This window comes from Leptodactylus fuscus, chromosome 1, assembly GCF_031893055.1.
Source record: "Leptodactylus fuscus isolate aLepFus1 chromosome 1, aLepFus1.hap2, whole genome shotgun sequence".
NCBI classification, from domain to species: Eukaryota; Metazoa; Chordata; class Amphibia; order Anura; family Leptodactylidae; genus Leptodactylus; species Leptodactylus fuscus.
The window spans coordinates 208,488,386-208,628,170 of NC_134265.1; the positions used below are offsets into that span (position 1 = coordinate 208,488,386).

A 139,785-nucleotide genomic window follows, 5' to 3' on the forward strand; every position below is an offset into this window, starting at 1 on the left:
CCGAAGACTGGAACAAAGACCTCATAACCCCCATCTACAAGAATGGAGACCATTATGACCCCAACAACTACAGAGGGATCTGCGTCAGCAGTACGCTGGGGAAACTGTTCAACAGCATCATCAATAACAGAATCCTCACCTTCCTCACACAACACGGGGTCCTCAGGAAAAGCCAAGCAGGGTTCATGCCAAACCACCGCACCACGGACCATATCTACACCCTGCACAGCCTCATCAAGACGCACGTCCACAACACCAGAAGAGGCAAGATATTCACCTGCTTCGTGGACTTTAAGAAGGCGTTTGACTCAGTATGGCACCCAGGTTTGCTCCTGAAACTCCTAGAGAGTGGAATAGGAGGAAGAACATATGATGTCATCAAGAGCTCCTACACCAGTGGAGAAACCAGTGCAGTGTGAAGGCGAATGGGAGAAGGACAGCATACTTCCAACAGGCCCGAGGGGTCAGATAAGCCTGTAGCCTGAGCCCAATGCTCTTCAACATGTACATCAATGAACTGGCTACAGCCCTGGAGGCCTCACCAACCCCAGGCCTCACCCTGAACAATCGGGAGGTGAAGTTCCTGCTATACACCAATGACCTCCTACTCCTGTCCCCCACTGAGAAAGGCCTCCAAGAAAGCCTGTCAGTGCTGGAAAAATTCAGCACCACATGGGCCCTACCCATCAACCAGAAGAAGACCAAAGTCATGGTATTTCAGAAGAAGGGCCACAATAAAGCCTCCACCCCACAATTGACACTGAACGGCTCCACACTGGAGAAAACCAACAGCTACACCTACCTGGGGCTGGAGCTTAGCCAATCAGGAAGCTTCAAAGCAGCAATAGAAACCCTGAAAGCAAAAGCCTGCAGAACCTTCTACGCCATCAGAAGACAACTGTACCACCTCAAACCACCGGTGAGGGTCTGGCTGAAGATATTTGACGCAGTCATTGCTCCGATCCTTCTTTATGGCAGCGAGGTTTGGGGCCCAGCGACTAGAGATGAGCGAACAGTGTTCTATCGAACTCATGTTCGATCGGATATTAGACTGTTCGGCATGTTCGAATCGAATCGAACACCGCGTGGTAAAGTGCGCCATTACTCGATTCCCCTCCCACCTTCCCTGGCGCCTTTTTTGCTCCAATAACAGCGCAGGGTAGGTGGGACAGGAACTACGACACCGGTGACGTTGAAAAAAGTAGGAAAAACCCATTGGCTGCCGAAAACATGTGACCTCTAATTTAAAAGAACAGCGACGCCCAGCTTCGCGTCATTCTGAGCTTGCAATTCACCGGGGACGGAGGTTTCCGTCCAGTTAGCTAGGGCTTAGATTCTGGGTAGGCAGGGACAGGCTAGGATAGGAAGGAGAAGACAACCAACAGCTCTTATAAGAGCTAAATTCCAGGGAGAAGCTTGTCAGTGTAACGTGGCACTGATGGGCTCAATCGCCGCAACCCAGCTTTCCCAGGATCCTGAATGGAATACACTGACAGTGTATTCCCGTATACCCTATATATACCCCCGATACCCGTTCCAACGGTGTGCCCCCCCACCTTCACCCCAGAAATACACTGCAAGTCCCCTAGCAATAGAATTGGGGCTATATACACCCACTATTTTTGCTACTGCCATATAGTGCCATTGTCTGACTGGGAATTCAAAGAATATATTGGGGTTACAAATACCCTCATTTCTTGCTACTGCCATATAGTGCCAGTTTCTGACTGGTAATTCAAAGAATATATTGGGGTTACGTGCACCCACAATTTTTGCTACTGGTATATAGTGCCATTGTCTGACTGGGAATTCAAAGAATATATTGGGGTTACAAATACCCTCATTTCTTGCTACTGCCATATAGTGCCAGTTTCTGACTGGTAATTCAAAGAATATATTGGGGTTACGTGCACCCACAATTTTTGCTACTGGTATATAGTGCCAGTTTCTAACTGGGAATTAAAAATGCGCAAGGCTCCCGGAAAGGGACGTGGACGAGGCCGTGGGCGAGGTCGGGGGAATGGTTCTGGGGAGCAAGGTAGCAGTGAAGCCACAGGGCGTCCCGTGCCTACTCCTGTGGGGCAGCAAGCATTGCGCCACTCCACAGTGCCAGGGTTGCTTGCCACATTAACTAAACTGCAGGGTACAAACCTTAGTAGGCCCGAGAACCAGGAACAGGTCTTGCAATGGCTGTCAGAGAACGCTTACAGCACATTGTCCAGCAGCCAGTCATACTCTGCCTCCTCTCCTCCTATTACCCAACAGTCTTGTCCTCCTTCCTCCCAAAATTCCCAAGCTTCACAGAACAATAACCCCAACTGTCCCTGCTCCCCAGAGCTGTTCTCCGCTCCTTTCATTGTCCCTCAACCTGCCCCTCCACGTCACGATTCCACGAACCTAACAGAGGAGCATCTGTGTCCAGATGCTCAAACACTAGAGTCTCCTCCATCTCCGTTCGACTTGGTGGTGGATGACCAGCAACCCACCCTCATCGACGATGATGTGACGCAGTTGCCGTCAGGGCATCCAGTTGACCGGCGCATTGTGCGGGAGGAGGAGATGAGACAGGAGTTGGAAGAGGAAGTGGTGGATGATGAGGACACTGACCCGACCTGGACAGGGGGGATGTCAAGCGGGGAAAGTAGTGTGGATGTTGAGGCAGGTGCAGCACCAAAAAGGGTAGCTAGAGGCAGAGGCAGAGGTCAGCAGCTTAGGCGAAGCCAGGCCACACCCGGAATCTCCCAAGATGTTCCAGTTCGTACCCAGCCCCGAAAAACTCCCACCTCGAGGGCACGTTTCTCGAAGGTGTGGAGTTTTTTCAAGGAATGCGCCGAGGACAGATATAGTGTTGTCTGCACAATTTGCCTCTCGAAATTGATTAGGGGCTCTGAGAAGAGCAACCTGTCCACCACTTCAATGCGCCGTCATTTGGAATCCAAGCACTGGAATCAGTGGCAGGCAGCAACGGCAGGACAAAGGCCGCCTGCCGTTCACGCCACTGCCACTGCCTCTGCCTCTGCCACTGCCACTGCTGACTGTGCTGGCGATGCACTCCAGAGGACGAGCCAGGACACCACTTCATCTGCCTCCGCCACTTTGTTGACTTCTTCCTCATCCTCCCCTGTTCCTGTCTTATCTCCTTCTCCTGCACCATCAAAGGCACCATCAGGCGCTTCTTTACAACAACCCACCATCTCTCAGACATTGGAGCGGCGGCAGAAATACACTGCTAACCACCCACACGCGCAAGCCTTGAACGCCAACATCGCTAAACTGCTGGCCCAGGAGATGTTGGCGTTCCAGCTTGTTGAAACTCCCGCCTTCCTGGACCTGATGGCAACTGCGGCACCTCGCTATGCCGTCCCTAGCCGTCACTACTTCTCCCGATGTGCCGTCCCCGCCTTGCACCAGCACGTGTCACTCAACATCAGGCGGGCCCTTAGTTCCGCGCTTTGCACAAAGGTCCACTTGACCACCGACGCGTGGACAAGTGCATGCGGACAGGGACGCTACATTTCACTGACGGCACACTGGGTGAATGTAGTTGAGGCTGGGGCTGCTTCCCAAACTGGCCCGGTGTACCTCGTCTCCCCGCCTAACATTCCTGGCAGGGACACGAGAAGAACACCCCCTCCTCCTCCTCCTCCACCGCCTCCTCCTTCGCTATTATATTGACCCCAGCTACAAGTTGGAAACGTTGCAGCACTGACGTTGGTAGACGTCAGCAGGCTGTGCTGAAGCTGATCAGCTTGGGGGACAGACAGCACACTGCCTCCGAGGTGAGGGATGCCCTCCTCGATGAGACGGCAATATGGTTTGAGCCGCTGCACCTGGGCCCAGGCATGGTCGTTTGTGATAACGGCCGGAACCTGGTAGCAGCTCTGGAGCTTGCCGGACTCCAACATGTTCCATGCCTGGCCCACGTCTTCAACCTAGTGGTGCAACGTTTCCTAAAGAGCTACCCCAATGTTCCAGAGCTACTGGTGAAAGTGCGGCGCATGTGCGCCCACTTTCGCAAGTCGACAGTAGCCGCTGCTAGCTTAAAATCTCTCCAGCAACGCCTGCATGTGCCACAACACCGGCTTTTGTGCGACGTCCCCACACGCTGGAACTCAACGTTTCAGATGTTGAATAGAGTGGTTGAGCAGCAGAGACCTTTGATGGAATACCAGCTACAAAACCCTAGGGTGCCACAAAGTCAGCTGCCTCAGTTTCTCATCCATGAGTGGCCATGGATAAGAGACCTTTGTGACATCCTACGGGTGTTTGAGGAGTCCACAAAGAGGGTGAGCTCTGAGGATGCGATGGTGAGCCTTACAATCCCGCTCTTGTGTGTTCTGAGAGAATCCCTGATTGACATCAGGGATAACTTAGATCACACAGAGGAGTCAGGGATAGCATCCGATCCGTCACAGCTGGAGAGTAGGTCCACACATCTGTCCGCTTCATCGCGCTTAATGGAGGAGGAGGAGGAGGAGGAGGAAGAAGAGTTGTCCGATGATGTGATGGTGATACAGGAGGCTTCCGGGCAACTTCGAATCGTCCCATTGTTGCAGCGCGGATGGGTAGACATGGACGATGAGGAGGAAATGGAGAATGAACTTTCCGGTGGGGCCAGAGGAGTCATGCCAACTAACACTGTGGCAGACATGGCTGAGTTCATGTTGGGGTGCTTTACAACCGACAGGCGTATTGTCAAAATCATGGAGGACAACCAGTACTGGATCTTTGCTATCCTTGACCCCCGGTATAAAAACAACATCTCGTCTTTTATTCCGGTAGAGGGGAGGGCCAATCGCATCAATGCTTGCCACAGGCAATTGGTGCAGAATATGATGGAGATGTTTCCAGCATGTGACGTTGGCGGCAGGGAGGGCAGTTCCTCCAGTAGGCAACCAAGTTCTCACCGGTCCACACAAACGAGGGGCACACTGTCTAAGGTCTGGGACACCTTGATGGCACCCCCTCGCCAAAGTGCCGCCACGGAGGGTCCTAGTGTCACCAGGCGTGAGAAGTATAGGCGCATGTTGCGGGAATACCTTTCCGACCACAGCCCTGTCCTCTCCGACCCCTCTGCGCCCTACACGTATTGGGTGTCGAAGTTGGACCTGTGGCTTGAACTTGCCCTATATGCCTTGGAGGTGCTGTCCTGTCCTGCCGCCAGCGTCCTATCTGAGAGGGTGTTCAGTGCAGCCGGTGGCATCATCACTGACAAGGGCACCCGTCTGTCAGCTGAGAGTGCCGACCGGCTCACTTTGATAAAAATGAACCACCACTGGATAGAGCCTTCATTTTTGTGCCCACCTGTGTAAAGCACCCCAACATGAAACTCCATGTCTGTACTCAACTTCTCCAATTCCTCCGCATCCTCATACTCATCCACCATAAGCGTTGCACAATTCTGCTAATACTAGGCTCCCTCCACCCTGATTTCCCCCAACTCTGCTGGTTAGAGGCTCCCTCCACCCTGATTTCCACCAACTCTGCTGGTTAGAGGCTCCCTCCACCCTGCTTTCCCACAACTCTGCTGGTTAGAGGCTCCCTCCACCCTGCTTTCCCCCAACTCTGCTGGTTAGAGGCTCCCTCCACCCTGCTTTCCCACAACTCTGCTGGTTAGAGGCTCCCTCCACCCTGCTTTCCCACAACTCTGCTGGTTAGAGGGTCCCTCCACCCTGCTTTCCCACAACTCTGCTGGTTAAAGGCTCCCTCCACCCTGCTTTCCCACAACTCTGCTGGTTAGAGGCTCCCTCCACCCTGCTTTCCCACAACTCTGCTGGTTAGAGGCTCCCTCCACCCTGCTTTCCCACAACTCTGCTGGTTAGAGGCTCCCTCCACCCTGATTTCCACCAACTCTGCTGGTTAGAGGCTCCCTCCACCCTGATTTCCCCCAACTCTGCTGGTTAGAGGCTCCCTCCACCCTGCTTTCCCACAACTCTGCTGGTTAGAGGCTCCCTCCACCATGAATTTGGCCAAACTGGGCTGGTTAGAGGCTCCCTCCACCCTGATTTCCACCAACTCTGCTGGTTAGAAGCTCCCTCCACCCTGATTTCCACCAACTCTGCTTGTTAGAGGCTCCCTCCACCCTGATTTCCCCCAACTCTGCTGGTTAGAGGCTCCCTCCACCCTGCTTTCCCACAACTCTGCTGGTTAGAGGCTCCCTCCACCATGAATTTGCCCAAACTGGGCTGTTTAGAGGCTCCCTCCACCATGAATTGGTCCAAACTGGGTTTTTTAGAGGCTCCCTCCACCATGAATTGGTCCAAACTGGGGTTTTTAGAGGCTCCCTCCACCATGAATTTGCCCAAACTGGGCTGTTTAGAGGCTCCCTCCACCATGAATTGGTCCAAACTGGGTTTTTTAGAGGCTCCCTCCACCATGAATTTCCCAAAACTTGGCTGTTTAGAGGCTCCCTCCACCATGAATTGGTCCAAACTGGGCTGGTTAGAGGCTCCCTCCACCATGAATTGGTCCAAACTGGGTTTTTTAGAGGCTCCCTCCACCATGAATTTGCCCAAACTGGGCTGGTTAGAGGCTCCCTCCACCATGAATTGGTCCAAACTGGGTTTTTTATAGGCTCCCTCCACCATGAATTGGTCCAAACTGGGCTGGTTAGAGGCTCCCTCCACCCTGCTTTCCCACAACTCTGCTGGTTAGAGGCTCCCTCCACCCTGCTTTCCCACAACTCTGCTGGTTAGAGGCTCCCTCCACCCTGATTTCCACCAACTCTGCTGGTTAGAGGCTCCCTCCACCCTGATTTCCCCCAACTCTGCTGGTTAGAGGCTCCCTCCACCCTGCTTTCCCACAACTCTGCTGGTTAGAGGCTCCCTCCACCATGAATTTGGCCAAACTGGGCTGGTTAGAGGCTCCCTCCACCCTGATTTCCACCAACTCTGCTGGTTAGAGGCTCCCTCCACCCTGATTTCCACCAACTCTGCTTGTTAGAGGCTCCCTCCACCCTGATTTCCCCCAACTCTGCTGGTTAGAGGCTCCCTCCACCCTGCTTTCCCACAACTCTGCTGGTTAGAGGCTCCCTCCACCATGAATTGGTCCAAACTGGGGTTTTTAGAGGCTCCCTCCACCATGAATTTGCCCAAACTGGGCTGTTTAGAGGCTCCCTCCACCATGAATTGGTCCAAACTGGGTTTTTTAGAGGCTCCGTCCACCATGAATTGGTCCAAACTGGGGTTTTTAGAGGCTCCCTCCACCATGAATTTGCCCAAACTGGGCTGTTTAGAGGCTCCCTCCACCATGAATTGGTCCAAACTGGGTTTTTTAGAGGCTCCCTCCACCATGAATTTCCGAAAACTTGGCTGTTTAGAGGCTCCATCCACCATGAATTGGTCCAAACTGGGCTGGTTAGAGGCTCCCTCCACCATGAATTGGTCCAAACTGGGTTTTTTAGAGGCTCCCTCCACCATGAATTTGCCCAAACTGGGCTGGTTAGAGGCTCCCTCCACCATGAATTGGTCCAAACTGGGTTTTTTATAGGCTCCCTCCACCATGAATTGGTCCAAACTGGGCTGGTTAGAGGCTCCCTCCACCATGAATTGGTCCAAACTGGGTTTTTTAGAGGCTCCCTCCACCATGAATTGGTCCAAACTGGGGTTTTTAGAGGCTCCCTCCACCATGAATTTGCCCAAACTGGGCTGTTTAGAGGCTCCCTCCACCATGAATTTGCCCAAACTGGGCTGGTTAGAGGCTCCCTCCACCATGAATTGGTCCAAACTGGGCTGGTTAGAGGCTCCCTCCACCATGAATTGGTCCAAACTGGGCTGGTTAGAGGCTCCCTCCACCATGAATTGGTCCAAACTGGGTTTTTTAGAGGCTCCCACCACCATGAATTTGCCCAAACTGGGCTGGTTAGAGGCTCCCTCCACCATGAATTGGTCCAAACTGGGTTTTTTAGAGGCTCCCTCCACCATGAATTGGTCCAAACTGGGTTTTTTAGAGGCTCCCTCCACCATGAATTGGTCCAAACTGGGGTTTTTAGAGGCTCCCTCCACCATGAATTTGCCCAAACTGGGCTGGTTAGAGGCTCCCTCCACCATGAATTGGTCCAAACTGGGCTGGTTAGAGGCTCCCTCCACCATGAATTGGTCCAAACTGGGGTTTTTAGAGGCTCCCTCCACCATGAATTTGCCCAAACTGGGCTGTTTAGAGGCTCCCTCCATCATGAATTGGTCCAAACTGGGTTTTTTAGAGGCTCCCTCCACCATTAATTGGTCCAAACTGGGTTTTTTAGAGGCTCCCTCCACCATGAATTGGTCCGAACTGGGGTTTTTAGAGGCTCCCTCCACCATGAATTTGCCCAAACTGGGCTGTTTAGAGGCTCCCTCCACCATGAATTGGTCCAAACTGGGCTGGTTAGAGGCTCCCTCCACCATGAATTGGTCCAAACTGGGGTTTTTAGAGGCTCCCTCCACCATGAATTTGCCCAAACTGGGCTGTTTAGAGGCTCCCTCCACCATGAATTTGCCCAAACTGGGCTGGTTAGAGGCTCCCTCCACCATGAATTGGTCCAAACTGGGTTTTTAGAGGCTCCCTCCACCATGAATTGGTCCAAACTGGGGTTTTTAGAGGCTCCCTCCACCATGAATTGGTCCAAACTGGGCTGGTTAGAGGCTCCCTCCACCATGAATTGCCCCAACTCTGCTGGTTAGAGGCTCCCTCCACCCTGATTTCCACCAACTCTGCTGGTTAGAGGCTCCCTCCACCCTGCTTTCCCACAACTCTGCTGGTTAGAGGCTCCCTCCACCCTGCTTTCCCCCAACTCTGCTGGTTAGAGGCTCCCTCCACCCTGCTTTCCCACAACTCTGCTGGTTAGAGGCTCCCTCCACCCTGCTTTCCCACAACTCTGCTGGTTAGAGGGTCCCTCCACCCTGCTTTCCCACAACTCTGCTGGTTAGAGGCTCCCTCCACCCTGCTTTCCCACAACTCTGCTGGTTAGAGGCTCCCTCCACCCTGCTTTCCCACAACTCTGCTGGTTAGAGGCTCCCTCCACCCTGATTTCCCACAACTCTGCTGGTTAGAGGCTCCCTCCACCCTGATTTCCACCAACTCTGCTGGTTAGAGGCTCCCTCCACCCTGATTTCCCCCAACTCTGCTGGTTAGAGGCTCCCTCCACCCTGCTTTCCCACAACTCTGCTGGTTAGAGGCTCCCTCCACCATGAATTTGCCCAAACTGGGCTGGTTAGAGGCTCCCTCCACCCTGATTTCCACCAACTCTGCTGGTTAGAGGCTCCCTCCACCCTGATTTCCACCAACTCTGCTTGTTAGAGGCTCCCTCCACCCTGATTTCCCCCAACTCTGCTGGTTAGAGGCTCCCTCCACCCTGCTTTCCCACAACTCTGCTGGTTAGAGGCTCCCTCCACAATGAATTGGTCCAAACTGGGGTTTTTAGAGGCTCCCTCCACCATGAATTTGCCCAAACTGGGCTGTTTAGAGGCTCCCTCCACCATGAATTGGTCCAAACTGGGTTTTTTAGAGGCTCCCTCCACCATGAATTGGTCCAAACTGGGGTTTTTAGAGGCTCCCTCCACCATGAATTTGCCCAAACTGGGCTGTTTAGAGGCTCCCTCCACCATGAATTGGTCCAAACTGGGTTTTTTAGAGGCTCCCTCCACCATGAATTTCCCAAAACTTGGCTGTTTAGAGGCTCCCTCCACCATGAATTGGTCCAAACTGGGCTGGTTAGAGGCTCCCTCCACCATGAATTGGTCCAAACTGGGTTTTTTAGAGGCTCCCTCCACCATGAATTTGCCCAAACTGGGCTGGTTAGAGGCTCCCTCCACCATGAATTGGTCCAAACTGGGTTTTTTATAGGCTCCCTCCACCATGAATTGGTCCAAACTGGGCTGGTTAGAGGCTCCCTCCACCCTGCTTTCCCACAACTCTGCTGGTTAGAGGCTCCCTCCACCCTGCTTTCCCACAACTCTGCTGGTTAGAGGCTCCCTCCACCCTGATTTCCACCAACTCTGCTGGTTAGAGGCTCCCTCCACCCTGATTTCCCCCAACTCTGCTGGTTAGAGGCTCCCTCCACCCTGCTTTCCCACAACTCTGCTGGTTAGAGGCTCCCTCCACCATGAATTTGGCCAAACTGGGCTGGTTAGAGGCTCCCTCCACCCTGATTTCCACCAACTCTGCTGGTTAGAGGCTCCCTCCACCCTGATTTCCACCAACTCTGCTTGTTAGAGGCTCCCTCCACCCTGATTTCCCCCAACTCTGCTGGTTAGAGACTCCCTCCACCCTGCTTTCCCACAACTCTGCTGGTTAGAGGCTCCCTCCACCATGAATTGGTCCAAACTGGGGTTTTTAGAGGCTCCCTCCACCATGAATTTGCCCAAACTGGGCTGTTTAGAGGCTCCCTCCACCATGAATTGGTCCAAACTGGGTTTTTTAGAGGCTCCGTCCACCATGAATTGGTCCAAACTGGGGTTTTTAGAGGCTCCCTCCACCATGAATTTGCCCAAACTGGGCTGTTTAGAGGGTCCCTCCACCATGAATTGGTCCAAACTGGGTTTTTCAGAGGCTCCCTCCACCATGAATTTCCCAAAACTTGGCTGTTTAGAGGCTCCATCCACCATGAATTGGTCCAAACTGGGCTGGTTAGAGGCTCCCTCCACCATGAATTGGTCCAAACTGGGTTTTTTAGAGGCTCCCTCCACCATGAATTTGCCCAAACTGGGCTGGTTAGAGGCTCCCTCCACCATGAATTGGTCCAAACTGGGTTTTTTATAGGCTCCCTCCACCATGAATTGGTCCAAACTGGGCTGGTTAGAGGCTCCCTCCACCATGAATTGGTCCAAACTGGGTTTTTTAGAGGCTCCCTCCACCATGAATTGGTCCAAACTGGGGTTTTTAGAGGCTCCCTCCACCATGAATTTGCCCAAACTGGGCTGTTTAGAGGCTCCCTCCACCATGAATTTGCCCAAACTGGGCTGGTTAGAGGCTCCCTCCACCATGAATTGGTCCAAACTGGGTTTTTTATAGGCTCCCTCCACCATGAATTGGTCCAAACTGGGCTGGTTAGAGGCTCCCTCCACCCTGCTTTCCCACAACTCTGCTGGTTAGAGGCTCCCTCCACCCTGCTTTCCCACAACTCTGCTGGTTAGAGGCTCCCTCCACCCTGATTTCCACCAACTCTGCTGGTTAGAGGCTCCCTCCACCCTGATTTCCCCCAACTCTGCTGGTTAGAGGCTCCCTCCACCCTGCTTTCCCACAACTCTGCTGGTTAGAGGCTCCCTCCACCATGAATTTGGCCAAACTGGGCTGGTTAGAGGCTCCCTCCACCCTGATTTCCACCAACTCTGCTGGTTAGAGGCTCCCTCCACCCTGATTTCCACCAACTCTGCTTGTTAGAGGCTCCCTCCACCCTGATTTCCCCCAACTCTGCTGGTTAGAGGCTCCCTCCACCCTGCTTTCCCACAACTCTGCTGGTTAGAGGCTCCCTCCACCATGAATTGGTCCAAACTGGGCTGTTTAGAGGCTCCCTCCACCATGAATTGGTCCAAACTGGGTTTTTTAGAGGCTCCGTCCACCATGAATTGGTCCAAACTGGGGTTTTTAGAGGCTCCCTCCACCATGAATTTGCCCAAACTGGGCTGTTTAGAGGCTCCCTCTACCATGAATTGGTCCAAACTGGGTTTTTTAGAGGCTCCGTCCACCATGAATTGGTCCAAACTGGGGTTTTTAGAGGCTCCCTCCACCATGAATTTGCCCAAACTGGGCTGTTTAGAGGGTCCCTCCACCATGAATTGGTCCAAACTGGGTTTTTAGAGGCTCCCTCCACCATGAATTTCCCAAAACTTGGCTGTTTAGAGGCTCCATCCACCATGAATTGGTCCAAACTGGGCTGGTTAGAGGCTCCCTCCACCATGAATTGGTCCAAACTGGGTTTTTTAGAGGCTCCCTCCACCATGAATTTGCCCAAACTGGGCTGGTTAGAGGCTCCCTCCACCATGAATTGGTCCAAACTGGGCTGGTTAGAGGCTCCCTCCACCATGAATTGGTCCAAACTGGGTTTTTTAGAGGCTCCCTCCACCATGAATTGGTCCAAACTGGGGTTTTTAGAGGCTCCCTCCACCATGAATTTGCCCAAACTGGGCTGTTTAGAGGCTCCCTCCACCATGAATTTGCCCAAACTGGGCTGGTTAGAGGCTCCCTCCACCATGAATTGGTCCAAACTGGGCTGGTTAGAGGCTCCCTCCACCATGAATTGGTCCAAACTGGGCTGGTTAGAGGCTCCCTCCACCATGAATTGGTCCAAACTGGGTTTTTTAGAGGCTCCCACCACCATGAATTTGCCCAAACTGGGCTGGTTAGAGGCTCCCTCCACCATGAATTGGTCCAAACTGGGTTTTTTAGAGGCTCCCTCCACCATGAATTTGCCCAAACTGGGCTGTTTAGAGGCTCCCTCCACCATGAATTTGCCCAAACTGGGCTGTTTAGAGGCTCCCTCCATCATGAATTGGTCCAAACTGGGTTTTTTAGAGGCTCCCTCCACCATGAATTGGTCCAAACTGGGTTTTTTAGAGGCTCCCTCCACCATGAATTGGTCCAAACTGGGGTTTTTAGAGGCTCCCTCCACCATGAATTTGCCCAAACTGGGCTGTTTAGAGGCTCCCTCCACCATGAATTTGCCCAAACTGGGCTGGTTAGAGGCTCCCTCCACCATGAATTGGTCCAAACTGGGCTGGTTAGAGGCTCCCTCCACCATGAATTGGTCCAAACTGGGGTTTTTAGAGGCTCCCTCCACCATGAATTTGCCCAAACTGGGCTGTTTAGAGGCTCCCTCCATCATGAATTGGTCCAAAATGGGTTTTTTAGAGGCTCCCTACACCATGAATTGGTCCAAACTGGGTTTTTTAGAGGCTCCCTCCACCATGAATTGGTCCGAACTGGGGTTTTTAGAGGCTCCCTCCACCATGAATTTGCCCAAACTGGGCTGTTTAGAGGCTCCCTCCACCATGAATTGGTCCAAACTGGGCTGGTTAGAGGCTCCCTCCACCATGAATTGGTCCAAACTGGGGTTTTTAGAGGCTCCCTCCACCATGAATTTGCCCAAACTGGGCTGTTTAGATTCTCCCTCCACCATGAATTTGCCCAAACTGGGCTGGTTAGAGGCTCCCTCCACCATGAATTGGTCCAAACTGGGCTGGTTAGAGGCTCCCTCCACCATGAATTGGTCCAAACTGGGTTTTTTAGAGGCTCCCTCCACCATGAATTTGCCCAAACTGGGCTGGTTAGAGGCTCCCTCCACCATGAATTGGTCCAAACTGGGTTTTTTAGAGGCTCCCTCCACCATGAATTGGTCCAAACTGGGGTTTTTAGAGGCTCCCTCCACCATGAATTGGTCCAAACTGGGCTGGTTAGAGGCTCCCTCCACCATGAATTGGTCCAAACTGGGTTTTTTAGAGGCTCCCTCCACCATGAATTGGTCCAAACTGGGTTTTTTAGAGGCTCCCTCCACCATGAATTGGTCCAAACTGGGGTTTTTAGAGGCTCCCTCCACCATGAATTTGCCCAAACTGGGCTGTTTAGATTCTCCCTCCACCATGAATTGGTCCAAACTGGGTTTTTTAGAGGCTCCCTCCACCATGAATTTCCCAAAACTTGGCTGTTTAGAGGCTCCCTCCACCATGAATTTGCCCAAACTGGGCTGTTTAGAGGCTCCCTCCACCATGAATTGGTCCAAACTGGGGTTTTAGAGGCTCCCTCCACCATGAATTGGTCCAAACTGGGGTTTTTAGAGGGTTCCTCCACCATGAATTTGCCCAAACTGGGGTGTTTAGAGGCTCCCTCCACCATGAATTTGCCCAAACTCTGCTGGTTAGAGGCTCAATCCACCCTGATTTTCAAAACAAATGTTGGTGCCAACCTCAACTTACTACAAGGGCCAAATTCACTGCTGGTGACAAGCTCTCCTCACTGCAAGTGCCAAATACACATGTTTCAAGGTGTTTTCCTACTGTCAGAGAGGTGGTATTGAGTGTGTAAAGTGTGTAGTTGTTAGGCTGTGATGTTGGGGTAATAGAGGGTCTTTGGTGTGTTAGATGCCCCCAGACATGCTTCCCCTGCTGTCCCAGTGTCATTCCAGAGGTGTTGGCATCATTTCCTGGGGTGTCATAGTGGACTTGGTGACCCTCCAGACACGGATTTGGGTTTCCACCTTAACGAGTATATGTTCCCCATAGACTATAATGGGGTTCGAAACCCGTTCGAACACACGAACATTGAGCGGCTGTTCGAATCGAATTTCGAACCTCTAACATTTTAGTGTTCGCTCATCTCTACCAGCGACCTACCCAGACCAGTCAAAGTGGGATTCCAGCCCAACAGATAACATCCACCTGGAGTTCTGCAAATACCTGCTCCATGTCCATCGCAACACCTCCAACATGGCCTGCAGGGCAGAGCTAGGCAGACTCCCCCTATGGCTCACCATGCAGAAGAAGGCGCTATCATTCTGGACTCACAGGGCAGCAGTCCTGGATCTTACCACCACCAAGCCCGGCTGAGCCACAGAGCCCAGAGAAAAACTGATACCCCCCAACCAAGCATCAGCCATCTGCCAAGCCAAAACCCCCAACATGCCCTGAACAAGGCTCAAATAAAAGGAATCATTGAGAGAGACAAGGAGCGGTACATCGAGGAATGGAGAAACGCAATAAATAACTCCAAGAAACTCACTGTGTACCAGTCACTGCAAAGGGACTACACCATGGCCACCTACCTGGAGAGAATACGCCACCCCAAACACAGACAGACCCTGAGCCGGTATAGACTGAGCGCCCACAACCCAGAGATGGAGACGGGGCGACACAGGCAGACGTACAAGCCACGGGAGAACAGACTGTGCCAGCACTGTGACCAGGGGGCCCTAGAAGACGAGACCCACTTCCTGCTACACTGCACCAAATACTCAGTTGTGAGGGCTGTCTACTACCAAAGACTCTCTGCCCACATCGCAGACTTCATATCTGCAGACGAGAAGAGGAAACTCTACATCCTACTGGGAGAAGAAGAGGCCACTGTGGAGATCGCTGCCCAATACGTGTCCAGCTGTCACCAACCAAGAGGAAGATGAGACTCTACGGACTGTTATACCCCAAACCACCAGCCCCACCCCACCTCCCCATATAGCGGTCACCAACTAGAAGGAAGTTGAGACTCCATGGACTGTTATACCCCAAATCAGTCCGATGAAGTCAGAGAAATTTACATTTCTCTCACTCCCATGATGCCTTGCGGAGACATACTCTTCCTAAATATCAATATTAAAAGCGATTGAAGTAAAAAACCTGGCACATAAAGCGATATTCTGAATTGCATTCACACGTTATATAAGGAAAAGTCACTTAGTTTTTACTCGCCCCAAGCTAAAAAGTCACATCTGTGAGAACTATAAATACTGATGTCGCACGCAGTCTACTTGTGCTCGCTTCAGCAGCACATATACTACAACTGGAACAATTCAGAGATTAGCATGGCCCCTGTCCAAAGATGACATGCTAATTCGTAAAGCATTCCATATTTTCTTTCCCACCTATTATACTCTATTTACTCCATGCATACTTTTTGACAGTGAAAACATTTTTTTTAATTCAGGAAATTTTCAGGCCGCTTTCTACTGAAACTTTGCATACAACACTCAGCTAGGAAACTTGTCTGCTCATACACCCGTTAGTATACATGTTTGGCGCCATAGGCACATCTGCATAAGCAGCTGACAGTCACCATTGCTGCTAATTTGGCTACGATCCATGGGCTTTTTTGTCCCCGCTGAGGCCAACCGTGTCCCAGGTACTTGGAGTAGATACACACATCTACCCTTGCTTGCCTGCTCTGTTTTGGGCCTCCTAATTCAAAATTCAACACCCCCAGCACATATATGAACATCCTCCCACCTGAGGCCACCTGCCCTATTAGTATCACCCGCAATACCCCAAGGAATGCCCAAGAAATGGCTAAGCAAAATAACCCCTTTCCATATTCGGAAAAGCAAATAGCTACTACCACTCATATAGCCTTTCAAGCAGCTGGACAGACTCAGATCTCCATCCACCAGGGCACCTTTTACCCCTGCAGAAACCCTTTTAGGTCTGGCTAACTGTAAAATTTTTACTCACATTTCTGAAACCTCTACGCTTTAAACCAAACACAAGGGCCACAACAAAACGATTCACAAGGGACACAGACCAACCCTCAGCCAAACCACGGCCTAAGACTAACAACACCACGACCTGCCTGGTCTTGACAATAAAAGTTCCCGCAACAACAGTTCCCACTGATACTATACTGCCTAGTATGTTGCCCAAGTCCCGTCAGCTAATGAGGACCAAATCAACTCACTTAATGCACCAAGACCAACTCCCACAGGTGTACTTTACATGGTACTCCATCAGCTTAGTGAACTATTCGTTGGGAGTGGTCCCTAAGAAGAAACCAAATGTATTTTGCCTTATCCATCATCTGCCGCATCCCAGAAGGCTTTCAGTAAGTGATAGAATTAGCCCAGAATTGTCCTTAGTTGTTTATATCTGTTTTGACTCAGCAGTGGAATAGGTTAAGGAGTAGGGCAGGGGGGCTCTCTAAGCCAAGAGAGATAGAGAGACTGCATTTTGACTTCTTCCGGTGCATCCTGATAGTGCCTCTTGGCTTGTCACCGGGACGGGGCATTGTTTGATGATTGTTCCCTCCAGGGGCGTAACTTTAGGGGGTGCACAGGAGCTTTAGAGGGCCCATAAGTATTGCCTCCCTAAGGGTTCTCTATTTTGTACACCTATTTTGAGGCTTTCAGCTCGTTCCTATAGTGGGTAGGCTGCGATATGACTGGAGTCAGCCTCATCCATTACCTGCACGATTTATATTGTCTTGGTCCTGGGGGTTCCCCTCTTTGCTTATCCTAGCTCAGTTCATTGGAGTGTATTGCTAACCAATTTTGGGTTTCATTGGCCCCTTAAAAAATGGAGGGCCCCTCCACCAGCCTCAGTTTTTTAGGCATCATGATTGACTTGGGATTGATGTAGTGTCGCCTGCCGGACGACAAGCTTGGCACACTGAAGTAGTAGTTGGGCAGGGCTTGCACAAAATTATGCTGTCGAAGCTGCAGTCATTGTTGGGCAAGCTTCATTTTGGATTCAGGATTGTACCTATGGGGAGGGTTTTCAGCAAGCACCTCGCTGGGGTAATCGTGGGGCTGTGGTCTTCTCATTATCTCATCAGATTGACAAATGAACACAGGGCAGTTCTGGGAGTATGGGCTAGTTTTCTTGAGCGGTATAACATAGTTACATAGGAGATGAGGTTAGATGAAGACATCAGTCCATCAAGTCCAACCTATAACCCTACAATCCCCTACACTGTTGATCCAGGGGAAAGCAAAAGAAAAACCATGAAGGCAAAGAAAAACCCCATGCCAATTGCCCCATCTCAGGGGAAAAAATTCCTTCCCGACTCCAATCTGGCAGTCAGTATAAAAACCCTGGTTCAATGTGTTCTTATAATCTAGAGTCCATAACCTGTTATATTTTTCTCTTCAAGAAAGGCATCCAGGCCCTCTTTGAACTTGTTTAATGAATCCACCATCACCACTTCCTGGGGCAGAGAGTCCCATAGCCCCGGAAGCTCTTTAGGGCCCGTTCATACGGGCACAGAGGGGGCGGATTATGGCGCGTAATCCACGCCATAATGCGCCCCCTCACAATGGTGGCCTATGGAGACCGCTAGCGGAAAAAAAGAAGCGAGCTGCCCTTTCTTCAGACGGATTCCGCGGCCCGTTGAGCTGCGGTGTCTGCCTGGTGGCAGCAACCTCCAGAGTCGGCCCGTTCATTTGAGCCGACTCCGGAGGGGGAAGCTGCGACCACGACGGTCGTGGTAGGCGGACTTGACCCGAGAGTGACGCGGCTCCCCGCGTCACTCTTGGTGCCAAAATCCACCCCTCGTGTGAACTAGCCCTTAGGTGTAATCAAATTTTATTGAGTTTTTTCAAACGGGACATAACAAAATTAAGATATAACTTGCAGGGAAAAACAAATAAGAAGCATGTCGTGAACCAGTACATAGGCAAATAATCAAATCGAAGGGGAAAACAAGCAGGAAATTGTTACGGTAGTGGTACGGGAGCAGGAGTCCTGCAGTTGGGTAAGGCAGAGGAGGCTGGAGGCAGCACATGGATAGCCCACAAGGGGGATGAGGTAGTAGTCCAAGAGCAGATACGTAAAGACCAGCTAGAAGTCTGTAGTAACTCAGGAGCTGTAGTAAAGCTACAGTGAGCCTGCAGCCAGGTGAAGTTCCAAGGAACTGAAGAAGATCTCCAGCAAGGAGGTCTCCGGGGTGTACAAGCCTGTATTCGGTTAACTGAACACGATACCAACACAAAGCAGAAAGTGTCAGGGTCATATATATATATATATATATATATATATATATATATATATATATATATATGTATATATATATATATATATAGGCAGTCCAATCAGGGTTAATTCAGGGTTGGTTCTAATCATTAGAAACATACGATGAGTCTCAGGAGTAGATTCAACACAATAGTCCAGCAGACAACTATCCAACCAGCTGAATATCTCAGCAAGCAAGGAGACACAGGGCAAGACATCAGGACACAGGGTCAAGTCCCGACAGAAATAGAGTGTAAGACAATGAGGAGACAAAGAACAGATGCTTTTAATGATTGCACCAGTGGTCAATGTTGGACTGGGATGTCTAGTGCCCGCCAGTAGAATTGTTTCTTGGGACCCAGTATCTAGACCCCTGCAGACCAGCGGTACCGAGACAGGGCAGCTAAAGGTAATAACATGTCGGGAGCCATACTGCTCACCCATTATACCATGTGGAACAACGCACTACCTAAACCTACTACAACACCATGGATGGCAAGTGAACAGCGTGGCTCCTAGAATTGTTAACATTAACTGTAGCTGCTCTGTCCTGGAAAAGCTGATCTGCAGAGGAGCAACAGATGTGGTGGGCATGAGGTGTAAAATAAATAAATGAAAAGAATACTCATCTGTCACCGCCACACTGTTGTCTGCTGACAGTGTCCATTCAGTCTTGTGCCAGTCTTGTGCCGGCGCCTTCTTGCTGGGAGTCCTGCACCTCGTGTGACTGCAAAGATCAATTAGGTGCAGGATTTCCAGAAATGAGGTGCCGCCATAAACAGACGCAAGCTGGGGACAGATGAGTATATATATATATATATATATATATATATATATATATATATTATTTTTTTTCCACCTCCCTGGTGGCCGTCACTCCAGTTTATGGATAACCTTTTTTAAGGGGATGTCTGGGCCAAATGTTTTATGGCCACTTCACTGGTACCCCATACAGTGGCCTTTTCACTGGTCTCCCATACTTGTAAGGAGAACAGTGATGGGGCCATTAAATAGTGTGGGAGTAGTGATGGGGGTTGAGATTCTGTGAGGGGGACATTAAACTGTGCGATGCATATTAAAGGGGTTGTCCAAGGTTAATCTTGTTTACGGCCTTTGCTCAGGATAGGCCATAAATGCCTGAGCAGTAGGGGGCTGACACATGGTCCCATCAGCTGTACCGAGCCACGTCTGGCCCCTGTTCTGTACACAACGCAGGCCTAGAAGCCCCATCCGCTGTTTAGTCTCCCGGTGCCTTCACTGCAGCTCAGCTCCCACTGACTTCAATAAGTGCCGAGATGCAGTGAAGGTGCTGATATACAGTACAGTGGACAGAGCTTTCTGCTTCTGGCCCCGTTTTATGTTCAGAACTGGTGCCAAAGGTGGCTCTGTACAGCTGATCGGTCCAAGGGCTGGGTGTCAGCCCCATACAGATCAGGTATCTCTGGCTTATCCTGACGATAAACCATAACAAATTATGCCTGGACGACCCCTTTAATATAACCTCCCCCCCCCCCCCCCCAATGCACGGCACTTTAAAGAGATTGTGCAGTATAATGGAGGGAGACATTAAACTGGGGACAACTAGAGGCGGACAGGTCCCCCTCCATCTACTCCCACAGTTTAATGTCCTCCTCCAGTGACCTCCATTGTTTAACCCCTTAGTGACCAGCCTGTTTTGGACCTTAATGACCAAGCCATATTTTTGAAATTTGCCCTGTGTGACTTTATCAATGAATAATTCTGTAACAGTATATTGCATCCAAGCGATTCTGATATTGTTTTTTCGTGACATGTTGTACTGTACTGAGAAGGTAAAATTAGACTGATATAACTTGTGTAAATTTATTTAAAAAACTCGCAAATGCTGAAAATTTTGAAAATTTTTCAATGTTTTCCATTTTTAGCTGCGATATCTCACATATACACAATAATACAGGGCAAAAAAGTTAGTAGTTATATATTTCCAAATGTTCCTTTTGTGTTTCAAGCATATTTGAGATAATTTTAGCATATTTGAGTAACTTAGACAATTTACAAGTTTATCAAGTTTATAAGCAAATTTTGGAAATTTTGAGTGTGTGATTTTTTCCTGTACCAAGCTATGTTTGCAGACAGGAATAGGTGGCATAATGACAGAAACTCCCATTAAATGACCCAATTTGGAAAACTAGACCCCTTCAGGTATTCTTTGAGGGGTATAGTGAGCATTTTGATCAAACAAATATTGTTTTGCAAGAATTATTACAAATGATGAAAAAAATTTCATTTTAATTTTCTTCAAATATGTGTCATATTAAAGCCAGTTTTTTTGCACACAACACATCAAAAAGAAGAAACACACCCCAAAATATATCACCCCACTTCTCCCGTGTTAAAAAATGTTCACTTTGTGGCCTTAGTCCTATATACGCACGTACAGTAGGGCCTAAGAGGTAGGGAGGGCCAAATGGATTTCAAAACACAAATTTTGCTTGCAGATATTTTATGTCCATTGCACATTCAAACAAGATTTGAGTTACCAAAGCAATTGAAAACACCCATAAATGACACCATTTTATAAACTAGACCCCTTAGGGTATTCATTGAGGGGTATAGAGAGTACTTTGACCCTATAAGTTTTGAGAAAATTTGCGTCAAACAAAAAAAATTTCATATTTTTTACACAAGTGTCATTTTATAGGCCGTTTTTTTTGCACATAACACAAGAAAATGAAGAAAAACACCCCAAAATAGATGACCCCATTTCTCCCGTGGTCAAAAATGTACACTTTGTGGCCTTAATCCCATGTACGGACGCACAGTAGGGCCCAAAAAGAAGGGAGCACCAACTGGATTTCAAGACACAATTTTTGCTTCTAAATGTTTCAGGCCCATTGCGCATTCAAACAAGATTTGAGTTATCAAAACAATTTAAAACCCCAATAAATGACACAATTTTATAAACTAGACCCCTTGAGGTATTCATTGAGGGGTATAGTGAGTATTTTGACCCCATAGGTTTTAAAAGAATTTGCGTCAAACAAAAAATTCTCATATTTTTTACACAAAAGAGTCATTTTAAAGGCAGTTTTTTTGCACATAACACATGAAAATGAAGAAAAACACCCCAAAATAGATGGCCCCATTTCTCCCGTGTTCAAAAATGTACACTTTGTGGCCTTAATTCTATGTACGGACGCACGGTAGGGCCCAAAAAGAAGGGATCACCAACTGGATTTCAAGACTCAAATTTTGCTTGCAGATATTTCAGGCCCATTGCACATTCAAACAAGATTTGAGATACCAAAACAATTGAAACCCCCCATAAATGACCCCATTTTATAAACTAGACCCCTTAAGGTATTCATTGAGGGGTATAGTGAACATTTTGACCCTATAGCCGTTTCACAGATTTTACTAACTTAGGGATGTGTAGGTTAAAAATTAGTAAAATGTCCCTTTATCCCCAAAGTTTTCATTTTCACAAGGGGTTAAAGGAGAGAAAGCCCCCCACAGTTTGTTACACAATTTCTCCTGAACACGGCAATACCCCATATGTGGCCATAAGCTGCTGTATGGGGACATGGTGGGGCTCAGAATGGAATGAGCGCTATTTGGATTTTGGAGGGCAGATGTTGCTGGAATAGTTTTCAGGTGCCATGTCGCATTTGCTGAACCCCTAAAGTACCAATACAATGGAAACCCCTCAAATGTGACTCCATTTTAAAAACTACACCCATCAAGGAATGTATCAAGGGGTATTATCATTTTGAGCCTAAAAATGCTTCCCAAAAATTAATGTACAAAATGAAAATTGAAATTTTTAAAGAAATATGCCATTTCGGTGCCCAATACGTTGCACCCACTTTGTGTTGTCAGAGACCTGCACTCCTAAAACTATTAAGGGGCCATCCCGAGGGTCAAAAAATTATATATGTGGGTGTAAACTGCCGCTTGGGCACACAGCAGGGCTCAGAAGAGAAGGAGCAGTGCGCTTTTTAGCTATTGGGGTACAGTGTTAGAGGGACTTTCGGGGCGCCATGTTGCTTTTGCAGAGCCCTGAAGGTGCCAGTAAACTGGAATTCGCCAAGAAGTGACCCCATTTTGTAGGGGAAATTTTAGGGTCTCGGCAAATATGACATGGTGTCCAAAAACCAACAATCTAAATCTGCACTCCAAAAGCACATAGCGCTCCTTCACATCTGCGCCCTGTGTATCCAAATGGCGGTGTATGCCCACATGTATGACACTGGTGTACCCCGGATAACAGACTTAATGCCATATGTAGGTAGAAAGGCTGTTTGGACACAGCCGGGCACAGAAGGAAAGGAGCGCTATATTGGTTTTTGGAGCACAGTTTGGTTTTAGGACACCATGCCACTTTTGCAAAGCCCCTGAAGTGGAATCTGCAGACATCTCACCCCATTTTGGACACTACCCCACTGATGGCATTTATCAAGCGGTGTAGCGAGCATTTTAACCCTTGAGGGTTGCATTTATTTGGTTTCCAGAAATGAAATTGCGGCTGATAATGAGAAGTTAAAAATGAAGTTTTCCAGAGATTCGCCATTTCAGTATCTGATATGTTGTGCCCAACTTATGTCAGCAGAGATACACACTCCAAAAACTGTTAAGTGGGTATCCCGGGCATAACAGCTTTCAGAGCGTTCATCTCTGATACGAGTCGGACACAACATATTACGCACTGAAATGACCGATTCTTGGAAAAATTGTCATTTTCACTTCTCACAATCAGCTTTGTATTCATTTATGGATAATATGTTATAGCAACACTTGGGGGTTAAAAATGCTCTCTGTACCCCTGGATAAATCCTTCAGGGGTGTAGTTTCCAAAATAAGGTCACATATCAGGGGATTCCACTTTACTGGCGTTTCAGCTCTGCAAAAGTGTCATGGCATCCAAAAACCAAACCGTCTGTGCTCCAAAAACCCAATAACCCTTCTTTTCCCTTCTGTGTCCGGCTGTGCCCTAATATCAGTTTATACCCACATATGACATTACGTCCGTTATCCTGGATACACCAGTGTCATACATGTGGCATAAACTGCAGTTTGGGCGCACAGCAGGGCGCAGAAGGGAAGGAGCGCTATGCGACTTTTAGAGTACAGATTCAGATGTTTGGTATCCGGACGCCATGTCATGTTTGTAGAGTCTATAACGTACCAGAAAACTGGATTCCCCAAAGGAGTCACCCCATTTTGAAAACTGCACCCCTGAAAGAATATATCAGGGGGTGTAGTGAGTATTAGTACCCCGGACGTGATTGCAGAGGGGATGGCGAAGGGGAATATATAAGCGGTGTGGAGGACATTGCAAACACCACATTCCCTACTATGTCCCATGATTGGGGGAGTCACTCTGGGGTCACTTAGGGGGTCACTTCCGGTGTCTTTTCCCTCGTAAGCTGTAAATCTGGGGTGTCCCCTGATATCCGCTTGCACAGCTTATATATTCCCTACCTGACGCAGCCAGTTGTATTCTAATGATTTGGCGATTTTGGGGTTGTTTGTCTTCACATTACTAGATGCTATATTTTCTTTATTTTTCTGGTGACGTGGCCATATAAGGGCTTGTTGTTTGCGGGATGTGATGCATTTTGTAATGACACCATTTTTGGGTGCCTACAACTTACTGAATACATTTTATTAACCCTTTTTTGCAGGATTTTTTAAAGAAAAATCAATCCTGGCATTGCATTCTACCTTTTAAATTTTTCGCCATGCAGCGTACAATATAAGTAACATGTTCCCTTTATTCTGCGGGTCGGTACGGTTACGGCGATACCTCATTTATAGTATTTTTTTTTATGCGATACTAATTCTGTAGAATAAAAACACATTTAGGGACATAAATCAATGTTTTTTGCATCGCCATTTTCTGAGAAGCGTAACATTTTTATTTTTCGGTTGACAGTGTTGGTTGTGGGCTTATTTTTTGCGGGACAATGTGCGCTTTTTATTGGTACTGTTGTGGGGTGTATATGACTTTTTGATCACTTTTTATAGCATATTTTGTAAGGTGAGATGGCGAAAAATCACTACTTCCGGCGGGTTTTTTCCGGGGTTTTTTTTCGACGTTCACCGTATACATTAAATATTGTTGGAGTTTTATTGTTCAGATTGTTACGGACGCGACGATACCAAATATGTATTGTTTTTATTAAGTTTTAGGTTTTTTTTAATATAATTCATTTTTTATAGAAAAAAGGAAATTTTGGGGCTTTATAAGTTTATTCCTTTTTATCAGACACTTTATTTATTTATTTTTCACTTTTTATTTTTTACTTTTACACTTTTTACTTTAGGACACTTGGATTAGTGATGCTTTGATAAAAGCATCACTAATTCTCTATTAGACGCTGCAGGACACAGCTCTCAGTGTCTTGCAGCGTCTGGAGGAAGTCAGATGCAGGGGCTGCCTGCGTCTGACTTCCTCTTCCCCGGGCAGGATCAACCAGGTATTGGGGGTCTTTTGGAGCTTGGGGTCACTGGCCAGACCCCAGGCTCCATGTTAGAGACATCGGCACCCCTCGATCTCGCCGCGGGGGGTGCCGATTCGGCCAGCACCGTCACGGAACCGCTTCAGTTCCGTGATCATGTTTGATCACGGAACTGAAGGGGTTAAAACCCCCCGATCGGAGCCCCCTCCAATGGGGGGTAATGGAGCAGGGTCTTAGCTGTCAGATACAGCTAAGATCCGCTCCAATTACATCGGCACTGACAGGGAATCCTTCCCTGACTGCCCGACGTAATTTTACTATAGGGCAGTCAGGAAGGACCTGTCAGTGCCGACGTAATTTTACTATGGGCCGGTCGTTAAGGGGTTAAAGAGGACCTTTCACCGATTTGGGCACAGGCAGTTCTATATACTGCTGGAAAGCTGACAGTCCGCTGACAGTCGGCTTTCCCGATCTGTGCCCCGGGTAAAGAGCTAGCGGTGCCGATACCGTAGCTCTTTACAGTCAGAAGGGCGTTTCTGACAGTCAGTCAGGGACGCCCTTCTTCACAGCAGCGCCTATCGCGCTGTGCGAGCGGGGAGGAACTCCCCCCTCCCCTCCTGATAATACTCGTCTATGGACAAGCACTGTGCGCAGAGGGAGGGGGCGTTCCTCCCCGCTCACACTGTACAGCGCGGTTGGCGCTACTGTGAAGAAGGAAGTCCCTGACTGAATGTCAGAAACGCCCTCCTGACTGTAAAGCCCTACGGTACCGGGACTGATAGCGCTTTACCCAGATCGGGAAAACCGACAGTGCGCTGAATTCAGCAGTATATAGAACTGCCTGTGCCCAAATCGGTGAAAGGTCCTCTTTAAGGTCCCCCTCCAGTTGTTCCTAGTTTAATGTCCCCCCCCCCCAGTTTAAGTGCCCCCTTTCATCCGCCCCCCCCCCCCCCCCCAACCCCGTTTAATGTCCCCCCTCCATCTCTTCCCCCAGTTTAATGTCTCCCTCCATCTCTGCCTCCAGTTTCATGCCCCCGCCTCACAGTGCTTCACAGTGACCTTCCATGCAGTATTAAATGCTCGATGATTTTGGGCCCCCTCAGAGTATTATATGCTCCACAGTAGAGCCCAGACAGTATCCCTCAGTGTTTAATATGGAGCACAGTAGGGTCCCCAGACAGCCAGCCAGCCAGCCAAAGTATCAGCAATAGTGAGTGTGAGCTGCTTGTGCAGATGTGCCTATGGCGCCAAGCATGTATGTTAATGGGTGTATGAGCAAAGAAGTTTCCTACTTGAGTGTTGTATGTAAAGTATGAGCATAAAGCGGCGTGAAAATATGCTGGTGTGAAAACATGAGAACTGTTTTTTCACAGTAAAAAAGTCTGTATTGCGTAAAGCTAGTGTAATAGGAGGGAAGTAAAGTTTGGAGCGCCTCAGGGTAGGGAGCCTTGTCAATCCTTATTCAGGGGCCATGCTACCCGTCACAGTATCGTTCCAATTTGAGTATGCGTGCTGGCTAACCGTGCACAATAACAAAGTAAGGCGCCATCGGTATTTAAGGTCCACATAGACGTGGCTTTTTAGCTCGGGGCGAGGATAACCAAATTGCCTTCCTCTTATGTAGCGTGTGACGACATTGCCGAATATCGCTTTATGTGCCTTGTTTATGACTTCAATCGTTTTTAATCTTGATATTTAGGAAGAGTATGTCTCCGCAAGGCATGATGGGAGCGAGAGAAATGCAAACTTCTCTGACGTCATCGGACTGCGCCGCCGCTCCACCGCAGACAGTATAGTGGGATTGGTATGCTTTGTTGTATGGTCGGGACCGTAGACTTCAGCGCTTTTTGCTGTCTAGGTCTGACTATGTGCCGAACGTTATAATATTAGTGCAGGGTGATCGTGTAGTTTCAGCCCGATACGCTTGGCCTATAGCGCCCCGGCGGGCGGGCGGGCAGTCAGTGAGCATGGACGTCGCATACATTTGTGAGTGGGACAGAAAACCACGGAGCAGCCACTGTCCTTCTATCCCGCTTGTGTGCGCCTGGTCTTGTCGTAACCTGATAGCCTTCACCACAGACCAACGCAATGAAGAAGAGAAAGGTATGTGTGGCCGCTGCTTTTAGGGATCTCCAGGCGTCCTCAGACTTCTTCCTCAGGAGTCTCCTACAAGTCTTGTGCACCCTTCTAACTCCAGGACAGAGATGTCTTCTTGCAGGCTGCTGATAACAATATGAAGCCGCAAAATGCTATTCTACTCCCCTTCTACTGCCATTGGGATTTGTGACAAACTCTGGAAGACTTTGGGTGACTACATCTGAAATGGTTGTCCCTTCTTCTCAATTAGCACCATGTAATGGCCAGGAGAAATGTTTTTACCACCTGCAGCTTGGGCTAGTGGTATTGCAGCTGCTGACTAGTAGTGATCAGTTGTCTGCTAGCTCTTACATGTGGAGATTACATAGATGTCAATTCCATGAATCCCCCTGACAGTTTGGAATGTCTCCTGCTTGGGGAGCAAAGTACATTACCCTGAGCAATAGCTGTTTGGTGAACCTGCAGGGGGAGCGGTGACTTAAAGGGGTTGTCCCATCACAAGGATCCTATCTATACTGCTTGTTAATGTGGATGTAAGACTTTTCCTAAATACATTGCTTCAGCAAAACTGCTTTGTTTGTCCACAATCTTACTTTATTCAATTCTTTGTGGCCACAGCCCTGACCTAGCTGCTCCTGAGTCAAATGATGTATCTGCTCTCAGGGGGAGGGAGGAGGGGCTAAGTGCAGGGAGCGAGCCTGTGTATCTATCTATTCCTGTGTCTATACCATGTGACCTAGCTTCCTGCACTCAGACAGGGGAGAGAAGCTGCTTTCATTTCTTCTGTTCTCCCAGTTATCAGGCTAGCTAATTCAATTGTGTTCATTATGGCAGAGACAGGCAGTCTCTGTATGTAACACAGAATGGAGTTGCTGCTGCCTGTACTTTATAGTCCAATATGGATGGGCGGAGCTACATGCTAATTTGGGGACGGGGCTAAACGGCAGGTTGCCTGTGAAACCCCGCCCACCAAATGATGCAAGAAACCAGGAAGAAAGAAGATTTTACAAGAGTGAAGACTGCTGAGTATGTGAGGTGGGAATACCCCTTTAAGAGAGGGCGGACCGGACATATGTAGTCTATGGAAGTGGTTAAAGAGGTTTTCCCGGCATAAGAATTCTTTTGAAAGAAAAGTCTTAGTGCTATCAATGGGTTAATAAATGCACCCAAATACCTTTAGCAGTGATTTCTGGATTTCTCAGGGAACTCCTGGCATCCTATGTATTTGCGTACATGGGTATCTTCCTGCTGCCTACAACTACCATGATGCTTTGCAGATCCCTCAGCTCTTCCATCTCACGCTTTCCCTCACAATCCCCCCTGTTTACCTAGCTAGCCTTCAGACTAGTAGCCCTAACTAACTAACTCAGTCCCCCAACACTCTCCCCACCCCATCATGATTAATCTGTCTTCTTGTTCTGGAGATCACTTTCGTTGGTGCTGTTGTCTCCTCTTCTGCCCACGCCTGTGAATTAGAGCCGTGGGAGGCCTGGTGCTTGTGTTATTTTCTGCTGGCGTTCTATTGAACTGTCTCCGGTTCCCTTGTTAAAGAGGACCTTTCACCGATTTGGGCACAGGCAGTTCTATATACTGCTGAATTCAGTGCTTTCCAGCAGTATATGGAACTGCCTGTGCCCAATCTGATGAAAGGTCCTCTTTAAAGAAATGACAATCAGCAAAAGAGGACATGAACACTAGTGGGTATGATAGGGAGGGTGGAAGTGGCGAAAGGGCAGAGAGAGGAGTATTGGTGATGTACGTTTCCAGAAATGACAATCAGAACGTCATCAGGAAATCAGAAAATGTGCCTGTGCCTAAAGCATATCTCTTAAAGGTATCCGATCACTCAGACACAATTTTTTCTAGGTATCACGTCGGAATAGCCTTAAGAAAGGCTGTTCGTCTCCTACTTTTCGTTGTCTTCTCTGCGCCGCCGTTCGCCTACAATCCTGGCTTTTCTCGGTATGCAAATTAGCCCTCTTGCAGCACTGGGGACGTCACCAATGCTGCCAGTGAACTCTCTCCAGCGCCGCCTCCATTTTCGTCAGCAGCGTCCTCTTCAGCCTCTTCTTCCGGCGGTGGCTTGTAACTTCTAGGCCTTGGGCAGAGCAGACTGCGCATGTCCACAGGCCACGAGAACATGGCCACTTACAATACTGTGCAAGCGGCCATTTTCTCGTGGCCTGTGGACATGCGCAGTCTGCTCTGCCTGAGGCCTAGAAGTTACAAGCCTACGCCGGAAGAAAAAACTTAAGAGGACGCTGCTGACGAAGATGGAGGCGGCACTGGAGAGAGTTCTCTGGCAGCCTTGGGGGCACCCTCAGTACTGCGAGTGAGCTAATTTGCATACCAAGAAAATCCGGGATTGTAGGAGAACGGCAGCGCGGAGAAGACAACGAAAGGTAGGAGACGAATAGCCTTTCTTACCTAGAAAAAATTGAGTGTGAGTGATAGGATCCCTTTAAATAGATTGGATCAAATCACCTGAATCAAGCTGTGTTTTCCCTTCATGAATTGGTTCTTTTGTTGCTGAAATATTATTTATTTTGCTTACTTATATAGTGTTGTTGTATTCCGTGGTGCTTTTTCAGCAAAATAGTCAACACTGTCCCAAGTAGGGCTCACATGAGGAAACCTTTGTAAACATGGGAAGAAGATTCAAACTCTTTGCAGATGTTGCCCTTGGCTGGATTGGAGCCCAGGACTCCAGCGCTGCAAAGCATCAGTGTGCTATCCACTGGTCTCTTGTAGCAATGTAGCCTGATCCACTGCTTGTCAGAGACTTGCTTACGTCTGAGGAATTATTGGAGAATCAATAATTTGAGAGATTATTCTAAACCTGGAGGAGAATTGCATGTGTCTGAGAAGTGGTCACATAATTGAAGAATAATTGCATGTGATTGAGGGTTATTGCATACTTGGTGAAGAATCACTTGGGTCTAAAGGGGTATTGACTGCTTGGAGGAGAATTGCTTGTGTTTGGTACGTTATTGCACACTTGGTGAAGAATTGCTTGTGACTGAGGGATTTCATGCAGTGTTGTTATTATACTCATTGTGGATAATTTCTTGTATCCAAGGGATTATTAGTGCATGTACTTGGAAGAAAAGTACCGTATATACTCGAGTATAAGCTAAATTTTTCAGCACAGTTTTTGTGCTGAAAAAACCCCCGTCGGCTTATACTTGAGTAAAAAAAAAAAAAAAAAACCTTTTTTTTTTTATTGGGAGAGGGGGGGGGGGGTAGTCTATGACCAGCCGCAATAGTAACATATAGAATCTCCCATAAAATAGTGAAAAAAAAGATTTAAAATAAATAAAAGTTCTAAATCCCTCCTTTCCCTAGAATACGTACAAAAGTAGAAAATGACTTTGAAACACATACACATTAGGTATCCCTGTGTCTGAAAGTGCCTGGTGTACTGAATATAGGGGATCTGCAGTGCTCCTGTTCCGTCAGGAAGGGGTTAATAGGAGCACTGCAGATACCCTATATTCAGCCAGACAAAATTCCAAGTGGGGGGAAAAAAAACAGTCCTCAAGCTCAGGGAAGGGGCAGACAGACAACCAAAACACCCCCTTCCCCTTTCCCAGCAACTACTGCACCCAGAAACTCCGGCCATTTTAATTTTTGAAATTTTCCAGTAGCTGCTGCATTCCTTCCCCCCTCGGCTTATACTCGAGTCAATAAGTTTTCCCAGTTTTTTGTGGTAAAAAGTAGGGGCCTCGGCTTATATTCTGGTCGTCTTATGCTCGAGTATATATGGTACTTGTGTCGGCGTGAGTATTTCATACTTGGAGGAAAATTGAGTGTCTTAGGGTTTAGTGGATTTGTAATGGAATTGCTTGTTTGTGGTTGTCTTTGGAGGGAAGCCTAATTGAAGATGCAGTCAGGCATAGAAAATTTTCCCATCACTCACGACAGCACCAGAGAGAGGATCCTCCCCAGGGTCAGGAAACCTACAGTACAAAATGGTGGTGTCTCTCCTACCTCTCAGTTGTTTCCTGTCCCTGGAAGGAGACCTTATGGGTCTGTTATGGGGCAGGCTTACCTAACGACATAGGGAGAGTTGGCCATTCGATAGACTGGAGTGTTATACAAGATGTCTATGCTCCACTACTGTTGAGCCTTTGTTTTTTTCCCTATGCTCATATACAGAAGAAGACAGTAGAAAATTTTCATCTCTACTGCATTTACTGTGGTCACCTCAGGGGCCTAGCACATACAGAAGCGGCATTCTGTTCTATAAATTGTTGGGCATATAAATTTGTTTGAACCACCAACATATTTAAAAGAAGAAGCCTTCAGAATAGGACATCTTCCTTTTCTCCCTTGTTGGCTGCATATGTTTCAGAGTCCAGTATCGCATATACCTCTTCTATACATTCTTTGGGACATTTTCTTTTTGTTGTTGTTTGTACTTGTGTATTTTTACATATGTATAGCACCAATCACTGCTGGAAAAAAACTTGGGAAACAATTGGAAGATAAAAATACAAAAAAGTTAAATATTCTGATTTTATTCATTAAAAAAATGCCGATACTTTCCCTTTTTTAAGTTTTTTTTTTTTAATTCTTACATTGCAGATCTTACTCACATGATTCACATCTTGGATACAGAACATCCTTGGGATGTCTACTCCATAAATTCTGGCCACCAGGAAGTCATCACTAGTTTAGAGTGGGACCAGTCTGGTAAGTCTTTGCAAGATTTTCCGTGTGAACTAGCCCTTAGGTCATTGGATGTCATTGGATGCTTGACTAGATACGACAATAGTAAGTTTGTGATCTATGTATTTTTGTTTTCCTATTGTATAGGTTCCCGCCTTCTTTCAGCTGATGCAGATGGCCGGATTAAATGTTGGGGTATGACTGACCACTTGGCAAACAGCTGGCAAAGTCTAGTAGGAAGTGAAGTGGATGGTGACCCCATTGTTGCTCTTTCGTGGCTTCATAATGGAGTTAAATTAGCACTCCACGTAGAGAAGGTCAGTTGGTTATAATAGCAGCCGTTTCCAACACTAGTAATTGTTTTATGTTGTACATGTCTTGTTTTTATCTCTTGCTCACTGTTTTTTCATTTTTTTTCATTTTTATTAGTCTGGTGTTTCCAGTTTTGGAGAAAAATTCTCTCGTGTAAAGTTTTCCCCATCCCTTACCTTATTTGGTGGAAAACCAATGGAAGGTTGGATTGCTGTTACTGTCAGCGGATTGGTGACTGTGTCTTTGCTAAAGCCAAATGGACAAGTGCTGACTGCTACAGAAAGTCTGTGCCGCCTTCGATGCAGGGTGGCACTTGCTGACATTGCCTTTACAGGAGGTGGGAACATTGTGGTAGCCACATGTGATGGAAGCAGCACGTCCCCAGTACAGTTCTATAAAGTCTGTGTGTCTGTTGTCAGTGAAAAGTGTAAAATCGACACAGAGATCCTACCATCGCTCTTCATGCGCTGTACCACAGATCCTGCACGCAAAGACAAGTTTCCTGCGGTGACTCATCTTAAGTTCCTTGCTCGAGATATGTCTGAGCAGGTAAATGCAAAGACAAAGATGCTCTAGAAAGCTAGGATTCCTATGATAAAAATGTTACAATTTTCCCCCTCCTTTTAATTGCAAAAAATGGTTAAAAATGCAAAGGAAATTATCTTACTTTAAGTAATTGGGGCTGACACATTAAACTTCAATAACATGAGGAATTCAGCCTCCTGCCAATCCTCTAGGACCCAGCAGTCTCATCATGATGGCTCGCATATCTGTGAACCGTGCTCATTGAGCGCTTTGTATATAGCGAACAGGTAGGACTGTAATCCAAGTACAGATGTGAACCTAGATGGAAAATGTTTGTTTTTGTACCGTGTTAGCCAGTGGTTATGAAATATAAAAAAACAAAAAATTTGCAAGTCTTCAGTAGGTGATATCTTTTTTAATGGCTAACTCATAATGATGACAGAATATGACGTTTCGAAGCTTACTCTGGGCTTCTTCTTCAGATATTTCTAAAAACACTTTCTGCAGGCTGCATATTTATGTATAACTGAACACAGGGATAGGATTACCGGAGACCGGCCAGAAACTCAGAATGAGAATTAATTCACATCGCCATAGAATTAAACAACAGAGAATGGACCTTCCCGTGCCAAAACATTTCTGCCAGGAAGATCATAATATCACCAATGACATGAAAATTTTTATTTTAAGAGGGAATTTTAAATCAAGAAAACAGCGACTGATTTATGAGTACAAGTGCATGACCCTATTCAAGACTCTGGATAGTGGAATGAACCTTTCACATGGTTTCATGTCATTGTATACAAATCACTGAACTAAGACAGCCATAAAGATAAAGAACCTGGGAACTGGGAATTGATTATTTGTTTTTATATGTATATAGTAATAAGCCTCTCCCCCCCCCCCTCCTGAAATCCTATCTCTGTGTCCAGTTATACATAAATATGCAGCCTGCAGAAAGTATTTTTAGATATATCTGAAGTAGAAGCCAGAGGAAGCTTCAAAATGTAATTTTCTGTCATCATTATGAGTTAGCCATTAAAAAAGGTATCACCTACTGAAGACTTGCAAGTTTTTTTGGGTTTTTTATAGTAAGATGAGCGTACATCTATTTTAATTTATTAATCCACATCTGTGTATCTTACCGTATTACATTATTAGTGTTTGGCACGTTTTTTTTCTTCATTTTGGTGCCTTTTGGAAGGTAGCTCCTTTCAGAGATGGTCATCACATCAATTCTTATCCCCAATGGCGTTCACAGTTCAGATTCCTTTAATTTAGGGCCCCACTTCTTGGAAGCTTATTAACCTACCATTAATTTTAAAATAAAACTTTACTTTTTTGCGTAAGTTTCTATACGTCTGTGCTATATGTTATTATGGTATGTTCTCTAGTAGAGTTTATTAGTCTAAACATTATAGTTGGTGCTTGAATTGTAAATTATTTCAAGGACCATGTCTTTTTGGGTTTGTATTTCTTACTTTAGTTGAGATTCATAGGGACACAAATGTCTCAAATTACCCTTACCTTTTCCCATCATCCCCATTCTGCCCCATGTTTTGGTTGAACTTTATGGATTTCTATAGACTTTAACCATACATCCTTTGTAACTACTGTATGTATGTCTTTTGTATTCCTTAGGTTCTTCTCTGTGCCTCCAATCAGTGTTCCAGTGTAGCAGAGTGCTGGTCCCTGAGGAAAGAAGGGCTTCCTCTTAATAATATCTTTCAGCAGTTGTCCCCTGGAGGTAAGTGGCTCTTACATGAGCTTTCTATGTAAGGGGGCGTTCACACTGGCTTGGGGCCCTTTGCGCCCTGTGTCATTCCGCCGGATTTCCGCCCTAAGCAACAGAGAAACTTCATAGATGACGGCTTCCCAGTAGTCAGTTTTAAAACCCATTTATTTGAATGGGTTTTAAAAGCAAACCGCCTTTGTCCGTATGCAGCCTCTCCGTGGGGAAACAGGTGTTTTTTGGCAGGACACAGTCGGACATGTAAGACTTTGTGTCCGGCCCCCCCCCCAAAAAAAAACTGTTTCCCGACTGAGAGGTTGCACACGGACATCGCTGGTTTGCTTAGGGCGGAAATCCGGCGGAATGACACCGGGCGCACAGGGGCGCAAGTGTGAACGCCCCATAATGCAGTACAGTGCTTGAATGTGGATACCATAACAATTATATATCCCTTTACTGTTATAACAGCCTGCACATTCTCCTCTGTCATTGAGTGTTATAAAATGTAACTAGTTTTCCGAAAAATAATAGAAAACTAGACTGGCAGCGATCACTATGCAACTTTCGATTGCTAATGCTTGTCTATGGATACTGGAAGCCCATTTTGTTTATGGTACTTAAAGGGAGTTTGTCACCAGAACCCAGCATATCAAACCAGCCCCGCAGATAGGTAGCTTGGGATTACTTGAATTAAACTGTGTTCCCCTTGTGAATCGGTGTCCCCATTGATGAGATATCTGTTTTCTCGCTTATTTCACTGGGAGGCCCAGCACCTTGGGTATAGACCCTGCCACTAGGAGCATTGCCATAGCTCCAAAGAGGTAAGCCTCCCACTGCTCTGTGCTGCCCCCTCTGCCCCTCCTTCCTCTGACCAGGTCTGACCTGACTCTGGTCAGGCCTCATCCCACTTAGCCCTGAATTCTGTCACACTCTCCACTGCTCTTATTCTTGGAACATACACAGTATATGTGACTCTGACCAGACAAGCATTAGAGCAGTATAGTACATGCACTGGGAAGCTGAACAGCAGCAAGTGTGACAGAACCTAGGGACGGGCAAAATTGAGTATACGCTGCTTGGTCCTGTCAATCATAGGAAAGAGGGATGGTGGCACAGATCGGTGGAAGGCTTATCTCTTAGGAATAATGACAATGTCCTCATTGCTCCAAAGAGACTATTTTTATATTGACTGTTGGAGAACCCTTCAGTGTTTAACCACATGAGGACCGCCGTACGTAAATTTACGGCCTCATGTGCTGGTGCCTAAAGACCGGACTATTGCCGAAATACGTCCGGCCTTTAGGTACCTTCCTGGCGGGGGGAGGGGTGCGGAGGGGGCAGGGGTTAGGTGTTACTAACACCTAACCCCTTCCTCCATAACGTCCAGTCGGAACTGAGTCCGACTGGACGTGTTAACCCTTTCAATCGCGCCGTCAAACATCACGGTGCAATCGAAAGGGATCCGCCGACAGGTTAACCCGATCGGCACCCCCCCGCGGCGAGATCGGGGGGTGCCGATGTCAGTACAAGGTAGTCTGGGGTCTGGCCAGTGACCCCAGACTACCGGAGCCCCCACATACCTGGTGATCCTGCCAGGCGGTGGAGGAAGTGAGCGATGTGTCTCACTTCCTCTGCAGCTTACAGGACACGAGCAGGCTCATGTCCTGCTCGTGTCCTGTCTGCTACTGTGTAGAATCAGCTGATGCTTTCATCAAAGCATCAACTGATTCAAGTGTCCTAAAGGGACACATGAAAAAGTTAAAAAAAAAAAAAAAAAAGTGTATGAAAAAAGTAATAAAGTTCTAAAGTCCAAAAATCCCTTTTTTCTATACAAAATGAATTACCGTATATAAAAAAAAGCACTAAAAATTAAAAAAAGCAATGCATATTTGGTATCGCCGCATCCGTAACAACCTGTACAATAAAACTGAAATAATATTTAATGTACACGGTGAACGTCGGAAAAAAAAAGCGGAAAAAACTCGCCGGAAATAATGATTTTTTGCCATCTCATCCTACAAAATATGCTATAAAAAGTGATCAAAAAGTCATATTCACCCCACAACAGTGCCAATAAAAAGCGCACATTTTCCCGCAAAAAATAAGCCCTCAACCAACACTGTCAACCGAAAAATAAAAATGTTACGTCTCTCAGAAGATGGCGATGCAAAAAACATTGATTTATGTCCCCATATGTGTTTTTGTTCTGCAGACTTAGTATCGCATAAAAAAATAACATAAATGAGGTATCGCCGTAACCGTACCGACCCGCAGAATAAAGGACACATGTTACTTATGCTGTATGCTGCATGGCGAAAAATTTAAAATGTAAAACTCAATGCAGGATTGATTTTTTTTTTTTTTTTAATCCAGCAAGAAAGAGTTAATAAAATGTAATCAGTAAGTTGTAGGCACCCAAAGATGGTGTCATTACAAAATAAATCACATCCCGCAAACAACAAGCCCTTATATGGTCGCGTCACCAGAAAAATAAAGAAATTATAGCATCTAGCAATGTCAAGGCAAAACCCCCCAAAAATCGCCAAATTATTAGAACACAACTGGCTGCGGCAGGTAGGGAATATATAAGCTGTGCGAGCGAATATCAGGGGACACCCCAGATTTACAGCTTATGAGCGAAAAAACACCAGAAGTGACCCCCAGAGTGACTCCCCCAATCATAGGAGCTACTGGTAGGGAATTTGGTGTCTGCAATGTTCTCCGCACAGCTTATATATTCCCTCTTCGCCATCGGCTGTGCAGTCACGTCCGGATACTAATACTCACTACACCCCCTGATAAATTCTTTGAGGGGTGCAGTTTTCAAAATGGGGTCACTCCTTTGGGGAATCCGCTTTTCTGGTACCTTACAAGCTCTACAAACATGACATTGCGTCCAGATACCAAACATCAAAATCTGTACTCCAAAAGCCGCATCGCGCTCCTTCGCTTCTGCGCCCTGCTGTGTGCCCAAACTGCAGTTTATGACACATGTATGATACTGGTGTACCCAGGATAACGGACGTAATGTCCTATGTGGTATAAACTGATATTAGGGCACAGCTGGACACAGAAGAGAAGAAGGGTTATTGGGTTTTTGGAGCACAGACGGTTTGGTTTTTGGATGCCATGACACTTTTGCAGAGCTGAAACGCTAGTAAAGTGGAATCCCCTGATATGTGACCTTATTTTGGAAACTACACCCCTGAAGGATTTCTCCAGGGGTACAGAGAGCATTTTTAACCCCCAAGTGTTGCTATAACTTATTATCCATAAATGAATACGAAGCTGATTGTGAGAGGTGAAAATGACAATTTTTCCAGGAATACGTCATTTCTGTGCGTAATATGTTGTGCCCGCCTTGTATCAGAGATGAACGCTCTGGAAGCTGTTGTGCCCGGGATACCCGCTTACCAGTTTCTGGAGTGTCTCTGCTGACATAAGTTGGGCACAACATATCGGGCACTAAAATGGTGAATCTCTGGAAAAATTTCATTTTTAACTTCTCATTATCAGCTGTGATTTCATTTCTTGAAACTAAATAAATGCAACACTCAGGGGTTAAAAATGCTCGCTACGACACTTGATAAATCCCATGAGTGGGGTAGTGTCCAAAATGGGGTGACATGTCTGCGGATTCCACTTTATTGACAATTCAGGGGCTTTGCAAAAGTGGCATGGTGTCCTAAAACCAAAATGTGCTCCAAAAACCAAAATAGCGCTCCTGCCCTTCTGTGCCCGGCTGTGCCCAAACAGCCATTTATACCCACATATGGCATTAAGTATGTTATCCGGGGTACACCAGTGTCATACATGTGGGCATACACCGCTATTTGGGTACCCAGCAGGACGCAGATGTGAAGGAGCGATATGTGCTTTTGGAGTGCAGATTTATATTCTTTGTTTTTGGACACCACGTCACATTTGCAGAGGCCCTAAAATTGTCCCTACAAAATGGGGTCACTTCTTGGTGAATTCCAGTTTACTGTCACCTGTGTAGTTTCTAAAATGGGGTCACAATGAGGGGTTTCCATTGTATTGATACTTTAGGGGCTCAGCTAATGCGACATGGCACCTGAGAACTATTCCAGCCACATCTGCTTTCTAAAAGCTAAATAGCGCTCTTTCCATTCTGAGCCCCACCGTATACCCATACAGCAGATTATGGCCACATATGGGGTATTGCCGTGTTAAGAAGAAACTCTGGGGGGCTTTTAATTCTTCAGCTACTTGCAAAATTAAAAATATGGCGCTAAATGGACGATTAATTGGAAAAAAAAGTAATTTTTCATTTTTACGTCCCATTGTTAATAAAATCTGTGAATCAGCTGTGAGGCCAAAATGCTCACCAAACCCCTAGATAAATTCTATGAGGGGTGTAGTTTCCAAAATGGGGTCACTTTTAGGGGGTTTCCACTTTATTGGTAAACTAGGGGCTCTGCAAATGCGACATGGCACCTGAAAAATATTCCAGCAAAATCTGCCCTTCAAAAGCCAAATAGCGCTCTTTCCATTCTGAGCCCCGCCATGTTCCCATACAGTAGATTATGGCCACATATGGGGCATTTCTGTGTTCAGGAGAAATTGTGTAATGAACTTTAGGGAGCTTTTTTTCCTTTATCCTCTTGTGAAAATGAAAAATTTGGGGCTAAATTGACAGTTTGTTGGAAAAAAAGTAAATTTTCATTTTCATGTCCCAATGTTAATAAAATCTGTGAAACAGCTGTAGGGTCAAAATGCTCACTCTACCCTTTGATATGTTCTGTGGGGGGTGTAGTTTCCAAAATGGGGTCACTTTTAGGGGGTTTCCACTGTATTGGTTCTCTAGGGGCTCTGCTAATGCGACATGGCACCTAAAAATTATTCCAGCAAAATCTGCCATCCAAAAGCAAAATAGCGCTCCTTCCATTCTGAGCCCCGCCATGTTCCCATACAGCAGAATATGGCCACATATGGGGTATTGCCGTGTTCAGGATAAATTGTTTAACAAACTTTGGGGGGCTTTTACTCCTTTAACCCCTTGCGAAAATGAAAACTTTGGGGATAAAGTGACATTTTAGTAATTTTTCTTTTACACATTCCAATGTTAGTAAAATCTGTGAAACAACTGTACGGTCTAAATACTGACTATACCCCTTGATGAATTCCGTGAGGGGTGTAGATTCTAAAATGGGGTCACTTTTGGGGGGTTTCCATTGTTTTGGTACGCTAAGGGCTCTGCAAATGCGACATGGTGCCTGAAAATTATTCCAGCAAAATATGCTGTTCAAACACCCAGTGTCACTCCTTCCCTTTCGTGCACTGCCGTGTGCCCAAAAATCAGTTTACACCCACATGTGGGGTATTTCTGTGCACAGGAGAAATTGCATAACAAAATGTGAGATGCATTTTCTCCTTTAACCCTTTGTGAATGTGTTAATTTTAGGTCTAAATGAATGTATTAGTGAAAAAAAATGAAATGTCTAAATTTCACTGCCATATTATTTTTATTCTTATGAAATGCTTAACCCTATAGAGACACAGCTCAAAAGTGACTTGAGGACCAGGCCTCTTTTTTCAAAACTGACATGTGTCACTTTAAATGGCAATAACTTTGAGACGCTTTAACTTACACAAGTGATTCTGAGATTGTTTTTTCGTAACACATTGTACTTCATGTCAGTAGTAAATTTTTGTCAATATGTTTTGTCTTTCATTATGAAAAAATAGGAAATTTGGTGAACATTTTGAAAAAAATGCAGTTTTCAAACTTTGAAATTGCAAGCCTTTCAAATAGAAATCCATACTACCCAAATTTTTTCATAAATATAATTAACCATGTCTCTGATTTATGTAGCAATCAAATTTTAAGCACCCTTTCATTTTTTTCAGATATTATAAGGCTTACAAGTCAAGCAGTAATTTTCCAAATTTTCAAGAAAATTTCCAAAACACATTTTTCAAGGGACCAGTTCAGTTCTGAAGGGTACTTGAAAGGCCTCTCTAATAAAACCCCCCGAAAATCACTCCATTCTAAAAACTGCACTCTTGAAAGAATCCAAAACAGCAGTTAGAAAGTTTCTTAACCCTTTCAGCATTTCACAACAATTACAACAAAATGGAGGTCAAATTTACATTTTTCAATTTCTGTCACTAATATATTCATTTAGCCCTAGAATTTACACATTTACTAAGGGTTAAAGGAGAAACTGCACCCCACATTTTGTTACACAATTTCTCCCGAACACGATAATACCCCATATGTGCTGGTACCCTAATGTACGGGCACACGATCGCTCTCAGAACGGATGGAGCGCTAATTGGATTTTGTAGGCCAGATTTTGCTACAATACTTTTCAGGCGCCATGTCCCGTTTGCAAAGCCCCCAAGGTGCCAAAACAGTGGAAACCCCCAAAATGTCACCCCATTTTGGAAACTAGACCCCTCAAGGAATTTATCAAGGGGTATAGTGAGCCCTTGGACCCTACAGGTGTTTCACAGATTTTTTTACCATTGAGATGTGAAAATGAAAAATTACTTTTTTTTATAATAAAATGTCACTGTAGCCCCAAATTTTTCATCTTCACAAGGGGTTAAAGGAAAAATTGCACCCCACATTTTGTTACAAAATTTCTCCCGAACACGACAATACCCAATATGTGCTGGTACCCTAATGTACGGGCACACGGTCGCTCTCAGAGCGGATGGAGCGCTAATTGGATTTCGTAGGCCAGATTTTGCTAGAATACTTTTCAGGCACCATGTCCCGTTTGCAGAGCTCCCAAGGTGCCAAAACAGTGGAAACCCCCAAATGTGACCCCATTTTGGAAACTATACCCCTCAAAGAATTTACTAAGGGGTATAGTGAGCACTTTGACCCTACAGGAGTGTAACAGAATTGGCCCAACAAAAGGAAAAGTGACATTTTTTGCTATAAAATGTTGCTTTAACCCCAAATTTTGCATTTCCACAAGGGGTTAAAAGAGAAAATGCACCCCAAAAATTGTCAAGCATTTTCTCCCAACTACAGAAATGCCCCTTATGTGGATGTAAAGTGATGTATGGGCACACTGTAAGGTCCAGAGCTGAAGGATCGCTATTGGGATTTTAGAGGGCAAATTTAGCTGAAATCTGTTTCAGGCACCATGTTGCATTTGGAGAGCCCCTGAAGTGCTAGAACGGTGGAAACCCCCCTCCCCAAATGACCCCATTTTGAAAACTAGACCCCTCAAGGAATTTATCAAGGGGTTTAGTGAGCACTTGGACCCTACAGGTGTTTCACAGATTTTTTTTTTACCATTGAGATGTGAAAATGAAAAATTACTTTTTTCCAATAAATCGTCCATTTAGCGCCATATTTTTAATTTTTACAAGTAGTTAGAGAATTAAAAGCCCCCCCCCACACACACACAGTTTGTCACACAATGTCTCCTGAACACGGCAATACCCCATATGTGGCCATAATCTGCTGTATGGGAACATGGCGGGGCTCAGAATGGAAAGAGGGCTATTTGGCTTTTGAGGGCAGTTTTCTGGTGCCATGTCGCATTTGCAGAGCCCCTAAAGTACCAATACAATGGAAACCCCTCAAAAGTGACCCCATTTTAGAAACTACACCTGTCAAGGAATGAATAAAGGGGTATTATCATTTTGAGCCTAAAAATGCTTCCCAAAAATTAATGTACAAAATGAAAATTTTAATTTTTAAAGAAATCTGCCATTTCGGTGCCCAATACGTTGCACCCACTTCGTGTTGTCAGAGACCTGCACTCCTAAAACTATTAAGTGGGCCATCCTGAGGGGCAAAAAATTATATATGTAGGTATAAACTGCTGCTTGGGCACATAGCAGGGCTCAGAAGGGAAGGAGCACTGCGCTTTTTAGCTTTTGGGGTACAGATTTAGAGGGACTTTCTGGGTGCCATGATGTTTTTGCAGAGCCCTGGAGGTGCCAGTGAACTGGAATTCCCCAAGAAGTGACCCCATTCTGTAAGAGCAATTTTAGGGTCTCTGCAAAAGTGTCATGGCATCCAAAAAAAAAAAAACAAACCGTCTAAGTCTGTGCTACAAAAACCCAATAACCCTTCTTCCCTTCTGTGTCTGGCTGTGCCCTAATATCAATTTATACCCACATATGACATTACGTGCATTATCCGGGGTACACCAGTATCATACATGTGTCATATATGTGGCATAAAATGCAGTTTGGGCACACAGCAGGGCGCAGAAGGGAAGGAGCGCGATGCGGCTTTTGGAGCGCAGATTCAGATGTTTGGTATCTGGACGCCATGTCATGTTTGTAGAGCCTGTAAGGTACCAGAAAAGTGGATTCCCCAAAGGTGTGACCCCAGTTTGAAAACTGCACCCCTCAAAGAATTTATCAGGGGGTGTAGTGAGTATTAGTATCCCAGACGTGACTGCACAGCGGATGGCGAAGAGTGAATATATAAGCTGTGCGGAGGACATTGCAAACACCGAATTTCCTACTATGTCCCAGTAGCTCCTATAATTGGGGGAGTCACTCTGGGGGTCACTTCTGGTATATTTTCCCTCGTAAGCTCTAAATCTGGGGTGTCCCCTGATATTCGCTCGCACAGCTTATATATTCCCTTCCTGACGCCGCCAGTTGTATTCTAATGATTTGGCGATGTTTGCGGGTTTTTATTCTTGCATTACTAGATGCTATATTTTCTTTACTTTTCTGGTGACGCAGCCATATAAGGGCTTGTTGTTTGCGGGATGAGATGTATTTTGTAATGACACCATTTTTGGGTGCCTACAACTTACTGAATACATTTTATTAACTCTTTTTTTGCTGGATTTAAATAAAAAAAATCAATTCCGGTATTGCGTTTTACCTTGTAAATTTTTCGCCATGCAGCGTACAGTATAAGTAACATATTATCTTTATTCTGTGGGTCGGTACGGTTACGGCGATACCTCATTTATATTATTTTTTTATGCGTAACTAATTCTGCAGAACAAAAACACATTTGGAGACATAAATCAATGTTTTTTGCATCGCCATCTTCTGAGAGGCGTAACATTTTTATTTTTTGGTTGACAGTGTTGGTTGGGGGCTTATTTTTTGCGGGACAATGTGTGCTTTTTATTGGTACTGTTGTGAGGTGCATTTGACTTTTTGATCACTTTTTATAGCACATTCTGTAAGGTGAGATGGCGAAAAATCACTACTTCCGGCGGGTTTTTTCCGGTTTTTTTTTCCGTCATTCACCGTGTACATTAAATATTGTTTCAGTTTTATTGTACAGATTGTTACGGACATGGCGATACCAAATATGTATTGTTTTTATTAATTTTTAGGTTTTTTTTTATATAATTCATTTTCTATAGAAAAAAAGGGTTTTTGGGGCTTGATAACTTTATTAATTGTTTCAAAACACTTTTTTTTTTTTTTCCACTTTTTTTTTTTTAACTTTTTCATGTGTCCCTATGGGACACTTGCATGAGTGAAGCTTGCATCACTAATCCTGTTTACAGAGTGAGTCACAGGCTTCAGTAAGAGCCTGCACGTTATCACTCTGTAAACAGGAAGTGAGGCTCGGCTCGTGCAGACGGACGGGACAGCTTATCTTCAGGAGATCCCGCACAGGATAAGAAAGGTAAGTGGGACTCAGGACTGCCAGGGGTGACTAATCAGACCCCTGGCTACATGGTAGGGATACCAGCACCCCCCGATCTCGCAGCGGGGGGTGCCGGGGATCCCTACAAGATCGGGCAACCCGTTGTTTGCCGTGATCATGTTTGATCACGGCAATCAACGGGTTAAAACCCAAAATCAGCACTCATGTCTGATGGAGGGGGATGGAGCAGGCTGTTAGGTTTCAGATACAACTAACACCTGCTCCAAGAATGCCCGCACTGCGCTGCGGGGATTGTTTACATCCATGTGGTACTATTACCACATCGGTCGTGAAGCACTAGACATCCATGTGGTAATAGTACCACATGGGTCGGGAAGGGGTTAAAGGGTTAACAAACATCCCAAATGCTGTTTTGAATAATTTGAGGGGTGTAGTTTTGAAAATGGGGTGATTTATGGGGGTTTCTATTATATAGGCCTTTATAATTCCTTTCAGAACTGAAGTGTTCCCTAAAAAATTAGTTTGAGGAATTTTCTTGTAAATCTGGAAAATCGCTGTTACACTTGTAAGCCTTGTAACATCCAAAATGAATTAAAAGACAATCAAAAGATGATGCCGATATAAAGCAGAGATATGGGAGATAATATTTATACATGTATTTGGATGGTATGACTATCTGCCTGAAAAGCAGAGAATTTCACATTTTGAAAATTGCAATTTTTTCCAAATTTCCATCAAATTTGCTAGTTTTTATATAAATAAATACAAAAATATTGATTAGTGTTTACCACTAACATGAAGTATAATGTGTTACGAAAAAACAATCTCAAAATCACTTGTGTAAGTTAAAGAGTCTCAAAGTTATTGCCATTTAAAGTGACACATGTCAGTTTTGAAAAAAGAGGCCTGGTCCTTAATGTACTTCTGGGCCTGGTCCTTAACCGGTTAACTTTGGATTGCTAATGTTTATCTATGAAGAGTTGATGCCCATTTGGAGAAAACTACTTCAGCCCATATAGGGTGATCACTGACTAATCCTTACTCTTAGTGTTTAGAACAAATTAAGTACATGATGAGATCTTACACTAGTATTTACCTAGTGGCAACTTTTGTGACCCTTTCTTTCTCATATTTATGAATTTGCATCTTTAAAGTGTCTGATAGTGAAGTTGGCATTTCCAAATTAATAGCATTTTTGGATGTGTTGGCGTTGCATAATCAAGATGACGGGTCATGCCCTAAGGGTGTCTTCACACGGCGTAGCGCGCAGCTCCTTTATACACGTGTCCGAGCGCGGCGCTTCAAAACAGAGCCCATTCATTTCAATGAGTGCAGCTATACGCGTGCTACCCATTGAAATCAATAGGTAAAAAAGCCTCCGATTGATTTCAATGGGTAGTGCGCGTATATCGGCACCCATTGAAATCAATGGGCTCTGTTTTGAAGCGCCGCGCTCGGATACGTGTATACGTGTCTAAAGGAGCGGCGCACTACGCTGTGTGAAGGCACCCTTATAATGCCGGATGCCGTGCAGACATGTCAGAGTCAGTTTACAGACGTGATGGAGGGTGGTGCCTAGATTATATTTAGGGTGTTTATGCAGCATTACAAACCTGTACATATCTTGTTAGTATGCAGACAGCAGGCACTATTTCTACTTTACCTTGCCTACACAGGGCCGCTCTTGGTCTACAATCTGTTTAGCTAGTTTAGTCCCCTGACGATTCCTGGAGCCCAAGAAATATGTATAGGGGTTTTTTTAGCTCTATATTGGGACTGTCCTTGTCAGGGCAGGAGTAACACAGGGTACAGGTATGACATCATAGAGTTTTGTTTAGGGTAATCTTTCTCCTATTTGATGTCATTTATGTGGAGACTGTAAGATCGCTCCATTTATATTTACATTATATTATTTATATATATTTTTTCTTCCCTGCAATACTACTTTAACAATAAACTGTACCTGCTATTACTATACTATTACTTTTGTAACTATACTTTTATTCATAGATTGTAAGCTCTTGCGGGCAGGGTCCTCTACCCCACTGTGCCAGTCTGTTATTGTTAGTATTATATCTGTTTGTATATTTGTGTACTGTGTGTAAACCCCCATGGAATGAATGGTGCTCTATACATAAACAATAATAATCATCCTCTTTCGTCTTGCAGTAAGTGATAAGCAACCAATGATCTTGAAGTGGAGAATATTATCTGCTACAAATGAACTTGAGCGTGTCTCTGCTGTGGCATTGCCCAAACTGCCAATTTCCCTTACTAACACAGACATCAAAGTTGCAAATGATACAAAGTTCTATCCTGGTTTAGGTAAGATATTCTATTTCTTCTATTCTATTTCTTAACATTTCTTAAGATGACATTTTTCCTGTATTGAGGATTGAATTGGTGGAAGTTATTAAGGTATTTGTGTCCACACTTTTCTTATAATCCCATTTTCAGGTCTTGCTCTTGCATTCCATGATGGAAATGTGCATATTGTGCACAGACTATCGTTACAGACAATGGCAGTCTTATTTGGCTCCTCGATGCGCCCATCTGAAGAACCGAGCCTAAAGCGCCAGCGATCACCAACTCCATGTGTACATTTTAAAGCTTTACAGATGTCTTGGACCTCTCTTGCTTTAGTCGGTTTGGATACTCAGGGAAAGGTTAGTAGAAAGAAAACAGAAAATATATACTTCATGCAATATATACTTCATGCAACAGTCCATTTATTCAAATTCTTTAATATTTGGCCTTAGGTAGAGAATGGCATAAAATAACAAAAGAACCATATGCTTACACTTTAAATATTCTGCAGTTTCCACCAGTCTTAGTTTACATTACTGCAGTAAAGACATCTGTCTACTGTTGTGATTACTAATACCAGTCACTGTTTTTTGTTCAGTTTGGCAAGACCACTGAGACCAGTGTTTGGTTACATGGGTAGATGGGGACATCACTGCAGCAGGTTAAACAAAGACTGGCAGGGACCACCGGCGTAGTGGGGAATTTAATAGGTGAGAAATTTTTTGTTGTTGTTTTATGTAGATCAATCGTAAAATAGAACCAGCGTAGCCCCGTTCGAAAAGTAAAAAATCTTCTTTGTTTAATCCATAGAAAATCTTTGTACACGCATGTTTACAATTGTGGAAACTGCGCCAGACTGACGCGTTTCGGATAAGGTTTCCTTTCTCAAAGTCTGGTATGAAAAAGAGACTCCCATAATCCCTTATGTAGGGTCGCAATCACAACGTCATAATTAACAATTGATTGCAGATGTTAAACATATCAACGACTCCACATAAGGGATACTACATCATTTATACAAAATGCACAAAAAACATATAACAATAAATACATAATATAACACAATTAAAAACACAATACAAAAAACAACATAAGGAAATAGCCGGAAGAATGAGTGACATATATAACCCGAGAAAGTATTCTAATAAAATATACCTGCTTGCTCCGGTCCTCCATTGCTACGATATGCCCGAATTCACACACCAATGCTCTATTCAAGCTTGCCCTTACTAAAGATGGACACTGATAACACTGTTTAAATTACTGCGCATGCCTAAGAAACATATTATGGCGCATGCGCCTAATCCCAGTGGTTCTCTAATGAGATATATCACAATGCTGACAACGTATTAACCCACTATTATCCATAATCCAGCCTCACATGACACAGTAGACAATTGATTCTACATAAATAGAAGGAATCTTGACATGATATTAGTTAATCTAAATAATATCCGTTAGTCCACATATACATATAAACAATACCTACGGACCAACTGCTTCATCAATAGAATACATAGGCAACAGAAGAAACGAACCTGATGTTCAACACAATCAGATGTGGTAAATGTATGAAACATCATTACGTTGGTTCATTCCTTCCGGAAATCGTGTGCCTATTTTCAAAATCCAGAAAACTTCACGTATCCTTACCAATCTCTCCCAGTCCACCCCCCCCCCCCCTGGCAGGACGTTTAACCCTTTCTATTCCTTTGACTTTAAAAGCGTGAACGTGTCCCATATGCTTTTGATCAAAATGTTTGGAGACCCCTGTGCTCCTAAAATTATCATCCTTGCCAATACTAGAAAGATGCTCTGACATGCGTACCTTCAGAGCTCTGATGGTACTACCTATGTAACCTAATGTCCAAAAAATGTATGCTCACATCATCCACATTATATGTGAATTTTAAATTATACGGATTCCCATTGATATAATTGATAAAATCCTTGATGTTTTCCTTGTCCCCCTTCCAAACCAGCAGCCCGTCATCTATACATCGGCCATACCATTGGATATGGCCTCTATATGGATTATTGGCACAATATAGATATTTTTCTTCCCACCACGCCATGACGATGTTAGCTAGCGAGGGGGAGAAACACGCATCCATAGGTGCTCCTCTGGTTTGTAGGAAGAACTGACCATTAAACATAAAGAAATTATGATGTAATAGGTAATCCGCAATCTGTATGACATACTCATTAAAGTCTGGTTCAAAATTGGCATATGTATAAAGATAATACTACAAGGCATCAAGTGCCACATTATGCGGTATTGAAGAGTACAGAGCCGTAACGTCACAGCTCACCCAACTATATTCCCCCCTCCACTGAAACCCATCAAAGATTTTTAATATTTCTTTAGTATCCTTGATGTAACTCGGGGTACGGTGGACCAAGGGCTGAAGCACCTGGTCCACCCATTGACATATATGTTCATTTAATGACCCTATACCTGAAATGATGGGTCTCAGTGGAGGGGGGGACCCTTCTTTATGCACTTTCGGTAACCCATGAAATATGGGCATAATTGGGTGCTGTACCAAAAGATAACTAGCCTCCTTTTCAGAAAAAAGGCCCATGTTGACTCCCTCAGATATCAAAGTTTTTAATTTGTCTGAAAACACCAAAGTGGGATCCATTTTCAAAACCCTATATGTTTCTGAATCATCAAGGATAGTATGAGCCGCCTGTATATAGTCCCTTGTATTCATTACTACTACTCTCCCTCCTTTATCCGACATTTTTACTGTAATTTCTTTGTTCTTTTGTAACCAAGTAAGACATTCTCTCTCTTCCTGACTCAAATTATCATCAGCAATAGTAGATACCCGTTTGTTATATAATTCCGTTAATTCATTTTCAAATTTTTAAATTTTTTTGACACTTTACTTGACGTGAATAAATTTGTGCGGTTACTCACTCTGAAAAGGCACTTCTGGGGTGTGGATTCATCAACCAGATTACAACATAGCAGCGCTGTGCATGATGATAATGATTATATGGGTTTTTCATTTCAGGAGCAATGCTGTTTAATGGAGTTGCAAGGCTTAAACAATGAAGTTGTTAACCGTAAAGTAGATGTGTCAGTGCAAGTAAAAAATCCTCTCTACTATCCACTCAAATCTAGAATACCAGTGCTAGATAGTTTTCAGTTGATAATTGAAAATGAATTAACAGAATTATATAACAAACGGGTATCTACTATTGCTGATGATAATTTGAGTCAGGAAGAGAGAGAATGTCTTACTTGGTTACAAAAGAACAAAGAAATTACAGTAAAAATGTCGGATAAAGGAGGGAGAGTAGTAGTAATGAATACAAGGGACTATATACAGGTGGCTCATACTATCCTTGATGATTCAGAAACATATAGGGTTTTGAAAATGGATCCCACTTTGGTGTTTTCAGACAAATTAAAAACTTTGATATCTGAGGGAGTCAACATGGGCCTTTTTTCTGAAAAGGAGGCTAGTTATCTTTTGGTACAGCACCCAATTATGCCCATATTTCATGGGTTACCGAAAGTGCATAAAGAAGGGTCCCCCCCTCCACTGAGATCCATCATTTCAGGTATAGGGTCATTAAATGAACATATATGTCAATGGGTGGACCAGGTGCTTCAGCCCTTGGTCCACCGTACCCCGAGTTACATCAAGGATACTAAAGAAATATTAAAAATCTTTGATGGGTTTCAGTGGAGGGGGGAATATAGTTGGGTGAGCTGTGATGTTACGGCTCTGTACTCTTCAATACCGCATAATGTGGCACTTGATGCCTTGTCGTATTATCTTTATACATATGCCAATTTTGAACCAGACTTTAATGAGTATGTCATACAGATTGCGGATTACCTATTACATCATAATTTCTTTATGTTTAATGGTCAGTTCTTCCTACAAACCAGAGGAGCACCTATGGATGCGTGTTTCTCCCCCTCGCTAGCTAACATCGTCATGGCGTGGTGGGAAGAAAAATATCTATATTGTGCCAATAATCCATATAGAGGCCATATCCAATGGTATGGCCGATATATAGATGACGGGCTGCTGGTTTGGAAGAGGGACAAGGAAAACATCAAGGATTTTATCAGTTATATCAATGGGAATCCGTATAATTTAAAATTCACATATAATGTGGATGATGTGAGCATACATTTTTTGGACATTAGGTTAACGGGGGATCAGGATACAGGCAAAGTTAATGTTGAAAATTACCGTAAACCAGAGTCTGGAAATACACTACTACATGCCTCCAGTTTACATCCTAACAGTACAAAAAAATCATTGCCGGTGGGGGAATTTTTAAGAGTAAGGCGTAATTGCTCTACACAGGAGGCATTTTATAAAGAAGTGCAGATCACTAACACTAGATTAAAACAACGAGGTTATCCCAAGTGGACAATTGAGAGGGCGCGAAACATTGCTTCTACATTTTCTACCATTGTTATTGCTGCTGGTGGCTGAATATTCCCCTTTTCCCCTCCCTTTATCCCACAAAGGATTGTTGTTGTTTTATGCAGTTCTCACCCATTGGCCAAATATTTTAGTATCTTGGGAAACTCCTTTTGAACTGTGTTCTTACAGGGCATTTGTGTGCCTTTTGTGGTCTTTTTAATCACAGCTGAAGAAATGAATCTGAAAAAAATGAATGAGTTGGAAAATCTTGTGTTTTTTTTGTTTTGTTTTGTTTTTTTAATTAAAAAAATATATCAGTAAAGAATGGAAAGCTGCACACTATGGAAGACTTTGAATGACATTAAAAGACATTTGTCATGTGAGCTTGGACACACAACTCAGGTTCTATTCCTGTCCATTTTGGGGTGTGTTGGGCATTACAAGGGACCTCGAGATATGTTGTCAAGTCTCTGATCAGGTATCAATAGGATATCGGAGAAGTCATACACACAGGCACAAGTGGAGAATGTAAAACAAGTTCTGTTTATTGTGCAAGTTTGCTCAGTTCTTATAGCAGTAATATGGCAGCATGGGCAGAACATGTTACAAGATTAATAGACGTAAGCTACATTCATATATGTTATAAGAAAAAGATAAGAAGATATGGTAGGTACCTGGCACAACTTCTGGAATGCATCCTTCATGATAAGAAGCAGCTTACACACGAGAATTCCGTATTCATCCCTGTCTACAGCTATGCCATGTGTCACTACTCCTCATACAGCATGCACTGAGGCACACTTTACTGCTTTTTCTCTTCCAAGATCCTTACTTTCGGCACATACTGCATGTCTACATATATACTTTATAACTGTATTTATTTATCTCGCTCCCACTGAAGAAGGTGGTAAATCACCGAAACGTCTGGGAAAGACTTAACCAAGCTGTTAGAATTTATATGCCGAATACTGCATGACTATAATTCTATATTGCTGCATGAATGAGGGTACTGATGTTACCAATAGTCCTACAGACTAGTCACACTTTTCTACTGGGCCACAGTCTCTCTCTTCTCAAGTTACATGGTTATTCTGAACTCTCAGAGCAGCAGTTTGAAGATTTCGAACTCAAACTCCTCAATGAATGACAATGTCAAGAAAACCATTTCTAACGTGTGGAGAGATCCAGACAAGTGAATTCAAATTTCAAAGGCATTTTAAAGAAAATTGGTTTGTGGAAGAATAAGCCTCTCTGTGATATAAAACTTCAAAAGGGAATGTGCCAGTGGGAATAGCTTCAAGAAAACCTCGCTTCCCTTTGAAGATATGGAACTGCGGGACCCTATGGGCAAGAAAGCTGAAGGTTTCTAGAAAAATACTGAAATACTGCGGTGGTGATACTGAGGCCCAGTATTGCTGCAAACTGCACAACCAGATCCCTTGAGATCAGGCTAGAACAGCTGGAAAGCCATCATTCTGCTTTCATACCAAGGGTGGACATCCTCTCCTCCATACTTGTCTGTAAACAAGCCTAAAACTTTTTGTCAGATGCCTCGGTGGAGCTGGTCAAGAGATCTGCAAAATCTGCAGCCCTTTCAAATGCAGCTAGACATATGATCTGGCCCTGGTCAGGGGATGCCACTTCAAAGCGGGAGCCGTGTTCCATCCACTGCGAACTCCCAAAGCTTTGTGAACTTTGAACTCCCAAAGGTTCCTCAGAATTGCCTTCAAGAAAGATAAATCATTGTAATCTATAGTGCATGTAAAAGAGCAAATAAGTGGCACTACTGCAGCTGAGGCAGAACTGCTTTATAAGCAGGTTAAGGCAAAAACTGCATATGGGCTCAGAAAAAAGATCCCTGGTGGTGCTCACTATTATGAATACATCAACATTTGGCACATGAAAAAAATCAACGGATCTAAAAACAGCAAAATTTTATTTCATCCTTAACCGCTTCACGACGGCTGACTGTATATAAACGTCGGCGCGGCTTGGGCTCTGTGCCGCGCCGACGTTTATAAACTGACCCTTTTAAAATGGGGATCGGGTCTCCCCGAGGGTCCGGAGCTCCGTGGACCTAGCGCTAATAGCTGCTGGGGTCCACGGAGACATGATCAGGACCTAATAGATTCAGGTCCCGATCATGTAGCAGCCATGTCAGGGAAAGTTTGTTGCAGTAACAAACTTTCCCTGACATGAGATGCCGCCCGCAGGTAAATGGTCCTGCGGGCGGCATCGTGAGCAGGTGTTAGCTATATGTTATAGCTAACACTGTGCCCGATGTACTCCGATTGGAGCTGGTGTCCGATCGGAGTTTAACCCCTTCAGTTCCGTGATCAAACATGATCACGGCACTGAAGTGGTTCTGCGATGTTATCAGCACCCCCTGCGGGGAGATCGGGGGGTGCCGATATGTAAAACATGCACCCTGGGGTCTAACCAGTGACCCCAGAGTGCATGAGCCCCTCGTTACCTGGTTGACCCTGCCAGGTACTAAGAAAGCCAAGCGATGCGTCTACATCGCTTGGCTTCCTGTTACAGACTGGAGACACGTGCAGCCTGTGTCTCCAGCCTGATTGATTCAGCAATGAATTCATTGCAGAATCAAGTGTCCTAAAAGAGACACATAAAAAAAGTGAAAAATAAATAATAAAGTGTTTGAAAAAAATTAATAAAGTTATAAAGCCCCAAAAATTCATTTTTATTCAATAGAAAATGAATTATATAAAAAAACCTAAAAATTAATAAAAACAATGCATATCTGGTACCGCCGCGTCCGTAACAATTTGTATAATAAAACTGAAATAATATTTAATGTACATGGTGAACGTCTGGAAAAAAAAATGGAAAAAACCCGTCGGAAGTAGTGATTTTTCGCCATCTCACCTAAAAAAAAAAAAAAAAAAATGCTATAAAAAGTGATCAAAAAGTCATAATCACCCCACAACAGTGCCAATAAAAAGCACAGGTTGTCCCGCAAAAACTAAGCCCTCAAACAACACTGTCAACCGAAAAATAAAAATGTTACGCCTCTCAGAAGATGGCGATGCAAAAATCACTGATTTTGTCCCCAAATGTGTTTTTGTTCTGCAGAATTAGTATCGCATAAAAAAATATAAATGAGGTATCGCCGTAACCGTACCGACCCGCAGAATAAAGGCTACATGTTACTTATACTGTACACTGCATGCTGTAACCGTACTGAGCAGCAGAATAAAGGTCACATATTACTTATACTGTACGCTGCATGGCGAAAAATTAAAAAGGTAAAACGCAATGCCAGAATTGATTTTATTTTTTTTTAAATCCAGCAAAAAAAGAGTTAATAAAATGTATTCAATAAATTGTAGGCACCCAAAAATACTAATACTCACTACACCCCCTGATAAATTCTTTGAGGGGTGCAGTTTTCAAAATGGGGTCACTCCTTTGGGGAATCCACTTTTCTGGTACCTTACAGCCTCTACAAACATGACATGACGTCCAGATACCAAACATCTGAATCTGTACTCCAAAAGCCTCATCGCGCTCCTTCCCTTCTGCGCCCTGCTGTGTGCCCAAACTGCAGTTTATGACACATGTATGACACTGGTGTACCCGGGATACCGTACGCAATGCCATATGTGGGTATAAACTGATATAGGGGCACAGCCGGACACAGAAGGGTTGTTTGGTTTTTGGAGCACGGGCAGTTTTGGATTCCACGACACTTTTGCAGAGCTGAAATGCCCGTAAAGTGGAATCCCCTGATATGAGGCCTTATTTTGGAAACTACACCCCTGAAGGATTTATCCAGGGGTACAGAGAGCATTTTTAACCCCCAAGTGTTGCTATAACTTATTATCCATAAATGAATACGAAGCTGATTGTGAAAGGTAAAAATTAATTTTTTCCAGGAATACGTCATTTCAGTGCCTAATATTTTGTGCCCGACTTGTATCAGAGATGAACGCTCTAAAAGCTGTTGTGCCCGGGATAAATTCCATCAGTGGGCTAGTGTCCAAAATGCGGTGACATGTCTGCGGATTCCACTTTATTGGCAATTCAGGGGCTTTGCAAAAGTGGCATGGTGTCCTAAAACCAAACTGTGCTCCAAAAACCAAAATAGCGCTCCTTCCCTTCTGTGCCCGGCTGTGCCCAAACAGCCGATTCTACCCACATATGGCATTACGTACGTTATCCGGGGTACACCAGTGTCATACATGTGGGCATAAACCGCCATTTGGGTACACAGCAGGGCACAGATGTGAAGGAGCGATATGTACATTTGGAGTGCAGATTTAGATTGTTGGTGTTTGGACACCATATCATATTTGCAGAGACCCAAAAAATGCCCTTACAAAATGGGGTCACTTCTTGGGGAATTCCAGTTTACTGTTGCCTCCAGGGCTCTACAAAAACAACATGGCGCCCAGAGGGTTCCTCTAAATCTGCACCCCAAAAGCTAAAAAGCGCAGTGCTCCTTCACTTATGAGCTTCCTTCTGCTCTGTGCTCAAGTAGCAGTTTACACCCACATATATAATTTTTTGCCCCTCAGGATGGCTCCTTAATAGTTTTAGGAGTGCAGGTCTCTGACAACACAAAGTGGGTGCAATGTATTGGGCGCCGAAATGGCTGATTTCTTTAAAAATTTCAATTTTCATTTTGTACGTTAATTTTTGGGAAGAATTTTTAGGCTCAAAATGATAATACGCCTTGATACATTCTTTGATGGGTGTAGTTTTTAAAATGGGGTCACTTTTGAGGGGTTTCTATTGTATTGATACATTAGGGGCTCAACAAATGCGACATGGCACCTGAAAACTATTCCAGCAAACCCTTCTCTCCAAAACCCAAATAGCGCTCTTTCCATTCTGAGCCCCACCAAGTACCCATACTGCAGATTACGGCCACATATGGGGTATTGCCGTGTTCAGGAGAAATTGTGTAACAAACTGCGGGGGGCTTTTTCTCTTTTAACCCCTTGTGAAAATAAAAACTTTGGAGATAAAGGGACATTTTAGTAATTTTTAACCTACACATCCCAAGGTTAGTAAAATCTGTGAAACGGCTATAGGGTCAAAATGCTCATTGTACCCCTCAATGAATACCTTAAGGGGTCTACTTTATAAAATGGGGTCATTTATGGGGGTTTTCAATTGTTTTGGTAACTCAAATCTTGTTTGAATGCGCAATGGGCCTGAAACATTTAGAAGCAAAAATTATGTCTTTGAAATCCAGTTGGTGCTCCCTTCTTTTTGGGCCCTAACGTGTGTCCGTACATAGGATTAAGGCCACAAAGTGTACGTTTTTGAACACAGGAGAAATGGGGTAATCTATTTTGGGGTGTTTCTCTTCATTTTCATGCATTATGGGGAAAAAAACTGCCTTTAAAATGACACTTTTGTGTAAAAAATATGAATTTTTTTTGTTTGACGCAAATTTTTTCAAAACCTATGGAGTCAAAATATTCATTATACCCCTCAATGAATAACTCACGGGGTCTAGTTTCTAAAATGGGGTCACAATTTGGAGGTTTCTACTATTTGGGCACCTTGAGGGCACTGCAAATGGGACATGGTGCTTGATCATGATTCCAGCAAAATCTGGCCTCCAAAACCCAATTAGCGCTCTTTCCGTTCTGAGTGCTGCCATGTGTCCGTATATCAGTATACCAGAACATATGGGGTATTGTTGCATTCAGTACAAATTGTGTAGCAAAATGTGGGTTGCAATTTCTCCTTTACCCCCTTTTGAAGATGGAAAATTGGGGGCTAAAGTGACATATCAGAAAAAAAATAATTTTAAATTTTCATGTCTCAATGGTAAAAAAAATCTGTGAAACACCCGTAGGGTCAAAGTGCTCACTATACCCCTGGATACATTCCTTGAGGGGTCTAGTTTTCAAAATGGTGTCATTTTGGGGGGGGTTTCCACTGTTCTGGCACTTCAGGGGCTCTGCAAATGCGACATGGTGCCTGAAACAGATTCCAGCAAAATCTGCCCTCCAAAATCCCAATAGCGCTCCTTCTGTTCTGGACCCTACAGTGTGCCCATACATCATTTAACTTTCTCACATGGGACGGTTTCATGCTTGGGGGAAATTGCTTAATAGAATTTAGAATGCGTTTTCTCCTTTAACACGTTGTGAATGTGTAAATTCTAGGGTTAAATGAATATATTAGTGAAAAAAAATTTAAATTGTAAATTTGACCTCTATTTTGTTTTAATTGCCGTGAAATGCTGAAAGGGTTAAGAAACTTCCTAAATGCAGTTATGAATTCTTCCAGGAGTGTAGTTTTTAGAATGGGGTGATTTATGGGGGTTTCTATTAGAGAGGCCTTTCAAGACCCCTTCAGAACTGAACTGGTCCCTTGAAAAATGTGTGTTGGAAAGATTCTTACAAATTTGGAAAATTACTGCTTGACTTTTAAGCCTTATAACATCTGAAAAAAATGAAAGGGCAATTAAAGTGTGATGCCAATATAAAGCAGAGATATGGTAAATTAAATTTATGAAGTAGTTTGGGTAGTATGACATTCTACATGAAAGGCATGCAATTTCAAAGTTTGAAAACTGCATTTTTTTCAAAATTTTCACCAAATTTCCTATTTTTTCATAATAAAAGACAAAACATATTGACCAAAATGTACCACTGACACGATGTACAATGTGTCACGAGAAAACAATCTCAGAATCACCATGATAAGTTAATGCATCTCAAAGTTATTACCACATAAAGTGACACATGTCAGATTTGAAAAACGAGGCCTGGTCATTTAGGTACTTTTAGGCTCTGTCTTGAAGAGGTTAAAAAACAAGGTCAGCCATTTCGACCATCAGGACAGAGAAGATGGAATGATACAAAAAAGAAAAAAGCGACGATCGTTTCGTGCATCTAGCCTGACTAAGTGCTAGACGCACGAAACGATCGTCGCTTTTTTCTTTTTTGTATCATTCCATCTTCTCTGTCCTGATGGTCGAAATGGCTGACCTTGTTTTTTAAGGATGAAATAAAATTTTGCTGTTTTTAGATCCATTGACTGGTGAGTGCCCTATTTTTTTTTTCATGTGCCAAATAAATCATTGTAAATTTCCGGCTCTTCCCTTTGGTGCCTCAGCCACTCTAACAGTATTCACCAAGGTCATGGTCAATGTCGCAGGTTTCTTGCATCATTTGGGGATCCAAATTATTCCTTACTTGGATGACTTCTTGATAGTGACTGTCTCACACATAGCCCTGGTGGAACATCTTCAGCTCTCTGTGAAGTGGTTTTCAGATTTGGTGCTGGTTGATAAACCAAAAGAAGTTAAGCTAAGTCATCAGAAAGTATTCTTAAGTATTCTCTTGATCTCTCATGACTTTATTTCTTCCTGCAGCGCAACAGGTCATCTCTGAACGGAGAGCTGTCTTCATCTATAAACATCTGTGAGGTCATGATGCTTTTGAAAACCCTCAATTGCGGACCATTTACGGACACATTATATTCAATGCGGCCTCTTACACCACGGGATATTTTATCCGTGGTGTAGCCGGGCCGCAACCGTAATCGCAATTTATACAACATGTCGGTAATGGCCGTGAATTGCAGCACAGAGTGGGAGAGATACTGCTGTTTCTTGCTCCTTATTTTACAGTGCTGAAAGACAGAATTATTCTTCATCATTATCCTTCATTCCTCCCCAAGGGGGTTTCAAAATTTCATAGCTCTCAAGAGTTCATTCTCTCCTCATTCTGCCATAATCCTGCTTCGGAGAAAGATACGTCTTTCCCTATGCTCGATGTCCAGAGATGTGTGATTTGCCTACACAGAAGAGAGGAGTTTCATAACTCTGCTTGTCTCCTTATTCAGTACCAAGGGAAAAATAAAGGAGAGGGCACTAGTAAAGTTACTGTTGCCTATTGGATCAAGAAGTTTGTTCCTAGGACTCATGGCATACTTCACAAGAGGTATGGCCACCTAGTGGGCGAAATCTGCCTCCATTGAATAAATTTGCCGGGCTGCCACATAGGCAAATTGGCAAATTCGTCCACCTTCTATAGACCTTATAACCTTGATTTTCTCTCCAATAGAATCTTGGGCATTGGACATAAAGTCCTCTCTGCCACTATCCTACCCTTAGCCTCCACAACTACATGGGATTCCCTCCATTTATGTCTCCTTTTTCCTTTGGTCTATTCTTTTGGACGTGGTTTGTAATTCTTTTGTGCTAATAAGTTTATTTTAGTTTGAGCATCACATTCTTCTCGGTATTTACTGGAACAGGTATGTAGGAGGGACCATTTTAAAAGCTTCCTGTTTGTTACCTGTCCCTGACGGTGACGAATACTCCTGTTACTTTTGTTGTGGAAGCTACGGGAAAATCCAATTGCCAGTAAGAGTAATATTCCATGTTCTATGTATTTGTTTTTGGGGGGTTTTGTCTGCAAAAATTTTATTTTTTAAATGAATATTCTTTTTATGCGGTAATGACATTTATTGAATTATTTTTAATGACTATACAATGCATCAGATGCTTAAGTTATTGTCATTTTTTTTTTACTTTTTTTTTTTTTTTTTTTTTAAATTGACTTATTTCTTTTACAGCTCAGTATGCTAAGGGTCTCCCCTTCGATGGGACATGCACTTGATATGACAACATCACTTCGCCATCTTCTTTTCCTTCTTGAATACTGCATGGTGACAGGCTACGACTGGTGGGACATTTTACTTCATGTGCAGCCAAACATGGTACACAATTTAGTTGAGAAGCTGCATGAGGAGTACACCAAACAGAATGCTGCACTTCAACAAGTGAGAATGCTTTTTCTGTTTTTATGTATGTTGTTTTTTTTTTTTTTAATGTTTTTAATGTACCTAGTAATGCCAAGACTTTTAGTCTACAGAGTATTAAGTGTTCTCAATGGAGTCTGTAACTTAAAGAAAGGAACACTCGGCAGATTCAGGCTTAATTTCATGAGAAGAGTCTAAGCAGTGTGACATATATTCTAAGCAAACTGCAATTCAGGGCAGTGACACTAAGAATGCTGATGCTAGGTTCACACCTGCGTTCAGCCTTCCGTTCTGTGCTTTCCGTCTTCTGCATGCCAGAAGACGGAAAGCACAGACCGTGTCCGACCATGAGCGGCGGTGAGCGTTTTACGCTCTCCGCCGCGAAACCGGATTTTTTAATCCGGACACAGAGTACTGCATGTCAGACTCTGTGTCCGGATTAAAAAACCCAGTTTCGCGGCGGAGAGCGCAAAACGCTCACCGCCGCTCACGGCCGGACAGCTTTCTCACCCATTCAAATGAATGGATGAGAGAGACTCCTGCAGGTTTCCGTATCCTGCCTCTGTTTTATGCAGGAAACTGAAACCTGCAGTACAGAGAGCACAACGCAGATGTGAACGAGCCCTGAAGTAGATTTTATTTTCTCAGCAGTGCCACATGAGGTTTAAGAAGGTTGTAACTTATCAAATGTCCACACAGTTGGATTGCCACAGATAACAAGAGCGGTGGGAGTTTGTATAGAGGGACAGTCTAGTAGTCTATTATATACACAGTTCCATTCACAGTCTTAGTGACAGCCAAACACTGTACCTGGATATATTTACCAATCTCCAGCAGACCTATAGATTTCAAATGAAGTTGACGTACGCATGTTTGACTTCTCCTATATTCCAGCGTGAGACATGGGATCTATGTCCATATAATCTGTAAGTGTCCCGGCGCTCAAAGCCACACTGATCTGTCACTTATCACCTATTCTGTGTACAGGAGGACAAAATAGAAAAACAATGAAAACTCTTGTAACTGTTTTAGGTCCTTTCCACCAGGATTCTGTCCATGAAAGCATCTCTTTGTAAACTGTCGCCAAGCACAATCACTCGTGTCTGTGACTACCATGCCAAACTGTTCCTCATCTCCATCAGTTGCACCTTGAAATCTTTACTTCGGCCACATGTCCTTAACACACCTGAGAAAAGTCCAGGAGACCGTCTTACTGAGATCTGCAATAAGTTCCCTGATACAGGTAAGAGTCTTAGTCTGCTGACATTTTGCAGGTGAGTCCAGTCAGTGATGTAAATTAATATAAGTGAATCTTACTGTCCCTAGATATAGACAAGGTTATGATTAACTTGAAGACAGAAGAGTTTGTTCTTGACATGCCAACTCTTCAGTCTCTACAGCAGCTTATCCAGTGGATTGGCGATTTTGTGTTGTATCTCCTGGCAAGCCTTCCTAATCAGGTATTTCATGGTTGCATCTCTTCAGTATATAACTTAGTTGCTTGAGTATAATTGAATAGACAAACCATGTATTTCAAGGAGTATTCAGTTCCTTCCAACAGATTTTGGGAAATGCAGTTCCTCTGTCCACACTGTTGTAGTGATGACCATGTGCTCTGTGTAAACTATTATCTCGACTGATGTCCCACCTTCAGTGATGGATCACAGTAATGCCATCAAGTATGAGTATTGCTGCCGTGATCCACCACAGGGACAGCGGATGAGATATCATTCTTACTCCAGACTGTTGTCATTATACATGAGCATGGAGGGAAAGTGGCAAATGGCTGAAAGAGGGAGCACTATGGGGTGGTTGTTCTTTGATGAACATTATACTATATTTGTGTATTATGGAGGCATTATACTGTATGGGGGTGCTAAGGAGGTTTCAATCCTCCTGATTGAGGAGAATACCAGTCTGTCACCAGAACCCTCAAATCAACCCAGCTTTGTAGCTATGTTTTCAAAAGATGATTCCAGCAAACACTTCCTTGTTAAAACTTATCATTTAATATGCAGCCATAAGGAATATGGTACAAACAAAAATAGATCAATTAAAAATGATCATGATGTCAAGGAAAAACGTCTGGCTGACGCGTTTGGGAGCTTTGAAATAGCCCCTTACTCATAGCCTGCTAGAGGCTATGAGTAAGGGGCCATTTCAAAGCTCCCAAACGCGTCAGCCAGACGTTTTTCCTTGACATCATAATCATTTTTAATTGATCTATTTTTGTTTGTACCATATTCCTTATGTCTGCATATTAAATGATAAGTTTTAACAAGGAAGTGTTTGCTGGAATCATCTTTTGAAAACATGGGTTGCTAACCTCAGGCTGAAAGGACTTTTTCCATGCAAACCTCAGTTTCTTATGGAGCAACTATGACTTGACACCATATCATGCCCCTTCAGGACACGTGAGTGAGCTGATACACATTTGTAACTGTTTTTCAGCTTTGTAGCTAGGTTAGAGTTATCTGAATTAAACAGTGTTTTCTTCTTTGTGAAATGGTGCCTCTGTTGCTGAGATATCTGCATATTGCAAAAAAAGGTGTTGAGTTCTTTGGAGAAACAAAGGCTTTACCACTTACATATTTGGAGCAACAGCAATACCCTCCAAAGAGCTCATTTGCAAATTTACAAGGGGAAAACACAGGTTAGGGTCACCTGAATCAAACTACCTGCAGGGCCGGGTTGCTATGCTGGGTTCAGGTGATAGACGGCCTTTAACGTTAATATTGAACACATCCAGCTGCCGTTTAACTTGACCTCCACCGACATTTGCGAAAAGTAGCTATCAGCTGTCTCTGGGCTTTGGAAGCTATTCAGGGAACGTTGCTGGAAGCAGAAGGTCCTGGGGTACTACAGTTCTTCTTCAATTCACTTCAATAGGTACAGAGCTGCAGTATTGAGGCACGGCTTATGTACAGCAGATGGTGCCTTCTGATTCCTTCACTGTCCCTTGTAGTGTCCATGGACACAACAGAGCCTAGCTGATTGAACCTTTAAAGAAGCATAGTGTGTATAAGTGGCTCTATGCTGTCAAGCCGTAAACTTCTGGTGTGCTCCTATGTCATCCTTCATGGAGATGCTAGCACTCTAATATGGTATCCAGTGGGTCATGCAGTCTTCTGTGAACCAAATACACGGTGGCCATAATATAATCTCAGGTGTTTGGAGTCGTGTGCAGGCTGACCCAATGGACGGAATTGCCTGAAAATTTGTATGTGTGCTAATCAAGGCATGGGGAAACGGACGGCATGAAAAAAAAAAAAAAACAACTAAAAATCATCACCAACTGCTTCCTCGTGACAATGACACCCGCATGACATTTGCATTAATGTTTCTGGCCAGAGTGGAAGTGGATACCAATTGGCCATGGAATATCCTGTGGAGCGACGAAGCTCATTTTTACCTGAATGGAACGGTCAACACACAGAACTGTCGCATATGGGCCACCGAAAACCCGCGTGCGCTCGAGGGGGTTCCGATGCATTCGCCCAAGGTGACTGTTTGGTGTGGGTTCACCTCATTGTTCATGATCAGACCGTTCTTTTTTGAAGATTTGGGCCCAACTGGGGTTGCCACCTGTTCTGTCACAGCAGCGACGTACCGGACAATGCTGGAAACAGTGGTCGTTCCCCAACTCCAACAGCGGCAGTGTCTGCAGAAGATCACCTTCATGCAGGATGGAGCCCCTCCTCACATCGCAAATCCTGTGAAGAACGCTCTTCGTGCACATTTTCCCAATGACAGGATTTTGAGCCGCTCATTCCCTACAGCGTGGCCACTGCGCTCTCCAGATCTCACTCCTTGTGATTTCTGGTTGTGGGGACACTTGAAGGAGTGGGTTTATCGGGGGAATGTTGAAACCTTGCCTGACCTCAAAGACCGCATCTCACCAGAGACGTTACACGCCAGCGTCGAGCACGTTTTGCATAGGATGACCATGCTCACCATGCATGATGGCGGTTGCATTGAACAGTCATGCTAGTCGGTGGTCCAAATGGGACATCCCCAAGTATCGACAGACGGGTTTTTGCGCCGCGCGCTCACTGTACAGCGCCACATTATCCCTTGGTGGGGAGTTTTCGTATTAAATTTTTATTTTATCTTTTTTTTTCATACCGTCCATTTCCCCATGCCTTGATTAGCACACATACAATTTTTCAGGCAGTTCCGTCCATTGGGTCAGCCTGCACATGACTCCAAACACCTGAGGTTATATTATGGCCACCCTGTACATAGCATGGCAGACTAAATAGCTGTCGAACTGAAACACACACAGAATATTGAAGGGAGTTTTTGGCAGGAAAATGGATAGCTATTTACAGTTCCTTATAGGAGGACTTGTACACTTTTCAATGATACCTTTATTATTCTGCACTGCAGCTCCGTTTTCATATAAATCACAATTTTATTCATATGCAAACTGCTTCCTAACTGCAGATAAGATGTTACAAAGTGGTAGATATGCAGAGCTTGGCGGTTCGATAAGGTTCTGTCTTTTGTCTGATTTCAAATTTGCCCCTGACAGACTCCCTTTTAAAAGGTTGCACAACTTTTTATTTAACAATAACTAAGCCTTATTTATATATAAAATAAAACGAGTGCCATTTTTTTTTTTTTAAACTCGTTTTATTGAAGATTACATAACAAAGCAAGTAATAAACGAGTGCCATTTTAATTCCGTCTTCACATAGGCTTATTTAGTCCATTAAATTCAGGGCTATATGTCTGTTCTGTTTCCTAAAGTTCATGTATTATGATGCATGGAGTCTGGGATGGAGCTCGGTCCGTTTGGTCCAAGACTGAATACACCTGTGTGAAGCTAGGCTGAGGCTCCCAAAAAGTTTTATTCAAGGGAACCTAAATTAAATTGGTGCTTTGCTAGTTTTTGATATCCCATTCTCTCAATCAGCAATCACTTTTTTTTTTTTTTTTCACCATTATTTTTTCTCACTATTACATTTGTCATAAAATTGTGACTGGCAAGATTTTGATTGATAATCAGCCTTATATCCAACAGGGCTCATCCTTCCGTCCTGGACACAGCTTTTTGCGTGATGGAATTTCACTTGGTACTTTGCGTGAATTGATGGTGATGATTCGAATTTGGGGTCTTCTGAAACCTAGCTGCCTTCCAGTGTATACAGCAACATCAGACACACAGGACAGCATGTCCCTACTTTTCCGTCTGCTCACTCGTCTCTGGATGTGCTGTAAGTAGGCCTGGACAATTACTTTAAAAATAACCAAAAAGTGAACGTCATCTGGATATCAGTGGTTTTGCAGTGTTGTGACACCTGCATCTGTGTAACAAAATCACATGATCCACGGCCCTGGTACTCTTTTGAGGGTGTAGGTTATTTTCTCCTGCTTTGTGTAGACACACCTTGATCTTCAACTTTATGCCATGCCTTGCTATTCAATTTTACATTCACAGATAAAATAGATCAAGGTGGACAAAATTTGTGTTTACCACAATAAACAACAAGAGCTTGTATTCTTAAATGTTGAAATAGAAGCTAAGCTATATTTTGCTGCCATTCACTCTGGTAAAAATTATACACTGCACGCTGCAAACTCTTGCTGCTATGATACCAGAATCTTTTTTTAGATTGCATGCGATTTTATAAAAATCATATATACAGCCACCCTCAAGCAATCTTGCACCAAACAGATTGCAAGCAAAACTTGCACAAAAAATAAAATTTGCAGTTACACTGTGTTCCACATTATTATATGCCAATATGATTTAAGTGACATAAATATTTCATTTTTTATTTTTGTTGTTATGTGTCTCAGGGCTCTTTGGTTAAATGAAACCAATCTCAAACACTTTTGATAATTGGTTTGCCAAGTGAACCCAATTAAAGGAAAATCTTAAAGTTAGGGTCTCATGCAGCAAATCCCTGCGTTTTTCACAGAAAGTCAGAATACTTTGTACTGTGTATTTTGTGCCCCTATTATACCTATACGGAAAACCGTGTTTCCGTAGATATATTTTTCATGCTGCACTTTCTAAAAAACAATCAAAACTTTTTTTTTTTTTTTTTATATACCTTGGGCAAGGTATAAAAACATTAGATATTTTACGAAGGCTAAAGCGTGATCATCATACTTTGAAGGCTGATTCAGAGAACAGACTGGTTCTTTCTGATAAAAGGATAATAAGGAAGGTTTCTGCCAGACAAATTCATCAGATTAAGAGAGTAGTTGCTAAAATACCATTACAAAGAAGCAAACCGATTTTTGAAGATGCTGATTTCTCAGAAGTCCCATGAACCTCAATGTGTAGGATCCAAAAGGCTTGCAGTTGTGTATAAACCTACTATTTGGCCACCCCTAAGCTCATGTGTAGAAATGGTTGTAGTGGGCTAGACATTCATGAAGACTGATTTTGAGTCTTACTTACTGATGAGTGATGTGCAGCTCTGGATGGTCTAGGTAGATGGATGGCCATTATGTCCCAACAATGCTGCAACGTCATCTAGGAGCTTGTGGAGCCCACTTTTGGGCCAGAATTGTGGGGGGAGAGCTGGTAGGCAAATAGCCACACATCTGGGGGGGGGGGGGGGGGAATATACCAGTCTTTGATGGTGACACAAAGGCGTTTCTAACCAGGAGATTCCTTAAGTTTGGTGGTGGTGTACATGCAAGGAGTGGGAATCTGGGAATAATTTAGTTCATTATCCCTGTGAAATATTGTTTCAAGGCCAGTAGCAATTTTCCTCAAGATGTTCATTTGAGGATTGTATGTAACCACTAAGGGCACCATTATTTTTTTCCTCCTCCTTTTTGTACTCTACTGCTCCTTGGAATTCTTGTAGTGCTATGGATCTGCTTAGGTACAACCACTGGATGATATACCTGTTGTAAGAATGTATTCTTTAGTCTTAGCAGGTATTGTTTACGGTCTGAACAGAGCCAAATGTACCGTGGAGCTTGGCTGTGGATGAAGAACTTTTTCACTATATTCTAATTTTCTGAGATCACTCTGTGTGTAATGATTGTATAAAATATGAGTTTTACTTTTTAAATTGAATTATTGGTATAAATTAGTTGCATCTCTGTATGTACATCTCAAAAGTGAAAATTGTCATAACTACCGGTATTGCAAAATGTCCGAAAAACCCTGACAGTGAAAGGGTTAAAGGCTATGTCTATATATAAAACTCAGATTCCGTAGTAGTCTGCTCTATACAAATCCACAGTTCTCACCCGATTTGGCTGAAATTTGGCCCCCTCTCCACGCACAGGAGCAGAATACTGCGCACGTTACATCTCGCTAGCGTCCCCGTAATGAGATTGGGGCCCCTAAATTTAGGCCCTATACATATAATAGGGAAAAGTGAAAGCGCTGAGGGGAAAACAACAATCGTGACTGACAGGAACGGATTATAGCGAGAGCGCCAAAGAGTCACTGCTGAAGGGGCCGCACCACTACACACAAACATTTCACAAACCCCTTATAAACTTCACACAGACAGGGCACATACACTAACCCACAAACACAACACCACTCAAATACCACAACACTCCAAACAAACACCAGAGCACTCTAGACACACACAACACAAACACCACACGCACGCACGCACGCAAAGACACTCAGATGGATGCACACTGCATGAACACTTGCTCTGCACACGCAGAAACACATGGATCACACGCATACATACATGCATACATATACACGGACCACACACGTGCATGCACACACGCATACATACAAATGGATCACACGCGCACACACACATACATATACACTGACCACACACATGCATGCACACACGCATACATACACATGAATCACACGAATGCGCACACACACATACACGGACCACACGTCCTTGCACATGCGGATACCTACACATGGATTGCGCGCACACACATACATATACACGGGCCATACACACGCATACATACACATGGATCACACACATGTACACGCACGCACACATGCAATGACAAAACATGTCTGGTATACTTAGTGGCTGTTTGCAAACTATAGTATTTTTCATGGGCCTTCAGGCCATGGATTTGATGGTTCCATAGACGACTTTGTGCACAAAGCTGTGAATTTTGCAGGCTCCATAGAAGTCTATGCAGATGTAGAATCCACAGCCCGGAGACTGTAGTGTTACTGTAGTGTGCAAGCAGTCTTCCTGAACATGCAATATTGGTCAGGTGAAAACTGCCTGATAGTGTCATTATTGCTGACTATACAGGGAGTTTTCATCACTGAAGCCCTACAATAGATAGATGTGGAACTGGAAACCAATTTTATTCTTTTGTCCATGAACTACTTATAAATTACACTGGAGGGAGGATAAAGGGTTGCACTATGCACTAATTGGGTGTAAATCAGTGACATAACTAGGAATGATGGGGCCCTGTGGCGAACTTTTGACATTCTGCCCCCCCCCCCTTCCCGTTGCTGAAGACCCCGACTGACCTGACCACCCACATTCCTGTGCACGCTATTATACCCCATAGTGGCCTCTGCACACTGTATTATGCCGCAGAGTGGCACCTGTACACAGTATTGTACCCCATAATGGCCCTGCACAAAGCATTATACCCCATAGTGGCCCCTTCACCCAGTATTATGCCCCATTGTGGCCCCTTCACCCAGTATTATGCCCCACTGTGGACACCCATGAACAATTATTATATTCTGGGGACTTTTCAGAACCCAGAGCATAATAATCCGAGACTCAGGAGGGATACAAACATAAAAAAACACTGTTACTTACCTATACCTGGCTTCGCTGTACTTCCCGCTGATGGCGGCCATCTTCAAAGACGTCTGGGACGTCACGTGACCTGGGGGGGGGGGGGGCTGTGTCGCAATGCAAAGGACACAGGCCCCAGTCATGTGAAGTCTTTTCAGACCCTCGAGTATAATAATACTGTTTGTGGGGCCCACGGTGTCACTTACTGATCCTGGCTGCCAGCTAGGATCGGTAAGTAAATAGGGCCTGTTACCATCTGGAGTAACTCCAGCCAGTAACGGCCTATTAAAAAAAATAAAAATAAATGCATCAGTAGTGGCTGTTGCCGGGCCCCCTAATGTCCCAGGTCCCAGCCGCTACCACTGCTACCCCGGTAGTTACACCCCTGGTGTAAATGTTTTATATGTTTGTGTAAGGCAGTGGCGTAACTACCGCTGAGGCAGCAGAGGCAGCTTCCACAGGGCCCGGCACATCAGAGGGCCCGGGCCCCCGACGTGACAATTTAAATTTTTTTAGCCTTTGCGGGGTGTTCGCTAACACCCTGCGCAGGCCTGACAGGATCTTCCGCAGTGTCTCCTCCCTCAGCGTGCGTCCTGACGCTGGGGGGTGGAGACTTAGTTCTGAAGAAGAAGCGGGGCCATGTTTACTGGTGCCGCACAGTCAGCAAGCACCCAGCCGTCAGCCAGGTAAGCGCTGGGTCCTCGAACTCTCTCCTCACAGTGCTGTGCAGTGCTGATAATTGGGGCAGGGATTCTGAAGAGGGACTGCTCTGCTACATGATGTAAGGGAGCATTCACACATGACACATTGGGCACTGCAACATCATGTAGCAGAGCCGAATGTGTCATGTGATTGTTCATTATGGGCACTGAGTGGTGTGTGGACTGGACTCCTTGTTATATTATCTGGTAGGGTTTGTTGTGATGGAACAAAGTGTTGAGTTGAGACCCTCTAATCAGGACCCCTGCCCTTCCCCTATATAACCTGTGGATCCCTGCCCTGCCCCTATGTAACCTGTGGTCCACAGGTTATATAGGGGAAGGGCAGGGGTCCTGATTAGAGGGTCTCAACTCAACACTTTGTTCCATCACAAGCCCTACCAGATAACAAGGAGTCCACACTACTATTACAAGGAGTCCACACACCACTCAGTGCCCATAATGAACAATCACATGACACGTGGGGGGGGTGGCATGTCAAAAGTTCGCCACGGGGCCCCGCCATTCCTAGTTACGCCACTGGTGTAAGGGGCATAAATTTTAATTTTTGATAAAAAAAAAATAGTTCCAAAAATAGTTGTAATAGTTTATACTACATAATATGTATTGAATATATAAAATCAATAAAAATGTTGAAACCAAAAAAAAAAGTTGTTCACATCAATGTTACGACAAATTAATAAAATGCCAAAATAATAAAAATTTAAAGTGGAAAAAAAATTTACTGCAGCGCTCTCAAAATGTCAGTTTCAGTGTGATATTGAAAATTTTAAAGTCCAAGAGAGAAAAAAAGTTTGGAGCTCACCGTGTGTGTTCTAATATTCCAACCGGGGTGCACGATCAGCCTTCCGGGCAAAAAGGCAAATTGAATGGAATATAAACAAGGATGAAGATCAGCATCACTCGGAGGAAGACGTAGAAAAATACTTTATTCCATTTCCAGCGTAAAAAACATATAACAATAAAGAAAAAGTGATGACAAAAAACACATTAAAAAACGCCGACGCGTTTCGGAACACACAGTTCCTTAGTCATGGCTTTTTTAAAAGCCATGACTAAGGAACTGTGTGTTCCGAAACGCGTCGGCGTTTTTTAATGTGTTTTTTGTCATCACTTTTTCTTTATTGTTATATGTTTTTTACGCTGGAAATGGAATAAAGTATTTTTCTACGTCTTCCTCCGAGTGATGCTGATCTTCATCCTTGTTTATATTCCATTGAAAATTTTACTTTAGCATAACCAATAATTTAACATATTTTCCGCGAGCGAAGCCGCGGGTATTCTACTAGTATTCTATAAAGCAAAAATGTCACAAGATGTTGTCTTGTGTTGTGTTCTGAATGAATTGAATTGAGATGAGCGAACACTGTTCGGATCAGCTGATCCAAACAGCACGCTCCCATAGAAATCAATGGAAGCACCTGGCACGCAGACTTTGCCGCCGGCCGCTTAACCCCCCCGCGTGCCGGGCGCTTCCATTCATTTCTATGTGAGCGTGCTGTTCGGAACGGCTGTTCCGAACAGTGTTCGCTCATCTCTACTTATTACATTTTGCAGCTAATAAATGTTTCATGTAGGTCGTGATGAGAGCCATCCATGTGAACCAGATGAAGCTTTGATAGATGAATGCTGCCTGCTACCTAGCCAGTTTCTCATCCCTAACATGGACTGGCTGCCCCTTGGAAATGGTTTAATCAGCCGCCTTCAGAGCAAGCTGCCACTACGTCTGCAATTTGGGAAACCACCTGGTGCGCCGAGTCATGCTTCTGTACAGTATGAGGCTTATACAAGGTAAGACAGGACAGATCAGTTACAAATTTCAGCGTAATATTTCAGGTGATTGGACTTTTAAAATTGTTCGAGCCTTTGCAGTCGGCTTCTGTGATCACCTAACCCCATGATATATCGCACCTATTTAAAAATGTGATTAACATTTGCACAAAACTTCTCAATTTGTGGGTTTTTTTTTTTTTTTTTTTCCCGTTTTAATTTGACTTAGGTCACCAACACAACCTAAAATTGATCATCTAAGAAGACTGCATCTAGGAACCTGTCCCACTGAGCCATGCAAGTCCTGTACGCGGTGAGTTTGGCAGGCTTCATGAAACATGTTGTTACAGACTGGTGTTACAGTCAAAGTTCTAGCAGTCTTTAACTCTGTTACCATTAGGTTAACAGAATACTAGGTATACAACTTATATCTGAAAAGGACATGAGGGAGTATTCAGAGCTGATATAAACAGAAGCTAAGTTCTTGCTCAGTGATAATAGGCATTTTTACTTTGTAAAATCATTCACATGTAACTAAGAACTCATGCCTTTTTTTAGTTATATAATATACAAAAATATTTCACAGGATAATGGCCACACTTATCCAACACCAGACGAAACATGACTTTCCCTTGCAGCTTATGATAGATAGAGCACAGGTGTAAAATGCTAATATAGTATGTATGAATGCAGAATATATTCCATCATACCTTCATGTGGGAAGGGGTTTAGGGGGCATATGGGAGTTGAAGAAAATACACTAGTCATTGTATTTACCACTAAGGAATACACATTTCAGCATGTCAGAGATCATCCTAGGATGTACAAAAGGCTAGTTGGTTAGAAATGAAAGCATGACTTGCCTATAAAACAGTTGGGAAATCTTATTTAATAGCCTTTTGTGCAGATGAATTGGGTGACTTCAGTTACTTGTGAACTATCTCACAAATCGTAAGGTTTGCGTTACGGGGAAAGTGAGAGCTGACCCCTGTGCAGATAAACAGCGCACCCTATCCCTGTACTGTACAGTTTTCCAGAGCATGGAAGCAGATGGGGCCATGCTCTTTATAGTGCGTAGGGGTTGTTACTGCAGCTCTGCTCCTTTTTTTTTTTTTTTTTTTTTTTTTTTTTTTTTTTTTTTCTTTAAGGGGCCTGACTCCTTCACCGTTTACATTGTATGTTATCTCATTTATCGCTGCCATTCAATGTGATTAAAGCCTTTCCCATTTACTACTATGGGTGAAGCTGAAATTATATTGCATTGTGGCCATCATTCAGACGGCATGTGATGTAAGCAGTTAAGGGATCACAGCGCTCGCACGAGCTCTGCATCCCCTTCAAACCCCAGACAGTAAAGAGTCTCAGGTGACAGATCCTCACTGATTTTTTTACTTATGCACTGTCCTTAGAAAAAGTCATCAATAAAGATGAACTGGAATAATCCTTTATCTTCCCTACAATGTACAAATTTGGATCAACATGAACACTGTATGAACACTGTATTGTTTTGCAGTACTGTGTTTTGGGGGTTTTTTTGTTTCTGTTTTTTTGTGTATGTGGTTGCAATTTTTTCCAGTGAAAGATGTTAAATAAATGTTTTTCACCTGTACATACCAAAACTACAGTAAACGCCAGGACCACCAAAGTATGCATTTTTAACAGCTGGCTGTATATACTCTTTACGAATACAGTGGGGATTTTAAATACAATAATAGTTTTCAGTACAGAATCTACAACAACCATGAACATGTTGATTTTTGTCAGGGTTAAACCACAGAATCTGAACCTAAATCATGAAACAATCCATACATGGTGAACATGGCACACAAACTACTGTGTTAGATAGAAACCTATAACAACCAAATGAACATAAGCATATAAATATGGTATGTAATTAAAGGCCATTCCAGGAAAACACTTTTGCCCATAGTGGAAGTTCATGATCCTAAAGTCTCACCTACCTTACAGTACCACTAATTGTATGTACCTGGTGTTTTCAGTGGTAATAGTAGGTGATGCACGGGGGTCTTTTGATTGGCAGGGCCTAATTAAGAGAATTTTTGAGTGCAGATCGGGCACAGGCTTCAGCAAGATACGCCATAAATGTCCAAAAGATGCAGATTCCACTTCTGGGACATGCACATTTATTGAGAATGGAGGTCTCCTTCCTCAAGGATGCAGTGACATGAGGGTATCCGCACATGCATGCATACTCGACTCCATACACTTTTACTGGAATTCAAAAAATAGTTATATACATGTGTGGCCAACTGTTTGTTCACAATGGCTGTGAGGTAGAGGGGGGTAATCTCGACCTGCATCTATTGGACATGTGGCATATGTCATGTCGTGTTTTGGTTTGGGTTTTTTTTTGCTAATATGTCAGGGTGTGTTTGGTGACCATTTTAGCAAAATACTTTATTACTCTCTTACTCTTATTAAGCTAAATTCCTTTTTCTCAGAAAACAGGCTGTAATATTCTCCTTACCAACCCTCTAACTGAGCTGTTACTAGGGAGAGTCCATACACCGTTATAGTGTGAATATGCAGAGCTGAAGCATTTACTAAAGAGGGGGGTGATCATTTCAGCTGGCTGTTTTTCCAGTTTTATACCACCTAGAAAATGGTTCTGGTATCATAAGAAGGGTGAAATTCTCAGCTTTTATATTAGCCAAGATTTAAGAATCTAATCTAATTAGTAACTCAGTCAGGAATGTGATTTTATATGCAGCCTAAAATGCCGCATATTAAGTTGAAATTCCAGACTGTTTTTAACTAGTGGCATCTCAGATTCTGTTATAGCTAGTTCTTAAATCTTGGCATCATATAAAAGCTGAGAATCATTTTTCTTATGATACCGGAACCATTTTTATAGATGGTATAAAACCGGAGTTGTTTGAAGTAACAATCTCCCTTTGGTAAATGCTTTAGCTCCACATACTACACTGAGTACATGTGTACAGTCTAATAACAAAGCTTAGAGCATTGATAATAGGAACTTTACACCCTGTTTTCTGTTAAAAGGAAATATGATAGGGTTGAGCGATCGGGATCGGAAAAAATCGGCGGGATCGAGGTCGGAAGTTATTTCCCCACAATGCTTTGCTTCTGGCCAAGCATTGTGGGAAAAGCTAACAATGTTAGCTAGGTCCCATAGGAATGAATGCAGCCGGCACACAGCCTGTGTGCGTCCATTCATTCTAATGGGAGACTAGCTAACATCTCTAGTAGCGGCTTGGTTCACATATGCTGATGTGTTCCATCCGTAAGAGTCCGCATGAGGACCCCTACGGATAGAACACAATTGCAACTGCAAATGCTGTGCAGTTCAAGCGCACAGGCCCCTAGACTATAATGGGGTCCGTGTGCTTGTACTGCACAGCGCTTGCAGTTGCGCTTGTGTTCCGTCTGTAGGGGTCCTCATGCGGACTCTTACGGACGGAACACATCAGCAAATGTGAACCGGGCATAACACTTACCTGCACAGAAGAGCTGCCGCTGGTCCGGTCCCCCTGTTCTCGCTCCTCTTCTCGCCTCGCTGCCCCTGCCTCCCAGGTTAGTGTAAGGGCTAGTTCACACGGGGGGCAAAGAGGCTGATTTTGACAGTGGATTGCTGTCTTTTTGCTTGATTGTTTGATGTTTTGAATTTACTTGTTTTCTTTATGTTTATAAAATCTTTAATAAAAATTACAGTTTAAAAAAAAATAATAAAAATCCCATTGACTTGCATTGGGATTGGGTTTAAATGGAAAATGATCGGAAATCGGATGTTAAAAACGATCCTGAAATCTCAAGATTGGCTCAACCCTAATGATAGATTAATAAAGTATATTGCAAAAAATATTCAGAAACCTGGACCCCCCAACACAATATCGGAAAAAAAAACAACCCTCAATTAAAGTAACTACGTTCTGATTTATTTTAGTTGGAAATAGAAGTGCTTTATTGATGTATCTGATGTATCTTTTGGTCTTCAGGTGTGGCTGTGTAACAATGCTGAAGTCTCCAAACAAAGCAACAGCAGTGAAGCAATGGGAACAAAGATGGATCAAAACCTGCCTGTGTGGAGGACTGTGGAGAAAAATGCCCCATACCTATTCATGACATATCACCCTCATTTTTTTTATCTTAAAAGACTGCTATTGATTTTGACTCTAGTACATCTCTGTGAATAACCATACACCACCTCAGTCTTGGCCCATTGTTGTATCCTAAATGTTGCCTAGAAAGGTTATCAGTGGTAAATATGAGCAACCATATGAGGAATAAAAACTTTCTTTATATAGTTTTGGCTCACTGATGGGTAAAAGCAGATATTTTAGAGCCAGCAGTGGCTAATATATTGCGGTTATTTCATTCTCAATACTCTGAGCAAAGTGCATTACTGTTCACCCAGAGTAGAGCATGTTCATTGACACTGTAACTTTATACAGCTCAGACCCGTGAGAACTAGAGCTGCAATCTTGGCTTGAAAATAAGACCAAAATTAAAGCGGAGGTGATTATACTTGCACTTTCACAGTGTATAGGATGACGTCAGCAGCTGACCGTGCAGGTAGTGGAGAAAATTATTTTATACTGCTGCCCATGACACTTCAGATGCCATGCCATTTAAGCCCCTTTATATGCTGCAGCCATCACACTGAAATCTGAAGAAAAATTGATTCCAATCCAATTGGTATCAACACATCCATGACAACCTCTAAGATAAAATTATTTCTTGTACATGATTGTCTACATAAACCTTAAAGGGCTTGTTGAGGAAATGCCATATACTCCTCTGGACCCCGGTGAAGGTGAAAAATTAATAAAAAAAAAAATAATAAAAAAAAACATACTCGCCTATCTCTGGTGCTTGTTTCGTCTAACTGTATAAACGCTAACTGCAGAGATTAGTGGCTAGGAATGATTGATTTTTGCCACGACTGTATTGAAAAATGGTCTGTAAATGTATACTCTGAACACAATGCTAATATGCCCCTAATTTCTTTCCCCACTAATAAACCCCTTTAAAAAGGCGTGAGAATAGATAAGTGCATATTAATGGATGATATATTATCATATTAGATACATTGTGCTGCCACCTACTGCCAGGTACTCCATATCAGCGACCTCAGTAGACCTTAGACATCATGAGAGAGCAGAATGGGGCGCTCCGCGGAACTCACGGACTTCGAACGTGGTCAGGTGACTGGGTGCCACACATCACACAGGTCAATGCCAAACGACGCCTCACTTGGTGTAAGGAGCGTAAACATTGGACGATTGAACAGTGGAAAAATGTGTGGAGTGACGAATCACGGTACACAATGTGGCGATCCGATGGCAGGGTGTGGGTATGGCAAATGCCTGGTGAATGTCATCTGCCAGCGTGTGTAGTGCCAACAGTAAAATTTGGAGGGGGTGGTGTTATGGTGTGGTCGTGTTTTTCACCCCTTGTTGTTTTGCGTGGCACTATCACAGCACAGGCCTAGATTGAAGTTTTAAACACCTTCTTGCTTACCACTGTTGAAGAGCAATTGGGGATGGCGATAGCATCTTTCAACACGATCGAGCACCTGTTCATACTGCACGGCCTGTGGCGGAGTGGTTACATGACAATAACATAGTGTTATTGTCGGGTAACCACTCCGTCACAGACCGTGGTTACAGGTATATGTAATGAGCAGCAGTATAGCGGCAGTGAGTGCTGCAATGTATATTAAGATTCTTTCTGTTAATGACACTGCAACCACCCCGAATTCTTATGATTTCCTCCCTAAACTTTCCTTGTACTTGTAATTCTCTTGGTACTATTCCGTTATCGGGCCAGCAGCAGCGCAGTTCAGCAGCAGCTTTCGGGACAGCAGTTCAGCAGCGGGAATTACAATGACATCCGAGGACTGCTGGCCCGATGCTTGTGCCCAGTAACCAGTACATCGATGACCCCCCTCCCCCATCCTTCTCCTCCTGCCAGTGCTGCCCCCCAGCTCTCCTTACATCTTCCCCGTACCCTCTCCCCGCCACACGACTAGGCCTCACCTCAGCGCTAGTACCGAGACCGAAAGGAAAGACACCGGGGCTCAATCCAGGCCCTGACAAGAAACACGCCGACTATAGGAACGGTGAGCTACAGCGAGCCGGAGGGACAAACTTTCTGCAGCGTCCGGCGGCTATCTAGTAGCATTCATTGCTCAAGATTTACGGTGAGGCCTATTACAGGGAGAGGGTACGGGGCAGATGTAAGAAGAGCTGGGGGGCAGCACTGGAAGGAAGAGGAGGATGAGGGCATCGATCGATGTACTGCCTACTACACACAAGCACGGCCTCTATCATCGGGCCAGCATCGGCTTAGTCATGTGGCGGGGAGAGGGTACGGGGTAGATGTAAGGAGAGCTGGGGGGCAGCACTGGAAGGAGGAGGAGATGGAGGGGGGGTCATTGATGTACTGGCTACTGGGCACAAGCATCGGGCCAGCAGTCCTCGGATGTCATTGTAATTCCCGCTGCTGAACTGAACTGCTGTCCCGAAAGCTGGTGCTGAAATGCGCTGCTGCTGGCCCGATAACGGAATAGTACCATTCTCTTTCCCTGAATTTGTATCTGTTTTCTCTTTCCCTAGCTCCTGTTGATGTCTGTCCCTGCAGTAAGTGTGATGTGAAATGACGGTACCTAAAATGGCTGCTGGTTTTTATAGGGCTGGGACTTCACAGGGGCAGCTGGCTGCTGATTGGCTGCATGATTGGCATTGTGGGTGATCCCGTGTTCCCAGAGTTCCCTGCCCCTTGTCCGAACATGTGCAGTGGCCATTTTAGTAAAAAATGTGATTCAATGCATCAAAGTGTGAGGAAATCTGGATTCTTGGCAAATCGAAGATTTCCTGAAATTCGGATCGAATTCCGCAGAATCGATTCGCTCATCTCTAATTATAAGCACACCCTTGATTATTCCCAACTGTGGCCTAAATACACTGTACAGACATAATGTATACAGGTATATGTGGAACAACTGTTGTCTTACACTGTATTGACCCACTTTTTAGTACAATATATAGTCACTTGACAATATATACTGTTTATTGGTGTAAATCCCATCCGAATCTCTTTTATTTGCATTATGAACGAAGTGTCTATTTAGGATTTTTTTTTTTTTTCCATAAAAATGAAAAATGGCCCCCTTTCTGAATGGGTTAAAATGACACCAGTTATCTACATAACCTGACTCCTGATAAAAAAAAAAAAAAAAAAAATGTTTTAACCTTTTCGCTGCTAAGGGTCTCTGGAAATTTTGCACCTCCAGTAGCCAGAGCAATTTTCACAGTTTTGAGATGAACAAATCAAACCTAAATTGCAACATTAAAAAAGCATCCTACCCCCCCATACATAAATATTTTCTTAGTAGACACCTGCAGCATTGTCAGAATGCCACTTGGTACTGTATACGAACAGGCACCTTCATGCAATTTTGATTTAAAGTGAATGTTCTATGAAAAAATGCAAATAAATGTATATTAGTTGTTAAAAGCGGAAACCAAACAAAAAGTTTAATGCACCAAAAATAAGAGTTCAACATGTGCAGAGTTCATACATATCACTATGGCCTGAACCCGCATGCACGTGTCTTCAGAATATCGCTAGAACTGGAAGGAACAAAAATCTGCTTTGAAGCTGGAAATGTTAAAAAAGTATCATCCTATAAAATGTAGGGATTACACACCATGAAAAGTAAGTGAACCCCTAAACCCTATATATTTTTTGAAAGTAGACAACCTGAAGATTACAAATGTCTTAATGGGTCATCAATAGCCACATCCACCTTCATGCAACTTTGCGACCAACACAAATAATTTTTTGAAAAAATACGTTAAAACACATTTGCACCTAAAACTCATGTTCAATCTCAGATTCATATACAAAATACTTTTAAAATAATAGCTTATGGTGTATACAATGTGTATACAGGACACAGAGGAGGGGATATTAAGAAAGTTTTACACAAAAAAGAAGCCCTCTGGATCCTCAGATTCGGCAGTAGATATCCTGCAGGAATGAATTCCAAATATGATTTGGCTTTAATTTATTAGCTTCCTAAAAAAAAAGTAAAGAAATAAAAAGAAAATAATTTTTTTTTTTTTTTTTGCCTAAAGTAAAAAAAGCAATGGTGCATACCATTGCTAAAATAAATATCCTAAAATAATGTTAACACCTTTAGAGGGTTTTATTTAGACATAGAGAATTAATGGGAGCTATTTAATTCATTAAAACTTAAAAGTCAAAATTATATATATATATATATATATATATATATAATCGCAAATATGTGAACATGGCTCTAGACTAGTCTTCTGATGCGATGTATTGCTTTAGATATAGTATTTGGACCTTGTGCTGTTTATTTTTCATGAATATATTGGCTATGAGATAAAGTGTAAAAGCCAAAAAAGCTACATATATAGTCATGAATATGTGAACATGGCTCTAAATTAGTTCTCCTTATGCGGATTACCGCTCTGAGCATAGTATTTGGATTTTGTATTATCTGCTATTCATAAATATATTGATTATGAGATATATATTTTAAGGCCACATGATTCTTTGTAATTTCGTAAGTGCATGAATTGTATGGTGATATATGATTCTAACATAACCCACTTGGTCCCAGAATCTTGAGCTAAATTGAATATACAACAGTTGGGTGTTTTTGTTTAACCCCTTGGAATTAAGGTGCTGACCTTGGGAGGTTGCAGCTTTTGTATCTTTACAAATAGTTTCATTGCTTGAACTATCGTCAGTGTGTGAACAAGGTCTTATACCAACACACCACTTTGATCATGGGCGGTCTACCCTTTGGAAGTATGTGGGTTAATGGATTTATATATAGCTTTATCGTTGTAACACTGTAAATGCGGTAATATTGTTTTTGTATATATATGGGTGAATATTGTAGTTTTAATTCAATTTAGTAAAACTGTTAGTTGAAAGTGTCGTTCATGATAAACATAATAGCAGTTTTGAGGGTTAACTTGTGCTTTGGATTAATTTTGATCAGGTGTTATTGTAAGGTGGATAATCGTGTTCTCAGCCTTTAAAAAGGTTTTGGTCGGTCAGTAGACTCTAGATTGGGCTATGAGTAAGACACAGACGTGTCGAAACATGTCAGCCACAATGAAACCTATGCGGTTTTAATCACTTTTTTCCTACTTTTGCACTATTGTTCCTGTCTATGGAGTGTTTTTTAATCATTATGGATTAAAAGTTATTTTTTAAAGAAATATTCCTGGTAGAGCGGATCCTTCTATCAATTCATTTTGAATGTGTAAATATACTATATGTACCGCAAACATCAACTACAACAAGAGCTCGGACGCCCAAAAACACGAATACAAAAGACAAGCAGGATTTTGCTGTTGTTCACTAATATGTTAAAAAGCTATACTGCACCTACCAAACTGTGACTGTGATACCAAAATCTAACTTTTTTCAGAGTACACAGCATACCGTATATAAAAACACAATTTAATAGTTCATATATACAAGCACCTTCATTCAACTTTGCGGCAAACAGAGATTGCTAGCACAAATTGCGCAAAAATTCAAATTTGCCACTAAAGTGCGGCTCAAGAAATCCCTTTCTGCAAACATAATGTACTGTACATAAAACTGCAATATGTGAGGAGTTCATACATACCACACATGTATATATTTACAGGGGCGGGTGTTAAAGAATCACCAAAATCGCAGAAATGCGTCCTCCCATTTTGTGCATGCAAATTAAATAGGACTTTACATAAAAATGTTATTTTCCATCCCCGTATAAAAAATTTAGCCACCTATACGTTCATCTCTAGTGATAATCGTTATTACTATTATTTTAGGGTGTAATGGACATCACTAGAGACGTATTTTACTGTAGAAAGCTCACGTATAGACAGGACAGGGATTGGGTGAAATGTAAACTTTATTTGCGACTTTATGTATATATTGTGTAAGTGTTTGGTGCGACTTTTTTTTTTTTGGCGCAGCGACCTGGACAATGGTAAACGTCTGGGTCACAGCGCCAATAAACTTCCTGGTTATGTTCAGGAGGTATAACATAAGAATACCCCACTAGTAAAGCTCAGGGGGGAATTACATTATAACTGTATGTGACAATCAGAGACAAATGTATAGTATACTCTCTGATTGGTAGGAGAAGGGTTAATAGGGACAATAGAGTCCCTGCCACCCCCCTCCTGCTGTCACATACAAGTTATGCAGAGAGTCAGATTGTTTCTATGTCTCTCTCTCTCTCTCTGCTGAACTGCTCGTGTCCCCCTTCCTTTCTTGTTAAAGATCGCAAATTGCTTGCTTAGACAGGAGGGGGGGGACACTTTGGAGCTCTATATCTTTGGACTGCATCAACATATCTTGATGCTTTCAATTGCATTTTAAAGAGGAGAATCTCATCTATAAAATTATATCAAGAACTCGATGATTGGATGTACAGTTTTGGAGCGATTCACTGTTGAAACGCTGTCGGGAATTGAGATCTGCAGTTGGATCTCAATGCCAAATAGTGTTTTCAACAGTGAATCGCTCCAAAACTGTAAGTAAAATCATCAAGTTCCTGGTATCATTTTAAAGATGAGAATGCATTTTAAAGCATCAAGATATGTTGATGCAGTCCAGAGATATCGGCATTAGTAGGGAGGACGTAGTAACTACGTCCTCGGCTACTGAAGTGCCACCTTGGGAGCACGTATAGCTACGTACCTGGAAGTGAAAGGGTTAAAGTTGCTCACATCAACCTATCAGATTTCAGCTTACATTTTGCCAATAAAAGAACATTGGTTGTTGTGGGAACATGTTATACCCTACAGTGTTCTACATATATTAGTCCTATATATCTATACATTGATATTTGCATCATACAATTGGTAGGGTCTGTGGCAGGCCAAGCACTAGCTGGCCAGATTACCTGATGGGGGAAAGGTGGATCTATGCAAGTGGGAAAAGCAGATGGTCAGACTGACTGGGCCATCATGCATGGGCATACAGTGGACGACGGTGCCACCCACCTGGTATTGGGGCTACTACCCAGCTTCTCCCTTATTGCTGTGTCCTAACAATTTTCATACATTTCAATATATTATATAATAGGAATTGTCCTTTATTGAATGAAAATAATTGAAGTGTTTCCACAGGTCTATGCCTGGATTATCCTCCTATTCAGCATTTTTGAGAACAATGACACTGATGTCTGCGCCAAACTCCAGTTCTAAAGAAATCAGGCTTATTTAGGCAGAACTGGATGGACCGCAGCCAAAGCAAATGTTTTTAGCCCCATCTAGTCTTCCTTCTTCATCTCTTCCTGGATTTAATCTTTGTGTATTCAACAGATCATGTTATGCAGAAATCTCATGCACTGGAGGACGCAGTTAGTAAATATTTTTACCAAAAAATATTTAATAAATGTGATTTCTGTTAGTTCTGTAAAAGATCTCTAATGTACAGATTCTCTCTCTGTCTCTAAATATTTATACACCAGTCCTTTCGTCCAGGGATCCAGAGAGGAGTCTCTGTTCAGGTTCAAGGTCTTCGCTTACTGTTTGCCTGTACACAAGCACATCATCCAATCAGTACTCTCAAAAGATTATCCGCTGTATCCAGCCAAACTGACAGATGAGTATCTAGTATTTGCTATTTTAACCCCTTCCCTCCAATGGCACTTTTTGACTTCCTGACCAAGCTCGATTTCTCAAAACTGACATGTCACTTTATGTGGCAATAACTTTGGAATGCTTTAACTTACCAAAGTGATTTTGAGATTGTTTTTTCGTAACACATTGTACTTCATGTTAGTAGTAAATTTTGGTTGATATGTTTTGTGTTTAATTATGCAAAATAGGAAATTTGGTGGAAATTTTGAAAAATATGCATTTTATAAAGTTTGAAATGATGTGCATTGCATACAGATAGTCAGACCGCCAAAATTATATCTTAAATCTCATGTCCCAGATCTCTGCTTTACGTCGGCATCAAACTTTAGTCACCCTTTTATTTTTTACGGACATTATAAGGTTTACAAGTGAAACAACAATATTCAATATTTTCAAGAAATTTCTAAAAACCCATTTTTTAAGGGACTAATCCAATTATGAAGGGGTTTTGAAAGACCCTTGTATTAAAGCCCCCCATAAATCACCCCATTTTCAAAACTGCACCCCTTAAATCAGCCAAAACAACATATACATAGTAATTTAACCCTATAAGTGCTTAACAGGAATTAAGACAAAATGGAGGTGAAATTTTCAAATTTGATTTTGTCTTACTAATATTTTCATTTAGCCCTAGAATTTGCACATTCAAAAGGGGTTAAAGGAGAAAACGCATCCCACAATTTGTTATGCAAGTTCTCAGGACTGTCATAGTACCCCACTTGTGGGTGTAAACTAATATATGGACGCACAGTGAGACGCAGAAGGGAAGGTGCGCCAAAGAGCTTTTAGAGGGCAGATCTGGCTGTGATCAGTTTCAGGAACCATGTCGCATTTACAAAGCCCTTGAGGTGTCAAAACAGTGGAAACCTCTAGAAAGTGACCCCGTTTTGAAAACTGCACTCCTACACGTGTATTGCAGACCACAGGAAGCAGTCATCCTGTGCAGACGCATGACAGCTTCCATTCCTGGCAGGATCAACCAGGTACGTGGATGGGTAAGTAATGGGGCAGATCCGGGGTCACTGATCAGATCTCGGGCTGTCCACTACCAACACCGGCACCCCTGAAACCGGCGCGGGGGGTGCCGACTGGCACCAGTATATAGCGAAATCCCGGAGATTCCGGCGGTCATGTTTGACCCGTATGTTACGGCTGACACCCACAGGTCATGGTGCGCACACAGGTTCTTTGTGCGCACCATGCAGCAGCCGCCGTAGTACTTCGGCGGTTTGCGGGAAGTCCTTCCCGGCAACACTGTACTATTACGGATGTCAAGAAGGGCTTAAAGGGGCTCTATCATTGGGAAAAGTCATTTTACCTTTTGAATGTAAATCACCTCAGTAGTTTTAGGATGAGCCCGTTTTTTTTTTCATATGCTAATTAGCCACCACCATGCACTCTGGGAGTCTCATCGTGCACCCTCTGCTATTCTCTCCTATGTTTGTGTGTACAGCACAGGCTGATGATGATGACTTCCTGTTTTATACACACAGATAGGATAGAATAGCAGAGAGTAGTGCTGCTGGGAACTTCCTGTGCTGGCTGGAAGTCAATTAGCATATGAATAAAAACAGCCTCATTCAAAAACCACTGAGACAATTTACATACAAAAGGTAAGTGTGAACTAGCATTTCTAAAGGCTATACAAGTATGTGCTTAATTAAAAATAACTTTTGCTAATGATAGAGCCCCTTTAAGCCTAGCTATTGATTTGTAAAGTGCTATTGGATATGTTGGTGCTTTATAAAGTTTTACTATTATTATTAGCTATGAAGTGAAAATTTTAACTTAACTGGAACATTCCTTTAAGCTCACAATAGGGTAACAATAGTAGTGTCTGTCTGGCCATGGAACAACTTGACAGATAAAGGATATTCAGGCATCATGGAACATGCTGTAAATTTTCTTTCCTTATAATGAAAATTCGAACCTTTGTCTTTTCGGACCCCCGAGTATAATGATTGGCGGACTGGGAGAGGTAAGAAACATAAAAAATCACTGTTACTTACCTCTCCACGATCCTGGCCAGGCCTCCTTCCTAGTTGTCTGACGTCACATGAACCTGGCCTGCGTCCCGGGTCATGTGACATCCCACGTCATTGCAGAAGGACGGCAGCGGAGGCCGACAGCGTAGGAGCTGGGGGACAGGTAAGAAACAGTAGTTTTTTATGTTTTTAATCCCCTGGGTCTCTTTTCAGACCCCAGAGTATAATAATTGTTTATGGGTTTACACAGTGGGACATAATACTGTGTGCAGGAGCCACTATTGGGGATAATAGTGTGTGCAGGGGCCACTATTGGGGATAATACTGTGTGCAGGAGCCACTATTGGGGCTAATACTGTGTGCAGGGGCCACTATTGGGGCTAATACTGTGTGCAGGGGCCACTATTGGGGATAATACTGTGTGCAGGGGCCACTATTGGGGATAATACTGTGTGCAGGAGCCACTATTGGGGATAATACTGTGTGCAGGAGCCACTATTGGGGATAATAGTGTGTGCAGGAGCCACTATTGGGGATAATAGTGTGTGCAGGAGCCACTATTGGGGATAATACTGTGTGCAGGGGCCATTATTGGGGATAATACTGTGTGCAGGGGCCACTATTGGGGATAATACTGTGTGCAGGGGCCACTATTGGGGATAATACTAGGTGCAGGGACCACTATTGGGGATAATACTGTGTGCAGGGGCCACTATTGGGGATAATACTGTGTGCAGGGGCCACTATTGGGGATAATACTGTGTGCAGGGGCCACTATGGGGTATAATACTGTGTGCAGGGGCCACTATGGGGTATAATACTGTGTGCAGGGGCCACTATTGGGGATAATACTGTGTGCAGGGGCCACTATTGGGGATAATACTGTGTGCAGGGGCCACTATTGGGGATAATACTGTGTGCAGGGGCCACTATTGGGGATAATACTGTGTGCAGGGGCCACTATTGGGGATAATACTGTGTGCAGTGGCCACTATTGGGGATAATACTGTGTGCAGGGGCCACTATTGGGGATAATACTGTGTGCAGGGGCCACTATTGGGGATAATACTGTGTGCAGGGGCCACTATTGGGGATAATACTAGGTGCAGGGGCCACTATTGGGGATAATACTGTGTGCAAGGGCCACTATGGGGGATAATACTGTGTGCAGGGGCCACTATTGGGGATAATACTGTGTGTGCAGGGGCCACTATTGGGGATAATACTGTGTGCAGGGGCCACTATTGGGGATAATACTGTGTGCAGGGGCCACTATTGGGGATAATACTAGGTGCAGGGGCCACTATGGGGGATAATACTGTGTGCAAGGGCCACTATGGGGGATAATACTGTGTGCAGGGGCCACTATTGGGGATAATACTGTGTGCAGTGGCCACTATGGGGCATAATAAAGCGCGCAGGAATGCGTAGGAGGGGGTCGGTCGGGGGGGGGGGGCATGTCAAAAGTTCGCCACAGGGCCCCGCCATTCCTCGACTTTACACAAGACCCCACCCCTGTACACTCAGTGAAAGCACTGTATAGGAAGGGAAGAAATAACGAAATATAGGATTTCACTTCAGTGTCTTCTAGCTTCAGATTTTATCAAAATCATTGATAAAGTATATTATCATTTATTAATACCATAAATACTGCCAGAAAATTGAAAGTTTACCTACGCTTTAACTGCAGCTATTGTATATGTTAAGGCTGCTCATCAGCGGTTGGAAAACTGGGATAAGATGGTATATCAGATCTCCAGTGGTTTACTAAGGTAGATTGGATCTGACCTAATTGGTTTAGGGTGCAAAACTGGGACAGTTTATCCGTGTGTACAGTGCCTTGCGAAAGTATTCGGCCCCCTTGAACTTTTCAACCTTTTACCACATTTCAGGCTTCAAACATAAAGGTATAAAATTTTAATTTTTGGGGAAAGAATCAACAACAAGTGAGACACAATTTTGAAGTGGAATGAAATTTATTGGATATTTTAAACATTTTTAAATAAAAAACTGAAAAATTGAGCGTGCAAAATTATTCGGCACCCTTACGTTAATACTTTGTAGCGCCACTTTTTGCTGTGATAACAGCTGCAAGTCGCTTAGGGTTTGTCTCTATCAGTTTTGCACATTGAGAGACTGAAATTTTTGCCCATTCTTCCTTGCAGAACAGCTCAAGCTCAGTGAGGTTGGATGGAGAGCGTTTCTGATCAGCAGTTTTCAGCTCTTTCCACAGATTCTCAATTGGATTCAGGTCTGGACTGTGACTTGGCTATTCTAACACTTGGATACGTTTATTTGTGAACCATTCCATTGTAGATTTTGCTTTAGGTTTTGGATCATTGTCTTGTTGGAAGATAAATCTTCATCCCAGTCTCACGTCTTTTGCAGGCTCCAACAGGTTTTCTTCCAGAATGGTCCTGTCTTTGGCTCCATCCATCTTCCCATCAATTTTAACCATCTTCCCTGTCCCTGCTTAAGAAAAGCAGGCCAAAACCATGATGCTGCCACCACCATGTTTGACAGTGGGGATGGTGTGTTCAGGGTGATGAGCTGTGTTGCTTTTACGCCAAACATATCGTTTTGCATTGTGGGTAAAAGGTTTGATTTTGGTTTCATCTGACCACCTTCCACATGTTGGGTGTGTCTCCCAGGTGGCTTGTGGCAAACTTTAAATGAGACTTTTTATGGATGTGTTTGAGAAATGGCTTTCTTCTTGCCACTCTTCCATACAGGCCAGATTTGTGCAGTGTATAACTGATGGTTGTCCTGTGGATAGACGCTCCCACCTCAGCTGTAGATCTCTGTAGTTCATTCAGAGTGATCATGGGCCTCTTGGCTGCATCTCTGATCAGTCTTCTCCTTGTTTGAGATGAAAGTTTAGAGGGATGGCTGGGTCTTGGTAGATTTGCAGTGGTCTGATATTCCTTCCATTTCAATATGATTGCTTGCACAGTGCTCCTTGGTATGTTTAAAGCTTGGGAAATCTTTTTGTATCTAAATCCGGCTTTAAACTTCTCCACAACAGTATCTCAGACCTGCCTGGTGTGTTCCTTGGTCTTCAAGATGCTCTCTGTGCTTTAAACAGAACCCTGAGACAACCCTCAAAAATTTAAATTTTATATCTTTATGTTTGAAACCTGAAATGTGGCAAAAGGTTGAAAAGTTCAAGGGGGCCAAATACTTTCGCATGACACTGTAAGTGAGTGCTGAGAGTCGGCAGGTCTTTCCAAATTTGTCGTACTGTTAATAACTATTTTATTTTTTTGGAGTTTTCTTGTCCCCACAATGAAAACTTGACAAAAATTAGGCACAATCTTGTGCAGGGGTTATCATTGCTGACATTGAAAACGTCAGTCATGATAACCCTCCCATGTGTTTAGTATTTAGATCAAAACTATATTTCTTTCCCCCATGATGAACAATAGGCTGTGTTCAAATCTCGCTTTGAGCCTCTACTGCACATTCCAGCAGTTTTGATGGGCATGCACAGCTATTGTTCCTGGCAAAATTAGGGAAACTACAACAAAATCCCATTATAATTCAAATTATAGACTGGAACCAAGTGGCATAAGTACTTTGAATTTTATTGGCAGAAACATTTTGCGCTAGATTCATACTAGCGTTCGATACTCCATCCCAGATTCTGCTTAAAATCGGTAGAGAGAAAAGTCCTGCAAGGAGGAATTTTTTTTTTCTTCACCAGTTTCAATATAAAATTGGTGAAAATTAGGTGGAAACTCGACAGACCCCAATATAGTCTATGGGGTACACAGGTTTCCACTTTTTAAGTGGACATGGTTTCTGTCTTTCGGGTACCACATGCGGACCTGAAGGACGGAAATCCAAAGGCTAGTGTGTACCTAGCGTTAATAAGGTGGGTTGTAACAGCAAGATACAAGTGTGCATGTGGTAGGGCGAGCAAAAGAAAGGAGCTGGGACACGTCTTCTGTTACTGGGTCAAAGAGTGAGATTTCACAATGAGGAGAAAGGGAGGAAACGAGATTGATACTATTCCTGATGCAGGTTGTTGATTTTGTCTTTAAAGTACATGGCCCTGTCTTGAGCGCTGGGGTCTGTGACAAGTACTTGTTTCTTTAGGGTTACTGGACAGAGAAGACGGCAGTGAAGTAGGCTTGTTTGGCGAGAAGTCGGGTGAAGTTATAGGCTTTGAGCATAAACTTGAAATGAAGTAAATCAGCAGATGTGAGCAACACTGAAGAAAATGTATGCCATATGTATGCCATAGTTGCTAGTTTCTGTGTTGGAAGTTTACGTGATCGCTCCTGCATCGGGGCAAAGGTCACACTTTGCAGTCAGTGTAGGCCGCGTGGACCAATGTGCATATACAACTGAAATCCTGTACTGGATTCCCCGTTAATGAGCAATCCAGGCGACGGCACGTGGGCCACATGTGGCAGGCCAGAAAACTGTCCTTGGCGGGCCACATGTGTTGAGAACCCCTGCTGTAGAGTCTAAGAGGTGTTGGGTGTTTAGTGTGTAAATGCCTTTGACAGTAAGGGAAATAAGGCTGTGGTCAGAAATTGGTGAGGTATGCTTCTAAAGTCAGAGACATAGAAGACAAGATCAAGGATATTACCATCTTTGTGGGAGTAGTAGTAAGCTGTGAAAGCCCAAGAGAGGTGTTTAGTGATAGAAGCCGAAAGGCTGATGGGAAGACAGGGATGTCAATAGGAATGTTAACATCACCCATGATGAGTGTAGAAATTTCACAGGATAGAAACTTGGAAGGCCATGAAGTGAAGTTGTCTAGGTAAGGGTGAGCCAGGGGATGGTACATGAAAGCTTCTTGCAGGGAGAAAAGGTGGGAAAGTTTGATAGTGTGGACCTCAAAAGAGGGGAAAGAAAGCACTAGTATTGGGGGAATGACCTGAAAAGTGCCTTCTGGTGATAGGACACCTATCACTCCACTCTGCATATTTTCAAGTCTGGGGTTACATGAACATTGTATCCTTCTGCTCTGGCGTCTTCTCAAAGTGAAACTGGCTGTGACATCCTGGATCACTTCCGCTAAAGCCACTCAAGTAGTAACATTGCATGCCCTTCGCATCAGCGGTTATGAGTGGGGGAGGGCGGAATTTCCACCAGAAGGTTACAACCGACCAAGAGGATTGGATCACAATGGGAGACACCAGAGAACCGTGGAAAGGTATGATTTATTTATTTTTATTTTTTAATATTTTTTTTTCACTGCCCCTAACTTATTTTAGAAACTAAATTTGTTGTGCATGTTTGCCTGGACAACCCCTTTAAGGTTAGCAGAAAGACAGGTACCAGGGTTTGGAGAGATGTCCCGTGCAGCTAGTAATGAGTGGGGTGAGACAGCAGATGGTTTAGTGATTTGTGAGAGTGTCTAATTTGTTGTACAGAAGTACAAGGTGGGTGAAGATGGTTGATTTAGGAGGGGAACAGAGAATGAGAGCTACACATAGGTAAGAGAAAGAGAGAGGGACTGATGGGATAGATGGAAAAGGAGGTGGGAATGGACAGAAAATTTTGGGGAAAAAAAGCAACAAATAGAATAAAAAGAAATGCAAGTGAACGTTGTTGGACAATTTTCAAGTATGATTAAGAAACTGACAAGTTTTTTGGTGTGATTATTCTGCTGAGCTGTCTATTTCCCTGTCTAACTGCCATGTTTAACTTGAGCTGAAGAGCTGCATTAGCACTTAAGCAATCCCCATCTTGTGTTTGTTCTTGATCTGATCTTATTACCATTGTCCTTCACCTTTTGTACACAATGTACACTTCAGCCTGGTGCACAAATATTTTCAAGAGAATCACAATATATAACCTCCAACACTATAGTATTAATCCTATCCTATATATGTGTATACAGTGGCGTAACTAGGAATGGCGGGGCCCGTGGCGAACTTTTGACATGCCCCCCCCCCCCATCCCAACTGACACCGAAGACCTCGACTGACCCCCTCCTCCGCACTCTATTATGTCCCTTAGTAAGCCCTGCACACAGTATTATGTCCCTTACTGGCCCCTGCACACAGTATTATCCCCCATAGTGGCCCCTGCACACAGTATTATCCCCCATAGTGGCCCCTGAACACAGTATTATCCCCCATAGTGACCTCTGCACACAGTATTATCCCCCATAGTGGCCCCTGCACACAGTATTATCCCCCATAGTGACCCCTGCACACAGTATTATCTCCCATAGTGGCCCCTGCACACAGTATTGACCCCAATAGTGGCCCCTGCACACAGTATTAACCCCAATAGTGGCCCCTGCACACAGTATTGACCCCAATAGTGTCCCCTGCACGCAGTATTAACCCCAATAGTGGCCCCTGCACACAGTATTAACCCCAATAGTGACCTCTGCACACAGTATTATCCCCCATAGTGGCCCCCGCACACAGTATTATCCCCCATAGTGGCCCCCGCACACAGTATTATCCCCTATAGTGGCCCCCGCACACAGTATTAACCCCAATAGTGTCCCCTGCACACAGTATTAACCCCAATAGTGGCCCCTGCACACAGTATTAACCCCAATAGTGGCCCCTGCACACAGTATTAACCCCAATAGTGGCCCCTGCACACAGTATTGACCCCAATAGTGGCCCCTGCACACAGTATTGACCCCAATAGTGGTCCCTGCACACAGTATTAACCCCAATAGTGGCCCCTGCACACAGTATTATCCCCAGTAGTGTCCCCTGCACACAGTATTATCCCCCATAGTGGCCCCTGCACACAGTATTAACCCCAATAGTGACCCCCTGCACACAGTATTATCCCCCATAGTGGCCCCTGCACACAGTATTAACCCCACACAGTATTAACCCCAATAGTGTCCCCTGCACACAGTATTAACCCCAATAGTGTCCCCTGCGCACAGTATTAACCTCAATAGTGTCCCCTGCACACAGTATTAACTTCAATAGTGTCCCCTGCACACAGTATTAACCCCAATAGTGGCCCCTGCATACAGTATTAACCTCAATAGTGGCCCCTGCACACAGTATTGACCCCAATAGTGGCCCCTGCACACAATATTAACCCCAATAGTGTCTCCTGCACACAGTATTGACCCCAATAGTGGCCCCTGCATACAGTATTAACCCCAATAGTGGCCCCTGCACACAATACTAACCCCAATAGTGGCCCCTGCACACAGTATTAACCCCAATAGTGGCCCCTGCACACAATATTAACCCCAATAGTGTCTCCTGCACACAGTATTATCCCCCATAGTGACCTCTGCACACAGTATTATCCCCCATAGTGGCCCCTGCACACAGTATTATCCCCCATAGTGACCCCTGCACACAGTATTATCCCCCATAGTGGCCCCTGCACACAGTATTGACCCCAATAGTGCCCCTGCACACAGTATTAACCCCAATAGTGGCCCCTGCACACAGTATTAACTCCAATAGTGTCCCCTGCACACAGTATTGACCCCAATAGTGTCCCCTGCACGCAGTATTAACCCCAATAGTGGCCCCTGCACACAGTATTAACCCCAATAGTGACCTCTGCACACAGTATTATCCCCCATAGTGGCCCCCGCACACAGTATTAACCCCAATAGTGTCCCCTGCACACAGTATTAACCCCAATAGTGTCCCCTGCACACAGTATTAACCCCAATAGTGGTCCCTGCACACAGTATTAACCCCAATAGTGGCCCCTGCACACAGTATTATCCCCAGTAGTGTCCACTGCACACAGTATTATCCCCCATAGTGGCCCCTGCACACAGTATTAACCCCAATAGTGACCCCTGCACACAGTATTATCCCCCATAGTGGCCCCTGCACACAGTATTAACCCCACACAGTATTAACCCCAATAGTGTCCCCTGCACACAGTATTAACCCCAATAGTGTCCCCTGCGCACAGTATTAACCTCAATAGTGTCCCCTGCACACAGTATTAACTTCAATAGTGTCCCCTGCACACAGTATTAACCCCAATAGTGGCCCCTGCATACAGTAATAACCTCAATAGTGGCCCCTGCACACAGTATTAACCCCAATAGTGGCCCCTGCACACAATATTAACCCCAATAGTGTCTCCTGCACACAGTATTGACCCCAATAGTGGCCCCTGCATACAGTATTAACCCCAATAGTGGCCCCTGCACACAATATTAACCCCAATAGTGGCCCCTGCACACAGTATTAACCCCAATAGTGGCCCCTGCACACAATATTAACCCCAATAGTGTCTCCTGCACACAGTATTGACCCCAATAGTGGCCCCTGCACACAGTATTAACCCCAACAGTGTCCCCTGCACACAATATTAACCCCAATAGTGTCTCCTGCACACAGTATTGACCCCAATAGTGGCCCCTGCACACAGTATTAACCCCAACAGTGTCCCCTGCACACAGTATTATCCCCCATAGTGGCCCCTGCACACAGTATTAACCCCAATAGTTTCCCCCGCACATAGTATTAACCCCAATAGTGGCCCCTGCACACAGTATTAACCCCATTAGTGTCCCCTGCACACAGTATTATCCCCTATAGTGGCCCCTGCACACACTATTATGTCCCTCTGTGGACACCCATAAACAATTATTATACTCTGGGGTCTTTTCAGACCCCAGAGTATAATAATCGGAGACCCGGGGAATAAAAACATTAAAATAAAACACCGTTGCTTACCTGTCTCCGGCTCCTATGCTGTCGACCGCCGCTCACGTCCTTCTTTAATGACGTCGGACGTCACATGACCCGGGAAGCATGCCGGGTTCGTGTGACATCAGAGACGTCAGACAAAGTAGGACGGAGGCCTGGCAGGATAGTGGAGAGGTAAGTAACAGTTTTTTATGTTTCTTACCTCTCTTGTCCGCTGATCATTATACTCGGGGGTCTGCAAAGACCCCCGAGTATAATGATAGTGTTTGTGGGGCCCGCGGTGTCACTTGCCGATCCTGGCCCAGCCAGGATCGGCAAGTGAATAGGGCCCGTAACGGCCTATTTAAAAAAAAAAAAACGCAGCGGTAGCGGCTGTCACCGGGCCCCCTAATGGCCCGGGCCCTGTGGCAGCCGCCTCCGCTGCCTCTACGATAGTTATGCCCCTGTGTGTGTGTTTGTGTGTGTATATATATGCCTCATTTAACGTACTATAATGTCCTACAGTGGCCTCCAGACACATAGCAGCCCCTCCACACAGTATAATGTTCCGTAGGGGCCCCTGTACACAGTATTATGTTTCATAGCAGCTCCTTCACACAATATAATGTCCCATAGTGACCCCTTCACACAGTATAATGCCCCATAGCAGCTCCCCCACACAGTATAATGTCTCACAATAGCTCCTCCACAGATTAATGTCCCATAGTGGCTCCTCCACACAATATTATGTCCCATAGTGGCCCCTCCACACAGACGAGTTTATTGTATATGAGCTGGGAGGGGTTACTAGAGTTAACTCCTTAGGGAGAGACCACCATTTAGGTGTGTGGAGTCTTAGTCTAGAAGCCGCTAACCTCTGCCAAGTCAGTCTTCTCTGCGCCGGGCTGAAGAGATCCAATCAGATCGAAACAGTTGTCCTCAGCTGAGAGACTGTACTTGGTAAAATCCCACATCATTGCATTGCAGCAAAGGCCTCTGGGAAGGTCTGGCATGATGTTAAAGGGAGCACCCTCTATTGGGCTGCATGACTGAGGCACAGTCGTCCTAATTACATCATGGTAAAAAATATGCAAATCTATTCTCCAGGATGTAATTAGGAGAACAGTGCACTCTGTACGCCACCCTATACAGGGCAGCATCCTTAACATCATGCATGACTCAGTTATAAAGTCTAATTAATCATGATGTGGATTTAATTGCCAAATTACTATTTCTATTCCAAAAGGAACAGATTCCCAGCTATGGAAAGCGCTGTTTCGGCCTATTGGGCCATCCTCAGCATAGCGTAGGGATACTGATTTGGCAGAGTGAGAGACTATAGACCAGGGTCAGGGGATAATCGTACACATCAGGGAGAGTGTGTGCCTACATAGGCAGTACGGAGACTTACAAGTCATTCCTGCTCCGCTAGGGATTCTGGGTAAAAATTATGCAAATCTATTCTCCAGGATTTAATTAGAAGAACAGTGCACTCTGTACGCCGCCCTCTAGACAGATTTGCATATTCTTAACATAATGAGTTCTAGTAACCGGTAAAATCGATTTCCGGCACTCAATTTGATGCTTCCAAAATTGTGAATTTTTTATTTACATCCGACAAGAATCAATAAATGTTTCGGTCTGCTATAGACCTTCTTCAGTTTGTCTTAGAAAATACAGAAAAGAGTACACAAATCAACATAATGTCAATAAACCCATCATGTAAACCATAAAACCCCCCATAAAAAACATACATATAACAGGTAAATGGATGGTATTAGATCTATAACCCCAACGGTATTTAGTGCAAAAGGGTACTGGTCTATGTAGGTTTAAGGGGATATAGAAACACCATAAGTTCAGAGAACAATAACAGAATATATACAAGGACAATAAAATGGTAACACAACGTGAGTAAATACAAAACTAGTATATGCAGCCATATGTAAAACGAGGAATGGTGCCCAGCTTGCTAGACAAATGGTAGTATCCTATGTACAATTTTACCGGTAAATTGGTATGAAGGAAGTGGAAGCCAAGAAGTTGGAGTAAGGTGTCCTGGTCAGATGAGATGGTGAGAATGAGGGTAAGTGGGGTTTAAGTAGGGTTACTGGTGCCAAAAGCCGTCGGACTGGAGCCCTGCCCCTAAAGTGGGCGTGACACCAAGTCCAAAGGCCCCCGGCGCCCCCTGACAACAAAGCAGCTAGATGGTTTAAGAAGGAAGACCAGGGACTGTATCTCTTTGACCGAGCACCGGTACGATGTCCATCAATACATTTTCCTATAATCCAGAAGACACAGCAAATATCATAGCCAGAACTACCACCTCTGGTGGGTTTTTTTACATATTGCTCCCACCGAACTACGCTCCAGGGATTATAAAAAGGCGTCTAAAGCCCTCTTGAATCATGAGCTACATTGTGTGACCCTCACAGAATATCTCAATACACAGAGGATCCCTAGGGGCTTATGGTCTCATCTTTGAAAAAAAAACCCTGGGAGACCAATCTTGGCTTCTACGGACTCAATTCTGTCACCCCTTGCCATCATACTAGAAAAAATACTTACTCCTTTAGTCAAACAAACTAAATCTTTCCTATTGGACACAGGGGATTTCCTGAATCATATTAAAACATTATCAAAACTAGGACAAGAGTGCTGGCTGGTTACGTTTGACGTTAACAGCTTATATACCTCCATAAAACATCATAAAGGAATAGAGGCCACTTGTGTATTATTAGAAAACTCAAAGAAATCTCCGGCTACAATAGAATTTTGCATGACTATGCTAGAACTGGTGTTGACTAACAATTTCTTTATGTTCCAGGACGATTTCTTTTTACAGGTACAGGGTACCACAATGGGGTCCAACTTGGCCCCCCATATGCAAATGCATACATGTAACTCTTTGAAGAAATATATATCTACAATAACACCTTATTCCAACAGCATTGTTTATGCTGGAAAAGATTTATCAATGACGTTTTCTGCATATGGGAGGGCCCATTGGACACCCTACTTCATTTTTGCACTTTCCTCAATTCAGTATGGGATGAACTCCAGTTCACCATACATTACAACTTACAGCAAATTGATTTCTTGGATACCACTGTAATAAAGCAACAGGATGACTCCCTTCAAACTAATCTCTTTACTAAAACCACAGACCGAAATAGTCTGTTACACTACTCGAGTTATCACCCTGCAGCAACCAAAAAAGCCCTCCCATGGTCCCAATACCAGAGGGTCACTCGCATTGTAACTGATACCTCACTTAGACAACAAAGGCTACAGGAAACACAACTTAAATTCACCAAAAGAGGCTATCCTCCGAATGTCACCACCTTAGACAGAACCCATACTCATAGACCATCCCGCGATAAGTCCAAACGCATCCCTTTCATCCATACATTTCACCCATTTGCTTAAAAAGTTCACAGAATTATCCGCACTCATTGGCCCCTACTACAGAAGGGATACCCTGACATTCCAGCATTCACACAATCTTTCCTCCCATGCTTTAGGAGAGCAACCAACTTACTCAACAAAATAGTCAAAGCAGATTTAGGCTCTAATACTAGACAATCCAGACATTCCTGAATACCCGCAAAAATGGCATATTTCCATGTTTACATTGTCCACAATGTAACAACATCCAGAAAGGGGATTATCTCACACATCCACACACAGGCAGGAAATTCCCAATCAAGGACTATTTTAGCTGCGACACGAACTTCGTAGTACAGTCATGGCCAAAAGTTTTGATAATGATACAAATATTAATTTTTACAAAGTCTACTGCTTCAGTTTTTCTAATGGCAATTTGCATATACTCCAGAATGTTATAAAGAGTGATCAGCTTAACAGCAATTACTTGCAAAGTCAATATTTGCCTAGAAAATGAACTTTATCCCCCAAAACACATTTCAACATCATTGCAGCCCTGCCTTAAAAGGACCAGCTAACATCGTTTAAGTGATTGCTCCATTAACACAGGTGTGGGTGTTGATGAGAACAGGGCTGGAGATCAATCTGTCATGATTAAGTAAGAATGACACCACTGGACACTTTAAAAGGAGGCTGGTGCTTGGCATCATTGTTTCTCTTCTGTTAATCATGGTTATCTCTAAAGAAACACGTGCAGTCATCATTGCACTGCACAAAAATGGCCTAACAGGGAAGAGTATCGCAGATAGAAAGATTGCACCTCAGTCAACAATCTATCACATCATTAAGAACCCTCTATTGGTTTGCAACAATGAGGCAGCTTCTGACTTCCTAATTACATCATGGAAGACAGGTTTGCATATTCTTCCCATGGTTCCTTGCAAAATGGAGTGCTAAAGGCTTAATAAATCTCCACACACCTATATGGTGGCCTCTCCCTAGGGAGTGACAATATCCCCTTAACCCTGTCTAAGCCTCTTACCTCTACCAGGCGACAGAATCAAAACACTGATATTCAGAGAGGCGTTCTGGATTCACAAATTCCAGACACTCGAGCCTGGCGGCTTGAACCGCGATTATGACATTAGGAGTTATTGTTGAGTATCTGCTAAATACTCTATTTGATTACTAAAAAATCTTTTCTTCTTTTTTCACAGAACCGATAATTAGCTAGGAGGAAAATGATGGTGCCCGGGCAATCCTAACCGGTTCATTATCTCCAGTCACTCACTCTTTTTATCCCCCTTCTCCCCAATGTTCGTCTTTTTGTCATGCTTTGTCTTTCTCCTGTCTATCGTTTCATGCCTTTCTTGTGCTCTTTCCTTCATTCCCCCCTTTTCTACACATTTCTATCCTTTATTTTTCTATATATTTCTGTCCTTTATTCTTCACACATGACCCCTTTAATTTTTCATCTCCATTCTTCTCTCCTCTTATGTTCCAGCGTGGAACGCATGGTTTCCTGTTTTTTTTCCCCACTTCCTGTTTTTTTTTATTCTCTTTTTTCCCCTTTTTTCTACTCTTTATTTGCACTTTACCTACTTTTCTTCCCCTTCCCTTAGCCGGATTTCTTCTATTTTCTGCCCTTTCAGTGTGCCGGCAAGTTGCTCTGTCGGCCGGCACACTGTTCACGATGGGTTCCACTGTGGAATGCACCACTTCCGGTCGCGGCACTAGCAAACCAGAAGTGGACTTCTTTTCACTCCGGTGGACTCCTAGGAGCGCTACTGACTTTGGGGAACAAGAATTACCACTGTATACCACCAATGCACACCCTCCTGGTCTTCCTTCTTAAACCATCTAGCTGCTTTGTAGTCAGGGGGCGCCGGGGGCCTTTGGACTGGGGGTCACGCCCCCTTTAGGGGCGGAACTCCCGGTCCGACGGCTTTTGGCACCAGTAACCCTACTTAAACCCTACTTACCCTCTTTCTCACCATCTCATCTGACCAGGACACCTTACTCCAACTTCTTGGCTTCCACTTCCTTCACACCAATTTACCGGTAAGATTATACAGGATATTATGTTTACATAGGATACTACCATTTGTCTAGCAAGCTGGGCACCATTCCTCGTTTTACATATGGCTGCATATATTAGTTTTGTATTTACTCACGTTGTGTTACCATTTTATTGTCCTTGTATATACAGGTATTGTTATTGTTCTCTGAACTTACGGTGTTTCTATATCCCCTTATGCCTACATAGACCAGAGTTACATGGATCTATCTATGCACTAAATACCCTTGGGGTTATAGATCTAACACCATCCATTTACCTGTTATATGTATGTTTTTTTATGTTTTTTATGGTTTACATGATGAGTTTATTGACATTATGTTGATTTGTGTACTCTTTTCTGTATTTTCTAAGACAAACCGAAGAAGGTCTATACCAGACCAAAACGTCTATTCATTCTTGTCGGATGTAAATAAAAAAATTCGCAATTTTGGAAGCATCAAATTGAGTGCCAGAAATTCATTTTGCTGTTTATAATGGCTGTGAGAAGCCTTTTCCTGGCACCAGATACCTAAGACCGAGTGACGGTACATTATTACTAAAAAGAGTTCTAGTAATCTTTTATTTTTTGTGCTCGGAGAACAGCGCTCCCCAGGGTCTCCATGTGTCAAAATGCAAGGACTCCTTCGGCTAAAGCAGTACACATGAAACGGGAGGCACAAATCTGGTGGGAGGCCATTATATTTATTACATGGGATCAATAGTTTTAATATTGGGGTCACTGGTAACACTACAGTATAAGGGGTACTCTTTTTTTTTTTTTTTTTTTTTTTTTATCCACAAATGACCTTGACTAATCCTTTCTAATGCGGGGACTCCAGTGTCACTTTTCTACTTAACTAAGGTCAAGTGCTATAAATAATGTAGGATAATGTAACAATAGCTTAAACTCACTTTTAGCATAGAAGCATGCCTCGCAAATTTGTCATAATTATATATTAAAAAAACTGATCTTTTTTTTTTTTTTATGTTGAAAATAGAGTTGATCGAATAGTATTCGAAACTATAGTTTCGAATATCTCGCTCTATAGGAATGAATGGAAGCGGGCGGCACCGGCTGCTGGCGCTTAACACCTTGCTGTTTGGCTGCTTCCATTCATTCCTATGGGAGCGAGGTATTCAAAACTATGGCAACCATCAGGCTATGATTAAGAAACCTTTGCGGTTTTGAAACGCGTCAGCCAAGCCAGAGATGTGATATTTAGCGGTTTTATTTTCACTTTTTGTATTTTCCTCCTTTTTCACTTTTTTGTCATGGTGTTCTTTGCCAAATTTTAAAATAATGGAATAAAATATATCTTTTATTACGAGCAAGAGCTGCGGACCTTAACTCTTTCATTCACATTTGGATTTTTTCTTCTCCGAGTCCAGAAGAATCAGGTCGTGCACCTTGTATCGGTTGGTGAGTTTCTATATTGGTTTCTCTTTTTTGACATTCAAAACTATGTTTCAAATACTATTCGAATCAACTCTAGTAGGAAAGTATACACATTTGTAGTCGTTTTTACTATTTAAAAAAATGGATCCGCTAAACGTGTGGAATAACATGATGTGGATGGACCGTAATAAAGTAGTTAAATTAGATCTTAGGTTTTCTTAATGCAATATATAAGCTTTTATGTTTTCAGAGATTGCAGAACACATAAAGCACATCTTGCTAGTCAGCGGGCCAAATAGGGCTTGAAATTAGAGACAAATGACTATTGTTAGACTATTAATTACATAGCTGCTATCTCTTTCCAAAGTGTCTTTAAAACCTCCTCCTCACATTGTTCTGTGTGCGCTAACTAGTGCAGATTTGGAAGACATCGAGCAGAAACCTAACATTAGAGGTGCTACATTAATGTAGCACATACGTGGTACTGTCACTATTAAAGAATCAGTCTCGTGTCTTCTATGACTTTTTTTTTTTATTTTTTACCTGAAATAATAAATTAAAATTCTGAAGAGACCCAAAAATTCTGATATGTAAAAACATGCAACTTTTTTCATACTTGTACACCATTTTTCGGAAGTTAAAGCCATAATATATCAGCCCCACAGTGCCCAAATAATACACAGTGTTTCATAAGAAATATTAGCAGTGTCTCACTGGAAAGTCTGTTGTCTGACTGTATGTGTATCATACATGGTGCCCTTTAAGTTTTGGTTGTTTTTTTTTTGGTTGTTTTTTGCTAATATCCCCCTTTATGACTGCAACACATTTTACATTTCTCTCTCCAGCTGGGGGCTTGTTCAAGGGGCAGTCTGCCCCTTCACTATCCATTATGCATTCAGTGAGTTTTATGCTATGACTAGAGATGAGCAAACAGTGACATTTTCAATATTTGTTTTGAATAGCCCCTCAATATTCAATTATTCCAACGAATATCAAATCCCATTATAGTCTATGGGGAAAAAAGCTTTGTTTCAGGGGAAACCACTATTTGACTCAGGAGAGTCACCAAGTCCACTGTGACACCTCAGCAAATGATGACAACACCTCTGGAATGCAACTGGGACAGCAGGGGAAGCATGTCTGGGGGCATCTAACATGCCCAAGTCAGTTTTACCCCACCATCACAGCCTATCAACTACACACTTTCCACACTCCATACAACCTCTATGGAAAGTGGAAAATACCTGGAAACCTTCTTTCCTCCCCAATTGTTCTCTTCTTCAAATAAGACACAAGATTTTTTGGAACCAGAACAGGAAAAGCCAGTGATTGCCATTGCAGCAGTGCCTAGGCCATCTTTCAGAGCAGTTCATTCAGAGATTGAATTGGAGAAAAATAAGAACATTTACTGTGATCGAGACTTCATGCACATTAGTGGGCATGGACAACCTAACATACAAGATCCTCATGCTGAGCTGGCCTCATTACTGAACACGATTAACCAGGATAATCAGGGCTGGAAAGAGCCATAAGATCTTACCGAAAGGAATCACCCTCAGTTTGGAAAGAAGCCATCTAAACGTTGCACCTTTAATTGCGCATTGCACCAGCAGAATGTTAGGCCCTTTGGGTGAGTTGAGACTTGCACCAGCAGTGTTTTTGGCCCTTGGGGTGAGTGGAGCCTCTATCCAGCAGAGTTTGAGGGAATCAGGGTGGATTGAGCCTAGTAAGAGCAGAATTGTGCAACGCTTATGGTGGAAGAGTATGAGGAGGAGGAGGAATTGTAGAGGTTGAGCACACGCATTAAACTTCATGTCGGGGTGCTTGACACTGGTGGACATGAAAATGATGGGTCTATCCAGTGGCTGTTCATTTTGATGAAAGTCAGCCGGTCAGCACTGTCAGCTGACAACCGGCTGCGCTTATCTGTGATGATGCCACCGGCTGCGCTGAAGACACCTTCCGATAGCACGCTGGCGACTGGGCAGGAAAGGACCTCCAAGATGTACAGCACAAGTTACAGCCACAAATACAACTTGGAGACCCAATAAGTGTAGGGCGCAGAGGGATCAGAGAGGACAGGGCTATGGTCCGCAAGGTACTCCCACAACATGTGCCTATACTTGTCCCTCCTGGTGACACTAGGCCCCTCAGTGGCGGTAGTTTGTCGAGGGGGTTCCATTAACGTGTCCCAGACCTTGGAGAGTGTGCCTTTGGTGGGTGTGGACTGGATGGCAGTTGCTTGCCTCTTGTAGGAACTCTCCTCTCTGCTACCAACGAGAGTTGATGGAAACATCTCCATCATATTCTGCACCAGTTGCTTGTGGCAATCATTAATGTGATTGGGCCTTCCCTCTACCAGAATAAAAGTAGAGGTATTATTTTTATACCGGGGGTCAAGGATTGCAAAAATCCAGTATTGGTTGCTCTCTAGGATTTTGACAATGCGTTTGTCACTTGAAAAGCACCCCAACATGAATTCAGCCATGTGTGCCAGAGTGTTACTTGGCATGACTTCGCTGCCCCCACCAGAATGGTCACCCTCCATTTCCTCTTCTCCATTTCGCCCCATCCCCGCGGCAGCAATGGGAAGCACTGTACTTCCCCGCTAGCCTCCTGTGTGACAATGAGATCATCTGCCACTTCGTCATCCTCCTCCTCCTCCCTCAATATACGCTGTGAAGCGGACAGGAGTGTGCACTGACTATCCTGCTGGGATGGTTCTGCTCCTATGCCTGACTCCTCAGCGTACAATGTATTATCCCTGATGGCGATGAGGGATTTTCGCATCACACACAGGAGCGGGATTGTTACACTCACTAGTGTGTTGTCACAGCTGACCCTCTTGGTGTACTCATCAAAGACACGCAAGATCTCGCATAAGTCTGCCATCCATGGCCACTCATGGTGCAGAAACTGCGGGAGCTGACTCTGAGGAACCCTTGGGTTTTGGAGATGGTACTCCATCAAGGGTCTCTGCTGCTCACACACTCTACTCAACATGTGGTATGTCGAGTTCCAGCGTGTGGGGACGTCGCACAACAGCCAGTGTTCTGGCAGATGGAGATGTTGCTGGAGTCTTTTGAGGATAGCAGCGGCTACTGTAGACTTGCGAAAGTGGGCGCACAAGCGCCGCACTTTCACCAGTAGCTTGGGTAAATTGGGGTACGTTTTTAAAAACCATTGCTCCACTAAATTGAAAACGTATGCCAGGCATGGAACGTGTTGGAGGTTGGCAAGTTCCAGAGCCACTACCAGGTTCCGGCTGTTATCAGACACGACCATGCCTGGGCCCAGGTGCAGCGGCGAAAACCATATTGACATCTCATCGAGGAGGGCATCCCTCACCTCGGAGGCAGTGTGTTGTCTGTCTCCCAAACTAATGAGCTTCAGCATAGCCTGCTGACGTCTCCCCACGCCAGTGCTGCAGCGTTTCCAGCAGGTAGCTGGGGTCGATGTGACGGAGGAGGAGGGAGGTGGTTCAGAGCCACTCCCAGGAATGTTGGGCGGGGAGACGAGGTAGACCACCCCAGTTTGTGACCCAGTCCCAGCCTCAACTACATTCACCCAGGGTGCCATCAGTGAAATGTAGCGTCCCTGTCCTCATGCATTTGTCCACGCGTCGGTGGTCAGGTGGACCTTTGTGCAAAGCGCGGAACTTAGGGCCCCCTGATGTTGCATGACACATGCTGGTGCAAGGCGGGGAAGGCACACCAGGAGAAGTAGTGACAGCTAGGGATGGCATAGAGAGGTGCCACACTTGCCATCAGGTTACAGAAGGCCTGAGTTTCCTCAAGCCGAAACAGCAACATCTCCTGGGCCAGGAGTTTGGAGATGTGCCCGTTTAAGTCTTGTGCATGTGGTTGGGTTGCGCTGTACTTTTGCCTGCGCTCAAACGTCTGGGAGATGTGGGTTGCTGGGAAGAGGCGCATAATGGTGCAGGAGAAGGAGCTGTGGCAGGAAAAGGGGAGGATGAGGGAGAAGTCCTCAAAGTGGTGGAGGCAGATGTGGAGGTGTCCTGGTTGGTGGTCTAGACTGCAGCGCCAGCACTGGCAACAGTGGGAGAGGCAGTGGCGTCAATGCCGGATGATGATTGTCCTGCATTTGTTCTCTCCCACTGAGCCCAGTGCTTGCATTCCAAATGACGGCGCATGGCAGTGGTCGTAAGGTTGCTCTTTTCAGAGCCCCTACTCAGTTTCGAGTTGCAAAGTGTGCAGACCGCACTATATTTGTCCTCTGCACATACATTGAAAAATCTCCACACCATTGAAGACCGTGGCCTCGATGGGGGAGTTTTTCTAAGCTGGCTAGAATAGGGAACAACTTGGGCCTTGCTGGCTGTGGCCTGGCTTCGGTGAAGCAGCTGTCCTCTGCCTCTAGCCACCCTCTTTGGTGCTGCACTTCCCTCCACATCTACACTGCTTTCCCACTTGACATCCCCCCCTGTCCAGGTCGGGTCAGTGTCCTCGTCGTCCACCACATCCTCTTCCAATTCCTCTCTTGGCTCCTCCTCCTGCATACTGCCCATGGCAACAGGCTGCCCTGATGACAACTGTGTCTCGTCATTGTCACTGAAGGCGGGTTGGTGGTCAACAACAACTAAATCAACAGGAGATGGCGGATGCTCCAGTGTTTAGGCATCAGGACACAGAAACTCATCTGTTAGCTCCCGGGATTCGGGAAGTGGTGGGACAGTGAAAGGACCCAAAAACAGCTCCTGGGAGGTGGAAAAGGTGGGGTTACTCTGTTGCGAGGAAGGAGGACTAGACTGTTGGGTAGGAGGAGGAGTTGAGGTAGAGGCTGTTTGGCTGGTGGAGAATGTGCTGGAAGCATTATCTGCCAGCCATTGTAACACCTGTTCCTGGTGCTCGGGCCTGGTTAGTGTTGTAACTATATTACTGCTGTTAACTTATAAGGAAAGAAAAGCATTTAAAGAATTAAAGGAAAGTAAAAACATTATAATTAAGAAGGCGGACAAGGGGGGAAAGACGGTAATATTAGACAACTGAATATGTTCATATTTGTTTGCGTATTTTAAATGATGAAAAAACCTATAGTCAATTAACTTACAATCCTACTATAGAATATGGACAAATTCTTAAAGATATAGTTTTAGAAGGTGTGGCTCTCGGTATTTTTTCAAACTTAGAGGCAGACTATCTAATTAATAAAACTCCAAGTGTACCTACATTCTACGGGCTACCCAAATTACATAAACAGACAAAACCTGTACTTTTACGACCTATTGTATCAGGTAAAAACTCAATACACGAACGTTTAGCCTCTTGGTTGGATAGGGTCCTTCAACCTTTGGTATTACGCATAGGGGGTTACATACGTGACAGTAAAGAAGTTTTGAAATCATTTGAAGATTTTGAGTGGAGGGAAGAGTTCTCATGGATCACTTGTGACATATGTGCCCTGTACCCTAGCATTCCCCACAGGGACGCTCTGGAAGCACTAGGATTGCATTTATACAAATACAGTTTGTTTTCTGAGGTTTTTTGTGAATATGTACTTTCAGTTACAGATTTTTTATTACGACACAATTATTTTGTTTTTGACAACATCTTTTATTTGCAGATATGTGGGGCACCCATGGGTGCCCCATTCTCACCTTCCTTAGCTAATTTATTTTTAGCTGGTTGGGAAGAGAAGGTGGTTTTTTCTATCAATAATCCATATTGCAATAGTATAAAATGGTGGGGTCTTTATATAGATGACCTGTTGATTGTGTGGAAAGGGAATATAGAGGAGGTAATTAATTTTGTTAATTTTTTGAACAGCAATGAATTAGGACTTACCTTCACCTATGAACATCACCCCAGCAGAATAAATTTTTTGGATATCACATTAATAGGATCATTAGAGGAGAAAAGGGTACTTACCACTATTTTTAGGAAACCAACAGCAGGAAACAATATTTTGAAAGCAAGTAGCAATCATCCTCTTGCCACTATCCGGAGCGTCCCTGTGGGGGAATTAGTTCGTACCAAGCGGGCTTGCAGTGACCCCAAGGAATTTAACATCAAGAGCCAGGAAGTGATTGATAGATTAAGTGATAGAGAATACCCACGTTGGATGTTAAATAGAGCTTTATCACAAGTAAATAATAGAACAAGAAAAGAATTATTATCTGACAATAAGAGGACCATAGACTCACAAATTAAAGAAATGTCTGGCATTACGTTTAGTACCACATATAGCATGGAGTTTAATGAGATTATTAAAATAGTGAAGAAAAACCTATCCATATTAGAAACGGATGAGGTAGCGAATAAAATATTGCACCAGGGAGTTAGATTTGTTTCAAGAAGAGGTGAAACATTAGGAAGCGTTTTAGCTCCCAGTTTTTTGTATCCAACACAGAGTGATGACAAAACTAATAAGTGTGGTTTTTTCAAATGTGGTACTTTAAAATGTCGTACATGTAAATTCACCAGTGACACTAATAGATTAACAAGTTCTGCTTCCAATTTTGAGGTTCGATATCACAATCATATGGATTGCAATAGTACATTTGTGGTGTATTGTATTAAATGCACGGAATGTAATTTAGATTACATTGGATGCACGTCGCGGTCTTTAAGAACCAGGATATTAGAACACATTAAAGATAGTGAGAAAAGTTCCTTGGAGGGCATTTCTGCAGCTTCCAAACACTTCCTTACGGTTCATAGAGGTTCTATTGTAACGTTTAAATTTGGGGCATAGATAGTATCGCGGACTCTATAAGTGGAGGCGATCGTAAAAAACTTTTACATAAACGAGAAGCTCTATGGATTTATAGGTTTGATAGTCGACAACCAAAAGGGTTAAACATAAGAACAGACCTTACTTACATTTATTGAGATATACATTGTTTAATGAGAATAAATGAAAAGAAACATCCAGAGTTAAAAAGTTAATTAGATAGGGAGCGCAATTGTTGTAGATCTTGTATCTCACATGTGTTAATAATTTTTTTCTAGTCAAGGGTATGGGCAGGTTTGAAACCTGTACATTATAAGCAAGGATTCCCTTTATAAGTGATGAGTCTCCGTACAGAGGACGATCGCAGTTTATTATAACATGTATGAGAGAGATTGAGTAAAATTTAATTGGTGGTCTGAGGTCACGTGATCGCAATAACATGAATGGGAGTATTAGAGTAAAACATGATTGGTTGCTTTGGGTCACGTGATCTCGAACCAATCATGTAGAGGAGGTGACTACGTCAGCTCATTGTCAAAATCAGCATATACAGCTTCCGGGGAAAACAGGAAGTAGTAAGGGATTGTAGAGACGATAAAACTGAGAAAATGTAAGTATAGATTTTAAATTTAAAGTAAGTGAGGTTTAATTTCATATGAAGTTGTATGGATTGAGGAGGTTCGCTAATGCATGTATAATAATGATAAGGAGAGAATTGCTTTGTGCTGGTTTTATCCGAGTTGCCTCTTTTTGGATAAGTAATGTTATTGGTCATCATTATAATTAACAACACATGTGGGAGAGGGATTTATACACGTAACATTTCGCCAGTCAAACAGCAGACCACAAACAGCTATGAGTAAGAGACCAAGACGGTCTTGAAACGCGTCAGCTATGGTATACTGACAGCGGTTTTTATTGCGTCTTTATTGCGTCTTTTTTGTATGTGTTTTTTCTATCTTTTGTATGGAGTTTTTGTATTGTCCTGTGAAATGGAATTAAAGATGAAGTTTTATTAATGAAGAGGAGTGTTGCGGATCCATCTTTCATTTGAACTGGTTAGTGTTGTACCCTGCACCCTACTTAATGTGGCCATCAAGCCGGGGACTGTGGGGAAGCGCAATGCTTGCTGCCACAGAGGAGTAGGCACGGGATGCACTGTAGCTTGACCGCAACCTTGCTCCACAGCTGGATTTCCACGCCCCCGGTCTCGTCCCCGTTCACATCCCTTTGTGCTAGCCTTACGCATTTTTAGATGTATATGAATGCAAATTTTATGGTGTATACACCGTGGAAAGCTGGATTGAGCGTATATGGACTCCTCTCCCTACAGTATAGCTCTGAAAAGAGCTGCTGCTGTTCTTCAGATTTCCTGCCTAGCAGAAGCTGATCCCTCTATAGCCCTCAGCCCTCAGCAGATCTCTGTCCCTATCTCTCCAAGCTGCAAATGAGACGAACATGGTGGCCACTGTTCTTATAAATCGGAGATCACCTGGTTTTGGCAGCCAATAACTTTTTCCATTTTTTTTTTTCAATGCTTCCGTTGTCGTACTTCCTGTCCCACTTCCCCTGCACAATTATTGGTGCAAAAAAAGCGCCAGGGAAGGTGGGAGGGGATACAAATTTTTACTGCATTTGCCGCGTGGTATTCGATTGGAATCGAATATCTTGAACAGCCTGATATTCGAATAGCTATTTGATCGCAGATGTGAACCAGGCCTTATACATATACCATATATACTCACACATATACAATACAATATACAATATACACATACAATACTATGGCACATATACATTTATATACATTCATATACCATATAAGTCATATATATACTTGTATGAATACTATATATACACACACACACATATATACATACGCATTATTATAGCATACTGTATATACTCACACATACCTGTATACAAACATACAGTACTCACACAGTATACAAGACACATACTTTACACAAATGCACATATATACATATTAAACATACAGATTTTACAAAAAGAGTTTACTCACCTATTCCAGCAGTAGTGAACTCAGCAGACGACTCCCTGTCCTCCCCACATGCTGCGATGTAAGAGGACTCAGTGTGAGGGGGAGGGGGAGGAAGTGCGTGCGTGCAGCAGGAGAGATCTCACAGGAGAGCAGCAAAGCAGCTGCAGGTAAGAGAAGGGAGAGGCCGTTAGCTGATGCTGAAGAAAGACACGTTGTCCTCCGATGTGTACTTCTTCAGCATCAGCTAATGGGGGCCCCTGTGTGTGGAGGCAGATGCATTGGCCAGGTGCCCGGTTGGGGCCCCTGGCCATCCCAATCGGGCCCCGACCAATGCATCTGCATTGGTAAAAATCAAAACTTTAAGTCAGGGCTCGGGGGCCCACCGGGGGATTCCCCGGTACACCGGTGGGCCAGTCCGAGCCTGCCAGCAATTCCTTTACAGCTACAGCATCTCTAGGAATGAAAGATCAAACAACAAAAAAAAGGGAATTCTACACCTCTTTGTTATCAACCAGATCCTGCTATTTTCTAATATTTACTCCAGGGACTCTACCATAACAGTAAGCAGGCTGCACACAGAGTGAGCGGCGTGAAAAACAGATCTCATTGACTTGAATGGGTGCCGGCATACGTGCGCTATCCATTGAAATCAATAGGAGGCTTTTTTACCTATTGCTCTCAATGTGATTTCACACCACAACATCTGAGAATATAATTCCTTGTAACAGGAAAATGGCTTTTCATTTCATCAGAACAGGGAACTGTACCAAAGTAAATAATGTTCTATACAGAAGTATTAATCTTTAACTATTTTGTACCACCAAGATGGGAGATACTATAGCCAAAGTAAAATAATACTTTGTTAACATTAAATCTAATGTCACCATCCATTATTCCAGCAAAGCTCACCGATAGCTTAACTTAAAGGGAATCTGTCAGGGTGATTTGGGACACTAAACTATCTGCAGGTCCTTACTGACCAGGGGTTTAGTGTCCCAAATCACTATGTTATAAAGCCATCTGTGCACGCAATAAAAAAAACCAAAAAACTTTATACTCATCCTGCCACTGTGCACTTCATATTGGTGCACTTCTTCACTGAAGCCAGAGAAGTACACCTTGGCTTCAGTGCAAATGCAATGTACCTCCAGCACTTGCTCAGTAAAATCCTCGACTTCTCTGAAGAATACTCATATATACAAAGAAAACAACCATATCCACAAATAAATATAAAAGTATATTTTATTACTATCCAATTAAAAAGTTTTTCACATGGACATACAATAATACATTACATAAATAACATAAAGTAAACGGGCTAAACCGTAAGGTTTATAGGTGCCAGCAAGCCAAAGTGATGTGGGTGAGACAAAGACATAGGTATTTGAAGTCAGTATTTAGCCATGGGCAGGGCAACTAACGGGTTAATTGAATAGTATACATGCATACATATATACCATGATAGAAAAAAGGACAACTAGTCCATTAATATGTAAAGTTACACATGGCATAATAATCAAAGATCACAGAACTCAATTATATCCCAAAGTGCCCACATATGAATAAAAGATATGCCTTAGCTCACCTTAACATCATATAAACTGTCCTGACGCGCGTTTCACCCCTGCTACAGGGCTTCGTCCAGGGACAATTGTCAACTAGAGATGACGTCTATTTATAGTCCATAGGCTTCCGCCTATGTCAAATAAAATGGCCGCCGCCAATTGCATTGCGCATGCGGGAATTAAATAAACCCGTATAATACAAAACACCAGGACATATATCCCATCACGTCTGCCAAAATATGTGTATATATGTATAAAGCGCCTTTGCGCATAACAAACCTCTGATATAATCCTAAAATCCCTTTTAGATGTTCCCGGATCGAGCACTGTCCAAGTGCGCCTGCGCGAGACTCAATCTCGCGATACTACGCTCGCTTCAATTTACAGGCGGGTAGATGATTTCATCTGTACCGCCCACTGCCGTTTTCCACTGTTGCTCTGCTATAGGTCTTAGTACGCCTGCGTGAGATTACAACTAGCGATACTGCATTTACTCAAGTGTATAGGTGTACGGACTGTTCTATCTATGTCATCTACTACTCTTTAATACTATTATTACAATATCGTAGATGGAAAATAGGTAACAGATCCGTCATAGTATAACAAAAATTACTAAGTGTTTATGTATAAACCTGATCCTAATTATAAAATACTATAACCCAAGATTATAAATAGACATATATCATAAATAGAAACAATCCACCATTTAAGTGGAACATATGCATAATTTTAAGAATGATTTTTAGAAAGAGCACTTATAAAAAAATGCTCACATATTAATAGAAAATAAAAATAAATATAAATAAAAATAATAATAATAATAATAAGAGGGGTAAAAGTGTTAATAAAAGAAAAAATAATAAAATAAAAATAAAATATAAAAAAGGGGAGTGCCAGTGAAAAGTGCCGGTGCGCAAGTGCAAGGGAGAGTGAAGAAACAAAAGGAAAATAACATTAAAATTACTATAATGCAATATCGTTAATGAACAATAGTAATAGCAATTAGAATGATTCTATTAGGATCATTTTAGTCGGTTGTCAGATTTCATAGGCAATAAGATGTCTACTATCCAGTGGATTTCACTCAGGTAAGGAAGAAAGTCCAGTGTTTACATACTACAAAAACAAAAACAAAAAGTATAAGTACGTCATCACACAACAAGAAACAAAGACCAAAAAACATAAAATAAACAAAATAAAAAATATTAATGATTAAAACAATAGTATCCACTACATAATACAAAACTACCATGGATATAATCCATATTATTTAAGCAGAGATAATCCGAAACAGACACAAACCTTAGAGAAATGGGGCAAAGCTAATGGTCTCATTTAGACCCTGCGGTTGGAGTGTCCCCAATGTGTGAATCCAGCGACTCTCCATTTGTGCCAATCTTTTCTTCCAATCTCCTCCCCTAATACCAACTTGGACTTGATCTATTGCTCGCACCCTAAATAAAGATGGATCTGAGTTATGAAATGCATGAAAGTGCCTGGGGATTGTTTTTAATTGACTGACATCAGTTATTCCCCTACTGTTTTGAATTCCCAAAACATGTTCTCTTACCCTGCGTTTGAACTCACGTGATGTTAACCCAATATAAATCAAATTACAGGGACATGTCGCGAAATAAATTACTCCCGTTGATTGGCAGCTTAAATTTTTCTTGATCTTAAAGATCTTACTCCGATCAAAATTCCAAAATGTATCAGTCGCATCCACATTAGTGCACGCTACACATTTTCCACAGGGTTTACATCCTGGCTTTGGTCCAGAATGTGTTAATATCTTCTGTCTTGGATTCCCTTCAAAATGGCTATGCACCAATCTATCACGTAGGTTTTTAGCCTTCCTGTATGTGATAGAAGGGGTAGAGGTCAGGTATTGTTTCAAAACTGGATCCCTCAACAGAATTCCCCAATGTTTTCGCAAAATGGATCTCTGTCTAGACCATTGCGACGTATATGTCGTAATGAATCGTATTTTATCATTTACCCGTTGCTCATTACCTCTGATGTATCTCTTCTTCTTGAGCAATTCATTACGGTTGGTGGTACTTGCTCTTAGGTGCCCTCTGGATATAGATCTATTATTATATCCTCTATTTTGGAATCTCATGCATAAATCTTTTGCTGCTTTCTCAAAAGATGTATCTGTAGAGCAGACTCTCCTCGCTCTAAGAAATTGACCAATGGGAATGTTTTCCACTAAATGTCTGGGATGTGCAGACCTAAAGTGGAGAAGGGAGTTAGTCGATGTTGATTTTCTGAATAAGTCAGTCTGTATTAATCCATCATCACTCACTCTCAGTGTGATATCCAGAAATTCAATCGTCTCACGACTATATTTCCAAGTGAGTCTGATATTGTTATTATTATTGTTGAGGCCTTTCATGAATTGTTCTAATTCCTCCAGAGTACCCTGCCAGATAAATAGCACGTCGTCGATGTAGCGCCACCAATATTGTACATGCTCGATGAGTGGGATGGGCTCCGTTAGAAAAATGTGTCTCTCCCACAGTCCCAAGAAGATGTTGGCATATGAGGGGGCGCAAGACGCCCCCATAGCTGTACCTTGGAGCTGTAGGAAAAATGATCCGTCAAAAGTAAAAAAATTATGTGTTAAAATAAATTTCAATAATTCCAATAGGAACCCACTCCACCCAGCTTCCATGTCAGACATCTCAAAGAAAGTTTTTACTGCCAAAAGGCCATCACTATGTCTGATAGATGTATATAAGGCTTCAACATCGCATGTCACGAGGAACATATCCTCATCAAGATGTAACCCATCCACCTTGGCAAGGATATCTGAGGCATCTTTAATATACGATGGTATGGTTTCAACAATTGTCTTAAGGTGAAAGTCAACTAATCTACATATAGGATCACATAAATTATTTATACCTGATATAATGGGGCGTCCGGGAGGGCAGACCGAGTTTTTATGTACTTTAGGAAGCATATAAAATGTAGAAATTGTTGGAAATTCTGGCAGCAAAAAACCCATTTGTTGTTGAGTAATGATGTTACATCTCACAGCCTCCTGCAAAATAATAGATAATTCAGAAGTGAATTGACTCAAAGGGTTAAATGTTAGCTTCTTGTAACATGTCCCATTTCTAAGTTGGCGATATGCCTCTTTTTTGTACATATTAGTTGGCCAGATCACAATGTTGCCCCCCTTATCTGCTGGTTTTATCAATACATTGGAAAGGGCAGCCAATTCATCAATTGCTTTTTTCTGATCCTTAGTAATATTATATGACCCTGTATGTGTTGGTAATTTAGCAAACTCGTCACTCACCATTTGAACAAAGATGTCAACATTGTTTACTATATTAAGCGGTAGAAATTTCTTAGAGGAAGGGATGATACATTTTGGAAATCTTGGAGTGGGCTCAGGTGATTGTTCATCAAGCAGTTCTCTTAATGTCTGTAGCGCATTTTGTTCTGTTACTGTGGGAAATAGAGTGTTAGTTTGATGAAACAATCTTTTAAAGATTAACTTACGGGCGAACAAATGCAGATCTTTGATTGCTGTAAAGGAATCAAATTTACAAGAAGGGATAAAGTTAAGGCCAAGTTTTAATACTTCCAATTGAGATTGGGTCAGTTGAACATCTGACAAATTAATTACCTGTAGTGACTCTGAATTCGCTCCGCCCGTAGGTTGATGTTTAGCTTTTTTCTTTGCCCCACCTTCATTATCGTGCTGTTTGCGTTTAAATTGTCTGGTGAAATGTCTTTCCCTTTTGAAGGAATATGATGATTCACCCCCAGTAGAACTGGTAGAAGAAGCCGAAGTAGAACGACTTCTGTTTGTCCTTTTATATTTCCATCTGTATACTTGATCATTTTGAAAATCTAGTAGATCACGTTGATATTTTTTACTCTTATTGCTCTGTATCTGTTTTTCCCAAGTAGTAGCTACTTCTTCCATTTCTTTTTTAAGATTATCAAAATCATTACTAGAGGTTTTCTTCTGTAGCTCTAATTCGATTCCACGGATTTCTTTATTCAAATCTTCCAGAGTTTTACTATTGGAATCTATTATTAATCGAATAAGATCAAAGCTACATCTGCTACATATCTCTTCCCATTTTTTTATGAATTCACTATTTTCTGAACCAAAAGATGGAAAAATTTGAATGCGTAATCCACGAGGGATAAGAGATTTAGATAGGTATTTAGATAGGGAGGCCCTATTCCACCATGTTTTAGTTCTCTTGTGTAGCGTCTGTTTCAGATTATGTCTTAACTCATGTAGTGTTTTCTGATCTGTAGTTTCCAATGGAGTGCTGGCACACCCAAATACAGCGTCAATTTGAGATTGCCATGACGCTTCACGTGCCTCAAGATCCATCATAGTAGATGGAAAAAACTCTGCAAAAAACAGGAAATATATACACACATAAAGAGGCCAATACTGCATAGTGTGGTTACGGGACTTAACTCATATATACAAAGAAAACAACCATATCCACAAATAAATATAAAAGTATATTTTATTACTATCCAATTAAAAAGTTTTTCACATGGACATACAATAATACATTACATAAATAACATAAAGTAAACGGGCTAAACCGTAAGGTTTATAGGTGCCAGCAAGCCAAAGTGATGTGGGTGAGACAAAGACATAGGTATTTGAAGTCAGTATTTAGCCATGGGCAGGGCAACTAACGGGTTAATTGAATAGTATACATGCATACATATATACCATGATAGAAAAAAGGACAACTAGTCCATTAATATATAAAGTTACACATGGCATAATAATCAAAGATCACAGAACTCAATTATATCCCAAAGTGCCCACATATGAATAAAAGATATGCCTTAGCTCACCTTAACATCATATAAACTGTCCACCCGACTGTCCACTCTGAAGAATAGCACGGGTGCTAGGAGCTCCAGAGATAACACAATGAGACTCATCACACGCCATATCTAGGTAAGTATAAAAATACAAAAGAGGGCATGAATGGATTTTAAGTAGGGAAACTTGGGACACTTAACCCCAGGTCTAAGGACCTGTGGGTGTTGTAGTGATCACGATCAACCAGAAAGGTTCTCTTTAATTATATTTACTGTGGTTCAATGGACATTTAATGTGTACCTATCTTTTTATTTGCATTTCTGGCTTGAAAAAGCGTCAGATTAGACGCGAAACGGCTGTTGTCTTTTTTTTGCCTATAATGCCTTGTCTCCCTCCCTGTATTATTTTTATTTATACTCAATAAAGGACTTTGATTTTACATATGAGAAGTGTCAAATATCAAGTATCATCTGCCGACTATGGAATGGTGAGTGCCCACCCCGATTTTTTCTATTTTTTTTATCATTTTATTTGACTTTTCAGGATAAGCTGCCATGTACTAGTATGTGTCTGTGAGATATGACACAAATTCTTGCACTTAAATGGTGTAGATGTTATGGGTTCTTTTCTTCTGTTTTTTTGCAGTTTTCCTCACTACAGGCTGTAGTTTGCATTTCTACCTGGTCTGGTGTGTGTAGTATGGCTGCCATACATTGCACATAGTAAGTAGAGCAGAATTTGCTCTCTCACTTAGAAATAGTCTTAGCTCTATGCAGTACGTATATGGAGGAGTATTGGCCTGTCCTGATGTGAATAAAACACTTTGGTTAAAGCTCCTGTTTAGCTCCAGTATCAAACTAAGCCTTTGTTTCTATTTCTCTGTCATCTTGTGCCTCTAGACCGGAAGTGAAGCTGCATCATGATGGCTCCCACAGCTCTGTACATAGCACTCAAATGATAGCCCTTAAATCTGCAAGGATGTGTATATAAGTCCTTAGGCTGCGTTCACACGGAGTAACGCACCGCTCATTCTGATACATAAACACGTGTCAGAGTGAGCGCTGTAAAACAGAATCCCATTGACTTCAATGGGTGCCGTCTTACGCGCGTTACACATTTAAATCAATGGGAGGCTTTTTAACCTGTTGATTTCAATGTGTAGACGGCACCCATTGAAGTAAATGGGATTCTGTTTTACAGCGCTCACTCTGACACGTGTTTACGTGTCAGAATGAGCGGCGCATTACTCCGTGTGAACGCAGCCTTACAGGGTGAGGCATGGACTCCCCAGGTGTATATATTCAATATGTTATCGAGGAGTGCTTGAGGGGACTAAGGTTCAGCCAACCATTATTTAATGTCCATTGCCCTCATATTTTACAGGACATTAACCAACAGATGCAGATTGAGCTTCCTTTGCATCCGTCTGCATTCACCCCAATCTAAAAAACATGACTGAAGCTTTCTTCTCTGAAGTGTTTCTTACTTTTTTGATGGAAGAAAAAATCCTGCACGCAGAAATTTTCCATTACAAAACTAAGCAAACAGGACAAAAGAGAAAGTGAAGAAGAAAAAAGAAGAGTGTCATAATTTATACAATAGTCAATGGCAGCATATGCAGACGAAAGAGACTGTCAGTGTCTGTTGCTCTTTTACCATTATATCACAGAAATGAATGGTCCGAAAAAATATCACTATCAAAATATAACTTTTATTACAAATGTTTAAAATGGATGCCCAAAATTGGTATAAATATCAGCTATCTCACAAACATAAATAATTATCAATAAATATCAAAAGTCCCATCCCTAACATCCCTGACTTGTTCAGGACTATAGATATACAGCACAAACATCTGTGGCTCCCTGACTTTAATGTCCCAGGATATATACTGATGTGTCAGTAGGCATGAAACAACCACAGCACACCCCCTCCGAGCCTCACCTCATCGGCCATAATAGGACACATGACATTAAATGGGGTTTACTGGGTTAAACCACCTGTCATAAAACACCCCTGAACTAAACACGCCGGGGTTGCTCACTGCCCTCCGCGGCCTTTAGTACAAGGGAAAGTCGGGGCGGCAGTGAGCAGGACCGGGGAAGTTGGTAAATAGGCCGCTACCTGCGGGGGATACTCCAGCAAGTAGCAGCCTATTATAAAACAAAAAAAAAGTTATTTTACTTACCGACTTCGTGCTGCTCCCGCTGCCTCCTCTTCACCCGGCAGTAAGACGTCTGCATCTCAGCATAGGCGGCGTGATGACACCACCTGCACTGAGACACAGATGTCTAATCCAATGCATGAGAAGGCCACTCGGATTGTTTTAGGAGCGGCCGCTCTACTGTGTTAGTTTAGGCAAAAAAAGTATAAAAAAAAAAATCACCGGGAGTGCCGCCTGAGGAGGTCACCTCACCTCGCCTCATTAGAGGTGCAACACTGCTCCTAGGTTAGTAAACAACTACACATGGCTAGAACAGCCGATCGTGCCCACACTTATGAGTATGTAAGTCACAATGTAATGTTATTATTCATTACAGGCTGTGCTCGGTATTTATATTGGGTTAGGATAATCTTCCAGTCTATCACCCGGCTTCAACAGTTATACTGCTGCATCCTCAGGGAACGACTGGAAGCCGATGGTACTATTCATATCCCTTAAATGTCACTTAGAATCGAAGACAGGTTATAGGCTAGATGAATTACCAATTAGACATTATCTGTTATAATTTACAATCAGACAATTTAAAGGGATTCTACCATTAAAAAACTTTTTTTTCTAGGTAACACGTTGGAATAGCCTTTAGAAAGGTTATTCGTCTCCTACCTTTGGAAGTGCTCTCCGCCGCGCCGTTCGTTCGAAATACCGGTTTGTACCGGTATGCTAATTAGTTCTTTCGCAGCAATGGGGGCGGGCCCCAGCGCAGGAGATGCGATGGGGGCGTCCCCATTGCTGCTCGAAAACCGACTCCAGCGCCGCCTCTGTCTTCTTCTGCATCCGCCCCTTCCTTCTTCGGCTTGATGTCAGACGCCTGGGCAGTACGCTTTGTTCGGCGAAGTTTGCCGAACGTACTGCGTATGCCCGCGGCCATAGTGTCGACACCGCAATTTCGCACATATAAAGTCATATAAAGTTATAGATCTTGGTTTTCAATCTTTGTAGTCCTACACTCATTCCAGCAGGTCTGCCACAGTCAAAGCCACCCAATTTCTGGTGTTTTTCTGCTGCAGAGGCTTTTAGAGGAAAACACTACCGCTGCATGATTTGTATTGCAAAGGCTGGTCTTACACGACTGTATAGGTTTTACAGTCCGCAAGTTGGTGATCAGCAACACTACTAGACATAGACATCGCGGACGCCCGTGTCCTGCCGCACACACCCATAGAGTTCTATGGGCGAGTCCATGCAGTGCCGTGAATTTACGGCCTTTGCGGACCTGCTGTATTCAGTGCGGACATCGGTCACGGCCCGGAACACCACAAATAAAATATCTGGTGGTGTAAGAGACCACACTGAACATGTGCCGCAATTGAAAACCCACAATTGCGGACCATTTGCGGACTTAAATTACGGTCGTGTAAGACCAGCCAAAGAGGCCCACACAAAGCTGGAGTCAGCACCGCTGATAGACGGCCTTTAAGTCAAGCTCAGAAGAGTAGAGTTGAGCTGGTACAATTCAGTGGAAAAGTAGCTTAAAAGACCCTCGAAGCAACTGAAACAGTGCTAAACGTGGTATTTAGTTATGGCATGCAGAGGCAGATATTGAGCAATGTAACTGGAAATTCCTAGTTTCCTGAAGATTTCCTGTATAGAAACATTTGCAGACACTGTGACAGGTGTGTTAGAGCATACCAGCTTTGTTGGTACAACAAACATCTAGAAATCTTTATCACCTATTGTTCAAAGTTTCCTGTTGACATAGCAGATAATGTTGGTGATTGATAAGGCTGGGGAGTTAAACCGCCATTATACAGTGTATATATACTGGGAAGATGATTTGGAAAGGGTCAGTGTGAGTTACACTAGCAATACAAAATGACTGCGTCCACACTTCTGTCTGCTGTGGTAGTGCTACTGAGTATTGCACGTACTGGTAAGTGTTACTTTTGTGCAATGTGTGGTTTATAGTATATAGTGGTCAGGACTTATATGCATTCATCATCACAAGTTTTAATTTTAAGCAATATGATATGCAATATGATGTGCTTGGCAATCACCATGGCACTTGTAACTGTGCTGAACTACAATAGTACCAGGAGCCATATTTACAGGCATTTTACACCTCCTGTACGTGATACAAGGCAAATTCATTCTAATACTATTTTATTACCTTTTAAACCAATTACTAGTTTCAGTATCTATGTGATAAGTATTTTCAAGCACATTTCCATAAGCGTATTGCTCTGCCACATTGCCCTCTGTGGTTCCAGTTGTTAATATTACGTCACGTTGTAACGTTTCTGAGCAAATGGTATATTAACATACTTTGACTGCAGGTCTTTATGAGAAACAGCTCACTCCTAGGCATGAGAAAATATATAGGAAGCCATAATGTAAATGGTCAGAAGGACTGTGAAACCGTAACAAGTGAGGCAGAAGAGGGTGTAAGGACGCAGCCTCACAATTTCCTGGTAAAAAAGCATTGCAAATATAGACATTATAGGATTCTAATAGTAAGAATTTATTAAGACTGCCATTTCTTATGCCAGTCTTAAAGGGGTTTTCTGGGCAAATGATATTGATGACCTATCCTTAGAATGGGTAGAGGTCCATCGCCCAGGACCTGTGCCAATCATCTGTTCTCAGCAGCCTGTAGCCAGGTGAAACGCACGTTGGACATTGCACTATTCACACTGGTATGGTATTATAATATTACTACGTTGTATATATATGTTTTCTATGCATATTTCCTGACTACACCCACAGGGTATTTTTATTTATACTATACTATACATGTTACTTGGTATAATGACTTCACTTTATACAACTCTTTGACCATGCCTGTATTTAGGTATCATCAGCACTGAATTTACCGGTCTTATCACCCCATTATTACATGTATTTCTATTATTTTTCTTTTATGTGATTTTAAAAATCATTAATAAATTGGATTTTATTGGAAGTATGGGATTGTTTCTTTCTACAGTTTACATTATTTTGCAATGGAAGTTGAATAATATTGACTGTAACCGTATATAGGTTAGACACACAGTATGTTCTCTGCAGTGAAGCAGACCAGAGATGGTATCTATACAAGCCTATAATACACTTATTATTTAAAGAGATTTACATAAGGCATATTTTACATATCTATAGAACAGTATTATATTATCAAATGCCTCTAATCTACAATGACTCTTAAAATGAAATGAGTTTTATGTTGAATATACATAGTCACACATTATGGAATATTATGTATATTTGTAATTTTTTTTGCACATTTTTTTTCTTTTCTCTTAGAGTGTTTCCCACGTGGTCGTATCCTTGGTGGAAGTGAGTCTCGCTTAAATTCTAGACCATACATGGTGTCATTGCAAGTGGATGGAACCCACATATGTGGTGGATTGCTAATCTCTGATGAGTGGGTGCTAAGTGCAGCACATTGTAAACCAAACAGGTACACATTTATGTACTTAAGTCCTGATAATGACTTAATGTCATAGTTTACACTTTACATAAAGCATGGATGGCATATCTACATTAAGGGTTGTGCATTAAGTGATAAGTAAAACATAAACCAATGAACTAAAGGCTTATTGACACAAAAAACAAAAATAGAATTGTTAAAGGTTGTAATAGCCAGACCTCGGCTGCCCGAAGTGATGATCAATGAGGAATCTGATCAGCACTCATTTGCATTGGCCTAACATTGGCCAATGCAACCGAAATGGGGAAGGAATGATCCGTACTGTGTAGGATGATGTTCTGCCAATAATCTGTATCTTTTATCCTAAAAGTATGCAATCAGCCAAACAAGGAGCGTTTACTGCCTACTGGGGTTGAGCCGATCTTGAGACTTCAGGATCATTTTTAAAATCCGATTTCCGATCATTTTCCATTTGAACCCGATCCCATTTCCAATCCCAATGCAAGTCAATAGGATTTTTTAATAATCGAAGATCGGATTTTAAAAACGATCCTATTCACTACACAGCATGGAGTCTAAAAATTGAACGCTTTAATTGTTAGACTCCACGCTGTGTAGTGATTAAAAAAAATCCTCTGGCTACTTAGTCCCCCCTGGTGTCCACTTACCTGCAAAGATCCGCTGCGAATTATTAATAAAGGGGGTATTTAAAATACCCCCCATTGTATTAATAATGCCCCTAATAGCCCTTATATAAATCCCCCCTTGTATTAATGAAGCCCCTATATAAATACCCCCCCCCCCTTGTATTAATGATATGCAGTATTTATATAAGGACTGTTTGAGGCATTATTAATACAAGGGGCAGGGGGTATTTATATAAGGGCTATTAGGGACATTATTAATACAAGGGGGGAATTTAAACTACCCTCCCCCCCCTTATATTAATAACGCCCCTAATAGCCCTTATTTAAATACCCCCTGCCCTTTATATTAATAATGCCCCTAATAGTCCTTATATAAATAACACCTGTTAATATATAACATGCCCCCTCCTAACAACCCCTTAAAATACCCACAATTTGGCTAAAAAAAAGTTATACTCTCCTATCTGGGAGTCCTTGATGCAGCCGGCGTCTCCTCTTCATTAGCCGGGATAACAGCGCACAGGACGTCTGCGTCTCAGCGTAGGAGGCGTGACATCATCGCATCGCGCCTCCTACAACACAGAGAAGCAAACGTGTTGTCTGTCGTCTCAGTTTTTACAGTAATATAATTAGTTTTAGCTAGATCGGTGTCTTGTAGACACCGATCTAGTTAACAGTGCAGCCTGGGTCATTAGTATCAAGAGGGGCGGCATGCCACTCCTCCTGATAATGCTGCCTGAGGCCGCTGCCTTGCTCTTACTATAACTAGGTGACTCATGAGCAAACCTGGGCAATGTACGGCTCGTGGGCCACATCTGGCCCTCTGACTACTTTTATCCGGCCCGCATAGCTAGTGGAAGTTTTTTTAAGGACCTGTGAAGTCATCACAGCCTATCACCAGGATAGGCTATGACTCGTTAGTGGGCAGAGCCACACGGGACTGTGTGATTTCTGCAAGCTGCCGGCAATGGAGGCTGCTGGATGATAAAGAAAGAAGAGACAGCATGTGTGAGCAAGAGGGGGGGACTAGGGACAGATGTAGGGGGCAGTTAAACTGAATGCACATGGAGGGGGGACATTAAACTAGGGGGCAGATGTTCAAGGACCTGTGATTATGTCATCACTGCCTATCACCAGGATAGGCTATGACTTGTTAGTGGGCAGAGCCACATGGGACTGTGCTTGATGCAAGCTGCCAGCAATGGGGGCTGCTGGATGATAAAGAGAGAAGAGTCAGCATGTGAGAAAGAGGGGGGGACTAGGGGCAGATGTTGGGGGGCAGTTAAACTGAATGCACATGGAGGGGGCACATTAAACTAGGGGGCAGATGGAGGGTGACATTAAACTGGGGCAGCTGGAGGAGGATATTAAACCATGGGTGGTAGCTGAAGAGGGACATGTCTGCCTCTAGTTGCCCCCAGTTTAATGTCCCCCTCCAGCCGCCCCAGTTTAATGTCCCCTCTAGTTTCTGCTAGTTTATACTGGGGTACCAGGATAGAGACTTAATACTGTGGGGCATTTGGAGGGAAACGTTATAATGTGGGGGTGTATAATGTTAGGGTCACTGTAGGAGGATTTTATTTTGTGGGGCACATGGAAAAATGATTGAGAATGGGCGGAGTCAGTGGAGCAGTGGGTGGAGCTAAATTTGCCACGGCGCGCATGGCCCTCTAGAACCATCACAATTTCTCATGTGGCCCCATGGGAAAATGAATTGCCCACCCCTGCTCATGATTGAGGAGGAGTATGAATAAAATGGCAGTCAAGCATTTTCCCTACTGTTTCATTCAGTGTTTATGGAAACATCCAAGCACTCATTTTGGCTGTCTTTGTCAGCTGTGTGACAACTGTGCTCTGCACTTTCATCCTTTAAAACTTCTCTCTGAAGTTGTGCACAGTAAGGGTCCCAGAGGCGAGACTTCAGTGACAGTGGCGTAACTAGGAATGGCAGGGTCTTGTGGCGAACTTTTGACATGGATCCCCCTACCCCCCCCCCCCCCGACTGATTTCCCCCCCATTCCTGCGCACAGTATTATGCCACATAGTGGCCCCTGCACACGGTATTGTGTCCCATTATGGACCACCAATGAACAATTATTATACTCTGTGTCTTTTCAGACCCCAGAGTATAATAATCATAGACCCAGGGGAGGATACAAACATAAAAAACAATGTTACTTACCTCTCCCTGGGCTCAAGGGTACTCCTCGGTAATGTCGGCCATTTTCTATGATGGACCAGACGTCACCTAATTCAGGCCATCGTCGCGACGTATAATGATGCTGGCCTCGGTCACATGACGTCTGTGACGTCACCAAGTAGGCCTGAAGCATGCTGGAGCATAGGAGAGGTAAATAAGTGTGTTTTACATTCTCTTACCTCTCCTAGCCCTCTGATCATTATACTAGGGGGTCTGAAAAGAACCCCCCCTTCCCCCGAGTATAATGATAATGTTTGTGGGGTTCGTGGGCCCACAGCCTCACTTACCGATCCCGAGTCCTGCTCACAGCCACCTCCGCAGAAGAAGAAGCGCTGGCAGCCGTGAGCAGAAGCCAGGATCGGTAAGTAAATAGGGCCCGTTACCTGCTGGAGTTACCACAGCGGTAGCAGCTGCCGCCGGGCCCCTACTGTCTCGAGCCCTGTGGCAGCCGCTACGGCAGCTACCTGATAGTTACGCCCCTGTTCAGTGATCATTCATTCATTTATCATCTATCCTGTGCATAGATCATTAGTGTCATTGTGGAGAAACCCCTTTAGGCAAAAGCCCCACATTGCGAAATGCATATTTTTTCTGTAGCATTTTTCATTGCATTTTCCAGCATTAAGATTTTCTGTTAAATCTCTTATTCAGCTGAGTTTAATAGGAATTTCTTAAGAATCCTTGCACTATGGAGTCTGATTTTTTTCAGAGCATATCTTCATTAGGGTGAATTTGAAACTCCATTCTTATGGTTAGAGACTTATACTGTATACAATTCTATAACAGATCAATGTAGATTGAGCATCTGATCTGTCCCCCATGCTCTCCTTTATATTGATTTTACACCAGATGGAATTGGAACAAATTGTTTTTTCAGTCTGAAACTAAACATATTATACTGTATATAATCAACCTAGTAAGAGAACCCCACTCCCATTTATAGACATGGAAGTTTGATTCACAACTTATTTGTTCTGGATCTTTTACTTAGAGACCTATCCTCTTGAATGGTAAAATGTAATATGGCCTGTTAGGTTAAGGCCGCAGGTAGTGAGCACTTTTTCTGCAGCATTTTTTTACTGAATTTCCTCTATGGACTTTCTGCCTTATTATACCTATATGCAAACAGCAGCGTTTCTGCAGGTATAATTGACAAGGTGCGATTTTCAAAAATGGGAACATTTTTGAAAGCGCACCTTTCTTGCTGCAGTTTCTTTTCTGCAATGTGTGGATGAGATTTGCTAGAATCCCATCCACTTTGCAGAGACTGTAAGGCTAAGGCCCACGGGCTGGAACCGCTGCACTAAAGTGCTGCAGGAACAACCACGGTGTGAACAAATTGCGGTTCTTCCCACAGTGTTTTGAACAGAAAGTTCACTGAGTTTCCTCCACGGACTTTCTGTTACAATTATATCTATGGGAAAGCCACCAGCGTTTCCGTAGATATAATTGACATGCTGCGATTTTCAAAACCATTACACTTTTGGAAATCGCAGTGTGTCAGTGCTGTGAATTTTTCCGCAAAGTGGGCATGAGATTTGCATGAATCCCATCCACTTTGCAAGTACTGTAAAACACAGCGATTTTTATTGCGTCGTTTCCGGCCCATGGGGCCCAGGCTTAAAGCGTGTTTCTGCCCTGGCCAAAATGCTGCATTTTTGCAACGTGGGGCACCGTCCTTAAGATTGAAATAGCTTTTGATTTCAGTAAATGTCGCCTCTTAATACTGTAAATTCTACAAATGACCATTTTCAGCTCTTTACAACCTATAAAATGTTTAGAAATTCTGTTGTGCAGAATAATTTGAAACAGTGGATTTGGATTTTTTTCTTATCTTGTGAAAAAAATAAATCTTCTTATTGGGTGGTTTGTCCAGGTTGAAGAAGACCAATAGCAGCATTTTTTTTTAATAAAAGAATAAAAGATCTATTGGCAAATTCGTTTTGTTCTTAAAAAAAATAAAAAAATAAAAAATAGTACACTGCAACAACAACAGTAAAGGCTTCTATAGTCTTTAAGCTATTCTGTCAGTCTATACCTATCTGGATTCAGTGAAATATTTCAAGAGGAGCTCCAGTAAACCTAAGATTCACCAATCACTGGAGTTTTTTTCTGGTACATAATGTGTTTAAAAATATTAGAATTTTATTAGAGAATAAAAAAATAAAATAAATCTCTCCTTTCCAGTGTGAATAAAACTCTTCAAGCAGTCCTGGGAACTATAGCTCTGTCTAAGCCTCAAAAGATTTATAATATTGATACAATGATCATACATCCTCAGTATAACAGGACTACTAAACACCACGATCTGCTTCTTGTGAAGGTAAGACAAATAGTCACGTTATTGGTACATTGCCAGTGACAATTAGAAAAAGACCTTCTATGATGTGCCATATGGATCCAACACAAACAAACCCTCCATACACATCACACCATATAGAAGTACAGTGGGCTCCAGAAATTGTACTGTACATTAGGCTTTAGTCTATTTAATATTACTATATTAAACCATACAGCACATTACTATATTTTGATGACTTATTTAGATAGTATGAATTAGTGTATATATTAGGGAGAGTGTGTGCCTACATAGGCGTACGGAGACTTACAAGTCATTACCGCTCCACTAGGGATTCTGGGTAAAAAATATGCAAATCTATTCTCCAGGATGTAATTAGGAGAACAGTGCCTCTGTATGCCGCCCTTTTGGAATAGAGTTTTCAATGAAATGGAAAGACGGCGCTCTCAGGTCACAACAGGATTTTATTCAAAAAGACAATGATGCACAGATAATCTGTAAAAAGTTCAAAAGATGCTGCTGGTCCGTCCCAAATAAAAATTAAATCGTCAATGTACCGTCTAAAATAAATAAGGTGATTGGCCCATTGATGATTCTCATAAATCCATAACTTTTCAAACTGGCCCATGAAGAGATTGGCATAACTCGGGGCCATCCTGGTCCCCATTGCCGTTCCCTTATTCTGGATAAAAAGTTGGTCATTGAATTCAAAAATATTATGTTTTAAAATAAATTCAATACTTCTAAGGATAAATTCCCTTTGTGCTGGCGGAAGTTTGTTATCAGATTTCAAAGTAGTTTCAATTGCCATAAGCCCTAAATCATGGGATATGTTGCTGTATAGGCTAGTGACGTCTAACACTGCCCATCTATATGAACTCTTCCATTCAAGAGGGAGTAGTTCACGTATTAGCATTGCTGAATCTTTTAGATAGGATGGCAGATTTACTACATATTTTTGTAGCAATACATCCACATAGTGTGAAAGATTACGAGTTAGGGCATTGAGACCTGATATGATAGGCCGCCCTGGTGGATTATCTCTGTTCTTATGCACCTTTTTCCAGGGCGGCCTATCATATCAGGTCTCAATGCCCTAACTCGTAATCTTTCACACTATGTGGATGTATTGCTACAAAAATATGTAGTAAATCTGCCATCCTATCTAAAAGATTCAGCAATGCTAATACGTGAACTACTCCCTCTTGAATGGAAGAGTTCATATAGATGGGCAGTGTTAGACGTCACTAGCCTATACAGCAACATATCCCATGATTTAGGGCTTATGGCAATTGAAACTACTTTGAAATCTGATAACAAACTTCCGCCAGCACAAAGGGAATTTATCCTTAGAAGTATTGAATTTATTTTAAAACATAATATTTTTGAATTCAATGACCAACTTTTTATCCAGAATAAGGGAACGGCAATGGGGACCAGGATGGCCCCGAGTTATGCCAATCTCTTCATGGGCCAGTTTGAAAAGTTATGGATTTATGAGAATCATCAATGGGCCAATCACCTTATTTATTTTAGACGGTACATTGACGATTTAATTTTTATTTGGGACGGACCAGCAGCATCTTTTGAACTTTTTACAGATTATCTGTGCATCATTGTCTTTTTGAATAAAATCCTGTTGTGACCTGAGAGCGCCGTCTTTCCATTTCATTGAAAACTCTATCTTCCCTGGCCTTGGCCGGTGTCCATCAGACGTGCTGCCTCCTCCACCTGACGGTAAACCCCAAACGTAGTTGTGAGCGATTGTCACAACTTCATCAGGTGAGAGGCCATTTGGTCCTTTTAAATCTTCTGGTTATTTCCACCAAAATTTATCAGACATTCTACACTATATAGTGTGCTCGGTGTCTCTTTTGTTTTTTGCCCTTTTGGAATAGGAATACTAATTTGGCAATTAAATCCGCATCATATTAGTAGGCTCATTATTAACTAAGTCATGCATGATGTTAAGGAGGCTGCCCTCTAGAGGGCGGCACACAGAGGCACTGTTCTCCCAATTACATCCTGGACAATAGATTTGCATATTTTTAGTGTATATATGGAATGCATATAAGCTGTACATTTGATGTGGATACTATTATAAGAGAGATTTACTATTTTGGGCTAATGATCTGTTCATAAAATTATTCATATCAATATATATTCTTTTTGTACAAAGCTACCAGAAAAGGTTCCCCTGATGAACTCAATACATCCTTTACCTTACCAAACAGAAGATATTGTGATTGATGAAAAAACACTTTGTCTGGTAGCCGGCTGGGGAAAAATCAAGAACACTGGAAAGAAGCCAGACAACTTAAATGAGGCATGGGTTCCAGTGATCAGCCCAAAGACATGCAACCGTGCGGACTACTACCATGGAGATATCACCCCCAACATGATTTGTGCAGGGGACAAAAAACGGGATTCATGTGAGGTAAGATCAACTATAAGTCATCTACTTGTAGCTCATCGAAAATGAGGTTATCTCTTTTATCGTCCTGTCATTTTCAGGTCAAAAACTTCTGTGCTGATTAGTTTCTAAAAGTGGACCTTTCACCACCTTCACCAATTCTAGTTCTTAGCATCTGTGTATAGGTGCCACTCTACTGTTTTCAGCGCAGATGTAATTTTGGATTCTAGCACCCACCATTCCCAAGCAATCAGTGCAATTAATTTTGAGTTGCTGATGTGCTACTTAAAGAGGACCTTTCATCAGATTGGGCACAGGCAGTTCTATATACTGCTGGAAAGCTGACAGTGCGCTGAATTCAGCGCACTGTCGGCTTTCCCGATCTGTGCCCGGGGTAAAGCGCTATTGGTCCCGGTACCGTAGTGCTTTACAGTCAGAAGGGCGTTTCTGACACTTAGCCAGGGATGCCCTTCTGCCCAGCAGCGCCTATCGCGCTGTACTGTGGAGCGGGGAGGAACGCCCCCTCCCTCTGCTCACAGTGCTCGTCCATAGACGAGTGTTATCAGGAGAGGGAAGGGGGAGTTCCTTCCCGCTCCACAGTACAGCGCAATAGGCACTGCTGGGCAGAAGGGCTTCCCTGGCTAAGTGTCAGAAATGCCTGTAACACTCAGGAGGGCTAGGGCTGGTATCACGGGTAATATATCGGATGTCCCCGACTACCCACCCCCACGTGGTACCTGACAATGACAACAGACAACCAGGTCTCGGGGGTAGCCGTTGCTCTTTTACTAGCAGGACAAGGTAATACAAATGTACATATGGAGTAATTCTTCACATACAATACAGTGATCTTTGTAGGTAGTGTCCAGTCAAGCAGGTGATGGAGCTTGGAGCAGGAATGCTTTGGATAGTTTAATTAGTAGTTGCTTGGGTAGTTAAACTTGTATATACTTGTAAAGATGGCCTGTATCCAGGGGGTTAGTCCTCAACAAACTGGGTACACGTATGTAGGAGAGGAAATAGAGTTGTCGACAGCGGGAGACCCTCAAATTCTGTCAGACTAGCTATGGGTTTCTTAAATATAGATTTGTCCCAAAGACTGACTTGAATAGAGAGATACGTGTGAGGTCCCAGATGAGATGGATAAGCAGGTCCGTAAACTTTAGTGCTTGTAGGCTTGGAGCTTCAGAGGAAAATATTCTCTGAGGAGAATCTTTAGCACAGAGGAAAAGACATCTCTGTTTGAAGTCCCCTGGGACTTGGCTGCCATTTTTCAGCTCCACATGTGTACAAGTCTTCACACAAAGACCAAGACAAAGGGTTCCCAACCCCCTATCAAGAGGGCTGTAACTCCTCCTCCTCCAGGCCAGTCAAGGGAGCTTGATGGGTCCTGAAGGTCACCTGATCATACTGGACACTCCTTTACATTGGCAACTCAAATTACAATGGCAAGTATAGGCAGGTGTAGTTCACTAAACATCCACAAGATGGCACATTAATAGACCTCCCTGAGTGCTGGCTCTGGTGAAATAGAAATACTGTTAATATAGAAGGAATGGGGGAGGAACCTCTTTACCTTATATGCAAATGTCCATACCATCTCGGTCTGCAAGGAATATTAAAGGGACTGCAGTACCGGGACATTACACGCCCTTCTGACTGTAAAGCGCTACAGTACCGGGACCGATAGCGCTTTACCCAGGGCACAGATCGGGAAAGCCGACAGTGCGCTGAATTCAGCGCACTGTCAGCTTTCCAGCAGTCTATAGAACTGCCTGTGTCCAATCTGATGAAAGGTCCTCTTTAAGCTCAGTAATATCAGAAGGGCAGTGTTAGGCAAGGGGTGTGGTTCAGAGCTCCAATCAGAGGCAGCCAGTGACTGAGCTCAGAATCACACCCCTTATCTGCTCCTGCCTGATAAGTAGTAGACAGACAGTAGACAGCATAAATAGCATATCAGGCACCAAGGCTAACAGTGTTAATTGCTCAGCAATGGTGGGGGCTAGGAAAAAAATTGCACAGCCTATTCATTGATTTAAAGAGGTGGACTTATTGGAGGTGGTGAAAGGTCCTCTTTAGGATAAGGCCCCACGTACCGGGCTGCAGCAAAAAAGCACTGCTAGAAAAACCACGTAGTGAGCCACAGCAAAAAAGCACTGCAGAAAAAACCACAGCAGCAATGCACTACGGTTTTTCCCGCAGCCCTTTTCACAGAAAGTCTGTCGAGGAAACCACTGCTTCCACTATAACTACAGGGAAATGGCCCTGATGGTAAGCGCAGGAACAACTCAGGATGCAGTTTGTGCCGTTGAACCAAAGAGATTCTTTACTCTAAGAACAGTGTAACTCTCAAGTCATGCAGCTTCCTGATGGGGGTAGTAGTCTCCACCTGTAAGGCTATTTCCAGCCTTGGGATGAGGGATGCCCAGGATATGATGTTATTTGTGCCTTTAGACAATTTAGACTCCAGACAATTTTTAATACTCTGCCTCGCCCAGTATTAAGCATGGGGGCTTTAATACTCTGCCTCGCCCAGTATTATGCATGGGGGCTTTAATACTCTGCCTCGCCCAGTATTAAGCATGGGGGCTGAGTAAAACTGAAGACCCAGAGACCCAGAAACCTGGATGTAAATAGGCCCTGAGTACTCCCTGAGAAATATGACTTTCTTCTTCTCTCTAGCACACTTGTTGACTCCATAGGGTCGACAGCAATGTCTTCTTGGCTCACAGTTGTCTTAGGTCACTGATGGACCTCAACTTTTACTTCTCAACTTCTCATGGTCCTCTGGAGCCTTACAGTCTACACCACCGGCCCAGTGGATTAAACCAAAGGGAACATAAAAATAGGGAGCTGCAAACATACAATTACAGGGAGAAACACATAAAATAACAATATATAGAGCCAGTGGCACAGAAATATAATAACGACAATTTAAGCAGTGTCCACTAGGATGTTGCAGAAGTCAGTACCACCTAATTTTCTGTCATGAGAATGGGTTCTTAGATTCCATTCTATAACAATGTGCAGTAAATTTCTAAGCTCCATCTAGTGGTGGCTGCAAGTACCTGATGTATATTTCTAATACATGGGGAGATTTAAAATGATTGGAATTTTACAAATGAGTTTTGCTGAGTCTGCTTTGGTATTATTTGCAGTAAATTTTATGAAATGTCACATGTTTAATAAATCTGGTACATCTATATGTCTAACACTTCCGTCCTAAGATGTTACTACACTTTCTATGCCACTTACTGCTGCAAGATTGCAACAATTTTATTGACGTTTGACATATTTGTAGTAGGGGGAGCAAAACAGATTAACCATGCTCATGTTCCCATCCAATTTTCAAAATGGAGTAAGGGGGCGTTCACACTACCGTCGGTGTCCGCTCAAAATCTGGCACGGACATTAAGAGCGGACACTAGCTGTGTCCGTGACACCTGTCATTTATTTAAATGGCATCGGGTGCGTTCTTTTGCACTCCGTGCCCTTCCTTCCTTCAAGCAGACAGAAGAACCCTACATGTCAGACAGTGAAGGAAGGGCACGGAGTGCAAAAGAACGCACCCGATGCCATTTAAATAAATGACAGGTGTCACGGACACAGCTAGTGTCCGCTCCTAATGTCCGTGCCAGATTTTGAGCAGACACTAACTGTCGGACACTGACGGTAGTGTGAACGCCCCCTAAGTGGTGTAAAAATGCAAAAAGGAGCTCAAATAAGCTAAAATCTGTATCAGACACACACTATACATGAATCCAAAGTACAAATATTTGTGAAGGCAAACCATTATCCACAGCTTCAGAGATGTTTTCTAATTTAGAAGATAAAAAGTCAAATCTTCTTTATATAGATGAGTTTGATAAGAATTAGGATCTAAAATAATGTTTATTTCTACTTTCACTTATTAGGGTGACTCTGGTGGACCTTTGATATGTAATGGAGTGGCAACCGCTATTGTGTCGTCTGGATTTAGCGTTTGTGGCAACCTCAAACGTCCAGGAATTTACACACTCATTTTCCCCTATAAATATTGGATAGCTGATACCATGCGTACCATGACTGAACCAGTACCACCAGTTCCAACTGTTACAATCTAAGGAGCACAAAACGATGGGTTCTTTCATTGAATATATTGCTAAAATCAATAGCTGTTAACAATAAAAAACTAACAAACAACTTTGCTTCAGGTAGATTAAAATTATCAATAACCGTAGTAGATGGGCTGTATATGCAAGAACTGTATGTAAGTGACACAACATAATGGATTCTTTTATAAAAAAGAATATATACAGTGTATATCTATATATATATTTAGAATCAATTATTAATAATAAAAAACTTTGCTTCAATTATGCAGAAGACAAAATTGTCAATAACTACAGTAGACTGGCTGTATGTGAAAGAACCATAAGTGTCTGCTTTTGATGCGACTGTAATGGTATGTTCGCACTACCATTATTACAGGACAATGCAATTCCACAACTGTCCATAATTCCTCTATGAAGAATATATGCACGCTTCCCATTGAAATCAATGGGCTCTGTTTTGAAGCGCTGCGCTCGGCACGTGTATACGTGTCTAAATGAGCGGCGCGCTTACGCCGTGTGAAGGGGCCCTAAGGATGAATTCACAATATTGTTGTTTTATGTCTGTTGCCGTCATCCGTCATAGGATGATGGCAATGGACACTAACAGAAGTAGGGCAAAGGACACAGACAGAGCTCCCTCCATTTACATCCTTGTAAAAAAATATGGTGGACACTTTCTTCCACCATGTTTTGTTTCCTCCTTTTGTAACAGAAAAGTAAAGAACCTGACAGAAAAAAGCTTCTGTTGTGTTTTTTACATGGAGGTTAATAGAGATGGACACATAACTGAGGGGGCTCCATCACCACTTGTCTTTTAATGTCCATTGCTCTCATCCTATGATGAATGACAGCAACAGATATTAAATAGTGGTTTTGTGAACTCACCCTTATTGAGGAATTGTGTAGGGTTGGGACATCGCATTGTCTGTACCACCCACTTAGAAGTGTTCATACTGTCCCATCGGAGAGTTGGCACTGTCATTATGCAGCAGACATGCTTTATCATATCTTCTAGGAATGTCCTCTTGTCCTGGGTTTCTGGGGGGAGGTAAGGCTACTGACAGATAAACTCTTTCTGCAGGGATTTTCTCTGGATCCACTTATGCACCTCCTGAACCTCCCTCCCAAACATCTGGGTAAAAAGCTCTTTCTGTACCTTTGTACAGCTAAGACCCTTATTGCCAGCAACTGGAAGTAAGCGGCACCTCCCTTGCTCTCTGAGTTTCTTGCTAGAATGAAGGATGTTCGGAACCTTGAGTTTTTGACTGCAAGCCTTAACAATGCTGTGGGCTCCTTCCAAACTGTTTGGACTTCCTGGGACACATATTGAGCCCTTAATGGTTTTTGAACATGGATTCTCTACCTCTATACCTTTTTTCCTTTTTGTTCTTCCCAACTGTTTTGTCTGAGTCCCCCCACCCCCTCCCTCTTAAAGAGGACCTTTCATCAGATTGGGCACATGCAGTTCTACAGTCCTATGAAAAAGTTTGGGCACCCCTATTAATCTTAATCATTTTTAGTTCTAAATATTTTGGTGTTTATAACAGCCATTTCAGTTTGATATATCTAATAACTGATGGACACAGTAATATTTCAGGATTGAAATGAGGTTTATTGTACTAACAGAAAATGCGCAATATGCATTAAACCAAAATTTGACCGGTGCAAAAGTATGGGCACCTCAACAGAAAAGTGACATTAATATTTAGTACATCCTCCTTTTGCAAAGATAACAGCCTCTAGTCGCTTCCTGTAGCTTTTAATCAGTTCCTGGATCCTGGATAAAGGTATTTTGGACAAACAATTCAAGTTCAGTTAAGTTTGATGGTCGCCGAGCATGGACAGCCCGCTTCAAATCATCCCACAGATGTTCAATGATATTCAGGTCTGGGGACTGGGATGGCCATTCCAGAACATTGTAATTGTTCATCTGCATGAATTCCTGAGGATTTGGAGCGGTGTTTTGGATCATTGTCTTGCTGAAATATCCATCCCCGGCGTAACTTCAACTTCGTCACTGATTCTTGAACATTATTCTCAAGAATCTGCTGATACTGAATGGAATCCATGTGACCCTCAACTTTAACAAGATTCCCGATGCTGGCATTGGCCACACAGCCCCAAAGCATGATGGAACCTCCACCAAATTTTACAGTGGGTAGCATGTGTTTTTCTTGGAATGCTGTTTCTTTTTGGACGCCATGCATAACGCCTTTTTTTTATAACCAAACAACTCAATTTTTGTTTCCAAAATGAAGCTGCCTTGTCCAAATGTGCTTTTTCATACCTCAGGCAACTCTATTTGTGGCGTACGTGCAGAAACGGCTTCTTTCTCATCACTCTCCCATACAGCTTCTCCTTGTGCAAAGTGCGCTGTATTGCTGACTGATGCACAGTGACACCATCTGCAGCAAGATGATGCTGCAGCTCTTTGGAGGTGGTCTGTGGATTGTCCTTGACTGTTCTCACCATTCTTCTTCTCTGCCTTTCTGATATTTTTCTTGGCCTGCCACTTCTGGGCTTAACAAGAACTGTCCCTGTGGTCTTCCATTTCCTTACTATGTTCCTCACAGTGGAAACTGACAGGTTAAATCTCTGAGACAACTTTTTGTATCCTTCCCCTGAACAACTATGTTGAACAATCTTTGTTTTCAGATCATTTGAGAGTTGTTTTGAGTAGCCCATGATGCCACTCTTCAGAGGAGATTCAAATAGGAGATCAACTTACAATTGGCCACCTTAAATACCTTTTCTTATGATTGGATACATCTGGCTATGAAGTTCAAAGCTCACTGAGGTTACAAAACCAATTTTGTGCTTCAGTAAGTCAGTAAAAAGTAGTTAGGGGAATTCAAATCAATAAAATGATAAGGGTGCCCATACTTTTGCACCGGTCAAATTTTGGTTTAAAGCATATTGCACATTTTCTGTTAGTACAATAAACCTCATTTCAATCCTGAAATATTACTGTGTCCATCAGTTATTAGATATATCAAACTGAAATGGCTGTTGCAAACACCAAAATATTTAGAACAAAAAAATGATTAAGATTAATAGGGGTGCCCAAACTTTTTCATAGGACTGTATATACTGCTGGAAAGCTGAATTCAGCGCACTGTCGGCTTTCCCGATCTGTGCCCGGTGTAAAGCACTATCGGTCCCGGTACCGTAGCGCTTTACAGTCAGAAGGGCGTTTCCGATACTTAGCCAGGGACGCCCTTCTGCCCGGCAGCGCCTATCGTGCTGTACTGTGGAGCAGGGAGGAACGCCTCCTCCCTCTCCTGATAATACTCATCTATGGACGAGCTGTGTGAGCAGAGGGAGGGGGCGTTCCTCCCCGCTCCACAGTACAGCACGATAGGCGCCGCGGGGCAGAAGGGCGTCCCTGACTAAGTGTCAGAAACGCCCTTCTGACTGTAAAGAGCTACGGTACCGGGACCAATAGCGCTTTATCCTGGGCACAGATCGGGAAAGCCGACAGTGCACTGAATTCAGCACACTGTCAGCTTTCCAGCAGTATATAAAACTGCATGTGTCCGATCTGAAGAAAGGTCCTCTTTAATGGATTGTTGTGTACAATTTGATGCCTTTGTATCCTGTTTGGAAGTGTGGTGTTCAGCCTCCTCCCCTTGGTTGTACATGTTTTTGTTCTTATCCTGTATACCAAAACTTCTCGTGTCTATAATCCACAGCCGTGTAAGTGGGCTCTTTATGAGGAAAACATCAACCTGTATTATCTGTGTAGAGCCCTTCTTAGTACAATACTTGCAGAAAAAAACTACAAGTTGAACAACAATCTATAAGCCTATAGTTTCCCTACATGTCGGGTTTTGCTGTCCGCTTGAAAAGTCGGACATCTTTGGGAACGGACACTTAAGGACATTCACGGAATGTAAAACAACACACCCGATCTCCACTTAAATCAATGCAAAATGTCACGGACACAGCTAGTGTCCGCTGCTAATGTCCACACAAGATTTTGCACGGACATTAGCAGCGAACACTAGCTGTCGGACACAGACGGTAGTGTGAACGCTCCCTAATATCTAATTACTAGGCTATCAAAGAATAAAGTGCACTGGCCCGACCACCCAGGATTCTGAATGTTCTATGAGTCCATTCCACAAAAGAGAGACTATCCAACCTAGGCAAACTGATGGAAGCACCTACCCTTTTACACCACTGTATTTAAGGGATAATGAAGCAGAAAGTGCTTCTGAATTTCATGTTGTCCGTTACACACAGTTTACCACAGAAGCAGCGCCAAGCTACATCCCAAAACTTTAGGGGGATCCTGTGGAATTCAAAGTCTCAAACCAAACCAGATCCCAACTCTGGTAAGTCCTTAGGTATTAGTGGGCTCTGAAAATGAGTTGAGGTGTAATGATGGCAATGTACAATTGCTTTCATACTAGTACTTTGAGCACACACCATCTCCTGGTTACCCCGTTTTCTCACAGCGCAACCCGTGCTTCTCCATCTAGTTGTCCTGCTGCTGCTAATGCATCTAGGCTAGCCTATGGGACGGGTACCTCTTCCCCATCAGTAACTTGAATGTTGAACAAGTACACCTGTGTGCCCTGCCCTAGAAGTTTATGTCTGATTAAATCTGCTCAGCACTCTGAGTTGTGCCTGAGCCAAACAGGTCCTTAGTAGAGATGAGCGAACAGTGTTCTATCGAACACATGTTCGATCGGATATCAGGGTGTTCGCCATGTTCGAATCGAATCGAACACCGCGTGGTAAAGTGCGCCAAAATTCGATTCCCCTCCCACCTTCCCTGGCGCCTTTTTTGCACCAATAGCTGTACAGGCAGGGATAGCTAGGGATAACCTTTATTTAGGGGGGAATGTTATTAAAAATAACTTTTTGGGGCTCTATCGGGTGTGTAATTGTGATTTTTGTGAGATAAACTTTTTCCCATAGGGATGCATTGGCCAGCGCTGATTGGCCGAATTCCGTACTCTGGCCAATCAGTGCTGGCCAATGCATTCTATTAGCTTGATGAAGCAGAGTGTGCACAAGGGTTCAAGCGCACCCTCGGCTCTGATGTAGCAGAGCCGAGGCTGCACAAGGGTTCAAGCGCACCCTCGGCTCTGATGTAGGAGAGCCGAGGGTGCACTTGAACCCTTGTGCACCCTCAGCTCTGCTACATCAGAGCCGAGGGTGCGCTTGAACCCTTGTGCACACTCTGCTTCATCAAGCTAATAGAATGCATTGGCCAGCGCTGATTGGCCAATGTATTCTATTAGCCTGATGAAGTAGAGCTGAATGTGTGTGCTAAGCACACACATTCAGCTCTACTTCATCGGGCTAATAGATTGCATTGGCCAGCGCTGATTGGCCAGAGTACGGAACTCGACCAATCAGCGCTGGCTCTGCTGGAGGAGGCGGAGTCTAAGATCGCTCCACACCAGTCTCCATTCAGGTCCGACCTTAGACTCCGCCTCCTCCGGCAGAGCCAGCGCTGATTGGCCGAAGGCTGGCCAATGCATTCCTATGCGAATGCAGAGACTTAGCAGTGCTGAGTCAGTTTTGCTCAACTACACATCTGATGCACACTCGGCACTGCTACATCAGATGTAGCAATCTGATGTAGCAGAGCCGAGGGTGCACTAGAACCCCTGTGCAAACTCAGTTCACGCTAATAGAATGCATTGGCCAGCGCTGATTGGCCAATGCATTCTATTAGCCCGATGAAGTAGAGCTGAATGTGTGTGCTAAGCACACACATTCAGCACTGCTTCATCACGCCAATACAATGCATTAGCTAGTGCTGATTGGCCAGAGTACGGAATTCGGCCAATCAGCGCTGGCCAATGCATTCTATTAGCCCGATGAAGTAGAGCTGAATGTGTGTGCTAAGCACACACATTCAGCACTGCTTCATCACGCCAATACAATGCATTAGCCAGTGCTGATTGGCCAGAGTACGGAATTCGGCCAATCAGCGCTGGCTCTGCTGGAGGAGGCGGAGTCTAAGGTCGGACCTGAATGGAGACTGGTGTGGAGCGATCTTAGACTCCGCCTCCTCCAGCAGAGCCAGCGCTGATTGGCCGAATTCCGTACTCTGGCCAATCAGCGCTGGCCAATGCATTCTATTAGCCCGATGAAGTAGAGCTGAATGTGTGTGCTAAGCACACACATTCAGCACTGCTTCATCACGCCAATACAATGCATTAGCCAGTGCTGATTGGCCAGAGTACGGAATTCGGCCAATCAGCGCTGGCTCTGCTGGAGGAGGCGGAGTCTAAGGTCGGACCTGAATGGAGACTGGTGTGGAGCGATCTTAGACTCCGCCTCCTCCAGCAGAGCCAGCGCTGATTGGCCGAATTCCGTACTCTGGCCAATCAGCACTGGCTAATGCATTGTATTGGCGTGATGAAGCAGTGCTGAATGTGTGTGCTTAGCACACACATTCAGCTCTACTTCATCGGGCTAATAGAATGCATTGGCCAGCGCTGATTGGCCGAATTCCGTACTCTGGCCAATCAGCACTGGCTAATGCATTGTATTGGCGTGATGAAGCAGTGCTGAATGAGTGTGCTTAGCACACACATTCAGCTCTACTTCATCGGGCTAATAGAATGCATTGGCCAGCGCTGATTGGCCGAATTCCGTACTCTGGCCAATCAGCACTGGCTAATGCATTGTATTGGCGTGATGAAGCAGTGCTGAATGTGTGTGCTTAGCACACACATTCAGCTCTACTTCATCGGGCTAATAGAATGCATTGGCCAGCGCTGATTGGCCGAATTCCGTACTCTGGCCAATCAGCACTGGCTAATGCATTGTATTGGCGTGATGAAGCAGTGCTGAATGAGTGTGCTTAGCACACACATTCAGCTCTACTTCATCGGGCTAATAGAATGCATTGGCCAATCAGCGCTGGCCAATGCATTCTATTAGCGTGAACTGAGTTTGCACAGGGGTTCTAGTGCACCCTCGGCTCTGCTACATCAGATTGCTACATCTGATGTAGCAGTGCCGAGTGTGCATCAGATGTGTAGTTGAGCAAAACTGACTCAGCACTGCTAAGTCTCTGCATTCGCATAGGAATGCATTGGCCAGCCTTCGGCCAATCAGCGCTGGCTCTGCCGGAGGAGGCGGAGTCTAAGGTCGGACCTGAATGGAGACTGGTGTGGAGCGATCTTAGACTCCGCCTCCTCCAGCAGAGCCAGCGCTGATTGGTCGAGTTCCGTACTCTGGCCAATCAGCACTGGCCAATGCATTTCTATGGGGAAAAGTTAGCTTGCGAAAATCGCAAACTGACAGGGATTTCCATGAAATAAAGTGACTTTTATGCCCCCAGACATGCTTCCCCTGCTGTCCCAGTGTCATTCCAGGGTGTTGGTATCATTTCCTGGGGTGTCATAGTGGACTTGGTGACCCTCCAGACACGAATTTGCGTTTCCCCCTTAACGAGTTTATGTTCCCCATAGACTATAATGGGGTTCGAAACCCATTCGAACACTCGAACAGTGAGCGGCTGTTCGAATCGAATTTCGAACCTCGAACATTTTAGTGTTCGCTCATCTCTAGTCCTCAGATTCCAGTTTTTCAGATGGATTTGTTTTATTCCTTTTTGATCTTCAGTTTTGCATTTTTGGCTTGATGCCTGACTCTGCCTTTGATATTGTTTCTGAACTGCTGTCCTGTGTATGACTTTTGGCTTCATACAACTCTGCTTTTCCACTGCCTGCCACTGACCTTCAGAACCAAACTTGACCATGCGTTAAAGAGATTCTATCATTAGAATCCCTTTTTCTACAAAGACCACATCAGAATAACCTTTAGAAAAGCTATTCTTCTCTGACCTTTCTTTTTCTGATCCGCGCTGCCATTCCTGAGAATTTTCTTCTTTATTCCTTACGCAAATGAGTCTTCAGAAAGCACAGCGGA

At 43.4% G+C, this 139,785-nt stretch overlaps 2 protein-coding genes and 2 non-coding genes across 4 annotated transcripts; 3 read left to right on the plus strand and 1 right to left on the minus strand.

Moving 5' to 3' along the window:
- Positions 1–15,432: 15,432 nt before the first annotated feature.
- Positions 15,433–15,536, plus strand: LOC142190916 (U6 spliceosomal RNA). The gene has a single exon (XR_012714562.1). It is a non-coding gene; the product is annotated as a U6 spliceosomal RNA (small nuclear RNA).
- Positions 15,537–26,255: 10,719 nt separating this feature from the next.
- LOC142190928 (U6 spliceosomal RNA) lies at positions 26,256–26,366 on the minus strand. The gene has a single exon (XR_012714569.1). It is a non-coding gene; the product is annotated as a U6 spliceosomal RNA (small nuclear RNA).
- A 354-nt stretch (positions 26,367–26,720) lies between these two features.
- MED16 (mediator complex subunit 16) lies at positions 26,721–74,731 on the plus strand. Its single transcript, XM_075283024.1, has 14 exons — positions 26,721–26,941; positions 31,523–31,630; positions 31,754–31,923; positions 32,036–32,467; positions 34,085–34,190; positions 45,928–46,083; positions 46,216–46,424; positions 59,034–59,240; positions 60,252–60,462; positions 60,546–60,679; positions 64,246–64,438; positions 70,254–70,467; positions 70,676–70,759; positions 74,424–74,731. Exons 1-14 carry the CDS (start codon positions 26,806–26,808, stop codon positions 74,548–74,550), a joined length of 2,487 nt encoding a protein of 828 aa, XP_075139125.1. The 5' UTR covers positions 26,721–26,805; the 3' UTR covers positions 74,551–74,731.
- Positions 74,732–118,615: 43,884 nt separating this feature from the next.
- Positions 118,616–132,097, plus strand: LOC142195032 (serine protease ami-like). The gene is made up of 5 exons (XM_075264539.1): positions 118,616–118,736; positions 120,104–120,260; positions 125,265–125,400; positions 127,556–127,813; positions 131,704–132,097. Exons 1-5 carry the CDS (start codon positions 118,679–118,681, stop codon positions 131,890–131,892), a joined length of 798 nt encoding a protein of 265 aa, XP_075120640.1. The 5' UTR covers positions 118,616–118,678; the 3' UTR covers positions 131,893–132,097.
- Positions 132,098–139,785: the final 7,688 nt, after the last annotated feature.

What these genes read in the sequence shown, in the direction of transcription:
- MED16 (XM_075283024.1), top strand. Translation starts at nt 26,806, where the DNA reads ATGGACGTCGCATACATTTGTGAGTGGGACAGAAAACCACGGAGCAGC. An exon ending in ACGCAATGAAGAAGAGAAAG is followed by an intron (nt 26,942 to 31,522) that starts GTATGTGTGGCC and finishes CTTACATTGCAG; the next exon opens with ATCTTACTCACATGATTCAC. An exon ending in TAGCACTCCACGTAGAGAAG is followed by an intron (nt 31,924 to 32,035) that starts GTCAGTTGGTTA and finishes CATTTTTATTAG; the next exon opens with TCTGGTGTTTCCAGTTTTGG.
- LOC142195032 (XM_075264539.1), top strand. Translation starts at nt 118,679, where the DNA reads ATGACTGCGTCCACACTTCTGTCTGCTGTGGTAGTGCTACTGAGTATT. An exon ending in GCACATTGTAAACCAAACAG is followed by an intron (nt 120,261 to 125,264) that starts GTACACATTTAT and finishes TCTCCTTTCCAG; the next exon opens with TGTGAATAAAACTCTTCAAG. An exon ending in AAAAACGGGATTCATGTGAG is followed by an intron (nt 127,814 to 131,703) that starts GTAAGATCAACT and finishes TTCACTTATTAG; the next exon opens with GGTGACTCTGGTGGACCTTT.